Genomic DNA, 144,179 nt, shown 5'->3' with positions numbered 1-144,179 from the left:
TGGGGGAAAGGCTTGACTGCTTTGAGCAGGCTACTAGGGACAATTTCTTTGTCCTAAAGAACCTTCTCAAGCACCAGCCAAAGTCCAGTAAGGATAGGCCCGATAGGTTAGATGAGTCCAATAGGGTAGAGGTCCCAGTGATACCCCCCCTGGGAGACCAACTGATGCAGCCGCCCAAGCACCCTGCACCTGGGAATACGATCTTGCCTGCTCCAAAGGTCAGTCTTAGACAGATAAAGCCGAAGGCTCCAACTTGTGTTGCCCACGTGCATGCTACCCTTCCCCCAGCAGCAATACCGGCGGTGGCTACCCAGGCCCCAAGGCAACACAAGAAGGGAGGGACGGGCCCTACTTCGCAACCTGGGGTTGTCATATCTGATGCAACTAGTGGTGTCGCATCAACTCCTAAGGTTGCATCTATTCCCGTCCCACCTACAAATCGGCTCCCTTTGGGTCCTCCCCAGAACAGTAGACGTAAGTGCCCTCCAGTTAACCTCCCCCCTGAGTGCCACCCGTATGTTGTCATCCTTACGAAAGTCCCCCCTCTTGGGAGTACCCAGCGGGAAAATCATCAGGCACTAAAGAATAAGATCATCCACTGGCTGAAAACCAACAGGCCCTTGCCTGCGGGAGTGGATGGAATTATTCTTGGTGTACGCAGGGTGGGTTGGATTGGACATGGGAAAAAATCGCTTGAAGGGGATTGTGTGGTTATAAATTTCCAAGATGCTAGGGTTGCCCAATTTATATGCTCCCAAGGTCAATCCACGGCTGGTTCGGGTATCGACATAGTCGATTTGACATTTTTTTACCCACGGTCTATTATGACCACCCCCTCCATCTACCTTGGACAATCCTCCTTCATGGGCAGCCCAGGGGGCCAATTTCTGACGGAAAATACTGCCCACGGCCCTTTGAACCCGGGAGTGCTTTCTCAGCAGCTATGCCCAGCTCCAGTGATATCAAACTGGGGATCTGGGAGTTGTTGACTCAGTTATACTCCAGGGGAGGATGTTGTGGCCCCAGGCCTTGTCGCTGGGTCAACACCATACCACAGATCCAAAGGCTCCTCCTCCCCACTGCAGACTCTGGCTACGGCCGGGTCTGTAGAGAGGAAGGGGGAGTCTGGGGCTTCCCATAATTCTCCCCCTGGTCCCCTTGATGTGGGTTCTGCGGACTTGTCACCCCCTGTTGAGGATTGTAGCATTGCAGCTGTAACGGACCCCCAGATTAGGGTTTTCAGCTGGAATGTTGCGGGCCTCGAAAGGAAGTTGGCGTTACCGGATTGGAGCGAGCTTGTGGAGCAATACTCCATTTGCCTGTTCCAGGAAACCTGGAGTCGGGTGCCCCTTCACAAGGCGGGTTATTCCACCCACTTTTTGCCGGCAGTAGAAAGTGCAACTGGTAGGGGCCGTCCCTCTGGCGGTTTGTTAATCTGGGTATCCACTGAACTTAACTGTAGGGTGGAGGAGAAGGACACTAACTGCCCTGACCTCCTAAATATTGTGCTTAGAAATCCCCAGGGCAGAGTCACTCTAAACATTTTTAACATTTATGCCCGTGGCACTAAGGGGGGAAGAGAATCCCCAGTTATAGCTTGCTTGGAAGCGCAACTCCGCTCATCCCCATACAGGTCTTGTACACTGTTGGCAGGTGATCTGAATTGCACTTTCGAGCCTCTGGATCTGGACATCCTAGCAGATCAAGAGGATCTTGATAATGGGTGGGGGATTCCTCACCTCGAGCTTGGCCCTGTTAAAAAGTGGACAGAAGTGGCCCTCCAGATCAACTCCATAGTTATGGAGTTTGGGCTTAGAGCTGCCAATGGTAGAACCAGGTCCGACAAAGCAGGGGCGCACACCTATAACAGGCCAGGACACACGTCACGGATTGATTTTTTCCTCCTTGACATACACCTGTGGGGCATGGTGGAGGACATGGTAGTTATACCTTCTGTGGAGAGTGACCACAATCTCCTGTCCCTCACCCTCTCCCACAGGTGCGTTAACAGCACCATGAGTGGTTCTCCCTGCAACTCTGCTCCAGACCTGTCAGTGGTCACTAACTGTGGGCGAAGGTTAAAGTGGGCAAAGCTGGCTCTTTCGGAGGAGAAAACCTCTGTGATTAGGCAGCTTCTGGTTTCAGCCCTGGCCAATCTTGACTGTCAAGAGGAAGGGCTGATGGAGGTGGCACCTAGGTTTTGTGTCATAATTCAGGCCATTGGCGACCTCTTTGTAGTCCCAGCCCACCCGAGCGGAAGGAAACCCAGCCTACGACCAGGTCAGGGCTGGTACAACCAAAAGTGTAGGGAGGCGAAATCACTTCTCATCGAGGCAGTCAAGTCCAAATTGCCGCTTAGGACTAGGGAGGCCAGGAGACACTACACACTCTGCCAGAAAAATGCTAGGAGGGAATGGGAGGACAACTTCTGGCAGGTCCTCCTGGCTGCCAGTCGAGGGAAAGATGCTAAAGGTTTTTGGGACATGGTGGGCAAAAGGAATCGTCCTGACGATTCCCGGAGGACTTGTGCGATCAATGCCCTGACTTGGTTTTCCCATTTCCAAAATCTTTACTCTCCTGTTGAAGGCCCCCTTAATGATCCCTTTAAAATCCCAGCCTTTACTTTAGACCGCGACCTGGATCTGTTTTCCCCCCTTGATGTAACAAAGCAGATCAAAACTTTGGTCCCCTTGAAAGCAGCTGGTCCGGATGGCCTACCGGGGGACATCCTCCGTGCTTACCCGGAAGAATGGGGGGCTCTAATCTCTGCACTCCTCAATGCAATCATGGGGGGAGGGCTTGTGCCGGACTCCTGGAGAGGTGCGGAGGTGGTCCCCATTTTTAAAAAGGGCAGTCGGGAATTACCCGGGAACTATAGGCCTATAAGCCTAATAGACTCCAGCCAGAAATTGGCCGGGAAAACCATCTTGGGGAGAATTACTCAATGGGTGGACGACAATCACATTCTGTCCGACATGCAGGCTGGGTTCCGTTCAGGTACAGGAACTATTGAACAGGCCTTTAGGCTTCTGTTGTTACACTGGAAGGTGGTGGTGCTGGGCAAAGGCAGTCTTTATTTGGCCTTTATCGACCTTAAGACTGCCTTTGACCTGGTACCAAGGGAGGAACTTTGGAGGGTGCTTCATGGTTTAGGGATGCCCCCGTACCTATTGAACCTCCTCATTAACCTGCACACCAACACCTATGCCCAGGTTAGATGGGGTCTGAATGGGGAAAAGACCGATAAAATCAGGGTCGAGAGGGGAGTAAGACAGGGCTGTGTTTTGGCCCCTACCTTATTCTCCCTCTATATTAACGGGGTGGTAGATCATCTAATGGGCGAACCATCAGACGCTCCAAGCTTGGGTGGAGTAAAAATTCCAACTCTGTTGTTCGCCGACGACACCCTCCTCATCTCCAAAACCCCCCAAGGTTTACAGTCTTTGCTGAACCGCTTCCAGGATTTCTGTACCACTAAAGGCCTCGTCATTAACATAGACAAGACCAAGTACCTAGTCATGCACCCACCCCGCAAACTTGGTCCCCCCCCAATTCTGAACTCCATACCTCTAGAAAGAGTGGCGGAATTTGATTATCTGGGGATCCGTCTTAATGATGCAATGAGCTGGACTGCCCACATTGATAAAATGACTCTGGCCCACAAAAGGGTGGGGGGCGCCCTTCTTAAAGAGTACAATAACTCCTCAAAACATTGTGTTGCACCCATACTGGAGATTTACAAAGCTCGTGCAGTCCCTGCTTCTCTTTATGGATCGGAACTGTGGGGCTTGGGCAAAGTCGACTCACTGAGTAAGGCCGAAAATAAATTTATCAAGGACCTTCTTGCTATTCCATCGAGCAGCCCGACCATCCCAATGCTCTTGGATACTGGCTGTAAAGCCATAAGGGACCAGGCTCGGCTTCGTCCCCTTCTGCTCTGGGCACGCTTGTGGAGGGTCCCGGAGCTACAATCGTATGCCAATGGGCTGGCAGAAGTAATGCATGCTGATGGTTGGAGTAGCATCAAATGGCTGAAGGACATAAAACATCTTTTAGGGGAACTGGGTTTGGCCTCCTGCTGGCATAGTCACTCCGCTCCACCAAAGAAGATTCTAAAAAAACTTTTTTGGGAGTGGGTTGACGTGAAGCGCTCTAGTAGCCAGCAGCATTGCAAAACCACCGCAGCTTTCCTGTTGTTCAAAGACGTTGTCCTGTATGAGCCATATATGGATATTATAACAGTTGCTTTGGATAGGTCCTTGTTCATTAAATTTCGGCTAGGAACCTTGCCCTTGGCGGATCTCTGTTCAAGGTGGAATAAAGCCCAGCCCACCTCACGCTTTTGTGCCTCTTGTCCGGACAAATCAGAGACGGTGCCACACTTTCTTTTCGAATGCCCGGACTATGGGCGCCCCAGATCACGTTGGCTTGCCCCCATTTGCAGAGAACTGGGGACTCGTCAGCACTCTGTTGCCCTCCGGATCCTTTTAACTAACACAGCCCCTCCTATTGTTTGTGCTGTTGCAAAATTTTTAAAATGGGCTTGGTTGATAAGACTTAGAAGACTGTCCATAACAATTTAATTCCTTTTTATCTAATTTATGCTGACATACCTTGTTTTAACTATCATTCCATTTGTACAGTCTGACTTATTTCGACATGTTGTTTTTATCTTTTTGTACTGCTTTTATGATATGTGCATATCGAAATAAAGCATCAATCAATCATGATTGCCACTTTCATTTTCAACACCTCTACACCAGACCCTTCCAAATACATCTCCTGTGCATGAGTGAGTGAGTTATAACATGTATTCAGCATACCGTATGGGCACTAAAGCCATTGCTACACACTGAGCTGTCCAGTTGTCCACACACTGCCATCCAGAGTCAATGTACTTGCCTTCTGGCCAAGTACTGGATGTTTGGTCATTCCTGCCAGGCACGCTCTGCTCCACTCTGCTCCTAAACCACACAAGTGTGTGGGGGCGGAGCCAATTGAGGATTTAAATAGGACAGTCTGTAACATGAACACACTTCACGTTCAGTTACGGATCTGCCTAGCCTCGCCGCATTCCTTTGTATTTATCTGACTTGATCCGTGTTTCCTGCTAGCCAGGTGTTCTCTGTTTCTAGATGGTCAGGCTGATGAGTTCCTAACTCTGGACGCTCGGAGCATCCCCTTCTGGGTCACAGCTCTTCCTTGAGCTCTCCTTCTTCGTTTCCGAGGGACTCCACTTTCCCTCGCCAGACGTCCGCATCTCCTGCACTTTCTCCTCGCGTCTGTCATTCACTGCCACTCCTTCTGTCTGAAAAGTAACGAGAGGAAGAAATCAACATTTCCCTGTCACAATGGAAGGAAAAAAGTACTACATGTATTAATTCACTGACATAGGTATTTATCTGAAGTGACTTTTCTGCGGTGAGTGGAGATTTGTTTAACATTTTGCATTTGCAACCATTGCTGGTTGAAAATAGAAAAAATACATATATTAGTTTCCTGACTTTACAAGTAGATACTTAATATAAATTTCTGGCACTACACTTTTTTGTGTAGGTTTTTTTCTTTCACATCCTGACTAGGAGAATATGTTTTTTTGATTTTTCCTAGCATCTAGTTGGATGTACTTTTTGGGCCTAATTGGATTGTTACCTGCTATGTGTCAATGTTAGCTACAACCATCACTTTTATGTATTTATGAGTACAGGTTCAGTAAACATATTGTCTAACACTTCGTTTTTCTGTAATTAGATATATCACTCTATATCCATTTCCTGTTTTTCTATACATGATTCTAATTAGAAGAGGGATGTTAACCTGATAGCTATACGTAGAGAGTATTGCATTATAAATATAGATTACAACCTCCAGACATATAAATTTAGTATAACTCTTATATCTAATTTTTACCTTGGAGGTGTATACAACCAGTCCCATCCAGAAGCTGTGCAAGACGTATCACTGTGACAGATCTCCTTCTCCCTTTCCTTATTTTGATTCCCCTCTCCCCCCACTTCCACCTTGTTGGCTTTGAATCTGTTGGCTGATTCTGGTGGATGTGGGAAGTTGGGACCCAGCGTCAGGTCTTCCATCTCGCTCCTGCGGAAACATCAGGTGAGACTCACAATTCCCCCATCCTGCTTTACATTTGGCCAATAATTCGACCTGTCATGTGGTTGATCCCTGTCCTAGTCCAAGTGGGATTTCACAGCAGCGTAACATGTTAATTAAAAACCAAATGGTTGTGCAATAATTTTCTCTTGTCTTTGTTCTAGATCAGATTACTTCATCCTATCACCTTCATTAACTATACCGTTTTTAGATATGTTGGGTAATCTGCTGAGTTGTCTTTTTTTGGACCCTTAGTTTATAGGCAGGGGTAAAGCTCTTCAGTAATGTTAAGGCCTCCTGGTTGTGTACTGTCGAGATCTAAAATATATCTGGTTTCCAACCTTCATGGTGCCTTTTCCCTGCCACCGCCCTGTTTGTATGGTGGAATAGCATCAATTAAGAAATATTTCAGTTCTCTGGGGTCTGCATTATGCTGTTCCGCAAAAACTAGTGCTGAATTAATGAACTACACTGTCACTGCAATGCGCACATGAACTAGACATAAAGTTGCATTCATTTGAATTCAACATAATTGAGAGAGCATTTTTGTGCAATTACTCTGATTTAATAGGATGCATACCATGCACGATTTTGATGCGCTAACCACAAGTTCGGGTGACAGAGTTTTATAGGTGACAACCTTGCACAATGATTCACGTTTGTTTTATAATTTTGTATCCTTTGTACAATATCACAGCTCTTCTATGCTCACTAAACATTATGTCATTGTATGATGCGGATGCATGTACCTTTAAGAACTCCATGGTCCACTAAGGGGTCATGTGATCAAGACCACGGCTGTGGTCGAAACAAGTTGTTTGTTTTCTGCCTAAATAAACACCTTTACTTGGATCAGTGGGCTGGAGAATCATCTTTGTTGGAGATGCAACGTTTGGGAGATATTTGGTGGTGGCGCCCACCTTCGAGCCCCGACTCGCTAGGAAGGGCGTTCCTAGTCTGTCCATCTTGCATGTGGATATATACATTTATATAATTCACTGCAAAAACCAAAGGTTACAGGGATGTTAAAGCTAGGGAATACAATTTTAAAAAACTTTAAAATTAATTGAAACAACCAAAGATTACAGGGACATTATAGTTAGGCTCATATTTCACTCATACAAAACCCATGAAATTCAGCTGTTTTAGTTACCTAAGCTAACTATAACTTACGCCCCTGCGATACACTGCTTATGACCTCACATATTACATCACTCATGGCATGGTCAGTGACATCACAGATGGCATCACTGATAACATCTCAATTAACATCGCTGATTGCATCATTTATGACATCATCCAGTGAATGTGAGGGTTTTCTAAATGTTTATGAGTTTTAAACATATATACTAAGCTACCACAAACTGTAAATTATTATTGTCTGTGTACTACAAATGAGTGATTCTATTTGTAACATATTTTATATGAGTGGCTGTGTTACTTTGAGTATCCATGTATGTGTAGGTGTATGAGTGGCTCTATGGGTGTATATGTGGGTGTGTGAGTGGCTTTATGGGTGAGTGAGTGGCTGTGTGAGTGGCTGTGTTGGTGAGTGAGTGGGTGCGTCAGTGGCTGTATGGGTGACTGAGTGGCTTTGTGAGTAGCTATATTGGTGAGTGAATGGGGGTGTCAGTGGCTGTATGGATGAGTGAGTGGGTGTGAGTAGCTGTATGGGTGACTGAGTGGCTGTATGAGTCAGTGACTGGTTGTGTATGTGCCTGCATGGGTGAGTGAGTGGCTGTTTGAGTGTGTTCTTGGTTAACTGAGTTAGTGAGTTGGTATGTTAGTGGCTATTTTGGAGACTGTGTCTGTGTGAGTGGCTGAATATGTGAGTGAGCAGGTGTGTGAGTGGTTGTATGAATATATAAATGAGTATATAAGTGGCTGTGTGGGTGTGTGAGTGAGTGTCTAAGTGGTTGTATGGGTGAGTGACTGACTGTGTTTTGAGGCTGTGTGGGTGAGTTAGTGGGTGTGTGAGTGGCTGTATTTGAGAAAATGTGGGTGTGTGAGTAGCTGTGTGAGTGAGTGTGTGGCTATGTGACTGGCTGTATGGTGAGTGACTGGTTGTAGGAGTGGCTGTATGGGTGAGTGAATGGTTGTGTGAGTGGCTGTACGAGTGAGTGATTGGGTGTTTGAGTGGCTCTATAGAGGAGTGATTGAATATGTGAGCACTGCTATGGGTCTGTGAATGGGTATGTAGGTGGTTGTGTGGGTGTGTGAGTGGGCATATGAGAGTTGTATGGGGTGTGAGTGGTTCTGTGGATAATGTCATCAGTGATGGCATTTGAGATGTCATGAGTGATGTCATTGACCATGTCATGAGTGATGTAATATGTGAGGTAATAAGCAGTACATTGCAGGGGCATATGTTATAGTTAGCTTAGGTAACTATAACTGTTGAATTTCACTGGTTTTATATGAGTGAATTCTAAGCCTAATTATAATGTCTTGTAACCTTTGGTTTATTCAGTGCATGCACCATCCAGGGGGACTTCATCCCCCCAACAGCAGTGCACCAGGAGGTGCATTTGCAGATTGGTAGAGAAAGGGGCCGTGGACTCCGAAGTACCTCTCAGCAATCCTACTGGGTGGGACTTACTGGAGATAACATAAGGGCTTGTTGGCCCCCAAGGACCACCTGGAGCAAAGGGAACGTTATCCCCAAACCAGCACTGCGCCAGGTGGTGTGTTTGCAGAGTGGTGGAGAAAGGGATTGTGCCCTCCAGTGATTTGCCGGCCATTTTTTTTATTCGGGGAGGAGGGCATTTTGACTCTGGGGACCACATACCCCGGTGCCTGGCCTTTTGATTTGAAAAAAAATGTTTATTTGAAAGGAGGGGGACCAAGATTCCTCACTCCCTGGGCCCATTTCAGCCCCAGGGTGCCATCGACTGGGGCCCAGTATTTTTAAAAAATATTAATATACTTAAAGGGTTGGGGTGAGCGGCCACATCTGAGGGTGCCCGGCCTTACCTGTGAGTGCCCTGGTCCCACTCAGGGCACCCACTCCTTTGGGGTCCACAGGGGAGCCTGAAGGCTCCCGCAGTCCCTGTTGGCATTAATTTTGGACTGAGGGAGCTGCCGAACATGCAACTCCCTCTGCCCAAAAGCAATTCTGCTCTGCTTCTAGTAAGTGAGAGCATTTTTTATGCCCTTGCTTGTTAGAAGTGGAGAAGAATTTGCTATGACTTGGTGGGAGTGGTACAGCTCCCGCCAAGCCATAGCAAACTGCAATGTCCAGGGGGTGGGCACCCTGGGACAATGCAGGAGCCGGCCCTAGGGGGTGGCAGTCCCCAGGGCCATTATTGGCTCCAGGAGGGGGGGGTGGACCCCCTCCTTTTTTAGGTCTCGCTATTATATCCTGCAGGTATTAATAGCGAGTATATAGCAGGCGAAACAAACTCTTGACCAAGCGCGGATTACGTGCAGTTCATGAGACGCGCGTGGACGTCAAACCCATCAGCCTCGCTTCAATGGAATGCCTCCCAAGCTGCTCCCCAGCCCGCCATCCCACAAAGCAAGCCAAGAACATCAAAGCAACCGTCCGCTTTGAGTCCATTTGCCACCATCCACTTCACGCGCTCGGCAGGTCATAAACAGGACCATCTGCTCGTGAATCAGGATGCTGGCATGGTTGCCCAGCCCCCCTCCTAGCTCTGCCTTTCCTCTGCCGGCTACTTTTCACTCTTTTCTTTTAGTGCTTATCCGCTTATCCTCTTCTCCCCCGCCTTATTTCTTCAAGCAGATTACTTTGCATCATTCTTGTTATTTCACATTTATTGTTGCCTGTTACTAGGATAAAACAACAACGCTTATTACTGTTGAACATTTTAAACTAAGCATAACAAAGCATTGTAATCACCTTCAAGCGTTTCATTATGTAACTCTTCTTTTAACTTATCGTTTTAGGTAAATAAGAGCACATTTTCTAGGTTATCCATGTTTAGAAACGTAATCAAGTGATTAAATTTCATAAACCAATAGATGTTTTCTCTCTCTTTAATTATTTCTTTTCACTTTTCAAGTTTACAGATCACTTCTGCCTGCTTTTTCGATGCAGCGAAAGATCTCACGTTTCTCGCTCATTATTTAATTGCACATTTATTAATATTAGTATCAAATATCCCATTTAATATGGAGAATTGATAGAGGAAAATCGTCTTTAATCTTTTACGCTCCATCAAATGGATTCATTGGTAATTCTGGACTCTCATGGTGAGTGTCTGTGACATTTACCATGTGTGTTAATGATAATTACCATGATATTGTTGAGCCAAATGAATGTGCGATTATTTTACACTGAATAACCTGCAAGTTACTACTGGAGGCGGGGTCATTAAGCCGGGATTGAAATGCAGTGGCTGGAGTGCCTTTAAATCCTGCTGCATCAGCCCTGCTTTTAGCCAAAAACAGAAATAAAGTGGTGACATTTCTAGAACGTTTCATAACCATCATAATTAGAACCCAAAACACCTAACAATGGTGTGCCAGAAATTATTTTGCGTACCCTTTTTTCAATAATATCTCATTCATAACATTCTATCCTCATCCGAAAGTTCCAGGTACAACGTAAAATATGCGAACCTTGGAAGTAATATTTATATATGTTTTCAACATCCGAGAACTTATGATTCAGTATTTTTCAGTGCTCAATACAAATTTGGAGTACCTCTTGTTGTCATTTTCCCTGGGAAGGTGGTCCTCCCCGGGGTTGGGGGGGGGGAGAGGACCCCCTTAACAAAAATTGAAGAAGCACTGGGGAGATGGTGGACCCCGGGGCAGTGGGGGAGGCTGTACAGGCCTCTCCCGCTTTTTTATAATAAACAAGCCCCTGGGAGTTTTGTGGTCCCCGGGGTATTTGTAAGCCCCAGGAGAGGGGGCTGTGTCCCTTGAACCTGACCCACCTGGGGGCTAATTACTAATGAAGTGTGGGAGCCCAATTTAAAAAAAAATCAATGGGATTCGCGGATCATGCGTGACTTTCACCAAAATCATTTTTTTAATGCTTTTTTTGGCCTGCACAGTCCCAGAGGGACCACAGTACCACGTCTTGGGGGTCAGGGTATTCTTACCCTGCCCCCTTTTCTCTTTTTTTAAATTTCTTTTGTGACTCGGTTCATACCAAGTCACAAGATTGCTGCCAACACTTCCTGGTTTGAAGTGTTGGCATCTAATCAGATCTCGGCATGAGATCTCAGGAGGGGTCTCAGATCCTCTGCGCCCCCAGGAGTATATCTGAAAATACTCTAAAGAACTCCTCAACTAGTGAATGGATTTACACCAATTCACAAAAATGTAGCTTTCTGGACCAACAGCTACCTTTCTGCCAAATTTGGTATCATTTTGTTCAGCAGTTTGGGATGTAGCCTCGTCTAAAGTTACTATGGAAATGAACATGGAGAAAACGAGTTATTGGAACCCCCCCTTTTTTCTCGGCCCCTGCTTGACAGATCACCCCAAAATTTTCAAGACTGCAGCTGAAGTGAGCGTTGAACTAGTTTTGCAAGGATTCGGCAAACAACACCAAACTGTGTGTGTGTGTTTGTGTGTGTGTGTGTGTGTGTGCGCGCGTGCGTGCGTGCGTGTGTGTGTGTGTAAAAATTCACAAGCAATCCCATTTCTTCCGGAAATAAGAATATGAACAAGGCCTTTTCTTCTTTATTTATTCATATACACACCAGTAAAGTCAACAAAACTTAGCTCTCATATGTCCAATGAAGTGGGGGAGCGTGTTCTTAACCTCCTTGGTTTAACGACACGCTCCGCCACTTCGGAAACACAAGGCTGCAACACATTTACAAGAACGTGGTGCAGCCTTGCGTTTCCTCCTGCAATGGCGCTAAGTTTAACAACCTAGCGCCAACGCAGGCACCCTTGCACCAGAGTGCAAGGGTGACTGTGTGCAGGGGAGGATTATTTATGTGTAGGAAGGTGTCCCTTCCTGCACATAAACAATCCTAAAATGCCATTTTGTAACTTTCATGTGTGCTGCTTCGTGCAGCACAAATGAAAGTTACAAAATGGAATTTTTCTAAAAGTTTTGTTCATGTGCAGGAATGGACACCTTCCTGTACATAAACAAAACATGGCATTTTGCTTTTTCCATGTGTGCTGCACAAGGAAAAAGCAAAAACGAGGAGAAATAATTAATTTCTCCTCGTTTCGCCAACTTAAGTTTTGGCGCTGCCTCCTATGTCCACCATCCTTGAACATAGGGGGCACCATCAAATGTAATGGGTGTTACGGTGGAACCCCCACCATAACACCCACTGCAGGCCCCTTTTACGCTAAGTTAGCGTGAAAAGGTGCCCTATGTACAAGGCAGCGTTAAGCCATGTTATGTGGCTTAACGCAGCCTTGTACATAAGGCAAGGCCCCAATTGCCACGGGAACATCACAAAAAGTGGTGTTCCCGTGGCGATAGGGGCATGTACATATGACCCAGAGTCTCTTTGGCTCTTTCCTGAACTGGAGCACATGGTACATGTGTGCATCTACTAAAAAACAGTAAAGTGTATTTGCATTTGTATTTTACTCTGCCATGTTTTTCTGCCCGTCCTTGTTGGTCTGTTTGTTCAAACTATGTCTTTGTGGTACACTAATTCAAAATCGTTTCTTTCTGCTGCTCCTTTCCTGTGATGTGCATTCAAACTGAAAAGAGTTTCTGCGCAGCTGTGCTATGTTATGTTTTTTTTAACCTTGTTTACATTTATATCACAACCAATCGTGCTATATTTATAGCCAAAAGCAGAACATGCTTTTAAAGTGCCTGTGACAAGCAACTATTTACCGCTGGAGTGGTAAACTAGCCCTCTCTAGGTCTTTATCTATTTCGGACACCGTTCAGCCCAAAACTGTGGCCTATAATGTGTCTTCCAGCTTCTACGTATGTGTCTTCCAGCTTCTACGTATGTGTCTTCCAGCTTCTACGTATGTGTCTTCCAGCTTCTACGTGATATGGCCCTGGTGTCCGCCGGGACGTCTGGTACATTTTAATTCGCAACAAAAAGAAATGGTGAAACAGTGTTTTATGTTTTATGTCCATGTAGCTGTCACTGGTCGAGTTACTTACACTTCGCCCTGCTACAATGACTTCTGCTGGAGATTTTTACAGGAATGTCGCGTTGTAAGCATATACTAGCTAGACAAAAATAAGGCTTCTTTTCGGTAACTCGTTCATCGAATGTAGCAGGGTAGGGACGTGATTCAGGGTTATAAAATAATTATGTTCTTATTTTAAAGGTGCGTAATATTGTCTACTGGTTCCATTTCATATGTTTCTTTCCAGTAGAACCTCTCTTGTTTTCTCAGTGAGGCCATACAGTGCATTGTCAAAAACACCACCCTGGTTCCACTAAAACCATTTGCAACGTCAGCTGGAACTTCCACCAGGGTGCGCTGTGTTGCTCTTTCATCCTATGCGACAATCTCCTCGAGTTCAGTGCTCGCGGGAACTTTAATGATAACTTTAGAACAAGATCAGGGGCCTGTTGTAAAAACACAAGCATGCGAATCTCATTAGGCGGCGGTGCCGCCTCGGTCACTCCCCCTCCTCCTAGCTGATATCCCTACCAAGGATTATTTGGACTTTTCAATCACCTCTAGTTGTTGACGAGACCGGCCCGGCCAGCAGCGCGCGCCCCCATGTTTACTCTGTTGACGCTTTGTTGACGCTGCGTCCTAGGCGGGGGGCACTCCTCCTCCAGTGCTGTGGCCTCCTGGCAGCCCGGAAGAGACCTCGCGGCGTGAGGTTACATGTTTACACAGTGTCCTGCTCGCCTGATGGGCCTCAGCCCTCTAAACCCGTCGCGGCAAATGATGCCCTTATCACTAAGTGATTGTAACAAACTGCTACAAATAAAGGTTTGCTAATGACGCTGCTCCTTGGTGGTCCCAGTTGCATTTTGAAGGAAATAATGCCGCATCCTTCGTTCGCTTAAAACGAGGAGACCCTTAGGCATAAACTGACACCCTGAGCTTTGCTAGGGCCAGTGCAACATAATGCAGCCGTTTACCTATAATCCTGTCTAGCAGCATTGAGGCGTTGAAATGTATTGAAGAATTTTAGCAGCATCCCATTCACTGACCAGACTCAATCTGTAGCATCGTTTGCACAAACAGACCAGAGCAAAGGTATATTTCAACTTGCTTATCAGTGTAGGAATTACAATTATGCTGAGTTAAATGCAATTTTGGTCAGTGAACGTACTTGTTCAAATTTGGCTGGTCACTAATGCAAATTTGCCCTGTCACCTGAACAGTGCATGCAATTGTTTGGCAACTAAAAGTGGGTTCATTGGGATATTTTTTGGAAGGAATTGGACTGGGGGAGGGGGAGTGGCTGGTTGGGGTGCCTGGAGGGCAGGGCTTTGATAATGGTGACTAGGGGCATCGTTTGTAACCCGTTGAAGCACAGTGTTAATGACCCTGTCTCACAATAATCCAGTACGTGGTAACACTAGTGTAAAACATCCAACACTCTCGCCCAACATGCTTCTAAGTGTGATATTTTATGCTGAGCAAGCAATGTGTGTTTGTGCTGCTAGAAGAGCATAATTTGCACCCAGATTATGAGTAGACCCACAGTGGTGCGAACACTGGTGAATCATGGCAGTTAGCATCACCAACCCATTAGCACTTGAGCATTCAGTGCTACGGCAGCACCCTTCTTAACACAAGAAATGGGCCGCAATTCACTGCACTCATAGCTACCAACGGTCTATTGACTCACTCGTCATAACGGGACAAAAACAAGCACTGACAAAGCCAATAGATCTGACTTTAATGTTGCAATGCATATAAATACACAGATATACGAATGTGTACAGACTACATCTGATTGCCTCCTGCAGCCAGCTTCTTTCAGTTCCTCCAGCATTTGTACCTTATTTTTTACTTGCCAAACGTGAGGTGCTGCAAGGCGGAAAACTGTGCCAGGAGACAATATGTCAGACTCGTTTGATGTCCTCTTCTGCTTACAGAGGTGATGTTGCAATCTGTTTGGAAGACAGTGGTGGAGCAGAGGACGGTTTCAGTGAGTGCAATAGTCTCAAGGTCAAAAGCTTGGCTAAGGACAGATGGGGACATTGCTTTACAAACAGGAGACCTACAGTTTAGCAGAGCAGCGTTTAAGCAATGTGCAGGAGAGAGAGCAGGTAATCCTTCTAAGACTGCGTGGGCATACTGATTGTTAGCTATGTTTAGGTTATTTAGTTTTGGAGATTGTTTGTATTATGTGTACACCGTGCAATTCGCCCACCACTTAACTCTCCCCACAATCATGGCTCAATGAGTGACAACACAGTTTGTGGGTCAGCCACGGTATAATCTTTATTCACATTAACTTTGGTCATTAAGCAAGCATAAACGTCATCAATAATTTCTTAAAGTCAGATGAAGGACAATCAGATGCAAACAAGAGCCAGAAGGTTACATTAGATGAAAGACTGTATTTACATTATTCACATTGCAGCAATCATCAAGAACACATACATTGTGGTGAAATCTCCTGTGCTGATTGTGCCAGCAGGTCCCAACTTTCACTGGCCCCCAAAAACAGTCCCCAGCATACGCTAGAATTACAGTCCACATGTATGTTAAAGCCAAAGTAGACAAACAATCAATCTTCTTTCGATTCTCTTTTTTTAATTTCTTTTTTCGTTGTAATAATACTAAGCCAACACGTGTTTCATCGCCCGGTGGGCACACTGCCCCGTGACTTTTTCAAGGCTAGGACAACAAATAAAAACACATACGAATATTAGGTGTACATTTCAAAAACAATTTACATCACAGATTGGGTAGTCCTTCTACTTCATGCTCAGAGTGGAAACCTATGCACTTCCCTTAAATCATCAATCATTATATCATTAATAGTTTGAGCCAAATGAAATAAAACATCGAAATGTCACTCAGATAGTATGAGAAGTTAACCAAGGTAATATAATCCTACATTATTTGTGATTTATATGGGTTTCTACCGTGAGCATGAAGAAGAAGGAATGCCCAGTCTGTGATTGGGCTCCATAAGTCCTGGTGAAGTAAATTGTTTTCAAAATCTACACCTAATATTCGTATGGTGCCACAATAGCTTGTGTTTTTAATTGTTGTCTTACCCTTGAAAAAGTCTTGGGACAGTGTGACCACCAGGCGACGAAACACGTGTTGGCTAAGTATTCGTTGCAACGAAAAAAGAAAAATAGAAAAAAAGAAAAGAGAAGCATGTTTCTGTTGTTGTTCAGTTGGCCTAGACTACGCCATAGGGAGAAAGGTTTCTCTCTCTACCCTGCAGCACCGCTGACAACACTAAGTACAGGGCATTTCAGCTTGTGAATTTTCCCAGAGGCACCAATTCTCTTTAAAAGCACCATCCAATCATAACAAAACATTGCACTGGCCCTCTCCTGCCAGCCCGATGCCCCAGTGAACGCTTCCCCTGTAGGTGGGTCAGTCAGTCCAGGCAAAAAGTCCACTTCTTGGTATCCCACACAAATTTGCCGCCAGGGGCCCGTCGCTCTAGGGATGGGTGGTTAGGAAAATTGCTGCTGGTCCGCCCAGTCCTGGATACGCTGTAGCGGACGAAGATGGTGTCCCTGTGCTATCTTGTACCTTATATGGGCCCTGGTGAACCTTGTGCCCCCCCAATGACGTCACTGGCCGGCCTTGCTAGGAATCCCTTTCGGTGTTATGGGAGGGAAGGGCTCCAGCCATTAATGGAACTAAAGGCTCCCCACCCTGAAGTGCAAGTGGCACCAAACATAGGATGTGTTGTTAGATTTGTGATTAGAGAGTATGTAAGTGTATGAGGTGCATAAGTAGTATTGTGCATGGAGTATGTTCTGATATCAAATTCTTTTTCTTTTAGGCATGGTAGTCATTATGAGATTGCACAAACAAAGTCTAGACCATTAATTTTGAGAAGCAGATTCAGTACAGAACAGTCGCAGTATGCTGCCACAGAATATCACACAGTATGAATAGAACATGTGATAGTAATATGTCACATTAGGCACAAATGGCGTGCATAAATATGACCTCACATTTGGTTCAAAATTACCCTTGACGTAACATTGATACGTCATAGAAAAATCTCCGGAGGACAAAACAGATTTGAGTGCAAAATCAAATTTAGCTTCCACATTCACTTCTATGTGCAAAATCTCCCCTAGTTTCAAAATCGTGAGTGGAATAAAGTAAGCAAAATTATGGTATCACGGATGGGAACAATTCACTGTGTTTGGGGGTATAATGTTTGACAAGGGGTACCATGCTCCGTGGTGACTGTTGAACTTTCTAAATTATTAGGACATAAATTATTGCTGTTACATGTAAAAATAATGAAGGGTAAACCTGCTACCACCTTGCTTATTACCCTCACCCCTTTCCTGATAACCAACAGTCTCTAACCTTATATCTGCACCCCATATAGGCAAGCAGTGTGCATCACTGGAACTGCTATTTCTAACTCACCTCTCCTATTGCGAAGTGCATCCAACTTTCTCTTCCTTATCCATTCCATCCACCAGCTAGATCCCTGTCCACTCCTATGTATCTTCCTGACACCATGGTGCTTTTACAATCTATCGTATTAACCTGCTTGCAAGCACTCACCTTCTTTGTTGGCAGATTGGCGCTCCACAGTGCCCATCCATTCATAAATATATTTTTGAAATGCAAGGATGTTGTCTGCAAACATCAGTTTGCTAATTTCTGGGAATAGACACACATTGCTATCAATTTATTATGACCAGTCCTAGGTTGCCTGTGTTCTGATTCAATGAGTGTATCAGGGATTCTGCTCCTACACAGAACTGTGCATAGAGACTTGGAACCTCAGTGAATTAGGGTGTGCCAAAACTCACCTTAGTACCAAATATCCCCTACCAGACTAGCATCTGTGTCTCATTGGCTCTTCCATACCACCAATGATTAGACAACCCAGAACATGGAACTTAGATGACCTCAGGCAATGTGGAACACATGAACACTCTTTCGTTATACTCTCATACCAATCCAAAACAGGGAGTAAATAGAGACATGTGCAAGTTTGAAATATTTATTTCAAATGCTGTTTTCTCCTGCGCAGTATTTAAGCTAATACAAGCAGACATATTATAATCAACACGATTATCAGCATAGTTATTATTCCATAAAATACAAAGGGAGAAAGCATGTTACAATGCTAAATGGAAACAGGTTAGAATATACCTATATCTCACCCTCCCTTGCTCGTAGGTTATTTTATATCTACAGAAGGTCTCTTGGGATTACAAGGGCGTCCCCATACCTCTGGTCCTAGCAGAAATGGATCACATCAGTTTCTGCACTAGCTCTCTGCATGCGAATGTTCTCCAAGTGTGTGTGGTCATGCCTAGACAGTGCATTATTAAAACGCGCCAAACTCAGAGGTGGCCACAGCTGCACATATGTAATGTCTAGAACGTGCGCTGATCAGTCGGAACAACAACCATTGTGTTGAAATAACCTTGAAGGCCTCAGCACTCACTGTTCAGACAAAGCTTACCAAGCAAGTCTGCTAATATAGAAAAACATATTATTCTCGTGTGAAGAAAAACACTCTGCTAAACTCTAAACATTTATAATAATGTGTGCCATGTGCAAAGGCAGCAGATAATACAAATGGGGTTTAAACTTCTAATAGGCTCATGCCAACTTAACACAGTGTAAATGCAAGGCTCATCCCCATGACCGGAGGACCTGGCCTGGCAGTGCAGGCAGGACTGTTGCCTTTGAAGAAGGCTTAAGGCTAATTAGTATATGGCTGGGTCCAAACTGAGTACTTGGATACAGTCTAGAGTAATCATGAGAGATGAACTGATTCATGTATTTCTTCCATCACTGTTTTGTATACTTCAGTTTGTCACCCTAAGCGGGACAGGTATGCCCAGATGTGGGTCCTGTACATATTGTACCACTGGACCCAAGCTATACCTGGCTGATGAGTGCTAACTGGTGCACAACTTGTCTTGGGTTGCTTGTGTTCCAGTTCAGGGAGGACCTGGCTTGAACTGTTCCCATTGGATCAGGGTCATCACTGATTTGCATAGGCCTAGGTTCAAACTGAGGAGGCATGGTTTGCAAATAACAATGCACTGGGATGCGGCCTGAGTGATTAATTGAAACATTTCATCTATCACTTTTTTGCATTCTTTAGTTCATCAAATACATCACAGCACAATCAGTGCCACAAAGGCAACACTTATTGAAAAGGGGCAGTGAATGTTCAGCCAGATTTTGAATAACCTGAGATTTTTCGAACAAATTAGCCGTTTCTTTTCCATAAGATAATAGGCTGACAAGGAACACATAATTGAAAGTGTAGCACAGTAAGGGAATAATTCATACATCCATAAGGCCATAGGAAATGGGTTTGCAGGGCTCTATCCAATAGGCCCAGTTTTTATTACTTTGCATTGGTTCAAAGTTTACAACAGCAGTAGGAATGCAGTTATCCCTGCACCTCACGTAAGCATGCCTATAGTCCTCTTCAAACTCACTCTTCTAATCTTGGTGAAGACGTACACGCATCAACACTGTGAAGAGCCACAGTATCAAAATAGAAACCTTTTGGGGTAAAATATTTTTTATTTTATATTTTCCTCTGATTGTGGTTCAGTGAAAATGCCGCATTTTTGATTTAGTACCAGTCTTGATGGTATGTGTGCTTAAAATGTTTCTTTTATAGGCATAAAGAATGCATGCAATGGCACAGTGAACATTGGGAATACCCATTGCATTTAGGGTGTCACAGCAAAGTATATAAAAAGTGATGGATGGAATGCTTAAACTAATCTCAGCGACTGGTAATTACTCAGACCAGTCCATTGTTTCCATTGAACACCATGTCTCCTCAGTTTAGACCCAGACATATGCAAATCAGTCTTGACCTTGCTCTAATAGGAACTGTCTCGCCTGAACTGCCTCGCCTGAACTGCCAGGCCAATCTGGAGCTCTTTCAGGTGAGTAAATGGAGCTAAAAAGAGTGTCCAACTCCCTGGCACCCCCATTAGCCCCACTATTGACAAGGCAGACAGGCAGCCTTTGTCTAACCTGGATACCTATGAATGGCGGGTCAGTGGAGGGAGTAAATCTCTATCCCGATCTGACATTTGCACAGGAGGATGAGTGCAGAACTGCAATGAGACAATTTGTAGGCCCATTCTCACTAGTTCTGATTCCAATGTACACATGCTGACATTAATACTGGGGACAGTCCTCCTGTGAAGAGTCACACCTACCGGAAATGAGATAAGGTCCAGGAGTGCCTTAAAGCAGAACTGGCCAAGATGTTGTTCGCAAAGTCATTGAGAATACTGGTTGCCCATGGCAAGGCCAGTGGGGCTGGTTCCTATGCAAGATACCACAGACTTTAGTTTTTGGGTAGACTACCTTAGTCTTTATGAGAACACCAGCACCAGTGCTACCAGAGATGAACTTGTGTACAAGCTCGATGCTGCGAGATTTGTGAGCACCTTTGATTCGACCAGTGGCTACTGGCAGATCACTAGTAGCCATTGAGCTAAGGAGAAAACTGTATTTGAACCCCCAGTGAGACTTTACAAATTGTGTGCTGTGATGCCTGGGATGAGGAATACCTGCCACCTTTCAACAGTTAATAAGAACTAAAATGGAATACCACTCTTCTGCTGATTGTACACACTGTAAATAAATGTTACCATTACCCAATTTTATGGTTCTGAATTTGCCAATTTTCCAACTCTCAATCCTGTGCCTCAGCATCCCAGAAATATACAAATAAAAGCCTGTGACTGTCTGTTCGATATCCCTCCAACTGCAGTTTATTATGTTAATTCCAGATGCTCTGAAGAATTAAGTGATCCTGGGCACAACCATTAGAAAAGATGTACCTTTCTGTATGGATTTTGCCTAGAATGGGGGGTGCCTTGATAAAGTGGGTGGGAAGGGTATGAGGCCTGGACTATAATGCAGCCCATTCCCAAGGCGATTATACAGGCTAGATTTTCCAGGTGGTAAAATTGAGTCTGTTGTTTCCACATCCAGACAATCTAGGTGCAGGAACACTGACCAATTTATAATTAAATGTAGCAGAAATACATCCTGAATGCTGGTTAAGTGTAACTTGTATATGGGGCATAACTCTCAGAAAACACTGTTCAGCGATCAATAAGGCCCGGTCAGTGCTGTTAACTGCTTAGAAGATGGCAGGGGACCAGAGCTTTGTGGAAACCATGTGGGAGGATTTGTCGACTGAAGAGCCCAGAACAGTCGTAAATGCAGGCAGGTTAATTATGCATGATTAAATAAGCCAAAGTTATTTCTCAGCTAATGAGATGGAAAGAAATCCATCAAAGCACATTTCAGAGATTGCAATGAGCACATGCCCCCCTAGCACCTCTCAGGCTGTCAGCATTCGTGTTTCCCCTTCTAAACACATCTTAAATTTCACAGTAAGATTTGCGTCCTTTTATAGCACTGTGGTAGTTCTTAGAAGGCTAGAGGTGTGGCTGCTGGAGGCTAAAGACAAAAGAGAGTTCAAAAGGAGAAACAGGCTCAAGAAAGACAGAGAGTAAGAAGAAAACAAGCTTTCCAATGCTCTGGAGATGCAGAAGCTAGAATTAGAACCTATAAAGGCAATACCTGCATTTTTGTGGAATGTTGCATCTCCAAGAAGCTTTAGGCTGTCTCCATATCCTTAAATTTACAGGGCCTGATTTATATCCTGGAGGATGAGCCGTTTCTCTACCAGGGCAATGGACAAAATGGCTCTGTCGCCCTGATAGAGATACCGCCCACCAAATTTAGAAATGTCCATCAGGCTGGTAGATATTTCTAACATCAGCAGGAAATGTTGTCACTTAGGTTGCTTTGACGGGGAAGGCTCTATTGAGCATGACAAATCCCTCAACTTTTTTTATTTTAAAAAGGAAAATCCCAAAGCAGAAATTTCTTTAAAAAAAACAAATATTGCCCCCCTCGCCATGGGAGTCATTTCACATGAAGAGGGGTGAAATTTTTGTATTTTACTGCCCCTAACTGCCAGGGTTTTCCTTGTGATGACGGACACTAAAAATGGCTATGTATCAGCCCATCTAAATTGGATAGGGTGGACTTATTGCCAATTCTCTGATGGCCCTCACTATGTCGGGCTGTTATGGAGGTTAGACCACGGCTGACACGGTCTAGTATCCGCCATCTTCAAACTATGGTCCGCCCATATCTAAATTCAGTGGGCGGACCATTATGTTGGGGAGAAAGAACTCCGCTGCAATGGAGTTCTCTCTCTGCCAACATATAAATCATCCCCTAAGTGAGGCTGTTTTGGAATTGAATAACAGCAACAGTACCATGTAAGAATACATTAAAGCTGCATTTGCACAAGATTTGGGTTGCCCTCAGCTCAATGATAAAAACACATTTAGAGTGCAGTGAAAATTATGAATGTGAATTGGGAGGCAATTATGCATGACACTACTGAGACTTTGAGTAGGAATGTGAAAGAAAGAAGATAGCAATTGAAGGCCTGTTTTATCCTCTGCTAATAGGAAACATTTTGAGTTTCTGCCCACAAGAGCTGTGCCAGTGTTAGAATTTGGAACACATGCACACATGTGGATGGCAATTTAGGTGGAACTAGATGGCCAGGGTACTCAGATGGTCAGATGGCAACAGACCATAGTGACAGGGTACCTCTCAGTAGTCCTAAAGACGATGAAATGCACTATTGTACGTATTAAAAATCTCAGTTAGGGCTCATAATCACAATATATACCTGAAACTACACATGCCCACTCCACCCCTCTTCTATCATGAAAATACTGAGACATAACACTTAAGTCTACAGTTTAAAGATGTTGGCTCAGATTTATCAAGCCTTTGTGTTGCATTTAAGTCATGCAAGGTGACACAAGGACAACACAAAGGTTTCAATAAGGTGGCTTTGGAAAGAGATGAAATGAAATGCAAGCAGAGTAGAAATGCTCCATATCTTTGTAACAATGGTGAATTTCTGCTCTCTACCTTTCACGCAATGCAATGCAGCAACTTTGCTTGGGGCCCTGCGTTGTGCTAAAGATTAATAATTATGCCTTATTATCTTTAGTAATGTACACATACCCATATAAAAGAATTGGGGGCATATTATCAATAGATGGCAATAAATATCGTAAAGCGCCCTTAGCGCTTTTTTATTTAGTGCCGTCTATCGCTGGTATTTATTGCCCTGTTAGGACGTTATTAACAACGCGTATCACAGAGGCGATAATAATTCCAGCGATAGCGGCTTTATTGAGGGGATATCACGGGAAATCCAGCGAAATTACTACATAGATGGCAAAAACGTTGTTAATAGGTCAAGGTGCACTTAGCCTTATGATCCACCTGCCGTAGGATAACTAGGGTAAGCCAGCATTTAATCAGACGTTAGTTTTTGGCAAAAACTGTGGTTTTCTCCAAAAACAAGTCTGATAACATGCTGTGGGCCGCCTTGTAAATATTGCGATGTGCACTTAGCGATATTTTACATGTCTTTCTGTGTGAGGTACACCCAGTGACGCCCACTTTGCATCTCATCAGAGATGCAAAGCGAGGCATCAGGAAAACGGCTGCTAATATGCGCTAATACATGTTAACACCGCCTTGTAAATAGGGCGAAAAGATTATCTCCGCTTTTTTGGTTTTTAAAGCCAGAAAAGCAGAGATATCATTTTTTTCTGGCCTAAAACGTTCTAATTGTACATACTTGCACAATATATACAATTTCATTCCCCAATGGAGCAACAACTGACCAGTAACCCATGCCACTTGCACTTTTCCTTGGCTCCCTATCACTGGCCAAATAACAAGGCCAGATCTCTGAGCCATGAACTATTATCACCATTGAAATTACTCCCAAGATGGCGGTACCCAACTAATATGATGTCAGTAAACTGACGACAAATGGAAACATTATCTCCAATTTTTCAAAATCTGTTTCCTGTTTTCATCAGTTCTTTGCTGACCGCATGTTGAAAAATATGTTCGAGGCCTCACTTCCATCCAACCTGCCTAATTCACTACTTCTTGCCCCTCCCACATTTTACTTTACTGAATTTCCACCAACCTGTCATTACACAAAGTTGACACTTTTCTGACCAACCATGCACGTACTACTTTACTTTGTTAGACCTTCATGGCTCGCTTTCCTAAGACTTGGTCATTTCATGCATGATTGCAAACCTAACCTGTTTTCCACTTCACCTACAACCGGACATGCTAACCAATGAGTTCCCCATTGAAAGAACGCTTATTTGCTTAGCTATATCTTGATCTATTTCCATTTGCCTCTAATTCTGACCTTCTATGAATAACAATTATAAGGGATCATTATAAGGGACCAGATATATTTAAAAATGAGAAAGTAATCAACTTTTATTTTTAGCAATTTTCTTCTTCATCAATTTTGATAACTATGATTCTGATAGTGACACAATTTTGAGACCATGAGCACCTGTAAATTATTTCATTGTTCCTGTGTGTTTCATGCTTGCTGTGCCTCACCAGTGTGAATCACCTAGGACAGCGCTGATTTACGTTTTAGTAGTTTTTTTTCTATTTTATTAATTTATAACTTTCACATAATGTTTTTCTTCATAAAACATGTCAACTGACTATTGTTTCCATAAACCTCCAGCCTTAAAAAGACCCTAGTCCATGAAACCTGAGTTGGCTGTCACTAAAAGTTAAGAAAATCTCACCTGAAACTGGAAGTAGGTTCTGTACACAACCTCCAAGCGAACATATGAAGAAGAACATACAACATCAAAACCTATTGGTTTTGTATTTATTGTAATTTGGCAATATCATTCTACATTCAATTTTTTTTGATTATCATAAATGAAGTTTGGTTCCCAATATTTTGACTCTTGTGCACTCATTACATAGGAACTGTTCCTTCTATGATTCTTGCATGAACACATGAAGATGAAACCAACATCTAGCCCGGTTCTACTATCTGTCCAGTTAGGTGGGTCAGACGGTGGAGACCTAAGTCCAGGACTCTCTAGTTGCCAGCGGATGGTTTTATTCTGTTACTGACCAGTCCTCCAGGTCAGCTCTTTGTCTGGGATCAGTGTCCTTGCCTGGATACAACAACCCTCTTGAATGTTTTTTCATCATCAGATAGCATCAACTAATCCCCCTAGCACCTTAGAATGGACAAGTAAAACATTACCCCTGATGTGTATTTACTCACCTAATCCAAAGTAGTGGATCTGGGGATCTCACCAGGCCAGACTGGCATATAGGGCAGGTGGGCAGCCTTTTACTGCTGACTTCTCTGCTATTACCACTTTTTTTTTACATCTGCTTTGATAATGGGGCCACTTTTATTTTGGTTCCTCGTCCTAATTTTTGTCCCAGTCTGAACCTGGTTCCCACACATTTTCACATTTCTTAGGGCGACCTTTGGCGTATGCTACAGGTTCTTTGTAGTTAATGTTTTAAGCTGCATTTTAGTCTGCCATGTTCTTCAGCTGACGTGGAATGTTAAGTCCATCTAAAACTAGCCGATGAATAGCTATCTCAAGCTGGTGGGCTGCTTGGCACTTAACGACAACCTGGGAGTGTACCACAAAGGGCTCTGGTATTCCCAACCTCCCTATGGTCAAGCCTCTAATATATTTTCAAATACTATTTGTATGTATGTTGAGATCCTGAATTGAGTTTAGGAATGTAAAGGATACAGAAAAATAGCCTCATTGGACGTGGCCAGAAGATCTACTTACTTACCGAGATTTATTGCACAGAAAAGCAACTAATACAACTCCAGCCGTAATTTTTTCCTCATGTGGTCCAGTTTTAGATGTTAAAATTACAACATAGCAGAATCAGAAACAATGACATCCAATAATTTTGCGTGTTGAGCCAGGATAAAGAAATATTATCATCTACCAATGATAAAATAAAACCATTGTAAAAATATTCACAGTAGAAATAATGTTAGAAAATTGGAAAATGGAAGGATAATGGGCTATGAACAGTATGTTACAAAATAAATGAACATTGAGTTGCCCACATCTCATAAATCAACCACTATTCGCCTCAGAAGCTTTGTGAAACAGCACAAGGCTAATGAAAAACTGAATGGGAGTTAAGCAAACTACAAGCCTGAAAAATGAGTACTATTAAATAAGTGTTTTGTGGTCCAAGGGCAGAAGTATGAAACATGTTTGCAGTTGCAAACGGCATTCTTCACAGAATCAGGCCGTTTCCAACCCTAAAGATGCATTTTCGTATGTATTAATTCCAAATTGTGATTTAGTAGAATGTTACTGAATCGCAATTTGGAATTGCTAATACATAACGATTTGGTATTTTGCTGATAACCTCATCTGGAATGTGTGGGTGGTGACTACTGATAAATCGTTCTTAGGGTGGACATAGTGTAATGGTAATACATATCATCAGCATTTTGTAGTGATAAAATAGGCTAGTAGCTCAGCAGGACTTTCTTTGAGCAGAATTAGCTCTCACTACAGAAAAGGTTGGAGACCCCTGTTTTATACACTGATGCCCTGGTTCTGGAAGGTGGGAGAAGCTTCTAGACAGTGGCTCTGAAGTGCATGGATTTTCCTGACCCCTCTTCTCTGGCTCCACGCTGGCTGAGGTGGCAATGCATTGTTGTTAGGTCCTTTGTGTGGAGGCAGGACACAGCCTCTTCAACTAAAAGTGAGTCTTGATCTGGCTCCTCCCTTCCATCTGCCAGTGATGGCCCTACCTGTCACACCTAAGCTCTCATTGTGAGTGGCTGTCTAGGAGAAATACACAAAAACCTAACTGTCAACTACAACCAGGCATATGACACAGGAGGGAGGCTGCAGGCACTAAATAGCTAGGGCAAGTAAATGGCAGCTTTCTAAAAGTGGCATTTTCAGAATTGGAATTTAAAATCTGATTTCACCATGAGTTAGGATTTTAAATTGTGATTCCAGGGATAACACACTAGAAAGGGCAAGCTCTTTCCATTTGGAAATTACAGTTATTTTTTTATTCTTTTATTTTTATTTATGGTATTTTATACATATACATACAGTGAAAAAGGGTTTACTTCGTTTTGGGAAGTCCGCTGGTGAGGATACAAGGTGAGTCGTACAAGTTTTCTCGGCAGGCCCCCTTTTGTTGCTAGTAGGAGTAATGTAGAAGGAGAGAAAGAGAAAGATGTGAATAAGTAAAGAGAGAGAGGAATTATGGCTTCGGCCTGGCAACATCCAGGTATCATTGTGGCAGTGGAGTACATTTCTGCTGGCTAGTCTATCATTCAGATTGTTAGTATATCAGGGTGGGTCAAAGGATAATAGGCACTTGTCCAATGATTTCCATAAGTCTCTGAAGGTGTTCTTCCAGGGTGAGTATCTTATCGCGAGTGAGTCGGCTCCCCTTAGGTAGGTGACCCAGGTGAGCCAACCGTTGTAAGCCACTTTGGAGGTGGCTTTCCAGTTTGAGAGGACTAGCTTGACTGCAGCGGTTAGGAGGAGGTCCAGGAGTTCTCTTTCTCCCTCTGTGGGGGGTCGGTTCGGATGGAGGCTGTGATGATCGAGGGGTAGTCCCTCGTTATTCTACATTTAAAAACCTTGTCTATAAAGTCAAAGACACTCCCCCAAAACCCCATGAGAGTCGGGCACAGGAAGATCAGGTGTTCCAGGTCTCCCTTAGCGGCGTTGCAGTTCCAGCACATGTGGTTGTCCCTAAGTCCTAGCTTGTGTAGATGTTCTGGGGTCCAGAATGTTTTGTGTAAGAGCCATAGTTTGGTCTGCGCCAAAGCTGGATTGATCTTGGCTTGTGTGGCTGATGATCATAGAGTGCTCCACTCCCGGTCGTTCAGTGGTGGGTGTATGTGGGTGTTCCAATATTTCTCTGTCTTTTCGTTGGTGTTGGATTTTAGCGCAGTGAGCGTTTTATATATTTGCAACATATTGGAGTATTGAAGGCTTCGAGTTAGATATTTTGGATCTTGTCAGGGCTGTTTTTATCTTTAGGAACCTGTATAGGTCTGAGTATTCAAGTTGGAGGGATGTTTTTAGGTTGGCGAAGGTTAGTGGTGCAGAGTTCGTTTCCAGCTGGTATGTGTGTGAGATGCCCTTCATTATCCAGTTGTCGAAATAGAGTGTTTTGCCCTTGTATTTTATATTGTTGTTCGCCCATAGGGATTCGGCCATAGAGCCCTTAATGCTCACCTCCAACTCTTTGTCTAGCTTCAGCAAAGCTAACTTAGTGTTTTTCATTATTGGTTGGCCGCGTGTGGGTGTGCGCTGGCAGTGAGAAGGGCAAGTGGGTTGAGATTTTTTAGTATTGCTCTTTCTAAGTGTAGCCTGACTGGTACGTAATCTGTCGTTTGCTCTATCCAGTGCGTGCCCTGCTTGGCCAGGAACGCCAGTTGGAATGTTTTGAAGTCTGCGAGATTTCCCCCCCCCCTAGTTTTTGGGTCTTCTTATTTTTTTCAGGCTTATTCTAGCCTTTTTGTCACGCCACAGAAATCTGGAGCACATTTTGTCTAGTTTTCGGTGGAAATCGTCCGATAGGAATATTGGGAGCATGCTTGAGAGGTAGTTAACCAGCAGGGTGATCATAATTTTTATTGTTTCGATTCACCCTCACCAGGACATGAATTTGGGAGACCAAGCTTCAAGTTGCTTTCTGATCTTGTCTAACACGAGCTTCTCGTTATGTCTAAGGGTGGAGAACAGGTCCGTACTGAAGTAAATGCCCAGGTATTTGCTATGGCCCGGCTGTCACCTGATTCCTGAGGTGCCCAGCACCTCTTTTTTGCAGTGGCTGTTTAGCGGTTTGCATTCTGACTTATCATTGTTAAGTTTGTACCCTGAAAGTGTGGCGTATTCATCAATTGTGGTCATGAGGGCTTCTATCGAGGCCCTTGGTTGTTCTGTCATTATGAATATATTGTCTGCGTAGGCTGCTACCTTTACAGTAGTCTAGCTTATACATATCCCCCTTATTCTCTAGTTTATTTTAATGTCTTGGATTAGGGGCTCTAGAGCTAGGAGGAAGAGGGTGGGCGACAGTGGGCAGCCCTGTCTGGTACCTTGTTGGAGGGGCAGCCGGTCTGATAGGGACCCGTTTATTGTGATGCATGCCGTGGGTGTCTGGTATAGGGCCATTGTCATCTTTATGTATCCCTCTCCTAGGTTAATTTTCCATGCATTGCTCTAGGAAAGCCCATGAAATGTTATCGAAAGGCTTTTTCTCCGTCTAGAACTATGGCAACAGCTTGGTGTGGGCTCTTTGAGGCTTGCTCTAAGACATGACATAGAAGGCGTGTGTTGTCACTGGCCAATCTGCCTTTCATATAGCCTACCTGAGAGTTGCTTATCAGTTTGGGCAGTATCTTGTGTAGCCTTGCTGCTAGGATCATTACATAGATTTTGCAATCTACGTTGATAAGGGAGATTGGTCTGTAGTTTTTCGGTAGTTGCTGGTCCCTGTTATCTTTTGGTATTACTGTTATGGTAGCTCTTGTCATGGTTGCTGGTATTCTCCCTGAGTGTGCCGCATGGTTGAATACTCTTTTCATGAGTGGTGTGAGTTGCGGTAGAAAGGATTTGAAGAAGTCTGCCGTGTACCCGTCTGTAATATCGTAGAGGGTCTCCCCAATGATCACACGCCACTCAGGACCTTCCCTCAGTTAACTTTATTCTTTGTTATGTTACAGCCTCGTGCATGTGCGTCCTTCCCCTGTCCCCCTCCCAGTGCTCTGCGTCCTGCCCCCTGACCGGATGTGGTGTCCGGTGTCCTGTCCCCAGTGTCCTTGACCCGTGGGTCGTAGTGCCCAGCTGTCTGGTCACGACATCTCCCCCTTTGTTGCAAACAAACATTGTCCATGATGTGGCCTGCGGTCACTGCTAGTGAGTGCTGATAGAGAGAGAGACATATATATATATATATATATATATATATATATATATATATATATATATATATATATATATATATATATATACACATATATATATACATATATATATATATATATATATATATATATATATATATATATTTCACAAATTATCACAAACACAGTTAATGCGCTCTCAGGAAATGAGTCCAGCAACACGATTCAGTAGACAAACAGGTTTAATCCACACAACGCGTTTCGCCTTGCAGCTTGTTCACGTGTAGAGGTCACAGAGACCAAACCACATTAATAAAGTTAGTGAAGGAAACATAAAGGAAGGACCAAAAGTGCAGTACATGGTAGCCATCTTGGAGTGGTGTCAAATTAAATACATAGCAAAACCGTAAACATTGAACCATTCAGATGTGAATGATGACAATAGATAAACATAAAACCCCACAAAATAAATGGCAAGTGCCCTAATATTTAGAGGGAAATGATGTCAGAAAAGTACAGAGAGCTATGTAAAACTAGTAGTACCTCTAGTCGACATATTAGAGTCATGAAAAAATCAAACATCAAGAATATAAACACTTTTAAACACATTAGCGGTGAGAGAAACCTATTTTACCTCACGAAATTCATGGCAAGTGCCCTAATGGTCAAAGGAAAATACGGTAATGTCAGAGGAGTACTATGAGTTACAGTTCAAAAAATGTAACTAGAGTTAACTCTCAAGTCAACAGGAATTGGCTACAACCATGGAGAGGTTATTACAAATCAAGGTCCAAAAGCATCAAACGTGATGTTCCCAGTAGTACAGATAAACGTGACATACGTGATCTCTGAATAGGAGTGCAAAGGGTAGGTAAGCCCGTGAAAGTGAATGTTCGTGAATGGGCCACTTCCTTTCCTCCTGTAAGGAAAGAAGAAAAGCAAATCTTTTCTATAATTCTCTAATTTCCTTATCCTTCTCTAATGTATCCTTCTCTAATTTTGTATCCTTCTCTAATTTTCTTTTCTTCTTTCCTTACAGGAGGAAAGGAAGGGGCCCATTCACGAACATTCACTTTCACGGGCTTACCTACCCTTTGCACTCCTCAGGGCACTTGCTCTTACACTTACAGAATAAACTTCTGCACTGCTGACACTTTCACCTGTGTAATGGCGTTCTTGATTTAGAACTGAATCAATTGTGGAGAGGAGGTCTACGCCCGTTCATGACCGCAGCGAGAGGCGGTCGGGATTCTTCTGATATATATATATATATATATATATATATATATATATATATATATATATAGAGAGAGAGAGACCTGGTCACATTACATCTCTTCAATCAGTCTCTGCGGTCTCTTGCACGTTCTTCTCGGTCTTATGTCATTTTCATTCCCTTGTCCATTGTCTTTTTACTTCGCTGCCGTTGTGGTTGTGTTCAGAGGTTCTTCTTCTTCGGTCTTCAATTCTCTGAAATGCGAACTTTTCCTTGTGATGTTGTATCGCCGGGCCTCCGCGGTTATCATCGGTCCTTTCACTTCAATCACAGTCAGCGGGTCTTTCGAGAATGTGCTGTCTGATTTCCTCTGCTGTTGTTGCCGCACTACCACTCTGTCGCCTTCCTTTATGTTTGGTTTGGCGGCGTGCCTCCGTTGATCAGCGTAGGCCTTCATCTTTGCCTTTGCCTCTCCATCTTTGACAGCTATGTTGCTTCGGTCTGCGTTCATCGTTGCTTCCATTTGTGGCAACCTGGTCTTGCTCGAGCGTCCTATAACTAGTTCGGCCGGGCATCGGCCTGTGGAACTGTGAGGGCTGTTCCTGTAGTCCCTCAGTATCTGGCACAGTGCCTGTCCTATTGATATTTGTGTTAATTTTGCTCTTTGGACTGCCTTCTTGATGGTCCCCATGAACCGTTCCGCCATTCCATTTGCTTGTGGCCACAGGGGCGTTATCTTCCAGTGTCTGATTCCAAGGTATTCCATGAACTTTCGGAATTCCTCTCCCGAAAATGGCGGGCCATTGTCAGTCTTTAGTGTTTGGGGCGAGCCCCATGTGGCGAACACGTCATCCATTACTGGAAGGGTTGCATTTGCTGACGTTAATGCTACTTGTCTGACTATTGGGAAACGGGAGAACTCATCAATGATGACCAGTAGATAGTTTCCTGTCTCTAGTGGTCCATAGAAATCTGCCACTAATTTTGTCCAGACCGCCTTTGATAGTTCAGACATTTGAAGTGGCTCCGGTTTTGGTGGTGGCCCCATCACCTGGCAGATGTGGCAGCGCATGACAATTGCTTCAATCATGCTATCTAGCCCTGGGAACCACACTTTTTTCTCAGCATTTTCTTAGTTACCACTATTCCTCTGTGAAACTCGTGTGCCAGTTCAATTGTTTGCTTTCTCAGCTTGCGGGGCATTGCTATCCTTGTTCCTCTCTTCAGGATGCCATTTTCGGTCTCTGAGAGTTCTTCATTAATCTTCTTGAATGCTAGCAGCTCCTCCTTTATCACTCCTTCATCCACAATGCTGTTGTTGTTTATGTGCCTCCACCTTTGTTGTCTGGTCACTTTCTGAATGGCTTGCATGGTGGGGTCTCGTTTTGTCTCCTGTTCCAACTCTGACATTGTTTTTGAGGCGGGCGTGTTGTGCTTTAAATGAAATTCAGATATTCCTCTGCCATTGTCGTAGCCTCAGCTTTGTGTGGCAATGGGTTTCTGGACATATAGTCAGCTGGGTTGTGTTCCTTGCCAGGCTTGTGTACTATTTTGAAGTTATAGTCCATTAGCCTTATTCCCCACCTCTCTATTCTTGGCGGTATCTTGGCATTCGGGTTCCCATAGATTGTGATTAGAGCTTGGCGGTCCGTTACTATCGTAAATGGTTTTCCATATATGAACATGTGATAATGTTCGCAGGCCCACACAACTGACAGGCTCTCTTTCTCCGGTTGAGAGTATGCTCTCTCAATGTCTGACAGGCTTTTGCTCCCATAGGTCACTACGCATCTTGGTGAGTCCTTTCCTGGTCTGTGTTGCGCCACTATTGCCCCCAATACTACTGGGCTTGCGTCTACTGTTAGTTCGGTACACAACAGTGGATCAAAATATGCTAGATGATCTATGGCAGTCACGGCCTCTCTTATTTCCTCAAAGGCCTTGCTGCAATCTTTTGTCCATGCAAAAATCTGTCCTTGTTTTGTCAGTTCCCGCAGTGGTGCACTTACTGTCGCAAAGTCTTTGATATACCTTGCACAGTAGCTGGCAAGACCAAGGAATGACCGGACTTCTGCGACATCGCTTGGTGGCTTCGCTTTTTCCAACGTATCTACCTTACTGCTATCTGGCCGCATTACTTTTTTGAAAAAATGTGTTCAAAGAACACCAGTTCATCTCGTCCCAGTTCACACTGGTCTTCATTTAGTGTGAGGCCAGCCTGTTCTAGCTGGGACCATACTTCTCGCAACGCCTTGTCGTGCTCTTCATCTGTCTTAATACCAGGATGTCATCGCTGTAGTTCAGACTGTTTTTCACTGGCCTTATCACCTGTCTGATGGTCTCTTGGAATATTTCTGCTGCTGACGATATCCCAAAGCTCAGACGTTTATAGCGGAACAAACCTAGGTGTGTGGAGAATGTTGTTATGTATCTTGATTGCGGATCCAGCTCTAGCTGCTGATATCGCTTGCACAAGTCCAATTTCGAGAATCGACTCGTACCTGTCAGGCAGCTGATCATGTCGTCAAGGTGCGGTCCAGGGTGTCTTTCTCTTTCAATTGCCATGTTTGATATCCTCATGTCGACACAGATCCTGATCTTTGATGTGTTTTTCTTTGGTACGGCCACTATTGGCGACACCCAGGGTGTTGGTCCTTCTGCCGGCTCTATGATGTCCTGTTTCAGAAGTGATTCTATTTCTTCCTCTACCTGTGGTTGCAGGTGTATTGGTACTCGCCGGTGGTGTTGAGCTACCGTTTTTTTTGTTTTGTCGATATGTAGCATAATTTGTCACCCTTTTAGCTTCCCTAGTCCTTTCAGTAGTTTTGGATATTCTTTCAGGATGCTTCCTTTTTCTGACATGTTGTATGTCATTTCCAACAGGCCCATCACTTGTGCTGTGACATTGCTCAGCAAGAATGGTGCCGGAATGTCCCCTCTCAACACATGAATCTCCTCTTTTATCGTTTGGTTTTTGTACGTTAGGTTTTCTCTGAACTTCCCTAGGTTCGTTACTGGTTTCCTTGAACCCCATGTGAATACCTCAACTCTTGATGGTTGAAGCGCTGGTTTTATTTCCATCTTTTCATATTCCGATGCACACATGATGTTGCATGTGGCGCCGCTGTCAAGCACAAACCATGCCTTGTGTGGGCCGACGTCTGTTGTCACAGATTCTGTCTTTTTGATTGTTTTCTTATCCACCAGGCGAATGCTTTCCTCAGTTGTGCCTTCATCTGTGGACATGAGGTAAAGTTGCTTCACTTATTCTTCTTCTTCCTCGTCTCCTGACTCTACTGATGAGCTTCTGTTTGTTGTTTCAATGTGCCTGACTTGTCTGCTTGTCACCATCCGCTGTCTTCCTGGTCTTCCTTTTTCATTTCTGAACTGCATTCCTTGGCACACACTGGCAAATTGGTTGCTCCGTTTGCATTTTCTGCAAGTTTGACCAAACGCTGGGCATGCGCCTCTATGTGGAAATTCCAAACCGCATCTGTAACACTGTGACTCTTGTTGTTTCTTTGTTGTATGTTCGTTTTGTCCCTTCCTCCAGTTGCCGGCGCGGCTGTTGTCTGTCATGCGGTGCGCCTGTTCAATTTGCCTTTACATTTGCTTTGATTGTAGTTTTGCTCTTGCTTCTGCTCTTGCTAGTGACAGGATGTTTTCTAGCGATGTAGGTTCCTTCAAGATTTGTGTGCGGAACTCGGTGTCACAACACCCTTCAATGATTTGTAGGCGAATTGCTTGCTCGTTGTCATACTTATCGAACTTGCAGTGCATTACTAGCTTCCTTGGTCGCGTAGCAAAGTCATCCAGCGGCTCATCTGTATGTTGGAAAGCTATGGTGAAGGTATATCTTTCGAAATCAATGTTTCTTTGAGGTTCAAATTTGTCTGTCAGGCACTTGATGAGCTTTTTGTATGTTGATGTCTCACTTGCTAGTAAGGTCACTAGTAGTTCATCCACTTCATCACCCACTAAGTTCAGAAACAGGCCCAGTTTCTTGGCCTCTACTACGTCAGTAGCCTCCATGTATCTTTCAAATCTTGCGATCCATCACTCCCATCTTATTCCTACTTGTGGCTCTGATAAATTAAATGGGAGTGGACTGCGATATTGGGCGCTCTGTCTTGGCTCTGCCATATCTATATTTTATGTCTTTTTCTTTGTTACTTCCTTTCTTAGTTTCCACCTCGTGGTGCTCTTTCTGGCAGTTTTTCTTTTATGCTCTTTCAGGCCTTTTTTCGCTCTTTTTTTCCTCGTCTGGAGCTCTTCCTTGCTCTTTATTTTGTTCTTGGCTTTCTTTGCCACCTTTTCCTTTGCTTTTGGGGCTCTTTCCGACCTTTTTTACAACCTTTTTCACTTTTGCCTGACTTTAAAATGGCTGCTGGCTCTTTCTGCCTTCTGATCGGCTCCTTCGCCTGACTTCAAAATGGCCGCCGAGATTCCTGCGAGATTTCGCGACCAATCGGGCTTTGCCTGACTTCAAAATGGCCGCCCGTCTTTCCTGCGCGCTGATTCGTTGATTCTGCCTGACTTCAAGATGGCCGCCGAAACTCTCGCGAGAGCTCACGCCAATTTTTTTGATTTTGCGCTCTTTCACACAGCGCTTACTGGGCACAGGCGATCGTGTTCTCACAGCAGTAGGGGTGGGCTCCCGTGTTGCTACTCTTCCTCACGGCGCCCAATCTTCTTCACTTTGGGCACGACGGACGCAATCCAGGGTGCGCTCCTGGTTTAATCGCGATGCGGGCGATCCAATCCAAACGACACACGTGGCCTCTTCGAACCTTCATCGCCAGTTGTAATATCCTATAGGGTCACCCCAATGATCACACGCTACTCAGGACCTTCCGTCAGGTAACTTTATTCTTTGTTCTGTTACAGCCTTGTGCATGTGCGTCCTTCCCCAGTCCCCGCTCCCAGTGCTCTGCGTCCTGCCCCCCTGACCGGATGTGGTGTCCGGTGTCCTGTCCCCAGTGTCCTTGAGCCGTGGGTCCTAGTGCCCAGCTGTCTGGTCACGACATCATCCGGGCCGGGGGCTTTGTTCTTTTTTAGGGACCTGACTGCCGTTACTATCTCTGTAGTGTTGATGTCTGCCCCCAGATTCAAGCTGTCCTCACTGACTAGTTTCGGTAGGCCTAATCTTTCTAGGTATCTTTTGCATGCGTCTTTATCTAGTTGCTTGTCGTTTCTGTAGAGGTCTGGGTAGAATTGCCTAAAGATTCTGAGGATGTCTTTGTGTTTGGTGTATGTTTTGCTATCAGTGTCAGGGATCGCTGTGACTGCTCTCTGGTTGTTTTTATATTTCAGGTATGACACCAGGAGTTTCCCTGCCTTATTGGCTTCGCATAGGTTTAGTGCTTTACATCTGTTGAACCAGAGGCCAGGCCTTTCGCTAATGACTCGGTTATATTCGTATCTGGCGGTCGTTAGTGTATGAAGGGTGGAGTCAAATCGGTTGTCTTTTATGAGTTCGCTTTCTAATCTTTTGATTTCTGCCTCCAACTCGGTTAGTCTTAAATTCGCCTTCTTATGTATCCTGGCCGATATGTCAATTAGCTTCCCCCTGATTGTGGCTTTCAGAGCATCCCATAGGGTGTCTATGCTGACCTCGCCATTATCGTTATTGGCCATGTAGTCGGAAAGGGCGTCTATGATCTTTTTTCTGTGCGCAGGGTCTGTGATGGTACTAATTCGGAAACTCCATCTACGGGTCCTCGCCTCGCTGTGGTTACCTGCCAGTTTCAGGCTTACTGCTGAGTTGTCTGATATTAGCCTTGGTTCTATTTGTGCCTCTTCCATCATGTGCGTGTGGGTCCCTGAAATTAGGATATAGTCTATTCTTGTGTGTGATTTGTGGGGTTTTGAATAGAAGGTGTAGTCCCTCGTGGTTGGATGTGTAAGTCGCCATGCGTCTTTGAGGTTGAACTTCGTGCATATGCTAAGGAGGGAATTATGGGAGCTTTTAGGGTGGTATTGGCAGTGTGATTGTCTGTCTAACAGTGGGTCTAAGGGCATGTTGATATCACCTGCTACTATCAGCAGTTCGATTTGCGGAATTTTGACAATGGAATCAGCCACTTCTTTCCAGAAGGGGAGAGTGTCTGAGTTGGGGCCATACAGGTTCACCACGTGGAGCAGGTCGCTCCCTATTAAGATGTTGGTTATCAGTAGCCTTCCTTCGCTGTCATGCGAGTGAGAGTTTATCGAGAGTTTGGAGTTCTTGGAGATGAGCGTGATGACGCCTCCTCTCTTTCGGGTCGCCGGAGAGCAAACCGAATGGGCTATCCACTTTGCCCTAACTAGTTTGTAGCTCTCATCATCCAGTTTCGTCTCCTGTAAAAGGACTATGTCACTCTTGGATTGTGCTAGGTATTCGTTTACTTTCCTGCGCTTAATGGGGTGGTTTAGGCCCTTAATGTTTAGTGAGGTTATTTTTAGATCAGTCGCTAATGCGACATAAGTGTTGCTAGCCATTATCTAGGTGGTGGAAGTGCTGCTCTCTGTGCCCGACTCTCAAGATCCTATTACACAGTCCCACTGCCTGGTTCCTGAGGTAGTTTAGATTGAATAAGTGAAGACAAGAAGATATGAAAGTTAGATTAAAGAAGAGTCCTCTCATGCCTCCCCCCTCCCCTGTCTCTGTCCCCCCCTCCCCATCCCCCCTCTTGTTCCCCCCCTCCCACTCCCATCCTCTAGGTTCTGGAAGGTGCGATGGCAGGATCGCCATTGAGCCTCCCGGAGCTAAGTCGGATTTGAGTCTTTGCATTAGGTAATTTCAAAAGCAATAGTTTTGTACAGCGATTCGCCGGTTAAGGCGTTGCATAACAGTGGATGACTGGACGCCTCACTTATTGAGGCTGGCAGCCGTGGTTGTAAACAATAGCGTAGGGGTCTAACCCTGGATAAAAAGGATACCCTGCGATTGTCCTGTCGAACATATCATGCGGGCAGTGTTAATGGTTCTTTGAGGTCTGCACGGTACTTTCTTCTTTCTTTGAGGTAGGTCCCAATGTTTTTGTTTACTATGGCCGATTCGTCATGAGGTAGCCGAAGGTTGCGTGGTTTGTGGAGGTTTGAGCCGCTTATAATGTGTCCTTACTCACTGCTGGGATCAGGAGATGGCACTCTTTTGGCAGTTCCAGGTGTTGTCACGTCCATCTGTGAGGTAGGAGGGCCTTTTAGGTATTGGTGCAGGTCTTGTAGACAGTGAAGAAGTGACTTTTGCCCCTGTCGGTTATTTTAAACTTGTCCGGTGTAACAAAGGTAAATTGGATCTCTCTATTTTTGAGTGTTTGGCGTTGAGCGAGGAAGCCTTTCCTGATGTCTACTGTTGTCTTTGAGTAGTCTTGTGTCAGTATGATTTTTTGTCCTTTCCAGATGATCTGGTGGTTCTTTCTGGCATAGTTGAAAATCTCCTCCGCATGTTGAGATCTCAGCGGCCTGCAGATGATCGGTCTGGTAAATTTTGTTGCAAGTTGTCTTGAGGCTGGGACTCTGAACACCTTGTCCAGTTCAAATTGTCAGTCGAATTTTAGGTTCGTGATCTTCGAAATGAGATCTTCCAAGAATCTGGTGTAAGACCCAGCCTCCTCTTGGGCCCCTTTAGGGATTCCCAGTATTCGTATGTTCCCCCTGCGGCTCGTGTCTTCCATCTCGGCCGTTAGTCTTTGCAGGTAATCCGTTTTTGTGGACAGCTCTTTCACTTCTCTTTTTGTGCATTGACTAGAGTCCTCTGTGTCGCTGATGCGTTGTTGTGCCACTGCGAGCCTAGTATTTACCGTGTTCAGGTCAGCCCTGACTGCAGCTAGTTCTAGTTGTATAGATTCAGTGGTGAGTTTTGTAGACTTCGGTAGGTCGTACCCCTCTGCCAGTTTCTTTAGAATAATGTCAAGTGTGGTGTTAATATCCGGCTTCTGCTTGATTGGTGAGTCCGATATCTGTGGTTCACCCTTACTTTTTTTCTGTAGCTGGGCTTGTAGTCTGGATTCCCTGTCAGCCATGTTTCTAGTCGTGTACACTCTGTCTGTGACTGGGTGTAGCGGTACTTTACTCCCTGCGTCACTCGGGTTTGTGGTCCTTATTTCCCCCGCCTAACCTAACACTCTCCACCCTCGCTGTCCTTTCACAGGTAGGTATCTTGTCTCTAGTCATTGTCTGCCATTCCTCTTAGCGGTCTCGATATGCAGTTTGCTGGACCCCCTTTGCTCCAGTTTTGGGGCCGTCCCTGAGCGTGCGTCGATTCCTGCTTTCACGGTTGCGCTTGCTTCAGTCCTTGCGCTCGCTGGCTACGGTCTCTTTTTCTCCCTGATAGGCACGCCTCGGTTCTCTCAGAGTTCAGGTGCGAGAGTGGGAACCGATAGCTGAGGGCCCCTGCCAATTTGTGACTCTTTACCGCCTTTGTGCGCGGTTTCCCTCCCACTCACCATTCTCCCGTCTCCGGGTTTTCCAGCGAGGCAATGCGGGGATGCGGCGATATCTCGGCAATCCAGATTGGTGGTTGTGCCCCCCGGTCAGACAGTGTTGGGTCTCGCGGGCTTTTTTGGGGCTTCTCCTGACCTTGGGGCTGTTACTCGCTGTGGCTACTGCTGCTTGCTGGCACCATCTTGCTCGGCACAGCTTGTTTGTCATTGTTGGATTGCAAGGGCAGAGTTGGAGTTGGATTTGGTGAGCGCTATCTCCTGTATGGGTGTTCTACACCTGACAGTAATTCCAGCTCGCTGGGTTTCTTACTGGGAAGGGAGCGGCCGCTTCACGTGAGTCATGCCTTAGTTGGAGTAATAGGAGGAGGGCTGGTATCGACCCTGAGTTCCTTCTTTGGGTGTTGTGGTACAGTCTTGGTTGAGATCTTGGTGAAGGGGGGTACAGTCTAAGGTCCGGTTATGTGCGCGTGGAGGCGCTGGGATGTTCCTGGACCTGGATCCCGCTCCGCCTCGCCCCTCCCCCACGTTGCTGTGATGTGATGCTGTGGGGTTCGGAATGGGGGGTTTGCGGTATCTGCTTCCCTTAGGGCTTGTGGTTTTCCACACTTCTCTCTAATAGCCGGGGTTATTTTTCGCAGTACTTTCTTGTTTAGGTTAGATGGTTGCTGGTGGGACCGGTTGCCATCTTGGATCACGGTCACACCGCCACCCCTCTCCTCCTATGTCGCTGGGCACCTCTCCCAGGTCGTCTTGGTTGAGATCTTGGTGGCAGGGGGTATCGGATAGACTCCGGTTCTGTGCACTCGGAGGCGCTGAGATGCTCCTGATCCGGTCCACTGGTGCCACGCCCCTCCCCCGCTCTCTGGCCTTGCGTTGCTGTGATGCCGTGGAGGTCGGGATGGGGCGGTGAGGTGGGAGCGGCAACAGGGTTTGCGGTACCTGCTACCTTTGGGGCTCGTTCTTCTGCCCTCTTCGCTCCGATAGTCACTGCTGTGTTGCCCGGTGCCTTCTTGTTTTAGGGGCGATGTTTACTGGTGGATCCCAGTGGCACCATCGTTTACATCTTGGATCCCAGTGGCACCATCGCTCCTCTCCTCCGATATCTCTGGGCACCTCTTCTGGCTCATCCTCTGTCCTCTTTTAAGTTGCTCTCTGTAGCTGCTACGTTCCGATCACTTTTGATGTGCTTTTTGTTTGATAAAGCTCAGTTTTTCGCTGGTAAAATCCGTTCGCTGGCTCTGTTCTGGCGCGACGGCTCGATCAGGCAGCCATTAGCTACTGCCGTCCAAGCCACGCCCCCCTGGAAATTACAGTTATAAAATGTAATATGGTATCCTCAATGTTATCCTATGGGTGAGATATGCCTTGTAGTAGTGAAAAAAAAGTTACATGTTTTTCCCTTCCTAGGACATGCAAAACTTAAAAGTACATGTCCTGAATTTACATACACTGTGCCCTGCCCTGAGGGCTGTCCAGAGCCTACCCTAGGACTGACTTATATGTAAGAAAAAGGAATATATGGACCTGGCAAAAGGTTTATTTTGACAGATCGAAATGGCAGTTTAAACTGTGCACACTTTCATTGCAATTGCAAGCCTGAGACACGTTAAAGGGCTACTCATGTGGGTGGCACAATCAGTGCTGCAGGCCTGCTAGTAGCATTTGATGCGCAGGCCCTACGCACATGTAGTGCGTTTTACTAAGGACTTATAAGTAAATCAGATAGGCCAATTGAGTACAAGCCAATTCTCTCACAAGCACTTTAGCACTGGTAAGCAGTGATAAGGCCCACTGAGTCCTAAGACTGAAAAAAATGAATTCAGCAAAAAAAGGAGAGAAGGCTATAGGTTTTGGGGATAACCATGCAGAAAGGGCCTTTTCCAACATGTACATTATAACGATATGGAAACTCACTTTGGAGTTCCATATCCTTATATTGCACTTTAAAGGTACTCATGCATCTAAATGTTCCTGAATGCCTTATTCTCTTACAATATCCTAACGGAGTAGTTTGGGGTAAATTATCCTGCATGTGTCACATGTATAGTGCTTTCACACTATTCACAAAGCCCTATATCACTTCCTGGGAGGACGAATAAGTAGCTATTCATCTTTTTATGCATTGTTGAAAGATTGCATGGTGTTGCGTGTGAGTTTCGGAAGTGTTCTCCAAACTTGTTGTGAAAAACTTGGGGCTGTGCTTAAGCGTGAAGCGAACTGATGTGACAGGGACGAGAAAGATCTGCATTTGGTTATTCTTACTATCTTCGTATTGGACCATAAAAGAACTTTCTTGAGCATGTTTTTTTTAACAGTTATCCTTAAATGTTGTTCTATATTGTCGCCTATATAATTTGACTATTGTTTCTTCCATTAATTGTATTATTTTATGAAATCTGCTAGTTTTGAATTCTGAATAAAAACTAAGTGGGCCATGTGAGCAGAATTCAATCTGCTGCAGGTCAGGGCTGACGAGCACTTTCGTGGGTACCAGGTTGGTATGTAAAATGGTGTGTAAAATTAAGCTGGATGATACCCACTGCCCCATTGTTTCGCGGCAGAACTACAGGTTAACATATATCCAAATTGGCAATAAGTTATTCTGTGCTGCGTAAATGAAGTATATACTGTCATGGGTGGAATTGATGTTTTTTCTGTAATACATATCAAGTGCAAAATAAAATGAAAAAACATTTTGAATACTGGATTTTTTTTATTACAAATATGTTTTTTGTTTTATTGGGTATGTATGTTTCAACTCAGCACAGTACTTCTTTGTCATTTGGAGTAGAGATGCAAGCTAGTAAATGCAGCAGGGTTAAGGTGATATTGTAGCTTTTGGAGGTAATAGAAACCCACCAAATATGTTTAAATAGTATTTAAAAAATATATGTAATATATAATTATTTAAACAAACACACACACACACATATATAGGTATGTGAATATGTTTATATACAAATACATAATGTAAAATTATTATAAAAATATTAATTTTAATTTTAATTTAAATTATGATATTCTCCTTTTTTAATTGACTATCATAACAAGTATATATATATATATATGTATATATATATATATATATATATATATATATATATATATATATATATATATATTAAATCCAAAATTCTCCGCGATATATATATATGCGCCAAACAATTCCCACCACTTCCGTTTCCCGGCGAAGAAGGAACTCAGACCACCACAGCAATTCAGGCAAGATGTTCGTTTATTTGCGTTTCCCACGCAGCCTGCAACGACGCGTTTCGGGCTTCAGGAGCCCTTGATCACATTCAGCATATTTCACGTCACTGTTACTTTTTATACATCTTTTACCACAATGTGCACACCCCCTTGTTTGCGTGGACTACAAGTCACGTGATGAATGAAAAGGAACAAAAGACTACCATGTGTCTTGTGATCTCCCGGAGTCTCACATTAAAAATAACTGCTTAAATGCATTTTAGAATTCCATGATGAATCATATGCTTGATTTAACACAAGGCAAAATTGTACACTTTCAATAAGCTGAATATCATCTGACAGGATCAATCCTCATTTGATATATTTACACTATTATCCTATCAGGGTGTATGCTAAAATTCAACAGTGAACAAATTTGTTTGCCGAAATCTTTGTTATTTATGTGATGTCATTATATTGTTTAGATCCCCTTCAATCAGACAATCACAAAAAAAGTGCTTAAGTGCTACTTATCTATAAATAGTGCAAGGTTATGAAAAAGTGCTACATGATGTGCAATGGTGCAAAGATAATAAATATAAAGTGTCCTGTGTGCATTTTATATTAACATACTCAACAATATCCAAATTCATAGCAAGTCAATAACACATATATTCATTGATAAAAATGGTTTTCTCCAGCCGGATTTAAAAACCTGTATTACAAATGTACATAAGACGTTAAAATATGCCATGAAAGATATATCTTGTCAAAACAGTCAATATAACATTTTATTAATTATATAGAAACAATGAAGAGAGTAAAAAGAGTAAAAATGGCAGATCTGCTCTGCATACCCATGGGCAAATGGTAAAGTGCAAATGCAGTGTTCCTACAATACACAACGGTACATACATGTATATATATTTGATAGGAACTGTTACTGTTTTATGCTATTTACAAGTATGTGCACATATCCTCCGAGTTGTTCAGACCCCGTGGCCATTTACTATCTAGTTCTAAGATGAATTTAGTCTCCAGCTGCCTGAGTTTCCTTTCTCTATTGCCACCTCGTTTGCATTTTGGAACGGCGGCAATAACAAAATAAGAAAGGCAATTGATGTCTTTGTTGTGGCATTTAGAAAAGTGCCTTGCCACGGGATAGGCAGCATCATTATGGAGGATGGCCCTCAAGTGTTGTAATATCCTGACGTGCACCTGTAGCTTTGTGCTTCCCACATAATTTAAACCACAGGTACATGTCAGGATATAAACAGCAAAATCCGTTTTACAATTGAAGCTCCCCTTGATGGCAATAGGGGAAGTATCGAATGGGGTCTGATAAGATGACTTATTGCAACCGAATTTACAAGCACGACATACAGTGCATTTTTTGAAACCCTTTGCAGGTTGTAACAAAGGTATCGGTTTTATCGTCTCGGGGGAATTTTTATCCAAATCGTTGCCCATGGATCTGCCTTTTCTGAAGGCAACAACAGGGGGAGTAGTTAGCCAGTCACCCAGGACATTATCTGTGAGGACAATGGGCCAGTGTTTTTGGACAATAGCTCTAATTTTCCTTTCTTGTCGTGAATAGGTCAAGATTAATCTAGGGTTATCAGAGTTGGTATTTATATCTCCAGATGTAGATTGGATAGACCCCTCTTTAAATAGACTAGCTCTTGGACGTTTGTCAGATTTACTGATAGCCTCATTGATGAGTTTATTGCTATAGCCTCTTATTCTTAACCTGACACGCATGTCTTCAACACACTTCTGAAAATCATTCTCATCACTACAAATGCGTTTGAGTCTGAGGACCTCACCGTAAGGTATACTGGCGATGAGGTGCCTAGGATGTGAACTGTTGGCGTGTAATGTAATATTACCAGCCGTGGTTTTTCTATATAAGGTACTTTGTAGTCTGTTGTTAATGACCTGAAGTTTAACATCCAAGAACTCTATTTGAGTAGTGTGGATGTGGGAAGTGAAAGTTAAATTGAGGTCGTTGTTATTGATGTCATCTATGAATTCTTGTGCAGATGACATGTCGCCGCGCCAAATAATGAAAACATCGTCAATGTATCGAAGATATAACGCCATTTGTTGCTCGTATACTGACCTATATTGGCGCCTAAGGACCTGTTCCTCCCACCAGCCCACGTGTAAACACGCATAGCTGGGGGAGAAACAGGCCCCCATAGCGACACCCCTCAATTGTTTGAACAGGGTGTTATTGAAGAGGAAAAATTATTGTTCAAACACCAGTTAATCAATTCAATAATCATTTTGTTGTGTGCGTAGAGTTCAATGGGTCTAGTTGCTAAGAAATGTTTAATCGCCTCTAGTCCTTGTGTATGATTGATACTTGTATACAAGGATTCTATGTCTAAAGTTATTAGACACAGATCATTAGACCACTCTACATCTTTTATTTTTGTCAAAAAGTCCCCAGTGTCCTTTACAAAACTTGGGAGGGATTTTACCAGATCTTGCAGGAAATGGTCTATGTATTGACCAATGTTTTCGCTAGCGCTGTCTGTAGCAGAGATGATGGGCCTGCCAGGAACCGGTGTTACCTGTTTATGTATCTTAGGAATTAGATACAAAACAGGCAGCACTGGCTGTTCTTTAAATAGAAATTTACTTTCATCATTGGATATCAGGCCCTCCCTTCTCCACTGAGCTAACATTTTTTGCAAGATCATTCTAGCATTCTCATATTCTTTGAATGTGGCTTTCTGGTAACATTGTTCATTGCCTAGTAGTTTCTCAGCTTCAGCTATATATTGTTTTTTAGGCCATAAAACAAGGTTTCCCCCTTTATCGGATTTTTTTATCACAATATCACAGTTTTCACCCAGTTTTTTAATCAATTTGTCATATGCTAATCTCCTAAACACAGAGCCACGTTGACGTTTATTTTTCTTAATACTTATGTTAAGTTGCTTCAAGTCCTTTATGATCATGTCATGGTAGGTGTATGTCGAGTCTTTTGGCATTAGCGGAACAAAACTTGATTTATTCTTAAATGGACTCAAACCCGCCCCTTGTTGGACAAAGTCTATTTTGCGCAATCTTTCTCATGTAGAAAAATCAATCGAGTCCATTGGTTGACTATCACTAGGCTCTTCTTCTTCAAGAAGGTCATGCATGGTTACTACCCCAGGAGCATCAGAGGCTTGTAAAAACGGGGTACCCTCACAATCATACACAGTATTATCAGACGCATTTGTTTGTTTTTTGTCTGCTTTTAATGTGAAGTATTTTTTAAGTTTCAGTTTCCGTATGAAACAGAATACATCAATTCGAGTTCGTGCATAATTGAAATTTTCACCAGGACAAAAGTTCAAGCCTAACGCCAGAAGTTGTTGCTCTGCTTTGGTAAGAACTACATTAGTCAGATTGATGATGCTGTTATCTAGTTGCGTTTGTTCTTTCTCCAAAATGTTTTCTTTTTTGTGGCGGTTTTTGAGCCTTTTGCGCTGTTCTCTTCTGCGTTTATTCCTATGTTTTCGTCTTGCTTCCTTTGTATTCTCGGACGCAATGTTTTAAGTCTTTCCTCGACTAAAATATCAAGCTCCTCACTCATATTTAGGATTGGTATTTTGTAAGAAATGGTTTCACAGATGCACTTGAAATACTCGAACCACTCGTTACTGACAATGTGTCATTAGAAGCATCTTCATTGGCACTTTCTGCTGGCTCTACACTCTTAGTTGCGGTTGAAGTTTTATCACTGTATTGTTTCCTTTTGGCCAGATCATATTTCCTTGAAAACGTGAAAATCTGACCGTTTTCATAGTCAGCCAAGTCTCTAGCAAATTTGTGGGCTTTTCTCGCCTTGATCTTGTCTTCATGTTTTTTGAGTCTCTTAGTAATTGCTGCTTTGGTTTTGGTGATGTAATCCGTTGGTGGTAATTTGTCAAGTTCACTTATGATGCCTTCAATTTCTTTTAGAATTTCTATGCGATCTATTTTGGCATATTTGCACAGAATTCTCACCAAGTTCATCGATGCCTGTAGATTGCTTTTTCCCCATTCACGGAGCATTTCCGGATTCGGTCTATCAAAACTGGGGGGCCAACAGGATTCTCAACCCTCGAGGGACTCGCCCCACTTTGCTATATTTGGAAAGTGATTTATTCTCCCACCACTTTGTGATTTCCAGTTTGGATTTTGCCTCGAAGAGTTTTAGGAGCGCTTTGGCATCTTTATCTTTATCGGGTTCCGTGGCCGGCGGCTGTGATGTATTGCGCGCCCCTGTTGGTTGAATGCAGAACATGCTTTCTGCCGCTAACTCTCTCTCTTGTTCTATCTCCGCTGACATGGCGGGCTGCTGTACAAACGCTGAAATGCTTAACAAACTGACGAAAGTCAATTTTGTGCCTCGTCTTGCCTATTGCTGCCTCTCCCTTCCTGACACTGGAGAAATGCCCCCACTCACCGGCGTTCGCTGTCTTCTTACGAGTCCTCTGACTCGATCGAACATGCTCCGACACCGGTCTGTTTCTGTGGCAATAACTGTAGTCAGGGGGAAGCCACCGAAAAATTCCACAACGGATCCAACAAAATGCGGTTGAGGGCGGCTTCCAGCTTGTAGGGAGGCGGTCTGGAAACAGAGGCAACCTACCTCTGTAACGATGTGCGCCAAACAATTCCCACCACTTCCGTTTCCCGGCGAAGAAGGAACTCAGACCACCACAGCAATTCAGGCAAGATGTTCGTTTATTTGCGATTCCCACGCAGCCTGCAACGACGCGATTCGGGCTTTAGGAGCCCTTGATCACATTCAGCATATTTCACGTCACTGTTACTTTTTATACATCTTTTACCACAATGTGCACACCCCCTTGTTTGCGTGGACTACAACTCACGTGATGAATGAAAAGGAACAAAAGACTACCATGTGTCTTGTGATCTCCCGGAGTCTCACATTAAAAATAACTGCTTAAATGCATTTTAGAATTCCATGATGAATCATATGCTTGATTTAACACAAGGCAAAATTGTACACATTCAATAAGCTGAATATCATCTGACAGGATCAATCCTCATTTGATATATTTACACTATTATCCTATCAGGATGTGTAGGAAGGTGGCTACCTGACTATGGTTACCCCAGATTTTTTGCCTTGTGTTTAGCTGGTTTTCGACTTAGTTGGCCTGGTTCCCTGCTAATCAGGGCCCCAGGCTATCTGCTCTCTCTGTAAAATGGATTCCATGCACCCTAGGTGCATAACTAGATTGGCTTGGGTCACCTTATCAGCCCCTGTACAGAGCACTATAGGTGCCCAGGGCATAGGTGCATCCAAGGCCTACCAGGGGCTGCAGCATATCTTTTGCCACCCCTGGCTGGCTATCTAAAATTGACACAACTGGCTGATCACTCAGCTGGGGCAAGGTGGTGTAATCACCCCTTGCTTAGATATAGTATGCCTATATCTAAACCTATCTGGACACATATAAACCTGTGAGCCACTCCTATGGCAGGCCTTAACAATCCTGAAGGCAGAGTGCGTGGTTTAATGTGAGATGGTGCTCTAGCATGAGCTGAGCCTGTCTGCAGCTGTCGGGACCAATTCCCTTAGCTGTTCCGGGATAATGCCAAACCATATATTATTAAGTGCATTATAATCCTCGCGGTTATATGTCAACTTTGGTTTGGCTTTATCAAAACATGTCGTGTAAGGTGTCATACGATTTGGAATACTACCCCCTCGCCAGTCCTGGCGACGGGGGTAGCATTCCACCCCTCTAGAGGGGACGACATGTTACTTTTGCTAAAACGCGGTTGATTTTTAAAAGAGCCTCAGATCCACAAAATGGATGCTTCTGCCACAGACACATGTCTGACCTCCTGCTGCTGACCGAAACTCAGCAGAGGAGGCCTGGACAAAGGATTTCCTGTCACAGGGAGGTGTGACACCACCCCAGACAGGAGATAGTGGATTGTAGCAGGGAGGTTTGAATGAAACCAGACAGTGCCTGGGGAGCACAAGGCTTCCCCTTGCATAATCCGGTCACACCGGTTCTGGGGCAGCCCAGCCCCAGCTCCAGTGAGACCTGGACAAAGGAAAGGGGGTGTAACCACCCCCCTTCCTGGTCCCACCCATAGGGGAGGGACCTAGCAGGAGATCCACCCCTCAGATTGGAATAAGAGGGGGAGCAGTGCCAATGCAACTCAGATCATCCTGAAGAAACATAAGAAACGAATTCTGGACCCTTCGGCTTTCTACACGACGTGAGAAGACTGAAGAATCTCCCTTGTGGTCAAGGAGTGACCACCCTGTGCAAACAGGTACCATCCAGCCCTCGACCCTTGCTTTGTTGCAGTCCCCGCCGGGACTCGAGCGACAGAGATCGACGAGATCAAGCTTGCCTGCCTTCTACCTGCCCGATCCACAGTCCCTGCAGAGCTGAGACCCGTGGAGGCGACCGGAAGCGTGGGGCACGCCATCTTGAAAAGGCCACGAGACGCTGACCGTGCAGCCCACGAGTGACCCTCGAAGCTGTACACCGGGGTTTGAGAAACCCCAGCCCCGAGCTCCACTTGCACCAAAGCTCACCCCTCCATACTCGACGAGTGCTGCGTGGGGCCCTTCTGCTTGTGTGCGCTCGACGCGTTGGCCCGGTCACTTGCCAGTTGGCTTGTGGCCCCTGTGCCGACGAAACTTGAAATACGACTTGCTTTTCTGGTTGCTCCAGATCTGCACCAGCTCCTGTGAAAAGGAGCACCCACTTTGACCCTCCTGGTTCGAGTGATAAGCAATCTCCCGGTTCCGCGTGGATTGCTTTTGCCAAGTGCTGTTTGCTGCAATCTTGAAGCCGACGGTGCTGACGGCGAGAGCCTACGTGGGACAGATCGTGACCTGCTCCTGGACGTCGCAGATGCCCCAGAGCCCACGTGACAGCGGAGAGAAGCCTATCGACGACCGCCTGATTGCGCCCGACATTGCCTGGTTCCGTCCTGGTTCCACCCTGGTCACTGCTGAGTGACCCAGACTCTGTCCCCTCTGCTTTCAGGTACTTTTCTACTTCGATCCACCCTTGGATCGCACCGGACACTTCTGCTTCACAGCGCCTGCAGCTGCAACAGCTCCAAGCACCAAGAACCTGCGTGACAGAACCCGACGCCACTTCGACCCTGTGCACCCACGGCCTGTGGGTGAGGTAACTTTGCAACGCCGGTGTCCTTACACTGGTACACACCTCTAGGGTCTGTGACTAAAGTTTTGTGTTCCTAGGTTCAGCGGAAGTATCATTTAATTCACTTTATCCAACTTTTACGCACCATTGACTTTACATTGGTGCGCGCCGCACTTTCCGTGCTGCACCCGTCTCCTGTGGGCTACTCCCGACTTCAACTTTGCTAGTCCTGACTGCTCCCAGCGAATCTCTAGGCCCTAGGCCTAACCACTGCTCGAGAAGTGTTACTTATACCACTTTTTTAGTATATGGTTTGAGTGGCCACCCGCCCTCATCCATAATTGTGCAACTTTATATGTTTAACAGTGCTTTTGATTTAACGCTTGTGCCCCTTTCCTCATAAAGAGTACTGGGGAGTAATTTAGAAATAAATACATATATTTTTACAATATATACTTGTGTGGTGTCCTTTCATTTGATTACAGGATTGTATGTGGTAAAACAGCTCGCTTAACACGACCTCTTAAGTTAAGCCTTTAAGGCTGCTTAGTCCATGCTACCACTAGGATAGTTTGTCTACAAGGTTGACTTACAACCTGACATCTTTGGGGTTTGTTTGGACTGATACCCAGTGGTTCCAGAATTGGAAACACTACATATCAGGCCAACTTCTCACATTGGTGTGCAGCGGTGCGGATTTGAGCTTGCTGTTTGTTTTACCATTGCAATCTTTATCAAATTGAAAGATCACATCAAGTACCTCTAGGTACATATAAATCAAAAGCTTAGCATATTAAGTTCTACTGAACTTAGTAGTTGTAGATTAAAGGGATTAGCACACCCTGACTACAACTCACTAGCAAGGTACAGTAGGAAAACACTCAGTGTAGGTAAGTGCATCACTTACACCTCACTAGCAGTCATGTCTGATACAGGTAGAGCCTCAGGCTCTGCTCCTGTAATAGTTGATCCTATAGGGACAACATCCAGATATGACAACCTTAGCCACAAAGACCTGAGTACCTTGTGCACAGCCAGGGGGCTAAAAAAGGGCAGAGGCCCTACCATTCCTTCCCTAGTAGCTCTCCTAGAAAAGGATGACCTAGATAAGGTGAGTCAGGCTCCCTTAGAATCAGGTGAAGGGATACACTCCCCTGAGAATGAGGATCTTCCTGAAGATGAAGTAGAGGAGGAGGAAGAAGAGGAAGAGGAAGGCTCTGATTTAGAAGAGCCTGAAGATCAGGATCAGAGGGGAAACCAGGTACAGGTTGCCAGGCTTAACCAGGCCAACTTGGACCTACATGAGAATGGAGAGGGCCAGCACCACTCCAGATCTCATAACCAAATTCTCCCAGTTAACAGGAGGGTGAGATCTCCATCAGGGGACTCTCATCTTTCTAGTGCCTCAAGAGAATCTCAAAGAGGGATGACTCCCTCCCAGAGAAAAGAGCATAGGGCCAGAATGAGGGCTGTCCAACTCCAGATAGAGAGGGAGGAGGTAGCTCTGGCTCAAGCTAAACTTACCTTGGCTCAAGCTAAACTTACCTTGGCAAGGGAACAGAAATTAAGTGGCTTAGATGCCACTGGTGGCAGCAAAATTCCTAAAGAGAAACCCAGGTCCTATGATAGTAGAAACCTGACAAAGATTGTGCCCCCCTATCAGGAAGGGGATGACATCCACAAATGGATGACTGCTCTGGAGAGAGCCTGCATGGTACAGCAGGTTCCTGAGGAACAGTGGGCAGCAATCTTATGGTACTCCTTTTCAGAGAAAGGGAGAGATAGGCTCCTCACTGTCAGACATGAGGATGCCAGCAATTACAAAGTCCTGAAGAGTGTCCTAATAGATGGGTTTGGCTTAACCACTGAACAGTACAGGTTAAAGTTCAGGGACACCCAGAAGACACAGACTCAGGACTGGACTGATTTTGTTGATTGTGCAACTAAGGCTCTGGAGGGTTGGCTAAATGGCAGCAAAGTACATGACTTCAAAGGATTGTATAATTTGATTATGAGGGAGCAGATCCTAAGTAATTGTCAGAACCAGCTCTTACACCAGCACCTGGTCGACTCAGATTTGACCTCTCCCCAAGAATTGGGAAAGAGGGCAGATAAATGGGTCAGAACCAGGATTAGGCCTAAGAATCAGGACAGTAACCAGAAGAAGGAGTCTACCAAGCCTCAAGATAAGGGTGGGGATAAAAGTAAAGAAAAGACTTCCCCAGGGCCCCAAAACTCCAAGAATGGGGGTGGGTCCCAAGACACTTCATCAACTGAGAAAAAGCCTTATTGTCATGCCTGTAAACAGGTTGGGCATTACAAAACAGACAGCTGTTGTCCCAAGAATGGCAATAAAGAAAACATACCTCCAAAGCCAGCTCCAACACCTCCTGTTACTGTCAGCAGTAATCCCCCAGGAAGTGGGAGCACACCCAGGAATCTGGGTGGGTTTACTTTTGGAGCCCAAGGGGACCCTGGCCTATCCAGGTCCCCATCCCCAAATGCTCTTGTTTATGAGACTGGCATGGGGTTTGCCAACTTCTCTGTTTGCCCAAATACCTTGAGCAAATATAGACAAGAACCCATCATCAATGGTTTGAAAGTTGAAGCCTTTAGAGACACAGGGGCTAGCATCACCATGGTGGCTGACTGTATAGTCCCCTCTAAGCAACTTTTACCTGGTGCCACATACCAGGTAACAAACATTGATGGCATCCAAACAAATCATCCCATGGCAGTAGTAAGTCTCAGCTGGGGAGGTGTCATTGGCCCAAAGAGAGTGGCAGTGTCACCAAACTTGCCTGTAGACTGTCTACTGGGTAATGATTTGGAAATCTCAGCCTGGGCTGAGGTTGAACAGGAAATCCATTCTAGAATGGTAAACTCCAATGGAAAGGTTAGTGGGGCTGTACTGGCTATAGCCCCAATTCAAGATGTCCTTCCTGAAAAGGTTGGTAGGGCTGAGCAACTCTCTGCCCCATCTTTACCAGAAGCTCTTCCAAAACAGAATAGCAAAGCTGTTATGATAACAGCAGAAACCCAAACTGAGTCTCCTCCTGAAAAGGTTGGTGGGGCTGTGATGGCCACAGCCCAAACTCAAACAGATATGTGTGTTGTGAAGCCTGAAATGATGGATCACTCCACCCAAACTGAGAGCATGGAGGAGGAAGAGAAATCTCCCCCTCACCAGACAGTAGGACAGGATCAGCCTCCTCAGGGAACTGATCTTACCCCTGATGAAGGAACTGCCCCAGAGGTTGTTAGGCCTGGCCTGACAGAGCCTCTGATGGCAGTGGACCCTTCTCAGTTGGGATCCAGTCTGGCGCAGGTAACCTGCCCCTCTCTACCTTGCCTTAGTCAGCCCAGGGCTGCAGAGGACAAGAAGGACAGTGAGACCCGGAGGGCCCCCTGTCAAATAAAGCACCCCCATCAACAGATTAGGGGCACCAAAACTAGTAGGCCTAGTAAGGTGAAAACTTTAAAAACTCCTGAGGGAGCCCCCTTAAAAACAGTTAGGGACCTCCCACAGATGGATTCTGTTGGGCACAGCCAAACCTGGGACCCAAAGGGCCCAAACCTGAACTGTCCCTCCAGCAAGCCAAACAGAGGGACCCAGCCTCCAGCTTTAGGTAGCCAGAGGTTGACCCTGAGAGCTCAGTGCAACTCAGTTGAAGAAAGAAAGGCACACATGGTGGAAGATAATTGGAGGAAGTTGAGCCCAAAAATAGTGGAGCCTCACTTCAATGCTCCATATCCAAACCAGCCTTTAACTTTGCATAAACACACCCAAGGTAGTGATTCCCTATGGTGGAGACCCTCTAATACCCCTAGGGTGAGGGACTGCTTAGTGGACCATGAGACAGGGGGTACCCATGCTAGTGCAGGTACTTCCTTATATGGCCACTCAGGCAATATAGGCTTACCTGGCCAAGGATAGCCTTATCTCCTTTCGTTTGGGGGGGGGGTTATGTAGGAAGGTGGCTACCTGACTATGGTTACCCCAGATTTTTTGCCTTGTGTTTAGCTGGTTTTCGACTTAGTTGGCCTGGTTCCCTGCTAATCAGGGCCCCAGGCTATCTGCTCTCTCTGTAAAATGGATTCCATGTACCCTAGGTGCATAACTAGATTGGCTTGGGTCACCTTATCAGCCCCTGTACAGAGCACTATAGGTGCCCAGGGCATAGGTGCATCCAAGGCCTACCAGGGGCTGCAGCATATCTTTTGCCACCCCTGGCTGGCTATCTAAAATTGACACAACTGGCTGATCACTCAGCTGGGGCAAGGTGGTGTAATCACCCCTCGCTTAGATATAGTATGCCTATATCTAAACCTATCTGGACACATATAAACCTGTGAGCCACTCCTATGGCAGGCCTTAACAATCCTGAAGGCAGAGTGCGTGGTTTAATGTGAGATGGTGCTCTAGCATGAGCTGAGCCTGTCTGCAGCTGTCGGGACCAATTCCCTTAGCTGTTCCGGGATAATGCCAAACCATATATTATTAAGTGCATTATAATCCTCGCGGTTATATGTCAACTTTGGTTTGGCTTTATCAAAACATGTCGTGTAAGGTGTCATACGATTTGGAATACTACCCCCTCGCCAGTCCTGGCGACGGGGGTAGCATTCCACCCCTCTAGAGGGGACGACATGTTACTTTTGCTAAAACGCGGTTGATTTTTAAAAGAGCCTCAGATCCACAAAATGGATGCTTCTGCCACAGACACATGTCTGACCTCCTGCTGCTGACCGAAACTCAGCAGAGGAGGCCTGGACAAAGGATTTCCTGTCACAGGGAGGTGTGACACCACCCCAGACAGGAGATAGTGGATTGTAGCAGGGAGGTTTGAATGAAACCAGACAGTGCCTGGGGAGCACAAGGCTTCCCCTTGCATAATCCGGTCACACCGGTTCTGGGGCAGCCCAGCCCCAGCTCCAGTGAGACCTGGACAAAGGAAAGGGGGTGTAACCACCCCCCTTCCTGGTCCCACCCATAGGGGAGGGACCTAGCAGGAGATCCACCCCTCAGATTGGAATAAGAGGGGGAGCAGTGCCAATGCAACTCAGATCATCCTGAAGAAACATAAGAAACGAATTCTGGACCCTTCGGCTTTCTACACGACGTGAGAAGACTGAAGAATCTCCCTTGTGGTCAAGGAGTGACCACCCTGTGCAAACAGGTACCATCCAGCCCTCGACCCTTGCTTTGTTGCAGTCCCCGCCGGGACTCGAGCGACAGAGATCGACGAGATTAAGCTTGCCTGCCTTCTACCTGCCCGATCCACAGTCCCTGCAGAGCTGAGACCCGTGGAGGCGACCGGAAGCGTGGGGCACGCCATCTTGAAAAGGCCACGAGACGCTGACCGTGCAGCCCACGAGTGACCCTCGAAGCTGTACACCGGGGTTTGAGAAACCCCAGCCCCGAGCTCCACTTGCACCAAAGCTCACCCCTCCATACTCGACGAGTGCTGCGTGGGGCCCTTCTGCTTGTGTGCGCTCGACGCGTTGGCCCGGTCACTTGCCAGTTGGCTTGTGGCCCCTGTGCCGACGAAACTTGAAATACGACTTGCTTTTCTGGTTGCTCCAAATCTGCACCAGCTCCTGTGAAAAGGAGCACCCACTCTGACCCTCCTGGTTCGAGTGATAAGCAATCTCCCGGTTCCGCGTGGATTGCTTTTGCCAAGTGCTGTTTGCTGCAATCTTGAAGCCGACGGTGCTGACGGCGAGAGCCTACGTGGGACAGATCGTGACCTGCTCCTGGACGTCGCAGATGCCCCAGAGCCCACGTGACAGCGGAGAGAAGCCTATCGACGACCGCCTGATTGCGCCCGACATTGCCTGGTTCCGTCCTGGTTCCACCCTGGTCACTGCTGAGTGACCCAGACTCTGTCCCCTCTGCTTTCAGGTACTTTTCTACTTCGATCCACCCTTGGATCGCACCGGACACTTCTGCTTCACAGCGCCTGCAGCTGCAACAGCTCCAAGCACCAAGAACCTGCGTGACAGAACCCGACGCCACTTCGACCCTGTGCACCCACGGCCTGTGGGTGAGGTAACTTTGCAACGCCGGTGTCCTTACACTGGTACACACCTCTAGGGTCTGTGACTAAAGTTTTGTGTTCCTAGGTTCAGCGGAAGTATCATTTAATTCACTTTATCCAACTTTTACGCACCATTGACTTTACATTGGTGCGCGCCGCACTTTCCGTGCTGCACCCGTCTCCTGTGGGCTACTCCCGACTTCAACTTTGCTAGTCCTGACTGCTCCCAGCGAATCTCTAGGCCCTAGGCCTAACCACTGCTCGAGAAGTGTTACTTATACCACTTTTTTAGTATATGGTTTGAGTGGCCACCCGCCCTCATCCATAATTGTGCAACTTTATATGTTTAACAGTGCTTTTGATTTAACGCTTGTGCCCCTTTCCTCATAAAGAGTACTGGGGAGTAATTTAGAAATAAATACATATATTTTTACAATATATACTTGTGTGGTGTCCTTTCATTTGATTACAGGATTGTATGTGGTAAAACAGCTCGCTTAACACGACCTCTTAAGTTAAGCCTTTAAGGCTGCTTAGTCCATGCTACCACTAGGATAGTTTGTCTACAAGGTTGACTTACAACCTGACATCTTTGGGGTTTGTTTGGACTGATACCCAGTGGTTCCAGAATTGGAAACACTACATATCAGGCCAACTTCTCACAGGATGTATGCTAAAATTCAGCAGTGAACACATTTGTTTGCCGAAATCTTTGTTATTTATGTGATGTCATTACATTGTTTAGATCCCCTTCATTCAGACAATCACAAAAAAAGTGCTTAAGTGCTACTTATCTATAAATAGTGCAAGGTTATGAAAAAGTGCTACATGATGTGCAATGGTGCAAAGATAATAAATATAAAGTGTCCTGTGTGCATTTTATATTAACATACTCACCAATATCCAAATTCATAGCAAGTCAATAACACATATATTCATTGATAAAAATGGTTTTCTCCAGCCGGATTTAAAAACCTGTATTACAAATGTACATAAGACGTTAAAATATGCCATGAAAGATATATCTTGTCAAAACAGTCAATATAAAATTGTATTAATTATATAGAAACAATGAAGAGAGTAAAAAGAGTAAAAGTGGCAGATCTGCTCTGTATACCCATGGGCAAATGGTAAAGTGCAAATGCAAATGCAGTGTTCCTACATTACACAACGGTACATACATGTATTGTTCAAGTTCAAGTTCAAGAATTTGTATAGCGCGCTACTCACCCAGAGGGTCTCAAGGCGCTTGGGGAGGGGGTTCATTATTTATCGAATAGCCAGGTTTTAAGTTCTTTTCTGAAGGAGATGTGGTTCTGTGTGAGGCGGAGGTGAGTGGGGAGTGAGTTCCAGGACTTGGCCGCTAAGTAGGAGAAGGATCTACCTCCCATGGTGGACCTTTGGATACGCGGGACTGTGGCGAGACCTTGATTGGAGGATCGTAGTTGGTGATTGGGTGTATAGAAGGATAGTCGAGGGTTGAGGCATTCGGGTCCTCGTTTGTAGGGGGCCTTGTGTGCGTGGGTGAGGAGGCGGAATGTTATTCTCTTGTTGACGGGAAGCCAGTGGAGGTCTTTCAGGTGGCCGGTAATGTGATCTTGGCGAGGGATGTCCAAGATGAGTCTTGCCGATGCGTTTTGGATGCGTTGGAGTTTTTTCTGTAGTTTGGCTGTAATTCCGGCATAGAGGGTGTTTCCGTAGTCCAGTCGACTCGTAACCAGTGCGTGGGTGACAGTTTTTCTTGTCTCGGTGGGGATCCAATGGAATTTTTTTTGAACATACGAAGTAAGTTGAAGCGGGAGGATGAGACGGCGTTGACTTGTCTGGTCATCGAGAGGGAGGAGTCTAGGATGAAGCCTAGGTTGCGTGCCTGGTCTGTGGGTATGGGTGCGGAGCCCAGGTCCGAAGGCCACCAAGAGTCGTCCCAGGCAGAGGGGGATGATCCTAGGATGAGCACTTCCGTTTTGTCTGAGTTAAGTTTTAGGCGGCTGTTTTTCATCCATATGGCTACTTCTTTCATGCCTTCGTGAAGATTGGTTTTGGCGGTGTTGGGGTCTTTGGTGAGGGAAAGGATCAGCTGGGTGTCGTCAGCGTAGGAGATGATGTTGAGGTTGTGTTGGCGCGCGATGGAGGCGAGTGGACTCATGTAGACGTTGAAGAGGGTGGGACTAAGTGATGATCCTTGTGGTAAGCCACAGATGACTTCAGTGGCCTCTGATTTGAATGGGGGGAGGCGTACTCTCTGGGTCCTTCCGGCGAGGAACGAGATGATCCATTCTAGGGCTTTACCTTTTATGCCAATGTTGTTGAGGCGTTGTATGAGGGTGCTGTGACAGACAGTGTCGAAGGCGGCGGAGAGGTCGAGTAGAATGAGGGCAACTGTTTCTCCGTTGTCCAGTAATGTTCGGATGTCGTCTGTTGCTGCGATGAGGGCGGTTTCGGTGCTGTGTTTGGCTCGAAAGCCGGATTGTGATGGATCGAGGGAGTTGTTGGATTCCAGGAAGGTGGCGAGTTGGCTATTGACGGCTTTCTCAATGACTTTGGCCGGGAATGGGAGGAGGGATATGGGGCGGTAGTTTTTAAGTTCAGAGGGGTCTGCTGCGGGTTTTTTCAGGAGGGCGCTGACTTCCGCATGTTTCCAACTTTCTGGGAAGGTAGCAGAGTTGAAGGAGCAGTTGATAATGTCATGGAGATGGGGTGCAATGGTGGAGTCTGCTTTGTTGTAGATGTGGTGGGGGCATGGGTCGGTTAGCGAGCCAGAATGTATGGAGTTCATTAGGTGGATGGTGTCTTCAGTGGTGATTGGGTTCCAGGCGTTGAGGTGGTTGTAGGGCGGTTTAGGTTCTGAGGGCGGTGGAGAGGATTGTTCGTTAGAATTGTTTTCGAAGCTATTATGTATGTCGGCAATTTTGTTGTAGAAGAAGGAGGATAACGAGTCGCAGAGGTCTTGGGAAGGAGTGATGTCGTTTGAAGCTGCGGTGGTGTTGGTGAATTCTTTGACGATGTTGAAAAGTTCCTTGCTGTTGTGGGCGCTGTTGTCGAGTCGATCCTTGAATGCTGATTTCTTGGTGGATCGAATCAGTTGGTGGTGTTTGCGGGTGGCTGCCTTGAAGGTGGTCATGTTGTCGGTGGTTGGGTTTTTTCTCCATGTTTTCTCGAGGGTGCGGCATAGCTTCTTGGATTTCTTGAGGTCATCGTTGAACCAGGGGGCCTTTTTGTTGTCTTGTTTGATGTGATGGTTTTTCAAGGGTGCTAATTCGTCAGCGCTGTGAGTGAGCCATTGTTTGAAATTGATGGCAGCTTGGTTTGGGTCCGATGAGAGGGCGGGTGGATTCTGGTTGAGCGATGTGAGGAGTTGGTCGGTGGTGATTTTGTTCCATTTTCTGCGGGGAATAGGTTGTGGGGGGTTGTGGGTCGAGGTTGTTTTGTAGCTGAAGTGAACACAACAGTGGTCCGTCCAGTGGAGAGCTGTGGTGTGATCGAAGGAGATGTGTTTGCTGGAGGTAAAGATTGGGTTGAGCGTATGTCCGGCTACATGGGTCGGGGTGTCAACAAGTTGTTTGAGGCCGAGATTGGCCAGGTTGTCCAGAAGAGTGGTGGTGTTGTTGTCGTTTTTCTTTTCCAGGTGGAAGTTGAGGTCTCCTAGTAGAATGTAGTTTTCGGAGGCGAGGGCATGTGGACTGATGAAGTCAGTGATGTCTTCGCTGAATTGTTTACGGGTTCCTGGAGGCCTGTAGATGAGGGTGCCTCTGAGTGTGGTTCTAGGGTCGGTGTGGACCTGGAAGTGGAGGTGTTCGGCGGTTGTAAGGTTATCGTCGGAACTGGTCGTGATTTTGATGGTGTTCTTATGGACGATGGTGATGCCTCCTCCTGTTTGGATGGTGCGGTCTTTCCGGACGATCTTGTAATTGTCAGGGATGGCAGTGGCGATGTCGGGTGTTGATGTTATGTTATGTTATGTTATGTGAATTTATATAGCGCACGGCTGCCCCAGCCAAGGGGCGTCCCGGCGCTGTGAACTGACCAAAGGGAAGAATGAAGATGTACAAAAAACAGAGTTATTGAAAAAGATGGGTTTTGATGGCTTTCCTAAAGGCTAGAAGATCATGCATCCCCCGTATGGTTACAGGCAGGCTGTTCCATAGCTTGGCGGCAAGAAGGCTGAAAGAGCGTCCCCCAACTCTGGCAAGTCTGGTGCGTGGGATGGTCACTAGATGTTGTCCCTCTGAACGGAGAGATCTGGTGGGTGTGTACTCAGACAGGAGGGGGCTCAACAGTGGGGGAGAGGCGGTTTTAAGGATCTTGAAGGCTAAACATAGAGCCTTAAACTGGATCCTTCTTCCCACCGGGAGCCAATGCAGTTTCCTTAAAGTTCCTGAAACAGAAGAGTGGCGAGGTAGGCCAACCAGGGCTCTGGCAGCCGCATTCTGGACTCTCTGCAGTCTGGTGGTTTCGGCCAGGTTTGCTCCTAAAAGGAGAGAGCTGGCATAGTCCAGTCTAGAAAGGATCGTCGCCTGGACGATAAGCTGGCGGGTGCGGCAGTCAAAGAACTTCAGGATGGGCCTGATGTTGCGTAAGATGCCGAAGCACGTGGCGGCTACTTTCTTAGTGTGGGTGGTGTATTTTAGAGCCGAGTCAATCCAGACGCCTAGATTTTTAACACAGTCTTTCGGCTTGGGGGGAGAGCCCAGAATGTCAGGCCACCAGTTGTCTCCCCAGGAAGCGGTGTTCTTTCCCAAGAGGAGAATCTCGGTTTTACCGGCGTTTAGTTGGAGAAAGTTCGCCGTCATCCAATTGGTGATGTCGATGAGTGTCTGTTTGAAATGACTGGCTTCCAGACCATTGTTGTTATTCAAAGCCACCACCAACTGGGTATCATCTGCATATGATACCAAGGCCATTCCATTCTTTCTGGCCACCTCCGCTAAGGGGCGGACATAGACATTGAACAGGGTAGGGCTAAGGGACGAGCCCTGCGGCACTCCCTGTCCAATGCTATGCTCCTTCGAGATGTAGGGGGGGGTGGAGACTCTGATGATGCGTTCATCCATGTTTCGGTAAGGAAGGCGATGTCCGGTGATGTGGTATCAAGTAGATCCCAGAGTTCGGTGGCGTGTCTGTGGACCGAGCGGGTGTTCAGCAGGATGCACTTCAGGTGATTAGAGTCGGAGTTGTGTTTGGGGTTAGTGGATGTGGTATGGCTTTTAATGCTGGTAAATTTGCAGGAGCGACAAGCGAAGGGGCCGTGGGTACGTCCTGGGGCAGCTACGTAGCATTGTGGTGTGTGTCCGGGGTTAAGGGCGAGGAGAGTTGCGGCATCATATGTGAAGCGAGAGGGCTGGGTAGGGCGGGGACCAGGGGGTCTGGCGCTGGGCGCGGTCCAGGCGCGGACGGGTGTAGACGGGCTTACCTTTGGCGCACCTTCAGCGCGCATGGGGCGCAACCGCTGCACGTGAACGCTGCGCGCAAAAGCATCTGTCATATGTGGATAGTGAGGGGGGAGGTGCGAGGGAGGGGCAGCTGGGAGGCGGGTGCGGGTCGGATATCCGGTCAGGTAGGCACAACAATCTCAACAAAATGGCAGCGAGCCAAAGCGGGCACACACATCAACAAAGCAAAGCAATTGAAATAATCGGACACTAAAGAAAACAGCAGGCAGCGCAGCACAACTGAAAAGCACACTTTGGCAAACTAGCGCTATGAAATGTTCAGCCAAGCTAAATTAAAATAAGCAAAAATCTGGCAATCTTGCGCTGCGATCTTAATTGTAATAATGAGTAATTAACTCAATATTGTAGAGGCGCGTTTGTGTGCAAGGCGAGGAAGCGGTATGCAGTCAGGCTGAGAGCGCTACGATACCGTGCAGTCAGGCAGGGCCGGGAGCAGTGTGTGGAGCGGCCGCGTCTGAGAGGATCAGGGCGGTCACAGCGAGGCCGTGGGAGCGCAGGGCCTACTGTATCAGTGGGAGGGAGGGGCAGCTGGGAGGCGGGTGCGGGTAGGATTTTATATTTGATATTTGATAGGAACTGTTACTGTTTTATGCTATTTACAAGTATGTGTACATATCCTCCGAGTTGTTCAGACCCCGTGGCCATTTACTATCTAGTTCTAAGATGAATTTAGTCTCCAGCTGCCTGAGTTTCCTTTCTCTATTGCCACCTCTTTTGCATTTTGGAACGGCGGCAATAACAAAATTAGAAAGGCAATTGATGTCTTTGTTGTGGCATTTAGAAAAGTGCCTTGCCACGGGATAGGCAGCATCATTATGGAGGATGGCCCTCAAGTGTTGTAATATCCTGACGTGCACCTGTAGCTTTGTGCTTCCCACATAATTGTAGTAGTGTGGCTCACTGGTTAGAGGCGGCAGACCCGAGAGCAGAGGACGGCCCGGGACCAGGGTTCGATTCCCGGCGCGGCAGGTTTCTGGACCAGGGTCAGCGGACTCGCTAATTCTCTCGCCTCGGTGCCCACTCTGATCAGCGATCAAACTCGGCAACTCTGGGCATTAGCTTGCCTCATCTTCACTAACAGCCCCACCAGACCGCCGGGGATGCCTGGTCTCACCCTGGAGATACCCATTAAGGGACCATTTCTCAGGGAAGCCAGGAAGGGTTTCGCAGCGGTCGAAGCGCCTTGGGACCCTACGGGTAAGTAGTGCGCTATATAAATGCCAATACATACATAATTTAAACCACAGGTACACGTCAGGATATAAACAGCAAAATCCGTTTCACAATTGAAGCTCCCCTTGATGGCAATAGGGGAAGTATTGAATGGGGTCTGATAGGATGACTTATTGCAACCGAATTTACAAGCACGACATACAGTGCATTTTTTAAACCCTTTACAGTTTGAAATCAAGGTATCGGTTTTATCGTCTTGGGGGGACTTTTATCCAAATCGTTGCCCATGGATCTGCCTTTTCTGAAGGTAACAACAGGGGGAGTGGTTAGCCGGTCACCCAGGACATTATCTGTGAGGACAATGGGCCAGTGTTTTTTGACAATAGCTCCAATTTTCCTTTCTTGTCGTGAACAGGTCAAGATTATTCTAGGGTTATCAGAGTTGGTATTTATATCTCCAGATGTAGATTGGAAAGACCCCTCTTTAAATAGACTAGCCCTTGGGCGTTTGTCAGATTTACTGATAGCCTCATTGATGAGTTTATTGCCTCTTATTCTTAACCTGACACGCATGTCTTCAACACACTTCCGAAAATCATACTCATCACTACAAATGCGTTTGAGTCTGAGGACCTCACCGTAAGGTATACTGGCGATGAGGTGCCTAGGATGTGAACTGTTGGTGTGTAATGTAATATTACCAGCCATGGTTTTTCTATATAAGGTACTTTGTAGTCTGTTGTTAATGACCTGAAGTTTAACATCCAAGAACTCATATATATATATATGCTGCAGGCTTCCTTCGTTCAAAAAAGAAGATCGAGCCACACCAACCAGGTACTTTCCAAATCGATTTATTTCAGGGCAAAAAAGACGCGTTTCGAGCGCACAGCTCTTGGTCACATATATATATAAATTAATTGTGACCTGCACCCCTTTAAAAACCTGAGCATTGCATACTATCGTCCTTCTTTACTGTTTTCAAACTAAGTGCATTTAAATTTAGAGTTACCTGTTCCTCACAATGCATATGATTAAAACCGAGTGCGGTTGAAGCACGTCATGCTTTCACTTCTACACTGCCTGTTGGAATAAAATCAACTTTACCTACCTCTCGGCTGGATGGGCTTGCGAAGGCAGAGTGACTCTTTGTTTGTTGTGTTAAGGCGGTGACGTCGCCAGCAAGCCTCGACCCGTCTGGCTGAGCATCCACCTCGTCAAAACTTCATTTGGATTTATATATATATAGATATATTCACTGAAAAAAACATAGGTTTCAGGCACGTTAAAGTTAGAAATTAGCATTTAAAAAACCTTAGAAATTCACTAAAAAAACATAGGTTTCAGGGGCGTTATAGTTAGTTGGACATTTCACTCATACAAAACCATAGAAATTCCCCCGTTATAGTTAGTTCAGCTAACTATAACTCGCGCGCCCGCAATGCACTGCTGATGATGTCACATATTACATCACTCATGACATGGTCAGTGACATCACTCATGACATCACTGATGACATCTCAAATGACATCACTGATGACATCACTGTTGACATCATCCTTGTGATAGAGTGGCAGACCTCCTCTCACCCTAATATAACCTTTGGTACACACACTCAAAAATACAAGCTAACTTTTTCAAAACACTGGACATACCAATACCAGTTACAACACACCAATTCAGTAATTCCAAGATCTACACACACATCCACTCATTCACCAAGAGTCCCTATACAGTCACTCATACATGTACTCACTCATCATTTGTACTCATACACCTATACATCCTGTTACACACTGCCACTCATCCATAGTTACTCACACACATAGTCACACATGCAAACAAAGTATCAAACATCCATTTACTTGCATATACAGTTATACACACACTACCAAACTTACTTCTACAGAAAGGTACACATACTTACTCTCTTACACAATCACTTATAGAAACACCTACCTATTTATACAGGAACTTTTCCAATCTCTCACTCTCAAATATACTCACTTATATACACCAATACTCACATAAACTAGTTTAAAACATATGTAGTTATTCACGAAGACACTATTGAGACAATCATTCACTCACAAACACACACCCATACACACACTCATCCACTTATACAGTCCTGCACACATGCTGACTTCAATACATGAAAACAGTGAGTAAGCATGGGCGGAAAATCCGTTCCGCTCGCGGATTTTGCGGATTTTCGGTAAATTCGCAATCCGCGAACGCTCGCGAATTTACCGAAAATCCGCAAATTCGCACGCAGCGGATTTTTTTTTCTTGGTGATACAATTTTGCGGTGTGCGGCGTTCACTTACCGTCATTCAGCGTTTGCCGAGTTGTTTTTCTCGATATTTTGCGAGTGCTGTGCCATTTTGGATCTTGCTGCGGGATCCCGCGGGAGTTTGGCGACGCATCGCGAGAGTTCGCAATTGCGAACATGTAGGTGCGGCGGGCAGCAACAATCTCGCACTCGCGAAATTACAAAATTTGCAATTCTGCACAAGAAATCCACTAGCAAGCAGCATAGACCTTCTGAAAATGATGATTTTTATCAGAATAACTCCTCAGGTTGACATTTGCCTGCACTTTTTGGGATTTGAGGCCTTTTGACTTTCTTTGGATCACTTTTGGATTAGAAATCAACTTTCACAAGTAAGTTTGTTTGGGGCATTACAGTTGCTGTTCTGCAGAAAAACTAGTTTTGCAAAACTGAAAGCACTCAGCAGGTGCAAAACTTCACTCATCATTAGTAACTATTCCCTGTAGTACTTCCTGAGGGGCCCTGTGGCATCCTTGTCCTGTGTGTCTCTGCCTCATGACACAGCTGCGCTGATGTCATGAGACACTGGATTCTCTGATGGAATGTTATCCTTTGATCACTAAGCAGTTGCTATCCTACTTTATTGCTGGCTGGATGTTCACCTGTGGATGGGATCTTTTCTTCAAATAAACCTCTACTTTTTATCTTCAATTTGTGGATCCTTATTTTACATTTGGCGACGCAGGATGGGAAGAAGAAGATAAGATCTCAACACCTATCTCAAGATTTTTTTTTTTTAAAAAAAAGAACTTGTTCCTTTTGAAATTCCTGATACTTGGAACAACCTGAGATACTTTGGTGACATTCAACTTTCAAGATGGAAGATATTTGATTTACCTTGGACTGGATTTTAGGACTGCATCTTAAAACAAAAGAAACTTCCATTTCCACTTTCAGGGTAAGAAGAATTCAACTTAATTTTAGCAAGAAAACAAACCACTTTGTTTTCTTCCTACATATTTCTAATGGTATAACCTAGCGGTGTTAACTTTTTTTGAGCTTTATTGGCTTTTTAATTACTACTTTGGACACTTTTGCGACTATTTTAAACAGCACATTCGATCTCTGCAAGTTGCATCTTTCGATTCTCCTACCTGCCAACGTCCTCGCAAGCGTCTCCACGAGCGAGCGTCCTCACGAGCGAGCTGCCTCTTGCAAAAGAACGCCATTGCCAGAATATCGAAGCTTTAGAAAACAAACATCTTGCTTCGCCTCGCTTCTGGACTCTTCGCAAAGCCGGCCGGGAGGCACGCAAACGTGCCGCAAGGCATCCTGGGAGTCACGCAAACGTGGACGCCATCTTGGATTGGTGAATTCTTCGGTTTTCACCTCACAACATACGCGTTACTCTGTAAACGCGTTATAAACACCGCTGGTCATCGCTATTCTTCCATTTTACCCTGAACTTTTGTTATCATCACATTTATGGTACAAACTTTGCCAAGTTCTCTCAACGATTTAAAGGTACTGTTTTATTTAATTCTTTCTCCTGACACACTCACTGGGAACTCCTGTTGTGTATTCTACCGCTGTGACACACACACAATTTAAGCAAGCTGTTGTGTGTCCTGCCACTTGCTCTTGTGTGTCCTACCACTGTGACACACACACATATTAGACAATCTGATATTAGTCAACCTGTTGTGTGTCCTGCTACTGTGACACACACACATTGTAATTGGATACACTTACTTGGAACTGACTTTGTGTGTTCTACTGTGACACACACACATAATAGACATCTCTTTTCTTATTTTCATTTTGTGCTCTATTTCTTTTTGGTTAACAACAACATGCAAAATGTCACTGCTCCCCCTTTCTTTTTGTCCTCACCTGGGGATCCTCCTATTAGATGGAAAAAATGGCGTAAAGTGTTTGAAAGGTATGCAAGGGTGTGTGGTTCTAGCTTGAGTGCTGAAAGGAAGACAGCCCTACTTTTACACTGTTTGGGGGCAGAAGGACAAGAGGTATTCGATCATTTGCCTGACATTGATGACAGTACTTTAAATGAATACGAAATTTGTATTGCAAAACTAGATGAGCATTATCTTCCTAGAGTCAGTACAATTTTAGAAAGATATCATTTTGGTCGAAGAACACAAATGGAAGAAGAAACCATTGAGAACTATATTACAGCTTTAAGGAAACTTGCTTCCTCATGTAAGTTTGGGGCAAGTCTTGATGAGCATATTAGAGATCAGTTCATGCTTGGGTGTTATATTGAAAAGGTGAGAGAAGAATTGTGGCAAAAGGATGAACCTTCTTTAGAGGAAGTTCTTACTATTGCTAAGAGGATAGAACATTCTATTAAATGTGTAGAAGTCATCAAAAAGAATGGTGACAACAAAACTACGAAAGAAACTGTGAATGTTGTGAAATCTACTGCTAGAACAAGTGAAAATCAGCAAAAAGACTCTAAAAATGAAAATGTTTCCAACAAAATTTCGTATAAAAAAAAGGAGAACACTTTGGATTTCTCCCAAGTAAGATGTTACAGATGTGGTAAAATGGGGCATTTTGCCACAGATAGACAATGTTCTGGTTGGAAAGCTTATTGTAGTAAGTGCAAAAGGAAAGGACACTTCACCTCATGTTGTAAAGGGGGAAACTATAGAGGTAGAGTGAATGAGATATTTTATGATTTTGAAAATGAAGATAATCTAGATGAACACCTAGATTGTGGGCAAATTTATATTCAAACTGAGGAAGCAAAGAATTCCCCTTGTGATGAAATTTTGGTGGAAGGTTATCCCACCAAAGTTTTGTTCGATTCTGGGGCAAAAATTACTATTGTAGCAAAAGATTTTTTTTTGAGTAAGTTGGGACATAAACTTGAGCTCTCACGCCCCGATATAAGACCATTTGGTTATGCTGGTCAACCCATTAAACTACTTGGGGTTTTTGAAGGTATGATTAATTATAAGAATAGGTTGGCCAAGGCAAAAATTTATGTTTCTCAAAAAGGAGATAGCATAATAAGCTGGTTTGCTCTTAAAGATTTGGGTGTTATGCTTGATCCAAACTCAACACCTCCTATTCTTCTAAAACAGCCCTTTCCCTGCACACCTCAGATTGTTTCAGTAGTTTCTTGTGATTTCACTAGTGAACTGAAAGCCAGATTTCCTAAAGTTTTTTCGGAAAATTTAGGATGTCTTAATGACTATTGTCATCGTATCATCTTGAAGAAGGATGCTGTACCTGTCTGCTGCAAAGTGCGAAATGTACCTGTAGCAGTCAGAGAACAAGTTAAAGATGAACTTGATAAGCTGGTCAAGGGAGGCATCATAGAAACAGTAGAAGGAACGGAGTGGGTTGCCCCGATTGTCGCAGCCAAGAAATCGGACAACTCTCTCCGTCTCTGTGTTGATTTAAGAGAACTCAACAAGTGTGTAGTTACTGATCATTATCCTCTACCCAAGATTGCGGACATGCTTATGCTACTTAAAGGTGCTAAAATTTTCAGCACCATTGATCTAAGGTCCGCGTACCATCAGATTAGGTTGGAAGAAGATTCGAAAGACTTAACCTCTTTTGTGACACCTTATGGCACTTTTAGGTTCGTTAGACTACCATTTGGTTTAGTGTCAGCCGCATCGGTTTTTCAGAGGGCATTAGAGAAGGTCTTAAAAGGTTTACATGGTGTTAGAGTCTATCAGGACGACATTCTTGTGTTTGGCATAGATAATCCTCAACATGATTTTAGGCTATTTGCTGTTCTAGGGAGGTTGTGTGATGCAGGTTTGACTGTCAAGATTGAGAAGTGTAAATTTAGAAAAACTTCCATTGATTATCTAGGTCACACTATTACAGAAGGAGGAATTTTGCCTAAGGAAAATCTGATCTCTACAATTTCTAAGATGTCTCCCCCACAGAACAAGGAAGAGTTGATGAGTTTTTTGGGACTTGCTGAATATTATAGCAAGTTTGTGAAAGACTTTGCCTCTTTGTGTGCCAATATGAGGTATTTGTTGAAGAAGGGTGTAGATTTCATTTGGGGAGAGAAATGTCAGCGTGAGTTTGAGGTCATCAAGGAGAGGCTAGCTTCTGCTCCGAAATTGAGCAGTTTTGATCCTTCTGAGAAATCTATTTTGATTACTGATGCAAGCCTGAAAGGTTTAGGTGCGGTGCTTGTACAGAAATTTGAGGGCATTGAGAGGGTCATTCTTTTCTTGTCAAGGAGTTTAAAGGGAGCTGAAACTCGATACTCAGTGATTGAGTGTGAAGCTCTTGCTGTTTACTGGTCAGTCAAGAAGCTTAAAAACTTATTGTGGGGAACCAATTTTGAGGTCAGGACAGATCACAAGCCGCTTTGTGAAATTTTAAAGAAAAAAGGTATAGATGCGGTGTCTGGTAGAATCACAAAATGGGTTGTTGGTTTACAGGATTATGATTTTAGTGTAAAGTACCTACCTGGAGTAGAAAACAAAGTGGCTGATGCTTTGTCCCGCCTTGTTCCCAGTTCTGAGGTTGAGGATGAGGAAGATTGTGATGTTGATGATGAGATGGTTTGTGTTGTAGAAGAGGCTGTCATTGATAAAGAGAGGTGGTTGAAGATGCTTCAGGAAGATTCGACTCTGGTAGAGGTACTTAAACTCCTAATGACAGGATGGAAGATTAAACCCAAATGTAATGAAGGTCTTAAGAAATTTTGGCATGTCAAGGATCAGCTTTCTGAACAAGATGGCTTACTTTTTAGAGGAACTAGATTGGTTCCACCCCTAGCTCTTCGGGATGAGCTTATGTCTTTAGCACATATCGGTCATTTAGGAATCTCTAAGACTAAGGAGATTTTAAGGAGCTCATATTGGTGGCCAAATATGGATTTGGAAGTAGAGCGCAAAGTTAGGGATTGCATTGACTGTGCTCTTAGTGAGAAGGTAGCAAAACCTAAAGTCCAACCCATGGTGATTAGAGACAGACCGGATGCGCCCTGGAAAGAAGTGGGTTTGGATATTTTGGGGCCTATTACATCAGCTGGTTGTGAGTGGTATGTTCTTGTTCTTGTTGATTTCTTTTCTAGATGGCCAGAAATTGCCATAACTCGTGGTATCGAGACTAGGCATGTGGTGGATTTTTTAACTAAACTTTTTGCTAGAGAGGGCATCCCTAACGCCATCCTCACAGATAATGGTCCCCAATTAGTCTCTAAAGAGATGGAAAATTTTCTGTTAGAGCAAGGGGTTAAACACAAAAGGTCTTCCCTTTACCACCCAGAAACCAACGGTATGGTTGAGAGATTTAACCGTGTCCTTAAAGAGACTATTAGAATGGCTAAGTCTGCTGGCACAGATTGGAGAACAGATGTCTTTAAGAAGGTTAAGGTTTACAGGTTATCTCCCCATGCCGTTACTGGAAAGACTCCTTTTGAACTTTTTAGATCACGCACTCCTAATACCCTTGTGGTACCGGCATGGGTCAATGACTTGCAACCACCTCCTCGTGATGACTCTGATGAGTGGATGTTGCGTGAACTTTCTAGAATTGAGTCTAGAAAAAGGATGTTTGATGAGAGACATTCTGTTAAGGTCACACCTGTTAAAGTGGGAGATTGGGTACTTATTAAGAATCCCTGCAAAAACAATAAGGCTCTTTCTGCTACCTTTAAGAAGCCTATTCGTGTCATCAAAGTTTTCAAGAACGCCATCAAAACTGCTGATCATCGTGTTTGGAATTTGAACAGGGTGGTGGTGGTTAGCAATGATCTTGTGGAAGCTTCTTGCAGTCGTCATTCTCAAACTCCTGGAGTTGAGTCCTCCTCACTTCTTCGCAAGTCTGCAAGGGTTTCTCATTCTCCTAAATGTTTAAAAGACTACGTCACTGTGTGATTAATGTTTTAGCATTGTTTTGTTTTCTCTTATAATTTTCTTGTTGTTGTTAGAAGGGAGATGTGTGGCATCCTTGTCCTGTGTGTCTCTGCCTCATGACACAGCTGCGCTGATGTCATGAGACACTGGATTCTCTGATGGAATGTTATCCTTTGATCACTAAGCAGTTGCTATCCTACTTTATTGCTGGCTGGATGTTCACCTGTGGATGGGATCTTTTCTTTAAATAAACCTCTACTTTTTATCTTCAATTTGTGGATCCTTATTTTACAGGCCCCTCCAGAGTTCAGTTGCCTATGTTTGTTTGGGGCATTACAGTTGCTGTTCTGCAGAAAAACGAGTTTTGCAAAACTGAAAGCACTCAGCAAGTGCAAAAGTTCAACTTCAAACTCATCATTAGTAACCATTCCCTGTAGTGCTTCCTGACTGGGGCCCCTCCAGAGTTCAGTTGCTAGTTGCAACAATTGTATGACCCTGCTCTGACCCTCACAGCAGGCTCATAGAATAGCTACAAGTAGGCCACAAAGGTCCTGGAAAAAAAATTGCACTGCAACAGAAAGCAAATTACAGATAAGGAAGTAGGTGCCAGACTGGAATTTTAAAACAGTGACACATTAATAAATCAACCCCAAATTAATTCATGTCAGTTGAAGCAGGGCAGGTGTTCTTGCTTTCCCCCCCAATAATCTACAGTGATGATGAACCAGAGGGTGGCATTGATGTACCAGAGGGTGGCATGGGTGAAACAGAGGGTGCTGGGAACCTGTGATGATGAACCAGACGTACAACCAACATAGTCGCGACCGTTGCGAGCCGACAAGTAAGTTTGCAATTGCGAACTGGTACAAAATCCTCGCAAACTTGCAGGAACCCTTGCGAACAAAAAAAAAATCAGCAAATTCGCGAGAATTTGCGGATTTTGCGGATTGTGAGTTCGCAAATACGCAAATTCGCGAACGTCAGATTCGCAAAATTCGCCCATGCTTAACAGTGAGTCACTCATTCATGCATCTATGCACTAAGTAATACCCCCACCGAACCAAACAGACACTCAGACACTCATACTGATACTCAAAAAAACAGCTAATAACCCATATAGACACTCGTGTAGCGACTCACCAACCCATGCAGCCACTTATACACATGAGAGACTGATACAGATATTTACATATTTAAACATTACTCACTGACCATACACAACAGCTTCAGCACACAACCGACGCACCCTACGACCGCACCAACGCCCCCACTACCACCCTCCGCGCCTGGACCCCGATCAACACCGAAGAAACCATCCGCACGATGAACTCCATCCACTCCGGATCTCCAACCGACCCCTGCCCCCACCACGTCTTCAACAAGGCTGACTCCGTCATCGCTCCCCATCTACGAGACATCATCAACGCCTCCTTCGACACCGCTACCTTCCCGGAGAGCTGGAAGCACGCCGAACTCAGCGCGCTCCTGAAGAAACCTTCAGCTGACCCCACCGACCTCAAAAACTACCGCCCCATCTCGCTCCTCCCGTTTCCTGCGAAAGTCATTGAGAAGACCGTCAACAGACAGCAAACCGCCTTCCTCGAGACAAACGGATCCCTCGACCCCTCGCAGTCCGGCTTCCGTGCCAACCACAGCACCGAGACCGCCCTCCTCGCAGCCACTGATGACATCCGAGCCCTGCTCGACAATGGAGAAACATCGGCCCTCATCCTCCTGGACCTCTCTGTGGCGTTCGACACTGTCTGCCACCGCACTCTAGTACAGCGCCTCAGCAACATCGGGATCCAAGAGAAGGCACGGGAGTGGATCATCTCCTTCCTCGCCGGGAAGACACAGAGAGTCCGCCTCCCCCGTTCAGATCCGAGGCCACCGAAGTCATCTGCGGCGTACCACAGGAGTCATCACTCAGCCCCACCCTCGTCAACGTCTACATGAGCCTCCTCGCAGCCATTGCACGCCAACACAACCTCAACATCATCTCCTACGTCGACGACACACAGCTCATTCTCTCCCTCACCAACAACCCAGCCTCCGCCAGAACCAGCCTACACGAAGGGATGAAAGACGTCGCCGAGTGGATGATGAACAGCCGCCTGAAACTGAACTCAGACAAGACGGAAGTCCTCATCCTGGGATCGTCACCCTCCGCCTGGGACGACTCCTGGTGGCCCCCGGCCCTGGGCAATGCACCCAAACCTACGGACCACGCACGCAACCTGGGCTTCATCCTGGACTCCTCCCTCTCCATGACCAGACAAGTCAACGCCGTCTCCTCGTCATGCTTCAACATCCTGAGCATGCTACGGAAGATCTTCCGCTGGATCCCCACAGACACCAGGAAGACGGTCACCCAGGCCCTCGTCACCAGCCGATTGGAGTACGGCAACTCCCTCTATGCCGGAACCACTGCAAAACTCAAAAAAAGACTCCAACGGATCCAGAACACCTCAGCTCGGCTCATCCTGGACATCCCCCGTCACAGCCACATCTCCGCACACCTGAGAAACCTGCACTGGCTCCCCGTCAACAAGAGAATCACGTTCCGACTCCTCACCCACGCACACAAAGCCCTCCACAACCAAGGCCCAAGATACCTCAACGACTGCCTCAACTTCTACACCCCCACACGCCAGCTCCGATCGACCAGCCACGCCTTCGCCGCCGTCCCTCGCATCCGGAGAGCCACAACGGGAGGAAGATCCTTCTCCTACCTGGCCGCCAAGACGTGGAACTCCCTCCCCACCCACCTCCGCCTGACCCAAGAGCACCTCGCCTTCAGGAAGCAACTCAAGAACTGGCTGTTCGAGCAGTAGCGGATCCCCTCCCCAAGCGCCTTGAGACCCTCCGGGTGAGCAGCGCGCTATACAAATGCCGTGATTGATTGATTGATTGATTGATTGTATTCACTAAGATACACTTAATCAGTCAGTTGTACAATCAATTGTACCAAACAAAATCCTCCATTTAGACACTTATATACCCATTTCTTCTTCCATCAGCCTTGAGATATACATATATAAAACATGTTTCATTCTCAGAAAAACACACATTCACTGGATGATGTCATCAGTGATGTCATTTGAGAAGTTGTGGAAATTGGTTCAAGGCCTTTTTCTGGTGTCCCATTATGCACCCTATCCGCCATATTATGGGCCGGGTCAACGGTGAACGAAATATGAGTGCCCTCCTATTATTTCTAACGTCCCTCTGTTTTCTTGTGTTTAAATGCTGGCACGTACGAAACATGGTGGCCAGCCATCATGCTCTTTTTCAGGTTTTGTCCTGTCCCATTACTCGCAAACAGACTCAGTGGGATGGTTGTCCCGCATTTTCATTCTTCCTGACACTTATAATGCTAGCAATACTATCACGGGACAAGCAGCTCTCACTCTGTGCGGCTAGGATGGGGGGAGTTGCAAAACAAGCATGTGTCAATGACCATCCCGCTTTTGGAGGACGTTCAGCCCTCTATGTGCCCTGATGTTGAAACAAGGACCGCACAATGCCTCGTTTCTTCCACTTTCAGATACCAGTAACCCTGTATCTTGCCACAACAATGCTTTGTACTTGCCGCTCCAGACATCCTGGCACCAAACTGTTTGCTCCTATCTAACAAACAAGCCTTGGGCTATTCCTTAACAGCTGAACCTACTATGACTCATGTATGATTGTATCACAATGAATTGAAATGTGTTCGAGGTGAGCTCCTCCCTTTTTGTTTGTGAAGGAATGTATAAAAATGTTGGCATTGTAAAAATAAACCAGACTACTCCTGAGCCTTTTACGGTGACGGAGCTCTCCCTTAACTCGAGTTACTGAATAAAGACTCCTGAACTCTAACTACCACGGACTCTGCTCTTCATACTTGCTCCCATTGCTATTATAGAAATTCCGAATCGGTAACAAGAAATTATTTACCACATTAATCTGGTGCCCGAACAGGGACTTCCCTTTCTCCCCACCCGCCGGAGATGTGGACCCGAACCGGCACCTCCAGTCGCTGATGGACTTCAAGTGCACACTGCAGGGTGTTCCTGCCCGAACTCCTTCAGGCCGAGGGGGTACTGTGTCGTGGCCTGATTATCCATACGAGGCGGTGAGGACGACAGCAGATGTCCCGACCAAGAGCCCGAACACTGTGAAGTTGGCGAGTCTGAGGTTTTTCAGACCCCAATAAGCCCCTTTGTCAAGAGCGCAGCGCTACCATTCCGGTGACCAGGTCTTCAAGTTTTCTGCATCTCGGTGAGTACTGCTAGAGATGTATCAAGACAGGTTCTGATTAACAGGACGGTAAAACACCGTCATTCCGCATTTTTTACTCCGCATACCTTTACTCCTCATACCATGATAACGCAGATACCGTTACTCCGCATAATTTTACAACGCATGCCATTATATATTATATGCTTTTACCACGTATGCTTTTACAACGAAATTCGTTGTAAAAGCATGATTGGTAAAAGCATATGTTTTTTATATTTAAGTGTAAGGTAAGTATATGGTTTTAGTTTGGGGGTGTTGGAGTATATGTTTTTGGGGTTCAGGGGTATTTTAAGGGTGGGTTTGGGTTATGGGGTGCAGGGGTATTTAAGGATTAAGGGATAGGTATGGGTATTGGGGTATAGGGGTATTTTTAGGGTTTTGAGCTAGGTTTGGGTTTTGGGGTACAGGGGTATTTTTAGGGTTCAAGGGTACGTTTGGGTTTTGGGGTACAGTGGTATTTTTAGGGTTCAGGGGTAGGTTTGGGTTTTGGGGTACAGGGGTATTTTTAGGGTTCAGGGGTAGGTTTGGGTTTTGGGGTACAGGGGTATTTTTACGGTTCAGGGGTAGGTTTGGGTATTGGGGTACAGGGGTATTTTTAGGGTTCAGGGGTAGGTTTGGGTTTTGGGGTACAGGGGTATTTTTAGGGTTCAGGGGTAGGTTTGGGTTTTGGGGTACAGGGGTATTTTTAGGGTTCAGGGGTAGGTTTGGGTTTTGGGGTACAGGGATATTTTTAGGGTTCAGGGGTAGCTTTGGGTTTTGGGGTACAGGGGTATGTTTAGGGTTCAGGGGTAGGTTTGGCTTTTGGAGTACAGGGGTATTTTTAGGGTTCAGGGGTAGGTTTGGGTTTTGGGGTACAGGGGTATTTTTAGGGTCAGGATAGGTTAGTGTTTAAGGGTGCTGGGGTATTAATATAGATATAAATATAATGTAATTTAAAAGAAATAATGTTTCATTTTAATAAAAAATATATATGTGTGTATATATATATATTTATATATTTATATATATATATATATATATATATATATAATTTTTTTTTAAATAAAGTACTTTTACAAAGTATATGACTTCACCACACATGCATTTGCGTTGTAATTGCATGCGTAGTAAAGTCATATGCGTTGTAAAAATTTGAGGAATTATGGCTTGCGGAGTAATGGTACTTGCGTACTAAAAAATGCGGAGTGATGGTATGCGGGATTTTTGAATGCAGAATGGGATCATATATTCTAACAGGACACGGTCAAGACGGGTCCTAATGTTAAATTAGGACACGGTATGATTATTTTTGTTGAAACTGTTTAACTATCAAGTGAAAAGATAAGTCTTACAAAATGCCTCTATTCTCGAAACTACATAAACTAGGCACCCGGAGGGGTTTACTGGAACAACCTGTACCACTCCCCCAAAGGATACCCCAGGCTACTTTATGTACACGAAGTACGGAATAGGTGCCATCTTGTATCTAGACCTCTGGGTGGATTATACCAAGGATTTAGAGAATGTAGCTAGATGGCCACAGAGTGGTACTTGGGACATGAATAGTATCATGGCAGTAGAGGGAAAAGAAAGCAAGACCTTCGATGTTAGAAAGTATCGAATTATGGCGAAAGGAAGCACATCGAAGGGTACAGAAGGAACAAGGCAAGTTAGAGAAAGGAAAGAGAATGTCAGAAGCACGTAAGGTGAAACAGTGACAGGATCAAGATAAAGATATTGCACATGAACAAAAGGAACAGGAGGCCTCGGCTTCCATAATGGGTATATATCCCGTTCTTTCACAAGAGTTAGTGTCTAATAACACTCCAGACCCTGACATGTCCGTCATTCCCACGACACAGAAGGTTTTTTCCCCACCTCAAGATTTCCTTTCCACTTATTTACTAGAGCCTCCCCCAGTATATACGAACCCAGGGTTAATAAGACGACAACCTGTGCATGTTCAAGAGCAAACGGAACAAATTTCGATCCCGTCAGACTTCCCAGATATCCCCCGCTAAAATGCAAGTACGACCCGACACCGGAGGAAGGACCACAAGCGGAAATTTCCCGCCGCTTACGTACAGCCTTAGAAGGTCTGGAGAACGTCCCAAATATTGACTTCTGGATAAACTGAATATATGAAGCAATAAGGACAGGGAACAACCTAGATGTCTTTTTAAAAGCCATCATTAACAGACCTGTGGCCCTGAAGCGATATCTTACGCGAATCATGGCTACCTGTTTTATCCGCCTGCTGTCAAGCACCGAACAAAGAGTGCCCGAGGATTTAATCCAATTAGATGAAGCAGTAGTTAACGGAGATTATAAAACACGGAAGGAAATAGACCTTTTTATTCCTCTGTTCACTGACAAGGTTTCCAAGTTTCACAAAGGAGAGGCACAAGCAGAAAAGGAGGGAGTCGATGAAACGGAGTTCCAAGGAGTGGCACGAGGCTGCCTCCCTCAGAGCCAGAATCACAGAATACTAAGAAGCAGAGCTAAAGAGCCATTAGTGCCTTCAGACAAACAGTTTCAACAGACACAGACAACTGTAGATGACTTGTTAGTCCAAGAGCCTCCTCTCACCCCACAAGAAGAAGAACTAGCCCGTACAAGCACGCAATGGGTGTCTCAACACCGCATCTATGGCCCAGATATAATTGCACAAATGTTCCTAGCCCTACCGGTATAACTTCAAAGATTGGCTAGTGTCTACACGGTACAACACCTCATTACCCTGTATGAGGGTACTGGATACCCACCCAAATTATTACACCATCTTATGCACGACTGCGTAGAAGGACGGTGGCGGCCCAGGAACAGGAATTCCTTAATATCTTTCTAGAAGAACGGCAACGATAAGTACAAAATCTTTCTGATATTTATAATCTAAATACCCCAGACTACGATCGGTGACAATACCCTTTACGTGAGGTCCACCCTATTATAGACACCGCGGGAAAAATGCAAAGAGTATTTGTTTACACCCCGTTGACCAAGTTAGAGATCTTGGAAATGAAAAAAATGGTCCCACCACATGAGAAGGACCCCTCTGGTTTCCATAGGGAACTTAAGGACATCCTCCAAACGGGGTCATTCACTTACAAAGACCTCACGGTGGTCCTGAAGGTCCTATTACCGGTGGGGGTATACGATAAATTAAAGGATTGGGATGTCGAAGGAAAATCAATAAAATGGACCGACCTAGAAGCAGAAGAGGCCCTCCGCCAGGCCGGGGACGGCCTGGGACCTTTGGTCCTGGAACTACCCCACCCGCTCCCAAAAATACTATCCCAACTATTGACTACTAAAAAGGAAGATTGGGATGCTATCTCCGCATGTAAGCAAAAACCAGACGAGGAGGTAGGGGATTATTACATAAGATTAGAGAAATGTTTTCTCATTAATAGCGGCCTTCCTACAAAAGTAGACGCTTATGGTCGATTATTTGTTTCCAAACTTGTTGAAAATGCATTACTTCCGATTAAAAATAGAGGGGCATATTACCAACAAATAGCGATAATTTTTGTCTCTAACTTGTTTAGAGACAAAAATTATCGCCGCACATCGGCGATTTTTATCGCAGATAAACCTTGCTATTAACAAGGTTTATCGCAAATGCGATAAAAAACGGCCGAAATGCATGAATATCGCTGAAAAGTCAGCGATATTCATGCATTATCGAGCAAATGCTCTTAGCCATGTTATCCACCTCCCATTGGATAACATGGCTAAGAACTGCTCAAGGCAGGTGTTAGCTTTTGGAGATATTCCCGCTTAGCGCGAATATCTCCAAAAGTTGGTAATAGGAGATAGCGATGTTAGCGACTGTTTTCAGTCTCTAACATCTTGGCACGCCCACTTTGCATCTCATTAGTGATAAATATCACTGACATGCAAAGTGGGGCCCAAGATGGTCGCTATCTCCTACTAGCTGTCGCTAACTGGTGTTAGCGACAGCTTGGTAATAGGGAGATAATTTTATCTCCGCTTTCTTGGCTTTTAAAGCCAAAAAAGCGGAGATAAACCCCCTTGATAATATGCCCCAGAGTACTCAAAATTGAGAGTACCTGGCAAGCTAGTTCCCCTTCACAAACACTCCAAATGCTCCAATACCATCAGAATAGAATTAGAGAAGAACAAGAACAGGAAAAAAGGAGAATTAAAGATACCAAGATGAAGGTCCTGGTAGCACAAACAACTACAATCCCACAGAATCGTAAACAACAACTACCTCAGGAAAAAGCGACCTGTAACTACTGTAAAAAGGTTGGTCATTTCGTACGTGAATGTCCAGTCTTACAACACAATATTGCTACTTGTAAGACACAACCCCGTACCCATCCACCTCGTACTTCCACATCGACTCCGGCTACCGGCCCAGATCTTACGGTAGACACCCAGCTCTACCAATTTCCCACGCCACCATATCCGGAATTCCCTGAGTATTCATGAGACAGTGAAGAGGGACATGACAGTCACCCACTGGTCCCGGTACCAGTAGACCAAAAAGGTCCTTATGTACATGCCGATGTCTTGGGGAATGACACCAAATTTCTCATTGACACCGGGGCCAGTAGAACGACAGTAAAGCATGAAGAAATTCCCGAGGTATCCCTCTCTGGCACACACAGTATTTCCTTGGGTTTCTCTGGCACCCCAGTCATCAACAAAGTCTTGGGGCCAGTGTCTATCAAAATAGGCCCCCTCGAAACATCAACTGATCTGGTATTGACCAAATCCTGTCCTGAAAACCTGCTTGGTATCCAGACCTTGAAAGAATTAGGTGCGGTAATATGTTGTTCCCCAGAAGGGATTCGACTATTACTTCGAGATTTTAAGGGCCATTATACAACAAGAGAACTAGATAAAAGATTGAGGAATATTCCAGCCACATTATGGGCACTGATTCGACCGATGTAGGATTCATGGATATTACACCGCATGAGGTCACGTTAAAAGAAGGTGTCATCTTGACCCGCATCCGCCAGTATAAATTACCGCCAGACGCCGAACGAGCCTTTGACCAAAATAATTGATGACCTCTTAGCAAAGGGAGTGGTCAGGGAAGTTCCGTCCAACATACGTAATTCGCCAGTTCTGCCGGTGCGCAAGAAAATAGAGGATAGTATGACACCTGTGTACAGACTTGTAGTTGATCTAAGGGAGCAAAGGGAGCAAAGGGAGTGGTCAGGGAAGTTCCGTCCAACATACGTAATTCGCCAGTTCTGCCGGTGCGCAAGAAAATAGAGGATAGTATGACACCTGTGTACAGACTTGTAGTTGATCTAAGGGAGCTTAATGAATGTGTGATACCTCAATACCCTGTCGTCTCGGACATTAGCTCTTTGTTAGCAGCTGTAGACTCACATGCTACGCACTTCACTGTTATTGATCTCAAAAATGCTTTTTTCAGCATACCCATCCACCCAGATAGCCAATATCTCTTTGGATTTTCACTACAGGGAAGTAGTTTTTGTTTTACAAGAGCTCCTCAGGGATACACGGAAAGTCCTAGTATCTATAGTCAAGCACTTAAAAGACAGCTGGATGGTATTGTCCTACCAGAAAATACAACGCTGTTACAGTATGTTGACGATCTACTAATCACTGCGCGAACAGAACAAGACTGTGTCCAAGCATCACTTATTGTATTGACATTTCTAGCACAATATGGCCATAAGGTATCACCCTCCAAGTTACAATTTTGTTTACAGCAGGTGGCGTACCTAGGGCACCTGCTGTCAAAGGAGGTTAGGGCACTCACACCTGAAAGGATCCAACTCATTTTCAACATTCCTGTCCCTAGCACGCAAAAGGAGGTCCGTGCCTTCATTGGCCTTACTTCCTATTGCAGGCAATGGATCCCTCAATTTGCCTATCTGGTCAAGCCCCTGATACACTTAACCACATCTGATTTTTACTTCTCATCCCCGTTGCCATGGACGCCTGAACATACTCTCGTTTTTGATACCCTAAAACAAGCATTATGTTCAGCACCTGTCTTAGCCATTCCAGATTTTGCCAAACCTTTTGTCCTCTTCGTTACTGAACGAGGAGGCACAGCTTTATCGGTACTAACACAGACACAGGCTAACCATCGTCCCTGTGCCTATTTCTCCAGTATACTTGACCCTGTAGCACAAGGTCTGCCAGCCTGTCTAAAATCTGTAGCGGCCACTGCCCTGGCGATCCGACAAAGCGACTCCATTGTACTAGGACACCCTCTCGAAGTTCAGGTCCCGCATGCAGTAGAGTTATTACTGAATAGCACGCAGACACAACACTTGACCATAGTCCGTCTCACTGGTTACGAAATCACACTATTCCAGCCTCACATCGTCATAAAATGATGCAATGTTCTAAACCCAGCTACATTGTTACCATCCATCCCAACGGATGGTCCACTCCATGACTGTCTAGAAATAGTTGAACAGATCACGAAACCACGACCTGACCTTGTCGATGTGCCCTTAAACACGCAGGAACACACACTCTTTGTAGACGGCTCTTGCATGCGTCTCACCACAGGTGACCTATCAGCAGCATATGCTGTCACCACAGAAGATACAGTTCTCCTAACAGCTAGAATACATGTACACTCAGCCCAGGCTTCAGAACTCATAGCCCTTACAAGAGCATGTGAATGGGCAAAGGGAAAACGGATTAATATCTATACTGACTCAAAATACGCCTTCGGGGTGGTACAAAAGTTTGGAATATTATGGAAGCAAAGGGGTTTTTTGACCTCTCATGGAACCAAAATACAGCACGGAGACCTTATCCTCCAGTTACTGGATTCAATACACAAACCGGCTGAAATAGCCATCCTAAAATGTAAAGCACACACAAAGAACACAGATTCTGTCACGAGGGGAAATGCCCTGGCAGATGCTACAGCCAGAAACACTGCACGAAGTGAAACACTACACACTGAAAATACTGCTAGCACTGTTTATACAGTTACAGACCCAACCAGAGATGTATTAGACATTCAGGACCAGGCTAACGAAGTAGGGAAAAAGAAGTGGGAAGAGGAAGGGGGTTTCCAAACCAATCAGGGTTGGGTAACGAAGGATAAGTCTAGGTGGTTTCTTCCTGACACCATGGTTCCTGTGATGATAGAAACAGCCCACGGTCCAGCACATCTTGGTGAGAAAGGAATGTTAGACAGCATACACATAGTCTGGCATAACAAACACTTGTGGGCAGCAGCTAAACAAAAGTTACGAACATGCATGATCTGCTGTCAGTTCAATCCAGGAAAGGGTGTCCCTGTAGAGCAAGGGGGGTTTAACCCCCCTAATTTCCCTTTCAAAGTCCTTCAAATGGACTATATACAGATGGACCGATGCCGGGGACACAATATGTCCTCGTGGTGGTCTGTACTCTGACACGATGGACTGAATCATACCCTGTTCCGGACTATGGTGCCCAGACAACAGCTAAACAACTAGTGAGGGAATTCCTCCCCCGCTATGGGTTACCAAGGGTCATCTATTCAGACAATGGGCAGCCTTTCTCTTCTAAACTAATGGAGGCTGTCTCTCTTCTACTGGGATATTCCTGGAGGTTTCACTGTGTCCGACACCCTCAAGCCGCCGGTCTGGTAGAACGACATAACCAAACTCTGAAAACCAAACTGCCCAAGATATGCGCGGACAAAGGGATAGACTGGGTCACAGCTCTCCCGGTCGCTCTCTTTTACATGCGAATGGTGGCGCATTCCCGGACGGGTCTGTCCCCCTTCGAAATAACATTCGGTAGGCCTCCCAACATTTGGGGTGTCCCTTCTCCTAGGAAATTAACTGATATTGTTTCTAATATGTTGACAGATTATCTGGCCTCCTTTATGTCTGCACTTCACTCTTGTCGTTCACAGGTTGCTGCAGGTTTTCCAGATCGTACCACGCCTGAGGAACATACCATCAGACCTGGTGACTGGATCCTTGTGCGTAATTTCGATCGTATCAGCCTGCTGGAAAGGAGGTGGACGTCTCCTAAGCTGGTTCTTTTGACGACAAGGACGGCAGTCAAGGTGGAAGGAAGGAAAGGATGGCTCCATGCCAGTCACTTTAAGATGTTTTTTGGACCAATACCGACTGACAACATGTCCAAACCAGTGGCTATAGATACTAAAATAACAAACAACATTTCTCCCCTTCCTGAGCTCACTCCTCAGCAAGAATACAGATCGCGGCTGCGATCTCACCAGAAGTAGGCTAAGGACATTACACCTGATCCTAACCAACCAGTAGCTAATTAAGTCCAAAAACCAGCTCTTGGTGAAGCGGCTTCTGGAAAGCGTTTGGTCTCGTGTATAGATACATTGGACATTGACTAGTAGACAATATGAGGAATAATGATGTGGTGCATAAATTGAAGAGGTCTAATTATGTGAAATTACTACATAGCAGGTTCTCGATTTTTTTATTATTAATGTTCCTTATTTGCGGTTTTTCGGCTTGTCTGGGTAGGATTTTACATATGACTTTCCCTCCGCCTTCTTCCACGCTTGTAAATAATATAACTATGCATTCCCACGTTGATCTCCCTCCACACCTCGAGGACAGAAGAAAGGAATTTATAAATAATGCGTTCATTTCCACTCTCCATCAACACCAACGAATCCTCAATAAGACAAACTGTTGGGTTTGTGGCTTGATGCCACATTCCGTATATAGGGGAACGCCCTTCTTCCCTCACCCGTTCAGTTATTCGGGATCTGCCTATGCATTGTCTATGATATTTTCTGCTTCCGTTAGAAACATTCCCCAGACCAAATTAAAAAATGAGAGTAATTGGAATGAAGTAAAGACTAAGGTAGCAAAGGCCGTTTCTAAAATGGCGGATCTTACTACGACCTGGGAACAGGCTAATGATAACGAAAATATCAGTTACTCTCTGTTCCATGATACCACTTCCTTTAGGGAAACGTTTTCTGTCAAACTAAGACAGACGGACAAGGGAGGTTGGGCGGTACCCCATCAGGGTTTGTTTTGTATCAGAGGGAAAGGGAAGGGGCAGATGATGGGGAACAGCGAGTGTAACAGAACATATACACTGCCCGGTCCCGATTTTCCAACAGTAGTAACTGCTCCAAACACTTACTTTATCTGCGGTCCCCATGCGCGCACTTGGTTGCCACAAGGTTGGTCTGGGAAATGCTACATCGCATTCGTTTTACCACCAACTTACACAGCCCCCGCCAATTATCATCTGATTGACCCGCTGACCGAAGTTGGAAGACAACGAAGGAGGGTCATAGATGCGGAAGATACCACAGGACAGATTGGAGATTTTTTCAAAGGTCTCCTCCCTTTCTGGGGACCGATGACCAACAGCCGCCACATAAGGCAATTAACTTGTGTAGTCCAAGCAGCCATAGATGAAACAACTGGCGCCTTAAGTAACATCACAGCTGAAGTGGCTTCTGACAGACTCATGACCCTGCAACACCGTATGGTTTTAGACATCCTGTTAGCCGACCTTTGTGGTGTATGTAAAATAATTGGGTCTAGCTGCTGTGTATATCCCAGATAACGCGCCATCCGTTTACTCCGCTATTTCCCGCCTCCATGTACTTTCCAATAAATTGAATATGGACATCGGCACGTGGTCCCTGACCGGCTGGTTGTGGGGCCTCCTGTCTAGGTGGGGATGGAAGATACTCACGGTCCTAGGCCTTATGTTGGCCATTGTCCTCACTTGTTGCCTCTGTGTCCAGTGTGACCCTGCCCTCTGTAGGCTGTGTGCCACTGCATGTGTTCCTCAACCACAAAACAAAGGGAAAGAAAATGAAATGATCATGTTACAAGAACAAGTGTATAATTTAATGAACATAGAATTTGATTAAAATATTTTGAGATAGGGTTTACTATGGGACAAGGAGGGAATGTGGAAATTGGTTCAAGGGCTTTTTCTGGTGTCCCATTATGCACCCTATCCACCATATTATGGGCCGGGTCAACGGCGAACGAAATATGAGTACCCTCCTATTATTTCTAACGTCCCTCTGTTTTCTTGTGTTTAAATGCTGGCACGTACGAAACATGGTGGCCAGCCATCATGCTCTTTTTCAGGTTTTGTCCTGTCCCATATCTCGCAAACAGACTCGGTGGGATGGTTGTCCCGCATTTTCGTTCTTCCTGACACTTATAACGCTAGCAATACTATCAAGGGACAAGCAGCTCTCACTCTGTGCGGCTAAGACGGGGGAGTTGCAAAAGAAGCGTGTGTCAATGACCACCCTGCTTTTGGAGGATGTTCAGCCCTCTATGTGCCCTGATGTTGAAACAAGGACCGCACAATGCCTCGTTTCTTCCACTTCCAGATACCAGTAACCCTGTATCTTGCCACAACAATGCCTCGTACTTGCCGCTCCAGACATCCTAGCACCAATCTGTTTGCTCCTATCTAACAAACGGGCCTTGGGCTATTCCTTAACAGCCGAACCTACTATGACTCCTGTATGATTGTATCACATTGAATAGAAATGTGCTCGAGGTGAGCTCCTCCCTTTTTGTTTGTGAAGGAATGTATAAAAATGTTGGCATTGTAAAAATAAACCAGACTACTCCTGAACCTTTTACGGTGACGGAGCTCTCCCTTAACTCGAGTTACTGAATAAAGACTCCTGAACTCTACCTACCCCGGACTCTGCTCTTCATACTTGATCCCATTGCAATTATAGAAATTCCGATCCGGTAACGAGAAATTATTTACCACAATTTCATCAGTGATGTCATGAGTGATGTCACTGATCATGTCATGAGTGATGTAATATGTGACGTCATTCTCAGTGCATTGCGGGCGCGCGAGGTATAGTTAGCCGAACTAACCATAACGGGGGAGTTTCTATGGCTTTGTATGAGTGAAATGTCCAACTAACTATAACGCCCCTGAAACCTATGGCTTTTTCAGTGAATTTCCAAGGTTTTTGAAATGCTAATTTCTAACTATAACGTGCCTGAAACATATGTTTTTTTAAAGTGAATTTCTAGGTTTTTAATGCTAATTTTTAACTATAACGTGCTTGAAACATATGTTTTTTTCAGTGAATATGTATATATTTATTATACAATGTATACATGTGAAAATGTCTCAGTCCGCCTGTTTGCCTCTGTGGTAATTTAATTATTACCCATCAATCGGAATTTCAATAATAATATCAAAATGCAAAGAAAAGAGGAGTCCGTGGTGCAGAGTTTAAGGCTTTATTCCAAAACTCGAGTTTAGGGAGAGAGCTCCGTCACCCAGCAGGTTCAGGAGAGGTCTAAGGTCAGATTGCATGGTTACAACATTAAAAGCTCTTGTCACACACACACACACAGGCGAGGCGCTCGGGGCAGGGGCGCAGGGAGGAATTTTTTTATGGCAGGAAGAGGTTGGATAACAGCGCGGCTGCAAGAGAAGGGGAGGTGTGATTTCGCAAGCTCTAAGCCTCGGGTGCCAGTTGCAGGGTGCTATCTATGTGGGCAGTTGATCCGGCTTGACCACAATAATGTGGGGGGGAGGGTCTGCAAACAGGATGCGAGGCCTGCTCATGTCGAGGTGAAGCAAGGTTTCGTGCAGTGGATGGTATGTCTCCTGAAATGGTGGCAGGAATACGAAATGGAGGGGGGTTATGTCAAGGATGCGGGGTGGGTGCATATACGGGATATTTTAATTTCTTCATTCCCTCCTTTGACCCACCCACCATTCTTCGCCGAGTCTATTTTCATAGTCATCAGGCCTTCAACGTACTCGGAGAATAGTACCTTTTCATTCTCCACATTCTGTACGTGTAGATTTGGAATGCAGGCCGTCAGACACAGGTAACACAGGGGTGGTCTACAGTGCATGCATAGGCAGTAGCTCGTAAAAATCTGCAAAACAATGCCTTCTGCAGACATAATTTTCAACCCCATCCTGACACTATGGACCGGAACCATCCCGACCAAGTCCGTCTCCCCGTCTCTTGGTGTATCTCAGTGGCTATCTTGTGGAGCTTAGTTATAGCCTCATACACGGACGGAGAGTTTATCTGGGATAATACTGACAAAACACAATGGTAATTGGAGGGTGCCAGGAAGACTGGGGGAGGGAGGAAAACTATATAGCAGGTCCCGTTCCAGCCGGGTGGTGGCCGGGCATACATTGTTGGCCCACATGTGAAGTAGGTGTGGAGGGAAGCTAGGAAGGATGAGAGCCCTTTATCTTGGAAACCAATGGTAACATTACATTTACTGTGGCTTATCGGTATAGACCCATTTTTCTGTAATACAGAGGTATCCTCTCATTGGTGTCACTGCTATAACGGGACAACCTGTACTCTTTTTGGGATTGGAATTATGGGAAGAAAGGGAGGGGGAAAAGGGCATACTCCCTTATCCCTGATGCGGCGGATGTCGGCCGCAAATCCAGTAGTTGGTAGTGTTACAGACTTCATGAGTGTGGTGTAGCATTTGTATAAAATATTTATTCTAATAAGCCACTCGGTGAGCCTTTTCTTAAGCTGATAGCTCGCTGTGCAGATAGGATCTAGGCCTGAAGGGAGTTCTAGAGGGAAGACAACATGCAAGACCCAGTCTACACCTATTAGCATAGTGCATAAAATCAATATTATGCATAAACAAGTCCTCCAGCCACTGAACATCACTTTAGATGTGTCTTTTCGTCTTCTAGTCCTTCGGGCCTTCCAGGAGGCCATTTTTCCAAGATCCGCCACCATCGCTCCAACCACTTCACCAGCAGACCGATGTCCTCCCTGGACTTAATCAGTCGGAATCGAGGGGGATGACCGCAGCTTGGATTTGTATCTCTGCTGGGGGGTAAGGTCTGAAAAAACAGGGGCAGTGTCTACAGTGTTCTCTGGTGCGGGCTCTTTTTCTTCCTCGGGATTGTTGCCAAAGTACTTTTTACAGTGGCTCGCATGAAGCCACCCTTTCCGTCCTTCAACCTTGACGGCAGTCCTCGTAGTTAATAGCACCAGCTTCGGAGACTTCCATCGTGGTTCCAGTGCACTGTTTCTGTCAAAGTTTCTGATGAAGACCCAGTCTCCCGGTTGGATAGCGTGGTCAGCAGGGTTGGTCTTGTCAGGGAAGGCAGCAGCAACCTGGGAACGGCAAGAGCGGAGTGCAGACATCAAGGAAGCCAGGTAATCTGTCAGAACAGCGCTATCAACATCAGTAATGGACTTTGGTCTGGGTATTCCCCATATGTTAGGGGGTCTGCCAAACCCTATTTCATAAGGGGCTAGTCCTGTTCTTGAGTGTGGGATCATTCTTGCATAGACCAGTGCCACTGGAAGTGCTGTGACCCAATCTACCCCTTTTTCTGCCACTACCTTTGCCAGTTTAGTCTTGAGGGTCTGATTATATCTTTCTACCAGTCCTGCAGCCTGCGGGTGTCGGACACAGTGGAACTTCCAGGTATAGCCTAGGAGGAGTGAGACGTGTTTCATGAGCTTTGAAGAGAAGGGCTGGCCGTTATCTGAGAAGATGGTTCGGGGCAGCCCATATCGGGGGAAGAATTCTCTGACCAATTGTTTAGCTGTCGTAGCTGCTGTATAATCAGGGACTGGATAGGCTTCTACCCATCTGGTCAGGGCACATACGAACACCAGGACATATTTCAGTCCCCTATATCTATCCATTTGGATATAATCCATCTGAAGAACTTCAAATGGATGGTCTGGTGGATGGAACCCACCCTGCTCGACTGGTGTACCTTTCCCTGGATTGTGCTGGGAACATATCATACATGTCTTTGCTCGTTGCTTTGCTGCTGCTCTAATGTGCTTGTTGTACCATATATCTTTTATACTGTCCAACATGCCTTTTTCCCCCAGATGCGCTGGTCCATGTATGGTATTGATGATAACTTGGACCATCGCATCCAGTAGGTACCACACAGCTCTTTCTGGAATCATCCATCCCTGTTCTGTCTGTACCCCTCCATTGTCTCTCCACTCCTGTATCTCTGAGTCTGTGGCATGTCTTTGTACACTGTGTACGTCTTGGAAGGGATTTCGAACTGCATGTGCTTTGTTGTTCTGTAATATCAAGAGTTCCGTCTGGGCTGTTTTCTTGGCTGTGAGGTCAGCAAACTCATTTCCCCTAGAAATATCATCTGTTCCCTTGATGTGCGCTTTGCATTTAATTACTGATATTCGTCTAGGCAGGTGTATAGCCTCCAACAATTGTGTGATGAGTTCGGAGTGCTGAATTTTGGCTCCGTGTGATGTGAGGAATCCTCTTTCCTTCCACAGGGTGCCGAAATTGTGTACCACTCCAAATGCATACTGGGAATCAGTATAAACATTGATGGATAGATTTTTCCCTAAATGGCAGGCACGTATAAGTGCTACCAGTTCAGCTGCTTGGGCTGACAGTAGGAAAATCCTGTGTGATTCTAGAACAGTAGTTCCATTGGTGACTGCGTAGGCGGCCGTTAGTTCTCCTGTTACAAGGTGCATACAGGAGCCATCCACAAATAATGTTTGGTCTGGGTCACAACATGGGGTGTCTAGTAGATCTTGTCTAGGTTTGGTTACTAACTCTACCTCAACACTGCAGTCATGTATCGTTTGTTGTGTGTCATAAATGGGCAATAGTGTGGCTGGATTTAGTATGTTACATCTGTGAATCGTTATGTGTGGCTGAAAGAGTGTCATTTCGTAACCCGTCAATCTGGCCACCGTGAGGTGTTGGGTCTGAGTTCTGTTTAAGAGCAATTCCACCGAATGAGACACTTGAACAGTTAATGGGTGTCCTAGCACAATGGAGTCACTCTGTCGGATTGCTTGAGCTGTGGCTGCTACTGACTTCAGGCATGCAGGAAGAGCCCGAGCAACTGGATCCAAGATACTCGAAAAATATGCACACAGTGTGTTTCTGCCTGCCTGATCCTGTGTCAGGACGGACAAGGCGGTGCCATCTTTTTCAGTTACAAAGAGCGTAAAAGTTTTGAGGTAGTCAGGGGTTGCTAACACTGGAGCTTGACAAAGAGCATGTTTATGGGTCTGGAAGGCTTGTTCATGTTCCTTCAGCCATGGTAACTATGGGTGTTGTGCAACCTCAGATGTGGTAAGACTAATGAGGGGTTTAGAAATTAGGGCGTATTGCGGAATCCACTGTACGAAGTAAGTCCCACGAAGGCCCTGACTTGTTTCTGTGTTTGAGGTCTTGTCATGGTGGCTATGAGTTTGATGAGTTCTGGTGTGAGTTGCCTACCCTCCTTTGACAGCAAGTGCCCTAGGTAAGCCACTTGCTGTAAACAGAATTGTAACTTGGAAGGTGATACCTTGTGGCCATTGTCAGCTAGGAATTGGAGGACCGTGAGGGAGGCTTCACAACATTTTTGTTCTGATCGGGCTGTAATGAGGATGTCGTCAACATATTGTAGTAGTGCTGTTTCAGGAGGGACATGTACTGTGTCCAATTGTCTTTTTAGGGCCTGACTATATATGCTCGGACTTTCAGTGAAGCCTTGAGGTGCTCTTGTAAATTGGAAGCTCCGTCTTTGTAGGGAGAAGCCAAAGAGATACTGACTATCTGGGTGAATGGGAACACTAAAGAATGCATTTTTTAAGTCCATCACCGTAAACCACGAGGCTTGTGCATCAATGGCAGTGAGTAGAGTTAAAATGTCGGGAACCACTGGATGTTGTGGTAACACGCATTCATTTAGTTTTCGCAAATCCACTACTAATCTGTACACTGGAGGTGAATCAGGCGCCGTCCTCTTGTGGACCGGCAGGACAGGAGAATTACAGACATTGAAAGGTGTTTCTTTGACTACCCTTGACTGGATAAGATCCTCAATTATTTTTAGGAGTGCTATTTCTGCTATGGGTGGTATCTTGTACTGTTTGAGACGTGGCAGTGTGACACCTTCCTTTAACATGACCTTGTGGGGTGGGATTGCCATGCATCCTACGTCCGTCGAATCTTTGGCCCACAAGTGGTGTGGTAAGGATACCAGCCTGCAGTCTAGGTCCCTGGTAGTATAATGGCCCTTAAAATCCTGTAGGAACATTCGCACATCTTGAGGTGAGCAGACTATGACGGCTCCTAACTCTTTCAATTGGTTTATGCCTAGCAAATTTTCGGGACAGGAGTCTGTCAGGACGAGGTCTGTCACGGTGGTAAGGGGTCCCAGCGTCAGGGGCAGGGGTCTGGAGGTCTTGTTAACTACTGGTTGTCCTGAAAAACCCAGAGATATGTTTTGTCGGCCCGAGAGAGGAACCTCTGGAAGTTGTCTATGACTGACAGTTGATTTGCTTGCGCCCGTGTCCAATAGGAACTTCCGTTCCTCCCCCAGTATCGAGACAACTACATAGGGACCCTTCTGATCTACAGGAATGGGTATCAAGGGCGGGGCATTCTCACTATCTCTCTCTGGGCACCTTCATGAAAAATCGGGGTTCGAATCAGCAGTGAAGTCTTTTCCGGCATACATCTGGGACTGGATGGGTGTTGCGTTATTTTGCCCTGTCGTGATGCTGTCTTGTCGGGGAGGGTAGGTGCGGGGTTTTGTCTTCCCGGTGGCAAGATTATGTTTGAGTATTGGGCACTCGCGTACGAAATGTCCTGGCTTCTTGCAATATTTGCAGCATGCCTTATCCTGTCCTTGTCCTCCCCCTCTTTGTGTTCCAGGAATCGTCACGGTCTGTGCTACTAATGCTTTTATCTTCGTCTCTTTCATTCTGTGTTTATCTGGTTCGCTTTCTTCGCGGACCCTAGTCTGGTGGTATTGTAACATTTGCAGCATCTGGGAAGCGGTGTTCGCCTGCCAAGTGCTTTCTACCTTCAATACTCTATTCTTCACCGGAGGTAGTGCATTCTCTACCAATTTGGACACAAAAAGGTGCATGTAAGACTCGCTGGATGGGGTGAGACCGCTATTGGCAGTGAAACATCGTTCTAGCCTAGTATAGCAATCCCCCACATCTTCGTCTACCTTTTATTTGCATGCCGAAATAGCTCCCCAGTCCTCTTTTTTCATAGCCAATAGTTGTGGGAGGACTGCCATTAGAGCATTTGGTAGTGCATTAACCTTGTCACCCAGCGGTTGGCCGGGTGCCCGGCCAGCATCTTCTGCCTCTAACTCGGCCCATTTTATTGAATGTGTATCCACCTGCCAGTCCTTTTCCTTTAATTTGCCACGGATGCCCCCAGGCAAGAGTATCGTGAGTAGAGCGAGGATGTCCGGGAGAGTCAGACTGCCCATTCGTAGGACATCCCGAGCTCCCGGAAGAAACCTACTGGATTTTTTTCATGGGCAGGGACAATTTTCTTCATTTCGAGCACTTCTAGCTTGGTCAGAGGCGTGTATACAAAAACTCGTTCAAGCGCCCCTGCAGTAGTTACCCTCGGGTGTACTTCCCGGAGAGGGTAGTTACCTCGAGTCAGCCCTGGGCCCTCATCATTAAGTTGTTCGTGGCATTTAGCTCGGAGTTCGAAGAATTTATTTAAAAACGACGGTGCGTTACGCAAATATTTGTCATGTATATAGTCTTCTAATAGTTTGTTCAGGATAGGCTTATTTCGAGAACACCGCATCTCCATTAGGGTGATGAGATTTTGGGTCATATATATACTTGCTAGCCTTTGTTCGCGCGGAATTAAGGCGGGGTACAGTTGGGCTACCATATTGTCTTGATACATGAAGGGACAAGCAGCCCATTGGGCTTCCACCCGGGCCACTTCATTATCGTGGGCTGTCAACACAGGTTCCATATCAAGCCAGTCGTCTAGGGCTAGTACAGTGTTCTCAAAAATTTCCTCGGGCGATGGTCCTTCTGTACAATATGTCTGACAGGGCTGGGGAAACCTATTGTCCCTGTTTCTATTATTTTCTGTTTCCCTAGGTGTCCCTCTCTGTTTCTCAGTTAGACGGACCACGAGTTGTGAGGCCCCTTTTTCTGTGTCTTGGTGGTATGCGAGAACCTGTTCAGAGAGTCGGGTAATGGCGTCCTTTATGTTCTCTACCTTGTCATAATCTGATAAGGTATAGAACAATGTGCGAAATACCGTGGGTGCTTCGTTACCTTCAGTTTTTATCTGCCTGAGAAGACAAGAGACGAGGAACGAGAGTACATGTTGTAGTTGCACCTTTCCTCGGCTCTTTGTCAGGGCCCTAATGGCGTCTTGATTTACCCCAGTTCGCATGAATTCACTGGCGGCGTCCAGTAGTTTTTTACTATCAATTAAGTTCCTTAAAGCCGCCACGTTTTCTCTTAAAGTACGTGATATTATGGCGTCAGGTCCCTCCCCTGGAGTCGGGTCATAGTCGCAGGGCTCCATTTCTTGTTTCGGGAGGGGAAACAATAGGTTTGAGTGTCTCCTTGTTACTGTCTACACCCTCTGCGGTCCCCACCTGATTCCCGGGAGGTGCTGGGATAATAGGCATATGCGCATAGGGAGGTGGTGGGTTTTCGAGAAGAAGGGTCATTGTGGGGTCTTTCATTGGAACAGAAGGCACTTCCCCTTCCCCGGTCTCTTGGTCAGAGTCAGTAGGTAAGAGGGGGTACAACCCTGTCGTCTGGGCATTAGTATGACGAACCTGTTCTTCTGCTTTCTTTTCTCGCCCCAACTCCAGTAATTTTTCCTCTTTGGCCTGTTCTGACATTCTTCTCCCCTTCTCTAACTTACTGAATTCTTTCTGCTGTCTCCTATGCGCTTCCTTCCTCCATAGATCTATGGAGTCCAACTGAGACTGTCTAGCTTTCTTTTTCCACAATTGCTCTTCTATTTTCATAATACTTTCCATGTGAAAAGTCCCTGCCTCAGTCCACTTGTATCTATTCTCTAAACCTTTGGTATAATCAATCCACAAATCAAAATACATCACTGCTCCCAGGCCGTGTTTAACATACATGAAATAACCGGGAGTGTCCTTCGGAGGAATGGCCACTTACTCCTCGAGCAGCCCCTTCCTTGTTTTCAACCTATGTATTTTTGAGAACCACGGCATGGTAGCAGGTCTTATTCAATATAACGATGCAATTAATTAGAATTACAAACTCTACCGTGTCCTATCTAAACAGGACCCGTCTTGACCATGTTGGCACAATTACCTATACACGTCTTGAACTTTAAATCAATAAACCTGCCACTAAGTTACTCACCAAGTGCAAGTATTCAGTTGCCAGAAATCTCGAGGTACTTGACGCTGCGCAGGAAGGGATCTCGGGATCTCGGGACCTCGGACTCGTCCTCTTCGCTGGACTAGGGCCTGGGGTGAGACACTCCGCTGTCTTCGTCACCGCCTTGTGTGGGTCCTGGAGTGGCCGCGACTCTCCGTTTCCTCCGAGGGAGTTAGCGAGAAGACCTCGTCAAAGGGCACTGGAAGTCCGTCGGGGGTGTTTGGGATTGTCGGGCCATGTCCTGCACCTCCGGCGAGTGGAGAAGGGGAGCGTCCCTGTTCGGGCGCCAAAATAATGTGGTAATTTAATTATTACCCATCAATCGGAATTTCTATAATAATATCAAAATGCAAAGAAAAGAGTAGTCCGTGGTGCAGAGTTTAAGGCTTTATTCCAAAACTCGAGTTTAGGGAGAGAGCTCCGTCACCCAGCAGGTTCAGGAGAGGTCTGAGGTCAGATTGCATGGTTACAACATTAAAAGCTCTCGTCTCACACAAACACACACAGGCGAGGCGCTCGGGGCAGGGGCACAGCGAGGAATTTTTATGGCAGGAAGAGGTCGGATAACAGCGCGGCTGCAAGAGAAGGGGAGGTGTGATTTCGCAAGCTCTAAGCCTCGGGTGCCAGGTGCAGGGTGCTATCTATGTGGGCAGTTGATCCTGCTTGACCACAATAATGTGGGGGGTGGGTCTGCAAACAGGATGCGAGGCCTGCTCATGTCGAGGTGAAGCAAGGTTTCGTGCAGTGGATGGTCTGTCTCCTGAAATGGTGGCAGGAATACGAAATGGAGGGGGGTTATGTCAAGGATGCGGGGTGGGTGCATATACAGGATATTTTAATTTCCTCACCTCTGTGGCATGGAAAAAATGGGTGGACTGACGTCAGCACGCCGACGAGGTCCGCTTATGGTGCCGATGATGTCCTAAGGTGTTGCGACTGGAGCTGTGCTATTATGACATCCTCGTCGATGTGGGAGAGCCAGGAAAGAATTTCCGTGGAATGCTGGTTCAGGGGATATTCACATTAGTGTTCAGGCTAGTCCTTTGGGAGCAACTGTTCATGTTGCCACTCCAGAAACCGAAACCAGTGATCTGAGGGCAGAGGCCCTGCAGATGGCACATGAGCTGGGGTGCCCAGTCATGTGAACCGGCAGGGCAGCAAAGTGACAAGCACCACAACCCACAAAAAAGGTAATGAGGGCACTAAATAACACAGGATCTTCTCTTTGTATCTGGCAGGAACAACAAGTTAAACTGCCCTGGTACCAAAATGTAGAATTAGTGCTACAACGGTCTTCAAAAGGACCTGCGATGCAGGTTCTGCCTCCCATACCCTGGAGGTGGCACATGGGTCACGTGGTACGGTCATACTGCGGTGGAACGCACATTCGTTACCCTCTCATGGCACTGCTCCACACTTCAGGGAGGACGTTTCCCATTAGCTATGTTTTCAGATGACGTGTCGCGCCGGCCCCGCCCAACAACAGAACTCCTTTAGATACAAACAGACTCTTCCACTCTCTCACCAAAAATGAAACCAGGCCACGCGGACACTTTCACAATACAACAGCCGGGAATGCACTTTTCGGTAAAAAAAACACATTCCTTCCTCCTAATTAATCCAATAAACTTTTCACTGAAGAACAGGGGCCAGCTTCGATCGGTTAACAGCCATTACAAGGACTTTTTACTTTGCAATACCATTATAACGCATGCATTACCACGCATGCGTTGTACTTTGCGAAGTCATTACTACGCATTTCTTTAGAACGCATCCCCATGTACCACACAAGCCTTTACAACTAATTTTGTTGTAAAGGTATGTATGGTAAATGACCATTCGTTCTAAAAAACATGTAGACAATCCAGATCATTGTAAGGAAACAGAGGCTGTTCAGTTTCCTCACAATGACGTGCACTTCCCCTCAGAGACAACATGAAGCAGGAACAATGAGGATAGAGGAACCATGAAGAGTTAGAGGTAAGGGGAATTTGGCATGGGGTGGGAGTTTCTTTTCTAGAGTTTAGGGTAGTGCAGTGGTGTTTGGGTAGTGTAGGGGCTCGTGCTGGGGTAGTGTTTTAGGGTTTAGGGTAGTGCAGTGGTGTTTAAGTAGTGCAGGGGGTCATGCTGGTGGTAGTGTTTTAGGGTTTATGGTAGTGCAATGGTGTTTGTGTAGTGTAGGAGGTCATGCTGGGGTAGTATTTTATGGTTTAGGGTAGTGCAGTGGTGTTTGCGTAGTGTAGGGGGTCGTGCTGGGGGTAGATTTAGGGTTTAGGGTAGTGCAGTGGTGTTTGGGTAGTGTAGGGAGTCGTGCTGGGAGTAGTGTTTTAGGGTTTAGGGTAGTGCAGTGGTGTTTGTGTAGTGTAGGGGGTTGTGATAGGGTAGTGTTTTAAGGTTTATGGTAGTGCAGTGGTGTTTGTGTAGTGTAGGGGGTAGAGCTGGGGGTAGTGCTTTAGGGTTTAGGGTAATACAGTAGTGTTTGGGTAGTGTAGGGTTTCATGCTGGGGGTAGTGTTTTAGGGTTTAGGGCATGGCAGTGGTGTTTGGGTAGTGTAAGGGGTCGTGCTGGGGGTAGATTTAGGGTTTAGGGTAGTGCAGTGGTGTTTGTGTTGTGAGGGGGTAGTTCTGGGGGAAGTGTTTGAGGGGTTAGAGTAGTGCAGTGGTGTTTTTATTTTGTAGGGTGATTTAGGGTAGTACAGTGGTGTTTGTGTAGTGTAGGGGGTCATGCTGGGGGTAGTGTTTTAGGGTTTAAGGCAGTGTAGTAGTGTTTGTGTAGTGAAGGGGGTCGTGCTGGGGGTAGTGTTTTAGGGTTTAGGGTAGTGCAGTGGTGTTTGGATAGTGTAGGGAGTTGTGCGGGTGAGTGTTTTAGGGTTTAGGGTAGTGCAGTTATATTTGGGTAGTCTAGGGTGTCGTGCTGGGGGTAGTGTTTTAGGGTTTAGGGTACTTCAGTGGTGTTTGGGTAGTGGAGGGAGTAGTGTTTAGGGTTTAGGGTAGTGCGCCCAACCAGCCACAATATCCATGGACAAAGGGGATCCTGACTCTTTTGAACGCTCCGCCAATTGAATAATTTGGGTCAAGGGCCTACCACGTCCAATACCTATCATTTCCTTTCTTGGGATCCCTCATATACTTGGAGAAAAAGGTACATAGTTTCTCATCAAAAAGAAACTTGGGTCATCCATTTAGACACTAATATACTTAAATACCCATTCATTCTACCATCGACTTTGAGATATACATATATAAAACATATTTAATTTTCAGAAAAACACACATTCACTGGATGATGTCATCAGTGATGTCATTTGAGATGTCATCAGTAATGTCATGAGTGATGTCACTGACCATGTCATTAATGATGTAATATGTGAAGTCATCAGCAGTGCATTGCGGCGTGCGAGTTATAGTCAGCTGAACTAACTATAACGGGGGTATTTCAATGGTTTTGTACGAGTGAAATGTGCAGCTAACTATAACGCCCCTGTAACCTATGGTTTTTTGAGTGAATGTCTAAGGCTTTTTAAATGCTAATTCCTAACTATAATGTACCTGAAACCTATGGTTTTCAATGAATTTCAAAGGTTTTTTAAATGCTAATTTCTAAGTTTAACGTGACTGCAACCTATATTTTTTAAGTGAATTTTAAAGGTTTTTTAAATGCTTGTTTCTAACTATGCCTACAGAGGTAGGACATGTGAAAAAAGGAGATAAAACGCACAGAAATAGAAAAAAGAAATGCAGAAAGAAGCATTTGAAGTCCTCAAAGATGAAGAAAAGTGCAGGAAGAAGGAAAACAGGCAGTAAGAACAAACAGAGGAGAAGAAATACTTGATACTTGTATAGCGCACTACTCACCCGCAAGGGTCTCAAGGCGCTTGTACGAATACCGCTGTGGAACCCATCCTGGCTTTCCCTGTGAGCCGTCCACTCCTGGGCACCCCCAAGGTGGAGGCCAGGCATCCTTAGCGTTGTGGGGGCTGTTATGGAGATTAAGCAAGCTATTGCCCAGAGTTGCAGAGTGGGACTCCATGATTGGAATAGTCACTGATGCGAGAATTATCAGATCAGTGGAATTTTGAGCCAAAGACCCGCCGAGGCGGGGAATTAAACCCTGGTCCCGGGCGAGACCTCTGCATCAGGGTCTGCCGCTCTAATCATTGAGCCACACTTCTCCACTTGTTGAAAAATCATCCTGTACCCTCAACTTTTTCAGATGGGTACTGGTGGTAACTGAGTCTAACTAACCAGTCCTAGAGCCAGTGCTATGCTAAAAGACACTTAGAATACAGTGAAAACACCTACATACACTAGGGAACACTATGCGTTACGATACCCCTGTGATTACCATGGCCTCCTCTGTAAGACCCTAGTACATAATAAGGCAGGGGGATTAAAACTACCTCTTAAAATGCACCACAGGGAGCGTTTGCACACTGGTGTTGGGAGGGAGGTCGTGAGGTATAATTTGGGGGATAAAGTCCCCTTGAATCCTGAAAGTCCCTAGGGTCAAACTAGCCCACTAGGTACCTCCAGTAAGCGCCGTTGCAGAGAGGTGTCAAAAGGGGCACAGCCTGGACCACCTCTATGCAACGCAGCGCAGTAGCCCTTACTGGAAGCACCTAGTGGGCTAGTTGGCCCCCAGGGGCCCTCAGGATTGAAGAGGAATTATTTCTCCAACTTAAAACCCACCACAGGGCGTGTTTGCACATGTCACCTCAGGCCCCGTCCCTTCCCTTCACCACTGTGTAAACGCGCCCTGTGGCTGTTTTAAGTAGGGAAATTAAGTCCTCTTGAATCCTGAGGGTCCCTAGGGTCAAACTAGCCCAATAGGTACCTCCAGTAAGCGCCACAGTGCTGTGTTGCAGAAAGGTGTAAAAAGGGACATTACCTCTAAACACCTCTCTGCAACGCAGCCCCCTGGCGCATACTGGAGGTACCTGGTGGGCTTTTTGGCCCTCAGGGACCCTCAGTATTGAAGGGGATTTAGGGCCAGATGTAGGTAGGCCGTTACCGATCGGTAAAGGCCGAAAATCCCGATTTTTGGCCCTTACCGATCGGTAAACAGCCATCGAGATGTAGGGCAATGAAAAAACTCAAAATCGGAGCGAAAACCGAATCAGAATGAGTACCGAATGGGAAAGAATCCGATACGTACATACCGAAAATCGGATATGTAACGAATCGGTAATACACCGAATCGGATGCAAATACCGATTCGGTCCACGTTCCGAATCGTTAGTGACACCGATTCGGAAATTATCCGAATCGGTCCACGTACCGAATCGGTAGTGACACCGATTCGGAAATTAACCGATTCGGTCCACGTACCGAATCGGTAGTGACACCGATTCGGAAATTAACCGATTCGGTCCATGTACCGAATCGGTAGATGAACCGAATCGGACATAAGCCGAATCGGAGAACCTACCGAATCGGTAGAATCACCGATCGGGAAATTCCCCGATTCGGACAGATGGGGAGATGTAGGGAGGCACAGAAACTCCGATTTCGGCTCAAAATCGGTAGAAATCACTCGGTATTTACCATGGATTACAATCAGGTGGTAACCAACTCCAACCCATAAAAACAGCCCCAAAATGCATTGCAACTTGCAGGATGGCAGCTTTTTATGTCATTGCGAGGCGGCTACGGCTACAGCAGGAAGGACAGAGGCAATGGCTAAGAAATGAACAGGTCTACAGACAGAGGATAACCCTGTTCATGCTCACTGAGGCTGAGATCCTACAGAGATACAGGCTGGACTCTGACACCATACTTGAGCTCATCAGGGACCTCAAACCATTGTTGGACCACCCCACCCCAAGGGCACACGCCATCCCAGCACACGTCCAGGTGCTATGCAGCCTACACCTGCTGGCGTCTGGCAGCTATCAAAGTGGAGTTGCAGCGGCAGGAGGAGTGACCCAGAGCAGCCTGTCAAGGTTCTTCCACACATTCCTTGACGCCATGATAGACAGGATGGACCAATACATCTCGTTCCCTGCAACCCACGCAGAACTGCTACAAACCAAAGCTGACTTCTACCCGATGGCACAATTCCCCCAAATCATTGGCTGCATAGATGGCACGCACATTCCGATATGCCCACCAGCGGACACAGAATACATATACCGCAATCGGAAATCTACACACACCATCAACGTGCAGGTGATCTGCAATGCGAAGTGCACCATCACAGACCTGGTAGCAAAATTTCCAGGGAGTACCCATGACTCCTATATTTTCCAACAGAGCGGCATCTATGCACGGCTGATGGCTGGCGAATTTGGTGAAGGATACCTCCTAGGTGAGACACATCATCAGACCCCCATAACACACAGTAGCTAGGTGGAATACATGTATGCATGTGTGTAATGTTACCCCTTTCTCTTCCAGGCGACAGTGCATATGCCCTCCGGTCATTCATACTCACCCCCTACCTCAACCCCTCCACACCCAGCCAAAGGAGGTATAACCGGGCCCACATACGCACAAGGAATGTTGTCGAACGGACCTTTGGCATCTGGAAAAGTAGATTCAGATGCCTGCACAAGAGTGGAGGTGCAAGGCAGTATACCCCCATCACCTGCTGCAAGATCATAGCTGTATGTGCAATGTTACACAACCTTGCGGTGAAGAAGGGCACTGAGGTGGAGTTGTCTGACTACGAGGACCATGACGACGACGAAGCTGTGCCACTGACACAGCCAGCTGGGGTGTGTACGCCAAGTGATGGCAGATACAGACGTGAGGAGATTACTGAAAACTATTTCTGAGTGAGTACAGATGCAAAGACAGCTAAATGGTTGTTGTGAAAAAACAATTTTTAATACTGTTGCAACACAGTTACTGCACTGATGTGCAACAAAAAAATGGTGTAATGGAAAACAAAACAAAAGTCCAAGGTCCAGGTTGCCTCACCCGCCCTTGCAAGGCTATTTCTTTGACCGCTTGGCAGCCCCACTGGGGTGTCCCTCAGCCCCCTCTGAATGACCAGCGGCATCTGCGGAGCGCCTGCTGCTCCTGCGTGGCTCAGACGCAGCGCTGGCCGGGCTGCTGCTGCTGCTGCTGTCCCCAGCATCCCCCAGGTCCAGGGCAGGATTTGTGGCAGTGTTCGAGATGATCATGGCCTCCATTGCAGTCGTGATGCGGGCCATTCCCCTTGTGAGCTCTGCCGTATTTTGACTGAGGCTAGACTCCATGTTTGCGCTGCGCTGGCAGAGTTGTGCCGTTGCGGCAGCAAGGCGGCTCAGGGAGCGGTTCAGCACCCGGGCATCCCGCCTGCGCACCAGTTCATGCTCCTCCTGTCTGCTACATGATTGGGTTATGGCAGTGGTTAGCCTGCCTAAACCTGCTGCCACCTCCTTGTTTGATTCCACGAAGGCCTGAAATCCCTTTACCATTTCTCCCATCTGCAGGTTGTGCTGCAGGAGCTGGCGTTGGCAGGCCATCATGGATTTTGCCTGCTGCCTTTGTATCTTGACCATCTTTCCCTCGAGGCCCAGGAAGACACTGCCCTCCCGTGCTGGTGCAGCAGTGGTGGTGATGGCACGGCGCCGGGTACTGCTGCTGCCGGCCTGCTGAGTGGGCTGGGGTGCCACTGGTGGGGGTGTGGTGCTGGCCGGGCCCTGAGCCCCTGCTCCCAGGACAGGTTGTACTGGTGCCAAAGCCATGGTTGTGGCAGGAGCTGGTGTAGGTGGAAGGAGGTCCCTTGTCGGGGAGTTCTCTGGGGAGAACTGCAAGGGGGGTGTGCTGGACATTTGTGGGGAGTGCAGTGCTTCAAAGTCTATCACCAGGTCTCCCTCCATACCAAGCCCTAGGGTGTTTACGTCCTCCTCCTCCTCGGCAGCCTGGCTGGTGCTCGGCCCTGCGAGTGCAGTGTCAGATGGTGCTGCTGCCTCTGTTGACATAGTTTGTCCGCCTGATGGTGCCCTAGGTACAAAGAAGCATTTGTAAATTGAGTGCCGATGTATTACAGTCAGTACAATTAAAGCATTCCACATGTCCTTGCATCTCCTTAGACTGTGTTCCACTGTTTCCTGTCTTGTGATTCTGCACTGCCATAGTTTGCTAACTTCTGCTGACTACATGTACCATGATGCTTGTCTCTTGTATGTTGGTTACAGTACTGTGCTGGGGTTTGCCTATGCATTGTGTATAATGGGGAGGTGTCTGGTAGGGTGTGTCATGGTGCGCATGCTTCTTACCTGTAGCTGTAGCTCTGGCTGAGCTGTCCAGGGTCCCAATTCCAGTAACACTCTCCCTCTCAATGGTGGTGGAGACCATTTCCTCGAGGTCTGTGAGGGGTGGCGCCGGGTTCCTGCCTCCACCAGTGCCTCCAGCCTGCCTCTGGATCTCTGCCATCTTCCTTTTTGTAAGGCTGCGGATGTCATAGAATCGCTTCTTGAGCTCATCCAGGGACCTGGGGGTGACACCCACAGCATTCACCTTTTGGGCGATTTCGCTCCAGATCCTCCTCTTGGTGCTGTCTGGCACATTGAGGGACAGCTTTCCAAATAGCTGGCGGTGCACCCTCACCACCTCCTCAACCAACACCTGCAGCTCGGTGGTGCTGAACTTAGGCTTCCTCTTCGGGGAGGACTTCTGGCTCTCGCTCTGGTTTGCCATCTTCTTCACTACAGTTCACAACCTCCTACTCCCACTGCTGCTAACTGTGAGTGTTCAGCTCAGGCTGGCTCTCCAGAAACTTCTTAATTAGCTGCACCTGCCAGGGTTGCCACTCCCTGTTTGGGTGGGGGAGGGGGAGCCACCTCATTGGCTGAATCGGCTTCTGCCGAATCGGCTTTTACCGATTCGGATATTACCGAATCGGTAAAATCCGATTCGGTATTATCCGATTCGGATTTTACCGGATCGGTGTCTTCAATGCATTCCTATGGGCTTTTTGGCCATGGGTGTGTTTTCATAGCTACGATTCAATAATTGCCGAATCGGATTTTACCGATTCGGCTATTTCCGATTCGGTGTTAGCCGATTCGGCTATTTCCGATTCGGTGTTGGCCGATTCGGTACTTTCCGATTCGGTGTTAGCCGATTCGGTACTTTCCGATTCGGTCCGTGCCGAATCGGAACGTACCGATTCACATTACCGATGCCGACCGAATCGGTATTAATTCGCCTTTTTTTTGCTACATCTCGTTTTCCGATTTCAGAATACCGATTCGGACCGCCTCGGTATTTTGAAATCGGAAAATCCCTTTTACCTACATTGGGCCCTAAATTCCCCAATTTACATCTCACCAGGGGGCATATTTGCACAATGTTGAAGGTAGGGGGCGGGGCCTGAGATGACATGTTTGCAAACACGCCCTGTGGCGCGTTTTAAGTTGGGGAATTAATTCCTCTTCAATCCTGATAGTCCCTGTCCAGTATGTGTCAGAGAGCTGCGATGCAGAGAGGTGTTCAGAGGCCACGCCTCTTTTTACAACACTCTGCAACGCAGCTCCGTGGTCTTACTGGAAGTACCTGGTGGACTACTTGGCCCCCAGGGACCCTCAGGATTGAAGAGGAATTAATTCTCCAACTTAAAACATGCCACAGGGCGTGTTTGCACACATGTCACCTCAAGCCTTGCCCCCTCCCTTCACCACTGTGCAAATGCACATTGTGGTGCGTTTTAAGTTGGGGGATTAAATCCTCTTGAATCCTGAGGGTCCCTGGGTGCAACTAGCCCACCAGGTACCTCCATGTAGCGCCACAGAGATGCGTAGCAGAGAGGTGTAAAAAGGGGCATGACCTCAAAACACCCCTCTGCAACGCAGCTCCCTGGCGCATACTGGAGGTTCCTGGTGGGCTAGTTGTTCCCCAGGGAAACCCAGTAAAAAAAGGGGAATTAATTCCCCAATTTAAAACATGCCACAGGGTGTGTTTGCAGAGTGGTGAAGGGAGGGGGCGGGGCCTGACGCATGATCGCATCTTTTTTTCTATTTTGCTTAGAACCGAGGCACAAGATGGCTACCAACACTTCTTGGTTTGAAGTGTTGACAGCTAATTAGCATAAAGCTTGGGATCGGGAGGGTGCGCGGATCCTGTGCGGCCATAGATATCGAAACTTTTTAAATTTTGATTTTCTCAGCAACTACTGAACAGATTTACACCATTTAACAAACAAGGATCTTTCTGAACCAAGGGCTGCCTTTTTGCCAAATTTGTGTAATTCCGTTCAGAAATCCGGGCTGTAGCCGTGTCTAAAGTTTCCTATGGGAAATTGCATGGGGAAAACACGTTTTGGGACCCCCCTTTTTACTTGGCCCCCGCTTGACAAATCACCCCAATACTTTGAAGATAGGAGCGTACCGGAGTAGGCCAGGAGTTTTGAAAATTTAGCATTAATCGGCGCCAAAGTTATTGGGAATAGAATGTTGTGATTTTCCTATGGATAATAGGTCCTAACGATAACTATCTACTGACGACCGCCATTAGATAAGATATATATATATATAGTTATTTATAACTATATATCTATATACAGACCAAAAAATTAAAAATGAAGCAAATAAACTGGAAACAAAATAAAAAAATTCAACTCTAGGAATAATAAATATACTATTCCCACTTCAATCTGTACAACAGTAGGGAAAGCTTTGGACTCAAGAGGGGTACATTTTACTATTCCCATAACAGTATGTGCAACAATAGAGGAAGTGTGGGACTGAAGAGGGGTAAAATTTACTATTCCCACTCCAGAGTGTGCAACAGTAGGGAAAATGATGGACTCAGGAGGGTTAAAATGTACTATTCCCACTCCAGTAGGGAAAGTACTTCACATTAAACACATACCATATTTTAATATATGTTTTAATTTAACAAAAATATAAAACTATTTATATAAAGTAATTGACATAATTATATATTGTATTATAATTAATATCAAATGAAAAACGCTATTAAAGGATTATATAAAAATAATCCCATGTACCTAGCAGCCCACATTCAAGATATATTTAAAAACATATATTTAACTCAAATAACATATTAAGTAATAAATAAAATAATTAAAAAAAATGAATAATTAATCATTAATTAAGTATGACCTCAATAACTTCCCACCCTATCCTCTAAAAACACAACAGCACAAACACCTAGGGCTCGATTCCGAATCGGGAAAATGAGCTCCGAATAGCTGTACGGAGCGTATTTTCGCATATGAATCGTACACCTTCAAGTTCCCCGTATGTACGATCAATTCCGATCCAAACCCAAAGCACATCCCCGTACGAATCGTACCAAACACCGTACGACACAACAATACATACGATATGTATCCGGGTCACGCAGTACGCTACGCCCGTACGTATACAAGCAGCAGTTTCCGGCCCAGCAAGTACGATTCGTCTCTGCGACACTCCGTGCGACCCTTTTTCTACGGGACCCGAAAACAGCTGTAAAAGCAGAGTCCGGCCCGAACCGCACCCCGGTATGCGACCTACACGTCATGAACCCCATCGTTCGTGTCATCCCAGTCATGTCAGCGTACACCACCATTGCATAGTGATATGACCCGCACACACGCCCTGAAAGTTGGGGTACGGTGCGTCACATGCGCTCGCGTATACCACCATTTCAATAGTGACACCATCCGCACACACGACCTGAATGTTGGGGTACTGTGCATCACACACGCTCGCGTATACCACCATTGCAATAGTGATACAACCCGCACACACACCCTGAATGCTGGGGCACGGTGTGTCACACACGCTCGCGTATACCACCATTGCAATAGTGATGCAACCCGCACACACGCCATGCATACTCCCAGCATAGGCCTACAGTATTGGGGTGGGTGGATATGACTCCCAGCATAGGCCTACAGTATTGGGGTGGGTGGATATGACTCCCAGCATAGGCCTACAGTATTGAGGTGGGTGGATATGGCTCCCAGCAGTGTTCTGACATATGAGAGGTGGGTGCAGAGGAATCCCAGCAGTGTCCAGACATATGAGGGGTAGGTGCAGAGGACTCTCAGCAGTATCCAGACATATGAGAGGTAGGTGCAGAGGACTCCCAGCAGTGTCCAGACATATGAGGGGTGGGTGCAGAGGACTCCCAGCATTGACCTACAGTATTGGGGTGGGTGGATATGACTCCCAGAATAGGCCTACAGTATTGGGGTGGGTGTATATGACTCCCAGCAGTGTCCAGACATATGAGGGGTGGGTGCAGAGGACTCCCAGCATAGGCGTACAGTATTGGGTGGGTGAAAATGATTCCAACCATAGGCCTACAATATTGGGGTGGGTGGATATGACTCCCAGCAGTGTCCAGACATATGAGGGGTGGGTGCAGAGGACTCCCAGCATAGGCCTACAGTATTGGGGTGGGTGGATATGACTCCCAGCATAGGCCTACAGTATTGGGGTGGGTGGATATGACTCCCAGCAGTGTCCCGACATATGAGGGGTGGGTGCAGCAGTGTCCAGACATCTGAGCAGTTGGTGCAGCAGTGTCCAGACATATGAGGGGTGGGTGCAGAGGACTCCCAGCATAGGCCTACAGTATTGGGGTGGGTGGATATGACTCCCAGCATAGGCCTACAATATTGGGGTGGGTGGATATGACTCACAGCAGTGTCCTGACATATGAGGGTGGGTGCAGAGGACTCCCAGCATAGGCCTACAGTATTGGGGTTGGTGGATATGACTCCCAGCATAGGCCTACAGTATTGGGGTGGATGGATATGACTCCCAGCAGTATCCAGATATATGACGGGTGGGTGCATCGGACTCCCAGCAGTGTCCAGACATATGAGGGGTGGGTGCAGAGGACTCCCAGCAGTGTCCAGACATATGAGGGGTGGGTGCACAGGACTCCCGGCAGTGCACAGATATAGCGGGGACATTATCATCATCATACCACAACTACATGGGTGTATGTTTACATCCCTAACCTGTGAGTGTCCTGATAGTGCCATAGCAACATATCACTTACAGCAGTGTCCCACTACATGGAGGATAGATTTCTGTCACACACTGCGTGACACAACACATGTGGGTGTGATGTCAGATTCCACATGCATATTCACCCATGGAGGTTGCAGACAACCTACACACCCTACCATCATGACACAATAGTGTTTTGTCATGTAACAGCCCAACAAACAAAGAGAGCGAAAGGGAACACACACTGTCATGTACATTCCTGGGCTGATATGAATGTCCAGGTGGTGGTGAGACCACCAACATGTACTCTCTCATGGAAGGAATAGAGTTGAAAGCCTTTAGATACAATGAACAGCAATGTGAGTCATGTGCACAAATACCCTGCATAACAAATCCCAACATAGGGGTAGGCTGTGATTACACATCTGCATAGTGGGAAAAAGGGTGAATGGGTCCATGAAGGCATTTCTACATACTCCAAACACAAAGTACAGTGAGTAGCATGGATGGCACAGACTAATGAGCAGTAGTCATCTGTGAGAAGGCATTGCCATTGCTGAAGGGAACGTTTAACAAAATAGGAAATCTGCACACATGTCAGCACAACAAATGTGCAACTGTCTGTAGTGAAGAAGATCTCATGTGTCACTGAGGAAGGAACACTCCTTGGGACAATGTCTCTAGCCAAACTGAACACACACAACCAAATTGCTGCGACATTGTGATGGCACATAGATACCATGGTCCACCTCATTACCATCATAAAATATACATCTTTCAGAACCGCAAAACATTACCATGACACCAACTCCTAGGCCCACAGCACCTAAAGCAAGTACCTGAAATGCAATAGTTTTGAATGTAAAATAAAATGCTTTATTCAGCTTCAAAGCAAAATGAGTGAAAAAATGAGTCCCGGCTCAAACAAGGCCAATGGCCAGTCCACATGAAAGGCTGGTTGGGGACGTTGGGGAGGTCGTCGACCCCAAACTTGCCTGCACATGATGGAGCTAAAGGGTTGTTTACCCGTGGGCAGAATCATCTGGGTCAGGGCCAGGCACCACAGGGACAGTAGAGGGAAGGGTAGGTGTTGTGGGTGCAGGGGGGAGGAATCCTCCTCAGTGGCTTTTGCAGGACCAAAGGTGGAAATAAACTCGGCGCTGCACACTGCTGCCAGTTTAGCCAGACCACTGCCTGCACCCGGGGACACAATGGGAGTGGAGGTAGAGGGCTGTGAGTCTTGCGGACTTTGTCTGTGGCTGCGTGACTGCCGTCTGACCCAGTCCCTGGGGGTGTGCCTGCATCCCCCTGAGATTGCGTGCCAGTAGATCTGCGCTTACACTTCCGTGGTGGTGTGCTGGTTGTGTCCGTTGGTGTGCGTGATCTTGTTGATCTGCGTGTGCTCTGGACAGGTATGGGAGAGGGGGGTAGGGATGGGTCCGAAGGAGGGGGGGGGACGGACTGCTGCAGGAGGGAAACTGCTGCCATCAGTGAGGAGTCCATGGATGATAGAATCCGACGTTGGTCAGACATCGTAGCTGACATGCCCTCCATGAATGACAACAACTGTGTCAGTACAGTGGTGTGGCCATGGAGGACAGTCAGCATTGATGTCTGACCAACCTGAATCTGCCAGAGTAGGTCCACAGACTCGGCTGCGGTGCCGGGCCGAAGGTGACATGGGGGTAGCACGGACAGAAGGGACCCTAGCAACTGGGAGGGTGTAGATGGGTCTGGAGGAGGCGGGGCAGACACAGTGATTGGAGATGGTGTTGCCGCATATTCCCCCTCCTCCTGGGAGTCATAAGACGATCCGTCCGCATGGTAAGAAGTGTCGCCTTCCAAAGGGCCGGCCGCCTGACTCCCCTCACCCTCCGTGCCACTGGCTCCCTCCAACTCCACAGCTGTGGTGGCACTGCGGCTGGGTCCCTCCTCTTGGTCTGTGCTCATGTCTTCTCCTGTGTCGGGTGATGATGCTGTGGACAAAGAGAGAAAACAAAAATGCATCAGTCACCTGTACACATCTGACACATGAGCACTCAATCATTTGGTCACACTGCAAATCATGGCATGTATCATGAGTAACAGCCAGATAGCTCTGCACATAATTGAGACTAGTACTATCCAGTTGGTATAGACACAATGCTACTTGGACACAAGGATCCAAAGAACACACCAGGCCACAACTTGAATGAGAGTTACACTGAGAAGCTTCTGTTTGTTTACAGGAGAGCAGATTTATACAATTAAGTGATGCCATCTCAAGTTCACAAGGAAATAAACTGTTGTGGTGCCCCTCAGGGCAAACTAACACACCTCACCCCCAAGGTGACACCACACTCAGAGCCCTGTAAGTACATTTGGGTGAAAAATAATGTCACAAATTGTTGGCCTCTTGGGACTCACCATACTTCACACATTCAACATGTATTGAATGTGTTAATTCGCCATCTTGTGAAGATAACACGTATGTGCCTGCATGAAAGATCTCTCACAATTAAATGCACCCAAAAACTTAGACACATTCATTGAAACAGCTGGCACACTTTAAGATGAAACACTGTTAGAAACAAATGGCGTAGCAGATTTGCCATATACGTGGTCCAACGGAGGTCTTGATGGCTTGACACACATTAGTTTGTACAATTGACAACAAAGGAGTCTCAAGCACTCAAGACCACTGTGGGCACATGTATATGGAGATCAAGGCACTACATTAATCACTAACACTGGCCTCCTTCAAAGGCTGCCTTCTTCTTCTAAAAAATTTAAAATGTTGTTTTGTGTGCACTACCTTGAGAGATAACTATAATGCAGGCACATAAGTGTAACCTACACAATTTGTCATATGAACACATTCTAAACATAAACAACTCTTAACAAGTGTTGGGAGTGCCAAGTTACATTCATCAATCTGAGACAACTTCAAATGTGTCAGTCCTCACAGGGGCATCAATTACCTGATCATACAGTTGCTAGCCCACACGTCCCAAATCAGGATAATGCTCAAGCTAATGGTCCAGCAATTGTGAAGAACAAAATATTTGCTGCATCGTGGACACACCATGATCCCCATACGAAATGTCAACACAGTAGTGTGCACAATAAGACAAAACAGTGTTGCACCAGAACTACATACATGTGTCAAAAATGAATTAGGCACAATCATGTCTGGAAACAAATGGCATAGGCTGTCAAGCCCCAAATGAAAGCACTGGGTACCATCACAGGGGAAGTGCATGGTAAAACATCGACCAGCCAATTCTCACACACAGGTCACAACTGCCAAGGCCAGATCAGGCAGGCCCATTGGACCTCTCCTGCACAACACCCCCATCCCTCAGTCAATGTGATAGATACAGCTCAAGAAGTGAGAACTCAGAATCGGGGAAACAAAAACTGTGCACCAACATTTTAAAAGGTAACCCAAGCTCACCTTGTGGGGCTGCCAATCCATATTAGTCACAAACAACCAACAACAGATTGTTGTGAATAGGCACACAGGCACTACTCAGTGTGAGTATGCACAAGCCACATTTTGTATCCATGTCCAGTGGGAACATGTAGCAGACACAGGATAAATACAACCTATGCCAGGGACCAATGCCACTGAAGCAGACCCATGCTGCACCCACATAGAATAGGCACAGTGTTGGGTGACACACATGAATAGGATGCCAGGGCGTCTCAGGGGACTGTGGTGGGCACACTGATCCGTGGTCTGGTATGAGCTGACTGTAACATTAAGAACCGTCATGGCACTATGCATATCTCCCAAATAATGTACATCATGTCTGACAACACAACATGGGTCATGCATGCTGCAAGGGTGTGCAGTTGAAAACTCACACTCCTATGTTGAGATTCTTAATCAGTGCAAACAAATCTGCAGACCTAACACAGTGCACAGCTCATGGCACAGGCAAGGTCACAACACATGTCACAGACCACCCTCCCACATGATGCACTAATCAATGTGCAGTATAATTAACTTGCACCCTAGATGCGCATGTGCATATTTGAATACACACAGACCAGGGGACACATGTGAAGGAGGGTAAAGGATGAAAAAGAGCACCAGCTGATTATGGGGAATCTAAAGTACACTGCACATATAACCTGTCTGACCAGACACCCCAACTGTGGGAGTGTTTCCAGGCTTCAGAGCACCTCAAGAAGCAGGTGACACACAACACAACAAACAGCCATGTACCTACCCCCTCCTTGCTGCTGTCCCTCCTGCAACTGCCTATCGAGGTCGGGTAAGACCACAGCCAGGACCCGGAGCATGTGGGGGGTGAGGTGACGGCTGCTGCCATGCCGGCGTGGAGCTTCCAGCTTCAGCTGGACCCGGGCGATACGCTGGGTCCAGCACCGGATGTCCTGCCACTTTTTTTTAATGTTGTGCAGCTTCCGGCGATGGCCCCCACAGTCCTGACAACCTTGACGATCTCCAGCCATTTCTCTCCCGTCTCGTAGGCAGATACCTGTCAGGAAGACAAAGTTAAACAACATCACTACACCTGCTCCATCTCCCAGAGACACACACTTGCACACCATTGATAATGTGAACAGGACATAGGATGCTGACAGGACTTGCATCATTGTCCATGTGAATTAGGCCTGTGGGCAAACCCCAATGCACTACATGGCATTGAAAGTCAACAGATGGAGTAACAGATTCAAAACACACACTGATCATGGCACACACTGGAGAACACATGCAACTGCAGGGTGTGGGACAGCACCTGGCAAGCAGTCCCATGTCTAACTCCACTTAACAAACCTCAGCAGACCAGACCGACACACCCTGGCACAGATCACTCACCTGTCACTGACAACAGTGGAAACAACCCTCACTTAGCACATGTGCCACTTGACAAAGAGATGTCACAGGTGTTGTGCTAACTTTGCAAGTCAGGCACACACCACTGCTTACTAGTCACATCAGATGGCTATAGCTGCTGCAAACGCCATGCATCTATGGTGCAACACTTCACATACACACTCACCCAGATGACAAGGAACATTCACACACTGCAATGTCCATGAGATTAAACACATCATTTGTACAATATCACCACAGGTTCCCACAAGGCATACAAAGCTGTGAGTACAGTCAGCTGTCACTCTGGGGGGAACACTGTTACACATCAGGACCTTTTGGAATGAAGACACGGCTGAATGTGTCACGCACTATGCAGTGAATAGCACAGTAAGCACAATGCAAGTGAGGAATAAACACACATGAACTACATCATGCTCGGCATTAGAGACACCACCATGTACACCCCCTGGGACACTCTCAAAACCACATTGCATCTCTGTATCACCAATGCACAATGCCTGTTGTGACACTCACACAATAGGTGTACAGTCAAAGGTACTGCAGTCAGCACTCACCTGCTCCCCTGGTCTCCCATACAGCTTGCTGTGCTGTGGTAGGAGGGCATCCAGCAGGGCCTGGTTTTCCTCATCAGTGAATGCTGATGCCCTCTCCATCGTACGCGACATAAGAGTCCAGGGAATGCAGAGACAGCAGCAGTGTGGTCCACTCCAATGTTGTACAGGCAAGTGAACTCTCACAGCCACATGCAGCCTTAAATCAGTGCTGCTGAGGGGCTTTCCGTCTCAGGAGTACAGTGTGATAGGCCAGATTACTTTGCATCCTACGTTTCATCCAATCACTTTAAACCTAATGCCCTGACACACATTTGCATGGTTCAAAATGTTTGCTTCAGCTCCACCACAATTTTGCAACATTGTATAGTTTTGCCCAACTGACTTTTGCAGGACACCTGTAGCACACACTCAAATCTCAGTATCCATGACAACCAGCCTGCATTCTGGGCCTACTACTCGTCCCTTAGGTGTCCACTATGTATTTTTTGGGATCCACACACGTGTACGGTGCGTTTTACGTCGCGTATGGCACCATTTTAATAGTGAAACCTGTGCACACATGCACGTAATGCCGGGGTACGGTTCGCTCGCGTATGGCCCAATTACAATAGTGAAACGCTGCGAACACACGCACGTAATGCCGGGGTACGGTTTGATCGAGTATGGCACGATTAGAATAGTGAAACGCTGCGCACACATGCACATAATGCCGGGGTACGGTTCGATCGCGTATGGCGCGATTTCTTTAGTGAAACGCTGCGCACACACGCATTTGTGTATGCTGAGGTACGATGCGTTTCACACGGTGCGTTTCACATGCATTTGTGAATGCAGGGGTACGCTGCATTTCACACGCTCACGCATGGCACCATTACAATAGTGATACGAGGCGCACACATGGCAGGGATGTCGGGGTACGCTTCAAACAAGGATGTGTATCAAGTTCTTTTCATTTCATACTTACATGTGCAGGCCCTAGGTGTGTCATGCATTGATACAGCACAGGGAATATGATCTAATTGCACAATTGATGTGTGCTGACCTGTTGACACATGTCATGTATGATGGGCCACTATGTGGTACACATGACCTTTACACTTGTCACATGTGTACCATTATGCAGATGTAGCCATGCACATCTATACTGGGATGGCACAGTCATCACTATGGGCACCTGTCTCATGATGCCAGGGACCGGGGCACTTTGTCACTTGACATTTCACGCTCAGCATGACCCTATGTGACTATGTCCAGTGTGTGTCATGTCAAACCTTGAGCTTGTTGTTTGTGTAACGTAAACTGCATCTGCTGTTGGTGCATCTTACATGGGTCTGTGTTGAGATGAGGAATGGTTTCACATGTACGCTCACCATGCCACATGTGCATTTCTACGGCTTTTGGGTCTGATATCATCAGACAGCAATTTTCCCAAGGCACACATGTCTGCATCCTGACAAGGGCTGAGTCGGTTTTTTGTCACATACACACCTTTATCGCTATGTGTTTGAGATGTACTTTTGATATTCCATCTGACCTGTGCATGTGTCTTGCAGTCAGCTGTCTGGATGGGTTGACAACCTTCCACTGCAGGATTTGTGACGTCTGTCACTCAAGTGATATCTTGGGTTCTTCACTCAGACCAGACCAGCAGCCTGTTTCAGGGCATGTCATGTTTATTGAGGCAAACAACAGGTGTATCTGGGTTTTCGTAGGAGTGCCAGCAAGCTGGCATATGTGTACGGGATGTATTGCAAACGCCAGGCTCCATAGTGACATGATGTCTGATAGCAGTTTTGCATGTGATATGTACCTTGCCATTGATGTAGTTTTACGGTTATTCTCCATTCTTCCTATGTCCTGCAGGGCACCGCATCTACCAAGGCCATTTCCAGACTTAGCTACCATGAGGGAACGTGACTGCATCCGATGTTATAGATTCACTAGAGCGTTTATTCAGGACTTGACGAACAAGCTGGCACCACATCTCCAACCGCAACACAGGTATCCTACTGCTCTAAGCCCCAAGATAAAGGTGATGGCAGCCCTCCATTTTTTTGCTACAGGTACGTTCCAATTAACCATAGCTGATGTAGGTGGAATGTCCCAAACAATGTTCAGCCGTGTCTTGCGTGATGTGTTAGCAGTCATGTTGGAGTATATTGATGAATTCATCAGATTTCCTACTCCTGAAGAGTTGAGAGATGTCAAGGGTGATTTCTATGCCCTGGGTGGGATGCCACATGTAATTGGGTCCATTGATGGGACACATGTGGCTCTGGTGCCACCGCAGGCTCAGAAACAGGTTTACCGCAACAGGACACACTATCACTCAATAAATGTCCAGGTGGTCTGTCTTGCTAACATGCGGATTTTCCATGTTTGTGCAAGTTTTCCAGGATCGTTGCATGATGCATTCATCATGAGGCATAGCAGGGTGCCAAGAACGATGCAACGATCTGGCATGTCTTGTTGGTGGGTATACTCTGTGTGTCCTGTGTGTTTCAGTATCCTTAGCTCTGCCTGCATCTCATGAACCACTTATTGACATGATGTATATTTGCAGGTGACGCAGGATATCCCAACATGCCATGGCTGATGACACCTCTCCGAACCCAAGAACATCTGTAGATCAGCGGTACAATAATGCACATGGCAGACCAGGCGAGTGATAGAGCGGACGTTTGGCCTCCTGAAGAGCCGATTCCGGTGTCTCAATAAGACTGGTGGATCCCTCCCATATGCCCCAGCCAAGGTATGTAATGTCTTCATTGTGTGCTGCATGCTGCACAACATGGCAGTTGAGAAGGCAGTCCCACTCATCCTGGATCCTGAGGAGCAGGAACATCCACCCGTTAGTGTGAAGGGCTTGGTCCCGATGCAAGTGATGAGGAGGAGGTGGATGATATTCGGAGTCAGCTCTTACGCCAATTCTTCTCATGATGATGAGTCACTACGAATGAGTGTGCAAGCTTGTAGCATTGAGTGGCATGTCTTGCAATGTGTGTGTCCAGCAGACTGTATGCATATTCACTTTTATGTGTGTTCTGATGTGTCACGCAAGTGCTGATGTCATGCCACACTGAAATGCACAATGACTTAGCTATCATTTTAGATGTGTCCTACATTGTTCGTGTTTTGTTCCTGCCCATGTCTTCAGCAAAGATTTGTAACAGTGAGCCCTTGTGTGTCTCTCATTCCCAGGTTGCTGTGCCTGTTGTCTGTTTGTGTCATCTCAGTCCTCCTGCTATTCCTCATGATGATTGCAACGTGGGCCGAATCAGCGTTCCATGCACGGACATGTGTAAATGTCAGTTCAGGTAAGAGAACTAAACAGGCTTTTTGTGTTGTTATGGTTTTGTAAGGTGTGGGAACTGTTTCTGTTCATGTTGAAGGCCCATCCATACATGTCTAATCACCATGGATCAATTTACATGTTGCACCACTCCCATGACAGGACAGTCACCCTTCTTGACAGTCATCTGTTGATGGAGTATTGACTCTGGTGAAGGCACCAATGTGTGTCAACCTTGATCCTGACACATTGCGGATTCCACGTGTTGACATTGTGTGGGACATCACAACCACAGGCTCCATGGTGAATTGCAGCATCACTGTGTGCAGCAGGATGTGTTTGGCACAACCACTTAATCTTGTGTGCCAGTACAGTTTGATTTGTAATCAACCATGTTGTGAAGGTGTGGGCCAGTGTATGTCCCACATGTTCTGTCAAGTGTCCTGTGAGTCTGTTCGTATGGATGCATTGCCCCTTGTGCCACTATGTCATGTCACTGTCACGTTGCTTCCTCAGGGCCGGTGGAGAACACTGCTTTGCAAGCCTTCTCGGTCAGTTGATGTTAACTTTCTATTCCCATGATGCCAGGAACGTTGCGCTGATGACCTCACAATGTTGTGCTGTAGCTATTGTAAATGCTTACGTTGCACCAGTCGGGTGACGTCAATTCCAGGATTCTCTTGTGGCGTGCTGCATATCCTGGTCACGGTAGGGTTTGTTTTGTGGCATTGCTCCTCATTACTTACTGTTGATTGCCGGACCAGCAGCTTGTTATGTTAGACATGTCAAAGCCCAGTTGGACTTGACAATGACTGTCTATTGTGGGGCCTCCTTGTGTTTACAGAATTCCCTCCCTTGTTGGATGAGCTTCTTAAGGCTCTTGCGGATGATGTATAATTTCACTTCTTGACCCTCACAGATTGCCAGGGGTGACTACGAATTGTTACCATTCTGTGAGTACCACTGCAGCGCTTTAGTATTTTTAAACATTGGAGCATTATTCCTACACTGTGAGTACCTTCGTTACTGCATGGCTCTAATTGCATAGAAGCAGCCTGCACAGCGTTAGACACCCTTCATTTTGGCTGAAAAACTCTGCTACCTTTTATGTGTCTATGTTGAAACATCAGATCTAGTAACATTTTCATTACTGTGATGCCAAGTATAATACAGTGGCTGTTGTTTTCCTTTACAGGTGTAACGGTTACATGCTAGGTCCTGAGGTATTCTGTGAATCAGTGGCAAGGTGTCTTGAATGCCTATGCTTGTTTCTCTTTGTTTCTGGTCTCCTTCCCTGCTGTTCCCTTGAGGTAATAGAAATTTTCAGGTACCAATGTGTCCCCTCACTCGCACCCTATCCATGCACCCATGTTCCTTGTATGTCGTGTAACTTCTTTTCTGTTCATGATAGAAAGACGCAAATACATTTGCGTCCAACGTTAACATGTCAGCTATCCAGTCATGCATAAATATCTTGTTAATTAGGCTTCTAGGCCTACGGTGCCAACGTCTTTACATGGTACACTTTCACGTTTTCTTCACGTTTTCTGGCCTAGTCGAGTCAGACCCTTAAAACGAGGCTCCAAGTACTTTTCTGCCTCTGAAAGCTGCCGTTTAGGTATGCATCCCTGACCTCTGCCTTACATCCTGCACAGACGAGCGGTGCCCGGCTCGGCCCGTTTGCCTGCCAAGACCTACAAGTTATCTGTTCAGCCTCCTCGAAAACACATTCCAGTCTAGTGAAATAGGTAAACATATTCCCGGCTGCAGAGCAAAGGGCCCTGCCGCCCTGCCTTCCTGTCTCCATGCAAGTAATTTACTGCTCCTGTTACCATGGTAGGCCCATGGCCCCCGCACTCTACATGAAGATCCATATGCACGCACTAGCATTTAGTGATGAACAGCCTCTGCCCGAGAAACCTTTTACTCCAGACACTACATCCTCAAAACATACGATATCAGATATGCTGTATGTACAGGTCGTTCTGACATCCCAGACATCAGTCTCCTCTACTCGTGCAGAAGTCAAAGCCCCTGCTCCCCCTGCCATGCTTAGTTGCGTGCGCATACAGGTTATAAGTTTCTGCTGATTCTGCAACTTTCTCTATGCATCCACCCACTTGTGACGTTTCATGTGACGATTCTCTGACATGTCAAGTACACGCCCATGTGTACGCCTTTCTACACGCCTCCTGTTACGCACATGTGTTCTTATCACCTCTCTTTTCACCTGTTACGCCTACTGTATTCACTTCCATGTATACTGTTTTACTATATATAATGTGTGATGCTAATAAAATGTTGAATGTCCCTTCCTGAACCTGAGTGGTGATGGAACCCAATGTCCCATGCTTCGAAGCATTCCATTAAAGCCCGTATGACTCAGATACCACGGACTCTGCCTCTCATTTGATTGAGCTATCCTTATGTCTTATTAATTATATGGAAAAAACTATACGGTAAAATATATTTACCACATAATCTGGCGCCCGAATAGGGACCCCCCCCTTCCCCACTCGCCGGCGATGTTACGCAGGCTTTGATCCTTCTACAGCTGCGACGGACTCCGTGCACACCTGCGGGTTTTCCTGCTATCTCCCTCGGGCCCACGGAGGAGACGGAGACTGCGGTCCGGCATCCAGACGAGGCGGTGAGGAATGGGGAGGATCCCGACCAGAGCCCCTAGTCGAGCGAGCAAGGTCCGAGGTATCCGGAGGCCCACCTGTTCCGAAGCGCAAGCGTAGTAGCAGCCAGATGTCGTAGCAGTCCAGATGTCCAGTCCAGTCTAGATTCCGAGGCCTTCAGTTCTTGCTTCCCGGTGAGTACCGTTGTTGGGAACGCATCTAGACGGGTTCATTAATTCGTGCCCGGTCAAGACAGGTCTGGGTACACAGGCCTGGTCCAGACGTATTCACTTAGGTAAATACGGTCCGACGTGTCTCTTTATGGGACCGGTCTGTACTGTTTTAGCAGTGCATCTAGTAATCTAGTAATCCAGTAATCCAGTAAGTCAGTAATTCAGTGATTCAGTATTCTAGTATTGCAACTCGAGATTTCAGTGTTTATATGTTTTCTATGTATCAGGTAAAATGTTTCCATGTGGTTTTAATGTCGTGGTATGAATGATTGTTTTTCTTGCTGTTCATTGTTGAGTTTACTGTGTCCACGTTTTAAAGTAATCCGACCATGCCACTGTTTTCGAAGTTACGTCAGATAGGAACCAGGAAAGGGATACTCGAAGAAGCAGTTCCTGTTCCGCCTAGGGACACTCCTGGACATTTTATGTACAATAAGCATGGCTTAGATGCCATACTGTATCTAGATTTATGGGCAGATTACACCAAGGGTCTGGAAGAAAAGTATAGATGGCCTGTCTCAGGGACATGGTATGCTGATTGCATCATGAGAGTAGAAGAAGCGTTATGGAAAAAGAAAGCCAGACAATCCCAGAAAGATGCCATAGAATTGTGGCGTAAAGAAGCACACAGAAGGACAGAAAAATAACTCAGAAAAGTAGAGAGAAGTAGAGAAGAATCTGAAAAAGCTAGGGAAAAAGAGTTACTAGAAGAAGGAGAACGAGTCAGAATAGAACAACAAGACAGACAGAGAAATGCACTCATCACAGGACTGTATCCAGTCCTTACCGAGGGCCTGCCTAAGGCAACCCCGGAAGAACCTTGTAACTTGCCACCACCATTGGTTCCGACTAAACTCCGTCATAAACAGACCGCAGCAGATATTTTCCTTTCCTCTTATTTAGATGATGTAGCTCCAGCGTACACCAATGTACGTATACTACCTGCACCTGCTAATAATGCTCCTACTGATAATGTTCCGCAACAATCTGTTCAGGTTGATACAACTCTTTCCACTCCTCCTGCTACTGTTCCTCCTGCCATTGGCCCTGGTAATCCTTTATGGACACCAAGCGTTGCCACAAGCTTTGCCACAAACATTGCCTGCTCCTATTATTACTACTTCACCTACCCGATCAGTTCCACCGATGACACAGCCAGTTCATGCTTTAGCTTCCGCTTCAGGAGGCGCTACAGGGGGTCATCTTCGTACTCCGCCACAAGTAAAACGAACAACGCTTAGAGATCTAGCATTACTACGTACACCCAGGGCAGCGACATTCGTAGCCCTTAAAGAGTATGTTACAGACTGCAGATATGACCCAGTACCCGGTGAGGACGGGATGGTTTTATATTCATTACGTTTACGGCAAGTAGCAAACTATTTGGTTCTTTTACCAGAAATGTCAGACCATTTAGACAGAATATATCATTTTATAAGAACAGGAGAGAGACCAGAATGCATTCGCGAGGCCATGGCACATCAAAAAGTCGAGACACAAGGTATGATCTTACGGTTCCTGATAAATTGTCTAATACGGGAACGAGATCGACCAGAGACAAGCAAAGAAGAAATGGATATGTTAGTATATTGGAGTAATAACATAGCTGATGGTAAACATGATAGACAGAATAGCATAGAAGCCATGTACAGAAAGATTCGTAAAGAAATCGTAAAAATCCATGAACATGAGAAAGAGGCTAGGGAAGCTGAGAGAGATGAAAATACAGAGGAAGAGGATGATTTATTGGATACAGAGGAAACGCCAGAAACCATAGCATATGTAGGGAGAGCGAGACTTCCTAAACAGAACCCTTTTGACAGACCCATTCGCCTAGAAAACAAGAAACGTTTCCTTTCTCCCATACCAGAACAATGTTCTCTTGAACAGGTATTCCAAGACACTGATAAAATATTGAAAGAAAGAATAGGTTACCATGAACTTAGCACAATGCGAGATCAGGAATTAGCACGGTCAGCAGTCCAATGGGCTGGTAATGATAGCATATATAAAGACGACTCAGTAGCGCAAACGTTTTTGACTCTTTCCCCAGACGAACAGCGATTGGCTGGTATGTACATGATCCAGCATCTCATCACGCTGTATGAGAGTCAGCATTCTGATCCAGGTCCTTTATATAATATACTGGAAGAATTGCTCCTAAAAAGATGGAGAGGTCTAGGTACCGATTTAATCAATACCATTCTAGAACAACTGCATAAATACAGAACTTTCCTGACTCCACATTTTGTTCCTGCTCCACCCCCAGTAAGGCAACCATTTTACATAGACAGACAGAATCCCTTACGAGAAGTTCATCCCGTCCAAGTCCCAGGGGGTGAGCCACAACGAGTATTCGTATATACACCCTTAAGCAAAATGGAATTATTGGAAATGAAAAAGATAGTGCCCTGTCATGATAAAGATCCGGCAGGTTTCCATCGTGAAATAAAAGACATGTTACTCATGGGAGATTATACATATTCCGACATTCTGAAAATGTTAAAAGTATTGTTGCCTGCGGGTATTTATGAAAAATTGAGAGAGAAAGAATGGGAGGTGGGAGATAAGAAGATTAAATGGACAGAATTAGAAGGCGAAGAAAACTCACGAGTCCCAGGTACGGGTCTTGGGGATAAAGCTAAAGCACTGCCAGGATTATTAGTCCAGGTCTTGCCGAGGTTATTGGCAACTAAAAAAGAAGACTGGGATGCCATCTCAGCCTGCAAACAGAAACAAGACGAAGACACTAGTGATTTTTATTCCAGATTCGAGAAATGTTTCATTATTAATAGTGGCCTGAAAACAAGTAGCGAATCATATCCACATCTTTTTGTAACTAAATTAGTCGAGAATTCCCTACCACAAGTTAAAAATAGAGTATTAAAAGTCGAAAGCACCTGGCAAGCGAATACCCCTTCTCAGATGTTACAAATGTTACAGTACCACCAGAACCGAATCAGAGAAGAACATGATCATGAACAGAGACGTATGAAAGATACGAAAATGAAAGTATTAGTTGCCCAGTCCGTCCCAGCTGATGGTCAGAAGAGGGGTACCACACAGACTAGTCATCCTGCGGCTCCTGTTAAAGGGAACTGCAATTATTGTAAACAACCAGGTCATTATATTAATGAATGTTTGGTTCTGAAACACAATATTGCTACAGGCAAAACGAAAGAGAGACCGCGTCCTCCTAGACAAGAACATGTTCCACAGCATGTTCCACAGAACGTGCAACCTCCACAGAATACACAGCAAACAGTCGCTGTGCCCCAACCCCAACCTATTGCTGCCACGCAGCATGTTACACAGCAAATGTACCAGTATGCACAGTCAGATTACCCCGATTATCAGCAGTACTCATGAAACAGCCTAGAGAGGGAGGTTGGCTTGCCTCTTATCAAGGTTCCTGTAGATCAAGAGGGTCCCTATGTACATAGTCAGGTATTAGGGAAAGACAGAAAGTTTTTGATTGACACAGGGGCGAGCAGAACTACCATCAGTCATGACGAGGTTCCAGGGGCACCCCTCTCAGGCTCACAGAATGTTTCCCTGGGTTTTTCAGGAAAGCCTATTGTTAATGAAGTGTCAAAGCCAGTTCCCCTTGCAGTTGGTCCATTGTCCCGTACTACAGATTTGTTACTTACGAAAGCATGTCCTGAAAATCTGCTTGGTATTAAAACGTTGAAAGCACTAGGTGCTGTAATATGTTGTTCTCCGGAAGGAGTGAGACTATTTTTACGTGACTTTAAGGGACATTATGTGTTACGAGATTTTGATCCAAGATTACAAAATTTACCAGCGCATTTATGGGCTCAAGGTCCGACTGATGTAGGTTGCATGCACATTACACCTTATCGTGTTACACTCAAGCAAGGAGTTGTACTGCCTAGAATCCGACAATACAAATTGCCACCCGAAGCTGTAATAGCATTATTGAAAATTATTGACGAACTGATTGCCCAAGGAGTAGTTATTGAAACTGACTCCAATGTATGTAATTCTCCAATCATTCCGATTCTTAAACGGACTGACCCAAATGCACCACCAGTCTACCGATTGGTGATTGATCTTCGTGAATTGAATAAATGCATTATTCCACAGTACCCAGTAGTCCCAGATATTTCATCATTATTGACTGCCATTGATTCCGAAGCAGCCCTCTTTACCGTAATTGACCTCAAGAACGCTTTCTTTAGTGTCCCCATTCATCCTGAAAGCCAGTATTTGTTCGGATTCTCTTTAAATGGCCGAAGCTTCAAATTTGCACGTGCACCTCAAGGGTTCACGGAAAGCCCCAGAATTTACAGTCAAGCCTTGAAACGACAACTAGACAGTATCCACATGCCTGCTGACACTGCTCTGCTGCAATACGTAGATGACTTGTTAATCACTGCACGGACCGAACGTGACTGCGAACATGCGTCACTGACTGTTTTGTATTTCTTGGCCGAAAAGGGGCATAAAGTGTCCCCTTCGAAGCTGCAATTCTGTGCCCAGCAAGTGGTATATCTTGGGCACTTGCTGTCCAAATGGGGGAGACAGCTGACACCAGAAAGAATCCAGTTAATTGCACATCTGCCACAACCCAAGACACAAAAGGAGGTACGGGCCTTTATTGGCCTCACTTCTTACTGTAGACAATGGATTCCTCAGTATGCATATCTGGCTAAACCACTCATACAGTTGACAACACAGGAGGCAGTGACTTTGACTGTCCTCCCTTGGACTCAGGAACACACACAAGCTTTTTACGAATTAAAGAAAGCCTTATGTCAAGCACCTGTTTTAGCGACACCATGTTATAGTAAACCTTTTACACTTTTTGTCACAGAACGCGATGGTACAGCATTATCTGTACTCACACAAGATCAAGCAGGACGCCACAAGCCTTGTGCTTATTTTTCTAGTACATTGGATCCAGTGGCCCAGGCTCTGCCTGCGTGCCTTAAATCAGTTGCAGCGACAGCTCTAGCAATCAGACAAAGCGATTCCATAGTGTTAGGACATCCCCTGACAGTACAAGTTCCGCACTCAGTGGAAGTTCTCCTGAACCGTACCCAGACTCAACACTTGACGATAGCCAGACTGACAGGCTACGAATTGACATTGTTTCAGCCACACATAGAAATCAGACGATGCAACACATTAAACCCTGCCACATTATTACCCTCGAGCACAACTGACCCGACACCACATGACTGTGTAGAAGTCATCGATACTGTAACGAAGCCCAGACAAGACCTGACAGATATTGCATTACCCGACCCAGACCTGACACTTTACGTGGATGGTTCATGTATGAGAACAAACACAGGAGAGTTAGTGGCCGCCTATGCAGTGACCACTGAAACTGAAGTTATAGAAACACATCGTATTGACACCCTGTCTGCTCAAGCGGCAGAACTCATTGCTCTGACCCAAGCTTGTATCCGAGCCAAGAACAAGAAAGTAAACATATACACAGATTCACAGTATGCATTCGGAGTCGTTCACGACTTCGGTATCCTCTGGCAAGAAAGAGGTTTTTTAACTTCTCATGGCGCCAAGATACAGCACGGTCCTCTTATTCAAGCTCTGTTGGAAGCAATACACTTACCTGCATTCATTGCCATCATGAAGTGCAAAGCACATACGAAAGTCACAGACACCATTTCCCAGGGTAACGACCTGGCAGATCGAACAGCTAAACTCACAGCTCAGACTCAAACAGACATCCCAACAGACATGGCAAAGACTGACGGAATATCAAAGACACATTGTATGACCGTGAAGGATCCCATTACAGACGTACTCGACATACAGACACATGCTACTCCCGACGAAATCAAGAAATGGACTGAACAAGGAGGGATCCAGACAGATCAGGGATGGATGATGAAGGGAAGAGCCACATGGTTCCTCCCCGACTCTATGGTTCAAGTAATCATTAACACAGCACATAGTCCAGCACACTTAGGAGAAAAAGCCATGTTAGACAGTATTCAAAACCTCTGGTTCAACAAACATTTACGAGCAGCAGCAAAACAGAAAGTGCGTACTTGCATGATCTGTTGTCAGTTCAATCCAGGCAAAGGTGTTCCCGTGGAACAAGGTGGATTTCATCCTCCTGACCATCCTTTTGAAGTCCTCCAGATAGATTATATCCAGATGGACAGATGTAGAGGTTTTAAATATGTCCTCGTAGTTGTATGTGCCCTTTCCAGATGGACAGAAGCATATCCAGTCCCAGATTACACTGCCGCGACCACTGCCAAGCAGTTGGTTCGTGAGTTCTTCCCGCGATACGGATTGCCTCGTGTCGTATACTCTGATAATGGACAGCCATTCTCGTCCGAGCTTATGAAACAGGTTTCCCTTTTGTTAGGTTACCAGTGGAGGTTCAACTGTGTACGACACCCCGAAGCAGCTGGTCTCGTTGAGAGACACAATCAAACTTTGAAAACACGATTAGCCAAAATTTGTGCAGAGAAAGCTGTAGATTGTATAGTAGCCTTGTGTGAGATTTCGGACCGGGGTTGTGTCTGTACTGCGGGGCTCTCGAAAAGATTCGCACACACTGGGTTTCTGGGTAGTGCAGGTTTTATTGCTTTGTACAAACGTCGTTTGCGAACAGGCACTCTATAAAAGGGTAGGGGTGACTCCGCCTCCTCCGTCCTGGACCGTCCCTGTGTTGCTCTCCAGTCCCAAGGTCTTCTGGGTGTCGTAGGCCTTTTCCCCGCCGTCCTGCTGGTCTTTTTGCGCCGGTACCCCAGAAAAGAAGGAAAAGAAAAAATGTCCGTCTCAGTAAAGGTGCTGGGATGAGGGTCTCTCAGGGAAGGGAGTGAGGGGAATCACACGTGCAACCTCCAACCCTGACTGTGGGACGTGAACCCTTGAGAAACCACCAAGGGTGTGCAGGGGTGCTTGCTTTTAGGCGGGCTTCCCTCGTCTACCACCTCCCCACGCTATGTTGTCGGACCGTACCTGGGTGAGCCACACTTCCGTGTTAGTGTGGCTGGGCGATGCGCGTCCCGCAGAGCCCCCTGGCTTCCCGCGGTAATCCACCTCAGGTTCGCTGTCTGGTCCCGCCGCCGCCTTCCTGGTTGGAGTCGTCCTGTAGCTTTGACTCGTCTCAGATTCCTTCCGGCTCCACCTCCCTGCTCTCTCTCCGCTGTCCTCGTCCTCCGATCTTCCTCCGTCCTCCGCTTGTCGTCTTCCTCCGTCCTCCGCCCGTCGTCCTCCTCCTCCGTCCACTCCGCTCCGCTGTCTCTCCACTCGCTCCACCAACCTCCAACTCCACCTCCGGGTGTCTCGCACACCTGGCTGGACTCCGGAATGGGCTTTACGTCGTCAGGAAGGGCGTGGCGCCAGTCCGTCTCCGCCCCCTTAAAGGTGTAGTCCCGTAGGTGCACCGCTTCAGGCCGTCTCCGGACGACGTCGGGGGTATTCCACGCCTCGGTATTCTGGGAAGAAAAGGCAGACACATTACTAGGCATACCAGGGGGGCCCTCGTCGGGGTCCCCCGCGTCACACATCCCCCCCCTAGGAATCTCCCGATCGGGGAGAGGGTACCGAGAAAGAAAGTCCGCATGGACGTTCTCGGCCCCCTTCTGGTGCCGGACCTGAAACCGAAAGGGTTGTAAGGCCAGGAACCACCGCATGACGCAAGGGTTGTTCGAAATGTTTCTCGCCATCCATATGAGAGGGGCATGGTCTGTGTACAGCAGGAAAGACCGCCCTTCAAGGTAGTAGCGTAGCTTGTCCACCGCCCACCTGATGGCCAGGCACTCCTTTTCAATAGTCGGGTACCTAACCTCCCTAGGAAACAGCTTCCGGCTGATGTAGAGAACGGGGCGGAGACCCCCCTCCCCGGTGTCCTGGGACAACACCGCCCCGATACCAAAGTCAGAAGCATCAGTGTGCAACACAAATGGCTTGTTAAAATCGGGTGACGTAAGAACCGGCCTGGTGGTGATGGCCTTTTTAAGGGTCTGAAAGGCAGTCCACATGGCCGGTGTCGGGTTGTGGAAGTCTGGGCGGGTCTTTGTTTTCCTGAGGGTATCGGTCAGGGGTGCCGCGACCTCAGAAAATGAGGGTATAAAACGCCGGTAATACCCTACCAAGCCCAAAAAGGCACGCATGTCCTTTAGAGTCTTTGGAAACGGGGTTTCCGCGATAGCCCGCACTTTTTCCACCTGAGGTTCAATGATGCCATGACCTAGAAGGTACCCCAAATATTTGACTTTATGGTACCCGATCCTGGACTTCTTGGAATTGACATGTAGACCCGCCGATTCGAGCAAATTGAACACGGCATCCAGATGTTGCAAGTGAGTCTCCCAGGAGGGACTAAAAATGATGATGTCATCAAGATAAGCGGAGCAATATTGATGATGACCCTGCAGTACCGTGTTCATGAGTTTCTGGAACGTGGCGGGAGCCCCATGTAGACCGAAGGGCAGAACCGTAAATTCGAACAGCCCCTCCGAGGTGGAAAAGGCTGTTTTTCTCCTGTCTTCTTCGCGCAGGGGCACCTGCCAGTACCCCTTCGTCAGGTCCAGAGTACTGATATATTTGGCCTCCCCGAGTTTCTCGATGAGCTCATCGATTCGGGGTATGGGGTAGGAATCACAAGCCGATACTTCGTTTAATGCCCGGAAGTCCATACAGAAACGGCTGCTGCCATCGGGTTTAGGCACCATAACTATAGGCGACGACCACTCACTCCTGGAAGGCCGTATCACCCCTAACCTGAGCATTTCTGCCACCTCTTTCGCTATGGCCTCCCGTTTAGCCTCTGGAATCCTATACGGTCGTTGCTTGACCACGGTACCAGGAGGCGTCTCAATTCTGTGCTCAGCCAAGGTGGTTTTCCCCGGAAGGTCGGAGAAGATGGGTGCGTGTTTCCTCAGCACATGACGGAGCCCCTCCTGCTCACCTTCAAACAATTCCTCACTGATAACCAAGTCATCCATCGTGGAGGTGAGGGATTTTGTGGGATTAAGCACCAGATTAGCTGCCACCGGAGGCGTTCCAAGCCATTTTTTTAACAGATTTATGTGAAAAATCTGGGTCTTTCGGGTGGTGAGTCGGAGACGATAGGTCGTTTTGCCTATCGTCTCGATGACCTCATAGGGGCCTTGCCAGTCATTACTGAACTTTTTGGCTATTGAAGGCAGCAATACCAGGGCCCAGTCACCTACTTTTAGCGACCTCCATTTTTTTCCCCTATTATAATGGGTCTGTTGGTGTTTCTGGCTGTCCTCCAAGTGTGTAAAAGCGAGTTCCCTGATCTTTCCTAATTTGTTCCTCAAATTCGAGCTGTATTCGAGAAGAGTCCTGGTTTCTCCGCCTTGTTCCTTTTCCCACATATCCTTTGTCATATCCAGCAAGCTCCTGGGTTGTCTCCCATAGAGCATCTCGAAAGACGAACACCCAAGGCTGCTTTGTCGCTGGCCTCTTATCACATACAGGGCTAAGGGCAACAAGGAGTCCCAGTCGGAGTGGTTTACCTCCACCATTTTTTTTAGGACCGTTTTTAGGGTCCGATTGTATCGTTCAACCAACCCATCCGTTTGAGGGTGGTACACGGACGTCTTGATCTGGTGTAAACCCAACATTTGGCAAACCTCCTGCATAACCTTGGACATGAATGGGGTCCCCTGGTCCGTGAGGATTTCTTTAGGGAACCCCACTCGAGAAAACAACTCAAGAAATTTGTCAGCAATGTTCCTGGAGGTGGGGGATTTTAGAGGAAAGGCCTCAGGAAATCTAGTGGCGTAGTCCACAATAACGAGGGCGTATCTAAACCCTTTTCTTGTGGGGGTTAAGGGGCCTATCAGGTCCATCCCCACTCTCTCGAATGGGGTCCCGATGACTGGCAGAGGTTGTAAGGGCACCGCCGCCGGACGTTGAGCATTCTTCCGTTGACAAAGGTCACAGGTTTGACAATGTTTTTTTATGTCGCTGTAGATACCAGGCCAGTAGAAGTTCCTGAGGACATTCTGGGTCGTTTTCTCACTCCCAATGTGTCCCGCCAGTAGGTGGGTATGGGCATAGTACATTATTTGGTCGCGAAAACAGGCCGGTACCAACAGTTGCATCGGCTCATCCTTAGAGGCTACTCTATACAAAAGATCATCCTTTATCACAAACCGGGGGTAGGAGGGATTGGGACTGGTTAAATTAACATGTGCCTGTTCCCAAGCATTGATGAGCGTCTCGTCATTGGCCTGGGCGAATCGGAAGGACCTGTCTCCTTCCCAGGGACCTGTGGATAGCAAGTTGTTTACTGATTCTCCCTGTTCATTGTCTCGGCCCAACTGGCCCTTGAAGAGGTTCAGGAAGTTCGGATTATCGGTGCCCAGGATCAAAGGTTCGGGTAGAGTATCCATCACTCCTACTTTCACTACCATCTTTTCCATACCCTCTAGGCCTAGGGGGATGTTAGCCACTGGATACTCCTTCACGTCCCCATGTACGCATTTAATGTACACACTGTTCTCCGGTACTAACTGTTTTGGTGTCACATATATCCCTTGTATGACCGATTGCTTACAGCCAGAATCAAGGAGGGCCCTGACCATCACCCCATTAACAGTAACACTCACATGGAAGGAGCCTCCTAGTTCAGCCGAGTACAACACCGATTTTGGAAGATAATTAACGTCCATTGGCTCTTCGTGCGCTCTTTTCTGGGGGCACAAACGGGCTATGTGGCCCCACTGGCCACAATCGAAACACTGTGGGCCCCGAAAAGGGGGGTGATCGCCAGCCGTGGGTCGGGGTGGAGGAAGGAGGGGTCCCGGGGGTGCCCTCACTCGTCGCTCGGGTCTTGTCGGTCCTTTGCTTGGTTTCTCTGGTTCCGCACTATGTAGACGAGGTTGGGCCCGGGCGTAGGTGGTGGCCATCTCCATGGCCTGAGCCGTGTTCAGATTAGAGTGCTGGCGTAGCCACCGCTGTGTCCCATAGGGAAGGGCTTCCAAATACTGTTCGAGGTATATTCTGTCCATGATTTGCTCTTTGGTGCTCGTGGATGGGGTGAGCCACTTGTCCGCCGCGGTTTTTAGTCTAAAGAACAAGGTTTTGGGGTTGTCTCCCGCTTGTCCCCTCTCCTTGCGGAACCGAACCCTATAGGCTTCAGAATCTAAGCCGAGGTGATCCAAAATCACAGTCTTGATTTGGGCATATGGGGTGGTACCATTGTTGTTCGCTACCTGATAGGCTGCCTGTGCCTCTCCACTCAACAATGGTGCCAAAAAAAACGGCCACTTGTCCACAGTCCATCCACAAGCAAGGGCCACCCTTTCAAAATTTGTTAGAAAAGCGTCTGGGTCCTCCCCCGGGACATATTTTTGCAAGGAAATGCCCGCGGGTGTAGGTGTAGCCCTGGTTTCACGTACGGTGACAGTGGCGGGGTCTCCCGTAACCCTCATTCCTTCCAGTTGTTGTACCACGGAACTTCGGAAGGTATCCCGGTCCAATTGGGCTGCGGCTAGCTGTTGCTCCACGGCCCATGCCAGTTGTTCTTGGCCCTTCACGAGGGCTTGCAGGATCGCATCCATCGTTGTGTCCTCGATGTTGCTCACTGTTGATATGCCCGCATTCTCCACCACTTGTGAGATTTCGGACCGGGGTTGTGTCTGTACTGCGGGGCTCTCGAAAAGATTCGCACACACTGGGTTTCTGGGTAGTGCAGGTTTTATTGCTTTGTACAAACGTCGTTTGCGAACAGGCACTCTATAAAAGGGTAGGGGTGACTCCGCCTCCTCCGTCCTGGACCGTCCCTGTGTTGCTCTCCAGTCCCAAGGTCTTCTGGGTGTCGTAGGCCTTTTCCCCGCCGTCCTGCTGGTCTTTTTGCGCCGGTACCCCAGAAAAGAAGGAAAAGAAAAAATGTCCGTCTCAGTAAAGGTGCTGGGATGAGGGTCTCTCAGGGAAGGGAGTGAGGGGAATCACACGTGCAACCTCCAACCCTGACTGTGGGACGTGAACCCTTGAGAAACCACCAAGGGTGTGCAGGGGTGCTTGCTTTTAGGCGGGCTTCCCTCGTCTACCACCTCCCCACGCTATGTTGTCGGACCGTACCTGGGTGAGCCACACTTCCGTGTTAGTGTGGCTGGGCGATGCGCGTCCCGCAGAGCCCCCTGGCTTCCCGCGGTAATCCACCTCAGGTTCGCTGTCTGGTCCCGCCGCCGCCTTCCTGGTTGGAGTCGTCCTGTAGCTTTGACTCGTCTCAGATTCCTTCCGGCTCCACCTCCCTGCTCTCTCTCCGCTGTCCTCGTCCTCCGACCTCCGATCTTCCTCCGTCCTCCGCTCGTCGTCTTCCTCCGTCCTCCGCCCGTCGTCCTCCTCCTCCGTCCACTCCGCTCCGCTGTCTCTCCACTCGCTCCACCAACCTCCAACTCCACCTCCGGGTGTCTCGCACACCTGGCTGGACTCCGGAATGGGCTTTACGTCGTCAGGAAGGGCGTGGCGCCAGTCCGTCTCCGCCCCCTTAAAGGTGTAGTCCCGTAGGTGCACCGCTTCAGGCCGTCTCCGGACGACGTCGGGGGTATTCCACGCCTCGGTATTCTGGGAAGAAAAGGCAGACACATTACTAGGCATACCAGGGGGGCCCTCGTCGGGGTCCCCCGCGTCACACCTTGCCAATTGCCCTTTTCTATATGCGCATGGTTGCTCATTCCAGAACCGGACTATCTCCTTATGAGGTGGTCTTCGGGCGGCCTCCCAATATGTGGGGTACGCCTATGCCTCGTAGAATAACCGATGTTGACTGTAATATGCTGACAGATTACCTAGCTTCCTTGATGTCTGCACTACAATCATGTCGTTCACAGGTTGCGGCTGCTTTCCCGGACAACACCCAAGTAAAATCGCATGAAGTCATTCCGGGAAACCTGGTGTTTGTGAAAAACTTTGATCGCTCAAGTCCGCTGGAGCCGAGGTGGAAACAGCCCAAGTTGGTGTTGATGACGACGAGGACCGCAGTGAAGTTGGAAGGAAGGAAAGGATGGCTGCATTCCAGCCACATTAAGAAATTTCACGGACTGTGTCCAGAAACTCTGGTTAAGGACTGCCCCCTATCGGACTCTGACTCTAAACTTCCCCTGACAGAGAAAACTCCCCAAGAGGAGTACCGTTCTAAGCTAAGGTCTAGTAAGTCAGACAGCGTTTAATTGTTTAAGTCCCCCCTGGGTGAAGCGGTTAGACAGGTTTCTGACATGTATCAGTTAGACCCAAGTAGTCAGAGAGATAGGCGTATCAAGAAACGAGAGCAATATTGTAAAAATGTGCACAGTCGATGTGTAATAACTTTGATTTTTATGTTTCTTCTGAGTCTTACGATCATATGCATAAGTTTAATGTTACATATTTTTTTCCCTCTTGATTCTCATGTACATGCTTCCTCTAATGACACTGTAGAGCACACTTTCAGCGACCTGCCCCCCCATGAACTGTCCTATCGATTAGCAATGCGCAACAATACCTTCATTCGTATGTTACACCACACTCACCAGACCAGCAATGCTACCAATTGCTGGGTATGTGGCCGACTCCCACCTTATCAGAAATACAAGGGAGCTCTGCCCCTCTTTCCTTACCCGTTCACACATAATGGTTCATGTGGTGCATGGTTTGCTTTAATGTCCTCCCTAGACAGTAAGTCCAAAGTTTCCCAAGGCAATTGGATTTGGGGGAACCTGAATACAGTCATGAATAAAGCGTGTTTCCCAGACGCAGACGGTCTTCCCCAAAGGATAGTGACCGATCTAGAGAATGAAGTGTATGAATTAGGTAATTTTTCACTCAATCTCATGATATTGAACGTCCAGTCCGAGACTAATTCGAACTTGCCGTTTATAACAGTTTTGCCAGTGAAAGGCGAATTATGTGTTAGAAAGAATGGTTCTGTACATCTAGGACACAGTGATTGTAATACTGTAGTCGAATTCAGTGACAAAAGGAAGTCTACTTTCAAAGCCTCTCGCCATTCTTATTTCATTTGTGGTCACACCGCTTATGTACATCTGCCCCCTGATTGGGATGGGACGTTTACATTGCGTTCCTATTACCACCCGTTTTTCTAGCTCCACCTGATTATCATAGGAATTCACGTCTTGTGAATGTCAGACATAAAAGGGAGATCAAGACCCCAATTGTCGATCAGACTGAGACAACGTGGGAACAATACTCGGATTTCAATAAAGGATTCTTTTTTTTTGTAGGTCCTGTCCAGAATAGTAAACTAATACGCAAATTAACTAGAACTTTGGAAGCGGTAGTGAACGAAACTACTTCTGCTTTAGGTAACCTGACCGAAGAGCAATCTGCTATGAGAATTGTTGTTCTTCAAAATCGCCTTGTCCTTGACGTCATCCTGGCCGATAGGGGCGGGGCTTGTAGAGTCATCGGATCCAGTTGTTGCGTGTTTATTCCTAATAACGCGCCGTCCGTGTATAAGGCCATAACACGGCTTCACGAAATTGCTCACCTGATACACCAGAATCCAGGTTCCTGGACTTGGTCCGGTTGGCTCTGGAGTGTGATATCTGCCTGGGGATGGAAAATATTGTCATTTCTAGGAATAATACTGCTTATCCTATTCAGTTGTTGTCTATGTCTGCAATGTGGGCCAGCGATTTGCAGCTTGTGCGCCACAGCTTGTATTCCAGGTCCTAGTTCCCGTTCCCGAATAATAAAAGATGAACAAATGATGTTATACGAACAGGTAGATGGTCTCATGAATATAGATATATCCTAAATAGGTGTAGTAGGGGCCAAGGAGGGAATGAGGTAATAAAAATTTTCAGGTACCAATGTGTCCCCTCACTCGCACCCTATCCATGCACCCATGTTCCTTGTATGTCGTGTAACTTCTTTTCTGTTCATGATAGAAAGACGCAAATACATTTGCGTCCAACGTTAACATGTCAGCTATCCAGTCATGCATAAATATCTTGTTAATTAGGCTTCTAGGCCTACGGTGCCAACGTCTTTACATGGTACACTTTCACGTTTTCTTCACGTTTTCTGGCCTAGTCGAGTCAGACCCTTAAAACGAGGCTCCAAGTACTTTTCTGCCTCTGAAAGCTGCCGTTTAGGTATGCATCCCTGACCTCTGCCTTACATCCTGCACAGACGAGCGGTGCCCGGCTCGGCCCGTTTGCCTGCCAAGACCTACAAGTTATCTGTTCAGCCTCCTCGAAAACACATTCCAGTCTAGTGAAATAGGTAAACATATTCCCGGCTGCAGAGCAAAGGGCCCTGCCGCCCTGCCTTCCTGTCTCCATGCAAGTAATTTACTGCTCCTGTTACCATGGTAGGCCCATGGCCCCCGCACTCTACATGAAGATCCATATGCACGCACTAGCATTTAGTGATGAACAGCCTCTGCCCGAGAAACCTTTTACTCCAGACACTACATCCTCAAAACATACGATATCAGATTTGCTGTATGTACAGGTCGTTCTGACATCCCAGACATCAGTCTCCTCTACTCGTGCAGAAGTCAAAGCCCCTGCTCCCCCTGCCATGCTTAGTTGCGTGCGCATACAGGTTATAAGTTTCTGCTGATTCTGCAACTTTCTCTATGCATCCACCCACTTGTGACGTTTCATGTGACGATTCTCTGACATGTCAAGTACACGCCCATGTGTACGCCTTTCTACACGCCTCCTGTTACGCACATGTGTTCTTATCACCTCTCTTTTCACCTGTTACGCCTACTGTATTCACTTCCATGTATACTGTTTTACTATATATAATGTGTGATGCTAATAAAATGTTGAATGTCCCTTCCTGAACCTGAGTGGTGATGGAACCCGATGTCCCATGCTTCGAAGCATTCCATTAAAGCCCGTATGACTCAGATACCACGGACTCTGCCTCTCATTTGATTGAGCTATCCTTATGTCTTATTAATTATATGGAAAAAAACTATACGGTAAAATATATTTACCACACCCTTCCTTTACTTCCCTCGCCTGATCACCCAATTGTTCAGAAATTCATACTCAGACCAAGAGCTATCAGGAGGTGGACCACAATGATCATCGCACCTTCAGGAGGAATCAAGGAAACAACAGTCCCAGGCTGTCGTGTGCACATTGTCTCACCAGCATTACATGTAAACTCCTTGCATAAGTGTTATTTTCTTCTGAGCAATGGGACTAGACATGGACATTGGCTAAAGCAGCATGGGCTCCACACAAAACTTAATCCATTTGTATAGCAAATGTGTCCCACACAGTATAATGTGCATCATCACAGTGACCGCAGAACTCTTGCCAGTTTGCATGCATCACGTATGGCATCATTGACAAAGATTTTGCATATGGGAGTATGTGTACTCTGGCAACATGAATGGTGTTCATCATAACTATCGAACCTTATTGTGCATGAAGTACATGGTTGTGTATGTATTGTTGCCGCTTGCTACACACAACGGGCAGCCCACACCGGCTTACGCTGTGTGTCCTGTGCGCAGCTTGGCCTTTTGGTGCCTGATCCTGTGCCTGACATATATGGGGATTGTTATTTCATTTCAGGTCTGTGACCCATGAGTCACCAGACACTCCTTCATTTCCATACACCGGTTACATTGTGCCTTTCAAACTTCCTTCTCTTTCTGTGCTAGTTTTTGCATGGTGTCTCACCCCTTCCACCATCATGTGTTCACCCATTCCTGCTGCTGCCTCCCCTGCGGCATCACCCTACTGAGTGCCCTTATTCTGCAACACACACACCTCCCAGATGCTTCTCCCTCCCTCCCTCCATTGGTAATGAAGGCATCAGCTTGTCAGTGCCACTGTTGCGCCACATCTGTGCCAAAGGCAGGACCGTCTGCACCTGCAACGTGCACAGTGCAAAGCCCTCTGGTCCTTCCATGACACAGGTAACCCAACAGACTCATGCTCCAGCCACCCTCTAAACAAGGAACACAAGAGAAGTGTGGCTCACCGATTAGAGTGGCAGACTGGCAGACCCTGAGGCAGAGGTCTGGCCCAGGACCAGGGTTCAATCCCCGTCACGGCAGGGTCTTGGGCTCAATGTCCTCAGACCCGATAATTCTAACCTCGGTGCCTACTCTAATCATGGGTTCCACTCTGCAACACTGGGCAATAGCTTGCTTAATCTCCACACCGGCCCTAACAACGCTAGGATGCCTGGCTTCACCTTGGTGGTGCCCAGGAGTGGACACCTCACAGGAACAGGCCAGGAAGGGTTCCACAGCGGTATTCGTACAGCGCTTAGAGACCCTTGGGTGATAGGCGCAATAGAAATGCAAATTACATTTACATTTACATTTACAAGACATTCATCCACCTGCTATCAGGCAACCCCTAAGCGCAACCATTACAGCTTTGCTGGCTGTGTGTGCAACTCCTACTGCCAACAACGTGCTGCCCCGCATGACAGACCATGTCCGTACAACCAGGTCATGTGCCTCCTACTGCACACCCGCTACATCCACCAGCATGCCATTGGACTATATCACCTCAGCCAACACAACAGCTCCACACATCTCCTTCATTACAGTGACCTGTTTGAAGGCATCCTCAGCACACTACATCAACATTGCCATCACAGATGGATACAAGGTCACCCAAAGGGACTACACCAGCACCCCAGGACGATGACTAGAAATGTCATCATAAGTACCCCCTCAGAGTCACATACTACACCAAGGACACGCTCAGCATTGTCAAACATCTGCACTTCAAGTTTCACACCAACCCCCAGACCACCCTCAGTCTAAATATCATCTACAGATCTCCAGGCCTACACCCACAATTCTGCTACGCCATCTACAATTATTATAATAGTCATGTATGAAGCACACATGTAAGCCAACAGGGTTGTCCCAGCGCTGTAGTGTGCCGAAAATGAGGCAGCATACGGGAGAGCAACTAATCTAGCAGGCTAAATATCCAGGTCATAATGGCTTAGCGAGAATCACATTCATATAGAATCAGACGCAGCGGAAGAGGTAGCTTAGTCCAACATTGGGTGGTTCCTCCTAATTTAATTTTAGCTAAGCAAGGGACTAATGAGCAAGTGCTTGTCATTTGAACATAGAGATGGTGATTGACAATAGGGACGCAGTCTCCTCCTAAGTTAGAACGGACCATGGCCTTGTCCTGCACAGAAGACGAGTGTAAGCGCATTGAATTCTATTTGTGTAGCCATGGCAGGCAATGGAGTAGTCTTTGACACGTGTAGATATGTAGTCAAAGTGAAACTCAACATACTAGCCAGGCTGCAGCACTTGTTCCCCCTCTGCAGTATACGGAGCAAGCCTAATGTGATACGTGCGTATGAGACTTCCGCGTAGTGTAAATGGTAGGTAATCAGTGTTAGAAGCACGGTTTTGCGGATTACAATGTGCAGATAGTGTATATTTCCCTTGATGATTTTAATCTTGCAAATACAAGCGGCACCCGCCTCTTGTACCTGTGTGGCAAGGGATAGCTGATTGCCCCATCTTACTCCCAGATTCCTAACCACGTCCTTGTGTGCCGGAGAAATGGCCAATTCCTCTGGCCACCACAGATTGGAAGAGAGGGGAGAAGGTTGGTTAAATGAAGAGGAACTCTGTGTTAACTGTATTAAGTTCTCAGAATTTGTGGTACATCCAGGCCACAATAATCTAGACAATATTTTCTAGTGTGTCAAACATTAGTGGCACACACAGCATTCTAGGTGAATAATAACTGAGGCTCATCAGCATATGATATGAATTGGACTTCTGACATGGCAATCGATGCAGCCAGCGGGGTTAAGTAAGTATTACAAGACAGAGGGCTCAGAGCAGAGACAAGCAGCACGCCCGACTTCAGTGATTTGACTGTGGAGATGGATGGATATGTCTGGACCGGCTGTGTGCAGTCAGATAGTACGGAAGATATACAGTTCACCATGAAGCCACCCACGCCTATGGTCTTAGGGAGGTTCAGGAGAATGGGATGGGCGGCAGTGTCAAATGTTATAGACAAGTGTACAGCACCAACACCGCCTTGGAACCTCCGTCAACCGCCCAGCGTATAGAGTCTGCCCTTTCAATGAGGGCCTTATCCGTACTATATCTGGGGTTGTAGCCGGATTGATAGTCATGAAGGAGGCTATTATCTTCAACAAAGGCCATCAGTTGCTGCAAGGAATTGTTCACTTAAGGCTTGGCCGGAGCTGGTACGTGCGAGGTCTATGATTGCAAGGAGATACAGGTTCTGCGTTGGCTTTCCTTAAGATGGGTAGGAGGAACACGTGTCTCCACATATCAGGATTACAGCCCAATTTGAGGGAAAGCTTCCAGATGGAGCTTAAATGGTGATTGGGACTCTTTGCAAGGATGTTGTATAGTTTGGTGGCAAGGGGTCAGTAGGGTAACGTGATTCACACATCTGCAATTAGAGCAGAGAGGCTTCATATGAAAATGTGTAAGATATACTGAGACCACAGAGATGGGAAAGGGCTTTACATTTTGGTCCTCAGACATTGTACAAGTACATCAGGATGCAGGCCCTCACCTACACAGACAACATGGGTCAGGGATACAGAAACTCCTGGCTGGAGGACAACCATAGCACCATCCTGCATTTGTACAACAACATTTGCATCCAGTTGCCCAAAGAACAACATACTGCACCACACTCCATTACAGATCCACCAAGAACAATTGACCAAAGTCAACACAAACAAGCTGTGTGGCACCCTCACACAGGACACTCCAACCAACGACACAGCCACACCATGCAATCGCACACACTGGATCAGCGACTGACCCAACACTCTTCCCACATTGGCAGATTTTCATGTGTAGCACAACAACGGTTAAGCCACCCGGGACAAGGCAGACCTACTGGACTCATACACGTCTAGCCAGACTCATGTGCAAATCTTGTAAAACAAACAACCATCAGTTACCTTTCTGCCCTGAAATCCACAACACACAGACATCAGATTATCATCAGCACGGACAAGAGGACAACCTCCAGGTATAGCCTAGGCACCAACACACACAACATGAATGACCTCTTTGGCATCGTGAGCGGACTATCTGACCCCAGATCTCCATCCAAGAGATATCCCACCCTTGCAAGGCCAAGGGGATCCCTTGCAACTTACTACCACTGCAAACTCGTGGACGTACACGACAGCCTGGTCACACAGAGGCAGTCAGTGCTTTTTCCACAGGACATACCCCCCCTCAGTTCCAGGACTCCCATCAGCAACAAAGACACTACCCGGCTCGTGTACACGATCCACTCCGGCTCTACATCTGGACCCTTCCCACACAACATCTCTATCACAGCATACACCATCCTTCAGTCCCACCTCCAGGATATTATTAATGTCTCCTTTGAATATGCCACTTTCAATGGGAGCGGTAGGCATGCTGGAAGCCAGGCCCTTCTTTGACGACGTACGGCTGTACCGCAGGAACACCTGGAACGTTACCCTGCTTCCATACCCGGAAAATGTAATCAAGAAGACAGTCACAAATCAAATGACCATCTCACTCCAAGTAAACATCTCCAGGCAAACCGCACCAGACCATCTTCCACAGTAATCACCCCACTGCAACAGCCCTCATTGGCACCAACAACAACATCTCGGACCGTGCTCAACAATGGTGAAAACACAACCCTCACCCCCTTTGACCTCTCACCCAGCATTCTACACCATGTGGTATCACGTTGTCAGTTCACACATCTCCAACACTGGGACCCAGAGGAAGGGCCAGGATGAAAGCCCCAAGTACCTCACCAGCAAGGCCCAGGGAGTCTGCCTCCCCCCTTCGGCGCGTAGTACACTGGGGTCATTGGACCCAGGCGTCATCTCGCTGTGTGACTATCTACATTATCTCCATGACCCCCCTCACCAACATCACATGTACACACGATCTCATCATCATGTCCTCTGCCATTGACACCCAGCTGCTCCTCACCCTCACCAAAGACCCAGCCACTATCAGATCCAACATTCAAGAAGGCATGAGGTTCATTGACATATTGAGGTACCTCAGCCACATGAGGCTGGCCTTGGACAAGACTGGTCTCATCATCTGAGGAATGTCTCCTTACGGCTGGACAACTCCTTATTTCACAGCAGCCTCAGCAGTGCACAAGTACACATTGGCCACACAGGGAAGCAGGTGCTCATCGTACACTCCTCGCTCAAATAACCATGGAAATGAACACCATCTCTACCTCATGCTGAAAGTCCTTACGTATGCAACAAATGTTCATCAGATAGATCCACTCCTAATCAAGACAGACAGTCACCCAGGCACACAACACCAGCCGGCTCTACTACAGCAAAGCCCTCTACGCAAGAACAACAGCCAGGCTCCAGGAGGACTTGTGCACATACAGGGTGCATCGGCACACCTCATCCTCAACATCCCCTGCCACAGCCACATGACTGTCCACCTGAGATACCTACAATGGACTCACTGTCAACAGCAGGATCACCTTCATACTCCTCAGCCACACTCACGAGGCACTCCTCAACCCCAGCCCCGAACACGAACATGGACGTCTCTCATCCAACACCCCATTGCACCAACTCTGTTCAGCCAACCTTGCCCTGGGCACCATTCTTCACATCCACAGTAAAACTGCATGCGGAAGATAGTTCTCCCACATCAACATACAGACCTAGTACTCCCTCCCTGGGCACCTCCACATGATCCATGACCTCTACACCTTCATCACACTCTTCCAAAACTGTCTGTCTGAGCAGTATTGCAGACCCCCTCTCCTCAGCAGATTGAAAACATCACAGGTGAGTATAGCGCTCCATGTATGTATGTGATACGACCTTGTGACCTATGTGTGTCCTCGACCGGACTCAGATCCCAGTGTATGGATGGGTTGTGTTTGTTCCACACTCTGGCATACTTTAACATATCCCCACACGTATGTTGTATAATGATTGTAAATGACTGCAACATCAATTTCAGTAGTGTTGGTTTTGTTTATTTATCGTTCTTGTGCGTGAAACGTGAGTTAGTGATGGGTGCTGTACAAAAAGGGGGGAATCCAATGTTCACAAAGGGAGATGTGATGCCTTGCAGTTTGAGTCACCAGAGTCCAGATCACAGTGCTTGGCATCATTGGTCAGACTGCAACCAGCAAGTCCATGTCGGAGAGTAGGACAGTCAATGAGGTGATGCTGTTGCACACAGACTCCAGGTGCCAGACCAGGTGTCCTGGGAGAAGCGCATGTTCCACTGCCTCTCACTATCTTTTCCGTGGACGACCCACTTTCCTTGGGGGACCCTCATGGAATCTGGCGTTTCTCGTGCTCTTTCGCGCCCGCCGCAGCAGTTGGCCCCAGGTGGCGTCGGGGATCTCTATTTGGAGGTCCAGTTCCCATTTATCTTTCAGGGCAGTGAGCGGCTGCAGGGATTCACATATAATTCGGAAATACAGACAGGTCACTGCCTTAAAAGTTCCCGCCGCCATCATCGTATATTGGCAGACCATAGAAGTAGCAGGTTCCTGCAGCCCTTCTCCCCAGTGCTCTTGCATGGCTCCAGTCACTGCCGCATGCAGTAAATAATCTCCCCTGGGCAAGTCGAATTGGTCCTGCAGAGCCTGGAACGGAAGCAATGTCCCGTCCTCATAGAAGTCGCCCAACACCTGTAGCCCAGCCTCCTCCCAACCCTGCAGTCTTGACCAATCCCCGCCATGAGGTAGGGCCGTGATCATGCCCAGCGGGATCTCCGGTGCATACATTCGCCGGATTCCCGCTCGTCTACGCGCCCGGTTCCAGCAAAGCCGAAACGTCTGTTCCTCCACCGTCAGGTCTCTGACAAGCAGTCTCTGATGAAGGGTAACATACGCAAGCACATGACGTGGGGTGCCCTCGTCTCTACCTTGGTCTGGGCCTCGGTAGACCCTCGCAACCTCTTGGGTAAAGGTTTGCAGCTGTGCCGCCAGGTAATAACCCTCTAAATCAGGAACCGCCATACCTCCCTCCTCTTTGGGCTGCAAAAGGGTATCTAAAGCTATCCGTCTCCTACCTGTACCCCAAAGAAACGCTATAACCAGCGATCTCAACCGGCGGAAGACGGAGCCGGGTATCCAAACCGGCAGGGTTCGGAAGTAATATAACAGCCGTGGGAGTGCCACCATCTTCAGCAAGGAAACACGGCCCGCCACTGAGAGTGGTAGAGTGGCCCAGAAGTCCATGCTCCCTTTCAGGGCGTTAATGCAACGGGTGATGTTACCATCCAGCATATCTGCTGGTGTATGGTATATATAAACCCCCAAATAGTGTAGGCAATGAGGCTCCCATCTGAGCTCCTGAGTGGTGAGAGGGCACGGTTCTCCCTGTCGCAACGGGAATAGACAAGACTTGGCCCAGTTGACCTTCAGGCCCGACAACCTCCCGAACAATTCAAGGAGGCGCCTCGCCCCCTCTAGTTCCTCATCTGCATTAGCCAGAAACATCAGCAGGTCGTCAGCGTACAGTGAAATAGCGTGTGGTCTGGCCCTATAGGCCAGTCCTACATAATAACGTCCCGATCTGGCTTCCGCTGCGAAAGGTTCCATCGCCAACGCGAATAAAAGGGGGGAAAGTGAGCATCCCTGTCTAGTGCCGCGGCGCACCGGATATTGTCCCGAGATCAGCGAACCCACTCGAACCCTCGCCCTGGCCTCCGTGTACAGCACTTTGGTCCAGCTGATGTAGCCCTCCCCTAGCCCAAAACGCCTCATCACTCCGTATAAATAATCCCACTCTAGACTGTCGAACGCTTTCTCGATATCTATGGAGAACACTAGGGGTGTAGTCTCATCTGACAACCGAGCGCCCAGCAGCCGAGTCAGCCTACAGATGTTGTGGGTGGTATTTCGCGTAGGGATGAAACCGGACTGGTCTTTATGAATCAGGCCTGTCATGTGAGTTAACAATCTGTTAGCCAATATTTTACTCAGAATCTTATAATCTGTCGTGAGCATAGATAATGGGTGATAGGAGGAAAGGTCACCACTCGCTCTACCAGGCTTCAACAGAGGAACCATCAGAGCCTCACACATGGAGTGAGGTAGTCTCCCTCTCGCCTTCTTTTCGTTGTAAACCGATTGCAACTGCGGAGCTAAGTACTCAAGATATTTACTATAGAACTCGATCGGCAGACCGTCAAGCCCCGGGGTTTTATTCCGAGCCATCTGTTTCACCGCACAACCTATTTCTCCAATCGTTATAGCACGGCCTAGCTCCTCCGCCTCCGTTTGTTCCAACTGTGGTAACTGCAGCCCCCAGAAAGGTGTCAAGCTCCTCCTCCCCGCCCACCGGCCCGCTCTTATACAGGCCCTCATAATATGCCCTGAACCTATCCAGGATCCCGGCCTGGGTGTGGCAAAGCCCGCCCCCTTCCACCTCGATAGACACTATTGGAGTACCTCGCCAAAGTGGGTTGGCAAGCCAGGCCAACATAGTCCCCGCCTTATCGCCCTCCGCATGCGCCCTAGTCAGGTATACCTTGTGATTGAAACTGCGCAGTCGCTCCAACTCCACCGCCACTGCTTCCCTGGCTTTACTAACCTCTTCCTGTAGTTCGGGATGGTTCGGGCGCTCCCGTTCCAACTTCCGCAGTCCTCGCTCCACACGTTCGAGGTCATCCAATAGTGTTTTGCGGGCACCCGCAGTGGCCCCAATACAATGCCCTCGGACCACCACCTTAAAAGCATCCCACTCCATAGCCCTGGTGGACGTAGTGCCACTGTTCTCCTCAAAGTAACGAGTCACTCGCTCCCCCAAGGCTTCTCTAAATAACAGGTCATCTAGTGTATCTGGCTGCAATCGCCAAGTTGGGACACAAGAAACCTCCACCATCCAGTTCAGGGACAATAACAAAGGATTATGGTCAGACAATGTGCGGGCTAGGTATTCCGCACTTCCTACTGCCGCGAGCACGGAAGAAGAGCACAAGAACACATCCAGCCTGACATGCAGGTCGTGTATATCCCTCGTCATGGGGTGCAGTGTTCTCCAAGCATCTCCCAGATCCCAGCTCTCCTGCCAATCCAATCTTCGTTTCGCTAACCTATGTACTGGTGACGAGTGTAACGGGGGGTGAGACCTATCCAATGTGGTGTCCACTACCGAGTTAAAATCCCCTCCCATGATCATTGGGCCAGCCAAATAGCTCGCCAGCCTGCCCAAGAGTGTTGTCAGGAAGGCGGGTAAATCTACATTCGGAGCATACACACTACACAATGACACTATACGCCCCCTGAGTCTCCCTTCTACAGCCACAGACCTGCCTTCTGGATCTACCACTTGTTTGGTGACCTGAAAGGGAACCCTAGCACGTATCAATATCATGGCGCCCCTTGCAAAGGCCGAATACGTTGTATTAAACAGCTGCCCCCTCCATCTCCTCTGTAGCGCCACTCCCTCTTGTTTCGTGAGGTGTGTCTCCTGAAGAAAGGCTATATGTACTCCCCTGCGTGTCGGATAAGCATGGACCTTGTGTCTGCGCACCATGGTATGTAGACCCCGCACATTCCAGGTCACACATTTTAAAGCCCAGTATTAGCCATAACCCCC

Source organism: Lissotriton vulgaris, chromosome 6, assembly GCF_964263255.1.
Source record: "Lissotriton vulgaris chromosome 6, aLisVul1.2, whole genome shotgun sequence".
In the NCBI taxonomy this organism is placed as follows: domain Eukaryota; kingdom Metazoa; phylum Chordata; class Amphibia; order Caudata; family Salamandridae; genus Lissotriton; species Lissotriton vulgaris.
Note: the sequence above shows the minus strand (reverse complement) of the source record.